This window comes from Somniosus microcephalus, chromosome 21 (assembly GCF_052327205.1).
Source record: "Somniosus microcephalus isolate GS21.2 chromosome 21, FLI_Smic_1.0, whole genome shotgun sequence".
Taxonomy (NCBI): Eukaryota; Metazoa; Chordata; class Chondrichthyes; order Squaliformes; family Somniosidae; genus Somniosus; species Somniosus microcephalus.
This window is the reverse complement of record NC_141007.1, coordinates 35,053,076-35,197,254: the sequence shown is the minus strand read 5'-3', so window position 1 is coordinate 35,197,254 and position 144,179 is coordinate 35,053,076. Positions and strand designations below refer to the sequence as shown.

Sequence of the window (144,179 nt, the reverse complement as noted above, 5' to 3'; positions counted from 1 at the left end):
TTTCCACCTTTTAATCTGATTAGGTTCAGTGGTCGACCTACCTAAAAACTGGTTTGATCTGGTTTCCACTCATCTCTAATGTTTGTTAGTTAGTATGTGGAAATTGAATTGCTTTAAGACAGTGCAACAAAAGTGTGTGACATGTCACTACATGAGCAAGTGGATGTTTTGAAAATGGTGAAAGAATTGAAGATTCAAAAGCTAATCACACTGAATCTCTGTTTCTAGAAACAGGATGTAAATGAAGATGTACCAGAACTGGAAATTCCCAAAGTTTGAGAGGTAGATTCTGCATTGACTCAACAAGCCAAAAGATAGGGACACATTTGAATGTAATGCATAGGAAGAGATGACTGCAAGGTGTCAGCCATGGTTCACTGGTACCACTCTTGCCTCTGGATCAGGAGGTTGTGGGTCCAAGGCCATCTCCAGAGCCCTGAGCACAAAATCTAGGCTGACACTCCAGTGCTGTACTAAGGGAGTGCTGCATGATGAGAGGTGCCATCTTTTGGATGCCCACTCAGCTAGACATAAGAGCCCATGGCACTATTTCAAAGAGCAGGGGAATGTTCCTGACCAATATTTACACCTCAACCAATCTTGTTAAAACAGATTGTTAAAAAATCACAGGATTGGGGGTAATATTCTGGCATGGATAGAGGATTGGCTATCTAACAGAAGGCAGAGAGTCGGGATAAATAGTTCATTCTCAAACTGGCAATCAGTAACTAGTGGTGTTCCACAGGGGTCAGTGCTGGGTCCCGAACTCTTTACAATCTATATTAACGATTTGGAGGAGGGGACCGAGTGTAACATATCAAAGTTTGCAGATGATACTAAGATGGGAGGGAAAGTAGTGAGTGAGGAGGACATAAAAAACCTGCAAGGGGACATAGACAGGCTAAGTAAGAGGGCAGAGATTTGGCAGATGGAATACAATACTGGAAAGTGTGAGGTTGTGCACTTTGGCAGGAAAAATCGTAGAGCAAGTTATTATCTTAATGGCAAGAAACTGGAAAGTACTGAAGTACAAAGGGATCTGGGGGTCCTGGTGCGCGAAACTCAAAAGGTTAGTATGCAGGTGCAGCAAGTGATTAAGAAGGCCAATGGAATGTTGGCTTTCATTGCTAGGGGGATAGAATATAAAAATAGGGAGGTATTGCTGCAGTTGTACAAGGTATTGGTGAGACCGCACCTGGAATACTGCATACAGTTTTGGTGTCCATACTTAAGAAAGGACATACTTGCTCTCGAGTCAGTACAAAGAAGGTTCACTCGGTTAATCCCGGGGATGAGGGGATGGACATTTGAGTAGATTGGGACTCTACTCATTGGAACATATAAGATTGTGAAGGGGTTGGATCGGGTGGATGCGGGGAGGATGTTCCCGATGATGGGTGAAACTAGAACTAGGGGGCATCATCTTAGAATAAGGGGCTGCTCTTTCAAAACTGAGATGAGGAGGAACTACTTCACTCAGAGGGTGGTAGGTCCATGGAATATGCTGCCCCAAAAAGCTGTAGAAGCTACATCATTACATAAATTTAAAACAGAAATAGACAGTTTCCTAGAAGTAAAGGGAATTAAGGGTTACGGGGAGCGGGCAGGAATTTGGACATGAGTCTAGGTTCGGATCGGTTATGGCCCTGTGGGTAGTGGAGCGGGCCCAGGGGCCGTGTAGCCTGATCCTGCTCCTATTTCGTGTGTCTAATTCTGTTAGATTCAGGAGATGGTTCTGTGATAGTAGATTGGCGGTTAGGATCAGATCAGCCATGATCTTATTGAATGGCGGAGCAGGCTCGAGGGGCCAATTGGCCTATTCCTGCTCCTATTTCTTATGTTATTATCTGGTCATTTTCTCACTGCTGTTTTTGGGACCTTTGGCAGTCACATTTCCTACATTACTTTTGAAGTGTTGGCACTGGCGTAAAGTGCTTTAGGAGGACCAGAGGTTACAAGGTACTATATAAATGCAAGTCTTCCTTTTCTTTCTGGCCTCCAGCAAAACAAAAAATAAAAATCACAATTCTTCACAGTATTTTTCTTTAAATTTAAGATACTATACTCCTAGCCTTGACTTTTTTGTTGCCTTCCACTGTATACAAATATCCAGTTTATTGCGAGGTTGTCCCGAGTGTAATGTGTTGAGGGAAATTTCACATTCACCAAATCACCATCAGTAAAACATAATAAACGTGAATTGTCCAACAGCTTCTAGGCACCAGTAGAGCCCACAGCAGAGACGGAGACAGACTAGTCCACTTTGAGAGCAGCTCAGCAACACTCCAGAAGATGTCTGATGAGGAGGCACTCCAAATGGATCACTGATGAGACACTCATCCTGGTTAAGCGTTGGGTGAAGGCAAAACACTCAACAACTTCCGCAGCTAAGATGACAGAAAAAGACAGCCATTAGGAGAGGCAAGGGACCTACTGACATGAATATCAGAAGAGACAGCGCAGCACAATGACCCCCAAGAAACATGTGCAATAATGAAGCGACTGCAGGAAAAAGACATCCAGCCCTCAAGTGGTCCTATAGCAGACACCAGTGGAAACCTATTGACCAAAATGATGGCAACTCAAACTTAACACTAACCTGTTAGAGGGTAGTGTCCGAGAGAAAAAAAACCTGCCCTATAACCTGACATTGTATAGGTCAGCCTTCTACTCAAAATCACTTCATTTTGAACAGGTTACCTAAATATACAATAACTTTACAAACCTCAGGTCAGTTAAATTCCCCATAGCCTATATTTTGTCTAAGTGAAAAAAAACTCTCCATGACAGTCCTGTAGGAGATGCACATTTAGGTTTCATCTTTTTTGTCTTTGCACCCTCTCCAGAACTTCAGGGTGCTTAATACGTATTGGGCACAATAGATTTGGAATAAGGTCCAAACATTTATAGTTTTGTATTTGATTGACCCAGTGATACTTCCAAGACTGATCCTCATTAGTTTTCTCTTCAGCTGCTTCACATTGCTTGTGACCCTTTAGTGACTGGTCAGTGGCTACTTCTCAAGTCTTTTTCCTGCTCGGTCATTCTAATTGACACCAATGCATGGAATAGATTACACCTAAGAATTTCTTTATCGTCATACCTTATGCACACTTTTTTCAAATCATTAGCAAATTTGACAGCACTTTTTCTGTCATCCTCAATACCTTTAATAAAATTAGTATAAGAACCCACCCAGGGACTCCACTTGTCACTAGTTCCCAATATGAACCCTTCCTGTTATATTCAATCTTTGTACAATTTGAACAAATTTCTAATCTTTTATACTATTTCTTAATATCTATTTATTGCTGACAGTTGTTTATGTGGAGATTCATCAAAAAACCTTTCTGGAAATTTACAGAAAGAATATTTACTGGGCTTCCTTCAACTGCTGTCTTGTCACTTCCTCAAAAAACTCATCATGTCAGCGAGCTATTAAACTATCTCCCAAAGGAACGTTGGGTATCCTGCAGAACTGCAGTATTCTCTGGTGTATCTTTACAATAACTGGTATCAAATGTTATGTTTTCCTTGCAGCTGAAATTGAACTTAGTGCCTGTAGTTCTCAGAATCCAATTTCCTACCTTTTATTTGAAAATAATGAGACCACCTTAGCTTCATTCCACTCCCCAGGAACCAACCCACAGCACATTAAATATTAACCAGTGCCTCACATATGATGTTACCATTTCATTTAAGCACTCTAAGATAAATAGAATTATAAGTCTTTGGGCTACTAGCGCAAAAGACAATTCTAGAGAGAAATGTTCATCATTTGAGGAAGATAAATGTGACGGAGACAATAATTGAAAAGGAAATATTACATACCCTGGCAGGATCTTTGCCTCTTTTCACATTTGTCTTGCAAACCCTGATGGGGTGTCCAAGATTCATTATGTTTAGGACCTGCTGGAATGCCACCTGTGAAATAACAGGAGTGGGAGCTGATCAAGACACAAAAAAAATATAAAAAGGTGTCAGAGTAAAAGAAAGGCTTCCTCAGACATAAATTTCCTGGTCAAGGACATTAGGCCAATAGGAAAACACGGCAGTAGTTTCCTCCCTCTCTTGAACCTACAGTATCTCTTATGCCAATATGAAGAAAATATTCTTGCTGTCTTCTAAGGAGAAATATTTTAAAAAGATACAATGAAGCCAAACATAGTGAGGCCTAGACCTATACAAAAAAGTCATCTGAGGTTAACTAAGGGAGGTAGTGATGTGAGAAGGCAATAGAAGGGCATTGCAGAAAATAGCACAAGGTAATTTATAGTTGGTTTTACTGGACAACTTGTTGAAGACAAGTTTCTTTAAGGGTTATGTTCAAAAGAAAGACTATAGCAGATCAGATAATGGTGGCTGGGTTAGAATTATTCACATTAATAGCCAAATTAAGACTGGTCAAATTCTATAAAAAACAGAAATCATGGAAGTATGTGTTATCAAAAAAAACCTCAAAGCATTAAATGTGTGTCTGCATCTTGATATTCAAAACCAAAAGTGAGCCATTGGCCTAGAAATCTAGACCAGCTAGTCTAACATCATACTGGGGAAAATACCCAAGTGGATTGTACGGGAATCATCATTGCTCAGCTACACAATACGTGAATACCAATAGATCCTTTTTCTCTAATCTGCTGGGATTCTTGAGCAGGTAACTAAAATAAGAACTTGCATTTATATAGTGCCTTTCCTGACCTCAGTATATCCCAAAGCACTTTGTAGCCAATTAATTACTTTTGAAGTGCAGTCTCTGTTGTTATGTAGGACATCTTAGTGGAAGGTGGTTATTTAATGGATATAATTCCCCTCCATTTTCAGAAGGCAGAGATTAAGGCTCGTGGACTATATTAGTTTGTTGTATTGTAAACCATTTTTGCAGTAGGAAGCAGAAGGTACTGGTCAAACTTTGTTGTGAGGCACAGCTAATTTTAAAGGGGTTTTCAACTGGAGCTCCTGTTATTCAGAAATGGCTTATAGGATGGGACTTTTGCTGATACCACCAAGCTATGTGTTTGATATCTTGAGACACACACACACACACAAACAGGGCTTCCGGTAAGAACTGTACTACATATGGCTTTATTATTATATACATCAGTAGTCCACCAGGTAGCTCTAGAGGGAGAAGTGTATCATAGCAAATAATCATTGTACACGACTTGCATGGTATACACAACTCTTGGTACACATTTCTCAAATGGAACCCATTTTGTGTTTCCAAATTCTACTCTAGAATTCTGTAACAAATAAAAGATATGAACTTATTTTCCATAATTACAGATTAAACTTAACAACTGGTTTTCTGTTTCAAAGAGGATACCTCCTTTCTTGAACATAACTTTTAGATCTTGTTGTAGGACTTTGGCTCAGTCTAGGCTGAGCCTGCGGAGAATTTTCCTCCAAGGGCTGACCTTGATCTACATTTGGACATGCTACACTTTCAGACTGTTTGTCTGCCTGACTCGGGCTCAGACTTAAATTCTGACTTTGTCTTGGACTAGTTTCTGGTACGTCTGATGTAGGATTTGCTACTGGTGCTCTACTTGTAACAAGACTGTCTGACTCATCAGAATAAATTGAATCATCCCGGCTTTCAACTCCTTCCACATCTGTGGGTAAGATATGATCAATGTGAACAAACCTAACCTTTCCATGATCAAACATCTTGACCAAATATGTGCGAGGGCCACATATCTTCACTACTCTTCCTGGTAACCACTTTAACCATTTATGGTGATGGTTCTTCACTCTAACCTTCTGGTTCAACTTCACACTTCTCTCTCTAACTCTACCTTTATCATGACTCCCTTTCTGCCATGATTGTTTCTCTTCTACGGACTGTGCCAAGTTTGGCTTTAACAATGAGAACCTGGTTCGTGGCTGTCGTTTGAGAAACAACTCTGCTAGTTTTCTACCAGTAGTGGTATGAGGAGTATTCCGATAGGTAATCAGAAAATTTGCCAGTTTGTGGTCCAACAACAACTGACGTTTCTTTGGATTTGGATCCAATATTTGCTTGATGAGGGCACGCTTTACAATTTGTACTGTGCGCTCTGCTGCACCATTTGAAGCAGGGTGGTACGGTGGAACTTTGCTATGTTTCACACCATTTCTGCTCATGAACTGGGTGAACTCTTCTGAACAAAATTGCAGCCAGTTATCAGACACAATTTCTTCTGGGAAGCTGTATGAAGAAAACAATCTCCATAAATTGTCTAGTGTTTTGCTTGTTATTATCCACATCGGAAACCCCTCTACCCACTTTGAGTGACTATCACTATGGACAATTGCTGTCCTTCTAGCTCAGCAAAATCTACATGTAACCTTTGCTACACACTGGGAGGCCATTACCATGGCTGTAATGGTACTGATGGTGGTTTCTTGCTCATTGATTGACATGTTGTACAGTGACTGACTATGTACTCTATGGGGTTGATTTTCCTGGAGCCGCCAGGTGGGGTTTCAGGCATTGGGGGGGGGGGGGGGGGGGGAAAAAGAGAAAAATCCCGAATTCAGGGGTCCCGACACCATCCCGCTCCACGCAAGTTTCAGAGGCGGCGGGTACCTGCCCCGCACTGGGACCCGCCGACCCCAGGCGGGAAGGGATTAGTACCAATTAACTGCCTGTTAACAGGTAGTTAACAGGCAGTTATTAACTTAATCCCTATTTTGAGGGGTGTCGTGTGGGATTCCCGACGGCGCCAAACCACGCCAGGTTAGAGCAGGCGGGCCGTCAGGTTGAAGGAGTTGGAGGGGTCGCAATGTCGGTGTTCAGGTGAGTGATGGGTGCATGAGTGCAAAGGTAAGTGTGTTTGGGGTGTCTAAAGTGTGTAAAGAACTTTTACTTACCTGTACTTACCTTAACAGCCTTTCTTCCTGTAGGCGTCGCGAGCGCATCACTCAGCCGGCACTTAAAGCTGAATGGCTGCCATCTGTGAAAAGTGACAGCCTTCAGCTTTGAGTGCTGCGGAGAGTTCTAACTGAGTCTGTGCAGAAGGACTCATGTTAGAACTCAGACAGTCAGTGTTTGGCAGCTTCAAACAGCTGTGAAACACTGATATTTCATCTGTCAAGAACTCTTGACAGATGAAATTGCAGTGTGTGACGTCACCTGTTGCCCCTTAATTGGCTTGCTGAGCCCACTGGGCGGGCTCAACAAGGTCAATCAAGGGAAAATCACGCGGATTGGCCGCATGTCGATGTAGGCGGGTCTAAAACCCAAAAGTTGTAGTCCTGCCTTCTTCGGGGAAAAACGACCCCTATCTCTATCTAAACCTGGCCACCATAAGTAACTGCATGCCATGTTCTTGGTCAAGCACCTTCCCAGGTGCTGGTCATGAAGATTTAGACCTGAACCTATTTGGGATAATCACTTGCTCCCCACATGATATAATCTTTATCCACTGACAATTCATTCCTACGAATGAAGTATGGATGTCTTCCTCCGATACCTGGTTTGCCCATCCATTTGCTATATAATCATACACCTTTGACATAATTGGGTTATGTTTGGTTGTCCTACCAATCTCTTCAACTGTGACTGGCAGCTTATCAATGTATGAGAAATAGAACACTTCTTCCTTATTGGGTCTAACTTGTGATGGGGATGGCAACCTGGACAGAACATCAGTATTACTGTGATCAGCTGATCATCTGTACTCAATGTCATACGTATATGCTGACAAAATCAAAGCCCATCTCTGCATTCGGGCTGCAGCTAAGCTGGGGACTTTTTGGATGGAGGGTTGCTGTCAGGGGCTTATGGTCAGTAACTATGGTCTAGGTTCTGATCAGCCATGATCTTATTGAATGGCGGAGCAGGCTCGAGGGGCCGTATGGCCTACTCCTGCTCCTACTTCTTATGTAACAAGTATTTGTGTAACTTCTTGACCCCAAAAATCAATGACAAAGCTTCCCTTTCGATCTGCGCATAATTCTGCTCACTGGCACCGAGTGCGTGAAGCAAAAGCAATTGGTCTCCCCTCCCCACTATCTAGTACATGAGAGATCACTGCCCCAACTCCGTACGGAGAGGCTTCACATGCTAGCTCGATCTCCTTAGATACATCATAGGTGAACTAACAAGGTACTCTCTACTAACTGGCTTTTACACTCATTGAATGCTGTGTCGCATTATTTTGACCACTTCCAAGGGACCTGTTTTCTCAACAGCTCATTCAGTGGATTTAACAATGTAGCCAAGTTTTGGAGGAACTTTCCGTAATCATTCAAAAGACCCAAAAATGATTGAAGTTCAGAGACATTCTTGGGAGTGGGTGCATTTCTGATTGCATCCAGCTTTCCCTTGGTTGGATGTAAACCATCTTTGTCTACTCTTTGCCCTAAGTACTCCACTGAGTTTTGAAACAGCTCACACTTGTGAGCGGTCACTCATACTCTGTGCTTCTCCAGCCGTTTGAACACGTCATTCAACACCTCATCATGGATTTGCCTGTTTGGTGCTGAAATGAGTATGTCATCCAAATAACACACAACCCCTTCAGTCCCTTGCAAAATTTGGTTCATCACCCCCTGGAATAGGACAGGGGCAGAAGACACTCCAAATGGTAGCTTATTGAACGGATATAGGCCTCGGTGAGTATTTATAGTCAAGCATGACTTGGACTCTTCAGCTAACTCAAGTTGTAGGTAGGCATTTGTTAGATCCAACTTCAAAAAGATCTGGCCACCTGTCAGCGTTGTGAACAAATCTTCCACATTTGGCAACTTATTGGGTAGATTACACTCCAGAACCTGGTTTACGGTTACTTTATAATCACCACACAACCATACCTTATCATCTGACTTAGGTACAACAACAATGGGTGTAGCCCAATTACTCAGATCTACCTTAGAGATAATGTTCTCAGTTTCTAGTCTTTTGAGTTCTTGCTCAACTTTCTCCTCGAGTGCGTAGGGTACGGGATGTAGCTTGCAGTAAACTGGTCTTGCGTCCTTCTGCATTGACACTCGTCTTGGATCGGACTGCCCGTTTCACTGAACACCTTCAGATACTGCTTGATGACATCATCTTTCGATGCAAATTTCACTTCCGCACGAAAAATCTCATTCCCATCCAGCTTCAATGTTCCCAATCAATTTCTACCCATCAAGGCAGGCTTGTCTCCTGCCACTACTATGAGAGGCAAGCTCTGACACTGATCCTTGTATTTCACTGGTATGGTGACACTTCCTACTACAGGGATTTGCTCTCCCGAGTAGCCTTGCAGCTCTACCTTTGATTTCTCTAGTCGATAATCACGCAACTTGTCGCAATATAGTAATTCAGATACTAGCTCATGGATGCAACAGTGTCGGTTTCCATGATGATCCTGGTTCCTGCGACATCTACTTGGATGACGATACCTCGCGAATTGCTGCTAGATACCTTTGTGCTCCCGATGATGTGAATCTCCAGAAACTCCTCGTCCTGCTGCTTCTCTGTAGTGTCTGGCGATTTCTACTTCTCGCATTGCCAATTGGTTTACTCTTCCATCAGCACGCCTTCGCAAGATGCCCAGTTTTCTTGCAGTAGAAACAGTCTGCCTTCACATATGGACAGCTTTGAGCGATGTGTTGTCCCAGGCACCGACAGCACGATTTCAATGCACTGTTACCTTGGCCAGTTTGGGCCCAATTGCCTTTTACTCTTAGCCTGCAGCTGATTCACCTCAGTTGCCTGATGACTGGAAATGGCGCAGAACTCTTGGGAGTATCGGTCGGCCATATTCATCGACATAGCTGTTTGACAAGCTAAGTAAAAAGTTAAGTTAGGGTTTGTCAACAATTTACTTGATACGTTCATTTTTCAACCCATAAACAAAGCGATCACGCAAAGCTCGGTCCTGAAAGTTTCTGAAATGACAGTGAAAGGATAGCTTTTTAAAACTACTCATTTATACCCTGGTCATTTAATTGATCGCCTGTTCCAAAACGATCTCCGCAATTTCCAGGGGCTCAGGACTGCAGTGCTGTTCTAACTTGGTTAGGATCTCCTTCAGTGGCGTGTCCTTCGGCTTGGTGGGAACAAGCACATTTTTCAGGGTTTCATACACCTCTGGGCCTGCTTCAGTCAAAAAAATAACCTGTTTCATTTCTAAAACCGCCTGGTTACGGTTTACATCATCGGGAACTTCGACAATAGTATTCACGGTGAAAAGCATTTCTAGCCGCGCCACATATGCTCCGAAAGTGTCTTGGTCACGATGGAACTCACCCAAGCACCCTATTATTCCCATATTGCCATCTGGACTCTGGCAATGTCGACAGTTCAGCCATGTGTGCTCGAAATTTGCCGTGGATTTTTAAGTTTTTCTGCAAAAAAAAAAAACCTCTGTTGGCTGGCAGGATTATCCTCCAACAAAAATTTCAGCTAGGGAATCTGCAATCGCATCTTCTTCGCCAATTCTGCGATATCTTGAGACACAGCATATATACACACAACAGCACAACATGGCTTCTGGTAAGAACAGTACTGCATATGGCTTTATTATTATATACATCAGTAGTCCACCAGGTGGCTCTATTACTATGTGGTCAGCTGGCAAATACAAGGAAGATAAACCAAAGAAGCAGGTGGACTAAGGAATAATCGGATTAATTTTAACACTCCAAGTACCATAAATGAGTTTATTTGTCCAGACACAGATGATCTGTGGAGTATGTTAATAAATAGCAACTACTTTCTGGTCTTGATAGGATTTCCACATCAAAGATTGACCTAGCCACATCTCCAATACAATGTCAATCTTCACAATCTATGCTTTTTGGTGACTGGAAAACTAATCTTTAGAATGTTGCTTCCATCTCCAAAATGGATGGTGAGAGCAGAGAGAGAGAAGAAAGGGAAGCCAATATTTAAACTTCAGTGGCAAAAATATTAAAATAGGACAGTGAAAGAATAATGATGGAGAAGGAAATGAGGAATAATTGGGTAAGCATAGGTAAAGTGTTTATATTTTTATATATCCTGTTAGTTTCTCACTGAGATACTCACTCAGCCTCTGCACTGAGCGACTCCTCATCCTTGGTGATTACAATCTCCATCCCCCTTGCCATCTCTCCTCTGCATTTACTGCACTCCTGTTCTCTAACCCTATCCCCTCCCTATAAACTCTCCTACCTATAAACACAACCACCTGCTTGATCTTCTTGTCTCTTGTGGACTCTCTGCTTATGCTTATGCCAAGGCTATCGCTGACCACTTCCTTGTATTCCTCACCACCTACATCCCCCCTACCCACCCAGTTTCATTCTCCATCAGTCCCAGAAAAAAAAACTTCTCCAAGTCACTTACAACAGTACGATCAAATTCCCAACACTTCTGCAGCTGTCGATTTGCTCAACCACTTCCTCACCTCCACTTTTGATACCCATGTCCCCAGCAAAACTTCTACTTTCACCTATCCCAGTCTTTCTCCCAGTATGATCCCATCTTTGCTCCCTCAAATCCAAGTGACGCAGGGGATTGAGTGTATCTGGTGTGCACAAATGGTTTAGCCATCCAGATCTGGCTGGACCACATCAAGTGCTATTGCACCTCAATCTCCTCTGCCAAGACCACCCACTACTGCAGGATAATTCTGCAGAACTTGTTTCCTTTACTACTAACCGTCTCCTTAAACCCTGTGCCCTGCTCCCTCCACCCTCACCTCCAACAAGTGCAGGGAGTTCAGTTTTCTTTGTCATCAACATTGAGACCATCCATTCTGCTACCTCTGCTGCTCTTCTTGCCCACCAAGCCAAACCTCTCCCCAGGCTTCCTGTGGCCCAGCCATTAACCCATACCTCTTAGTAGCTTCACCCCTCTCTCTTTGTGTCTTCTCCAAGCACACTTTGTTCATGTTTCCCATTCCTTGACCACATTTCCCAGATATTGTTGACCACCCAATGTCCCTTGCTAACACCCACGCTAGCTGACATTGTAAACGGTTCCCTCTTCTCTGGTGCTGTCCTCCTCCCTTTCAAAACTGCTCTCATCACCCTCTTACTCCAAAAATGCAAACTACTTTCCCCATCTCCAATCTCCTTTTCCTCTCAAGTTCTTGAACACATTTTCACCTCAAATCCATGTCCAGCTTTCCCACAACTTTTTTGTTGTTGAATATCTCTAATCGTGTTTCTACCTGTCCCAGAGCATCAAAATGGCCTTAACCAAACATCACAAATGACATGCTCTGTGATTATGACCCTTACGCATTACGCCTCCTCATCCCCCTCTGCAGCCTTTGACATGGTTGACCGCACCATCCTGCTCTAACACCTCTACTCCGTTGACCAACTCAGTGGGACTGCCCTCTTACTTATCCAACAGTAGTTAGAGCATCTCCAGAAATGGCTTCTCTTCCCCCCACCCCGTGGCATTGCCAAATGGCTATCCTTGGCCCCCCTCCTCCTCCTCATGCTGTCGTCGTCATCATCCGAAGACTAGAATCAGCTCCCACATATACGTTGACAATACTCAGCTCTGCATCTCTCAATACCTCCACTGCCTGTGTCCAGACTGCTTAAATCAACATCCAGTTTTGGATGATCTGCAATTTCCGTTATACATTGAAAAGATTGAAGCCATCATCTTCACCCTTGCCACAAACTCCATGTCCTTGCTGACATTCCATTCACTCCCCAGCCACTGCCTCAAGCTGAACTAGACTTGTAACTTTTGCATCCTATTAGACCCCCATATTTTCTCCTTCACAAAGACAGCCGACTTCCACCTCCATAACATTTCCCACCTCCAACCCTAACTCAGCCCATCAATTTATCAGTTATGGGGAAGTTACTGAAATCTATCAAGGACAAAGTGACTGATCACTTGGAGAAGTATGAACTGATCGAAGAGTCAGCATGAATTTGTGAAGGGTAGGTCATGTTTGCCTAATCTAGTTGAATATTTCTTTTAAAGTCACTGGCTTGATAGATAATGGAGTCTGTTGTTTATATGGTCTTTTTCCACAAGGCATTTGATAAGGTTTTGCAAAAGAGATTAGAAGAAAAATGAAAGAGCATGTAATTGAGATAACTTTCTGGCATGGATTGGTAATTAGTTGGGAGACAGAGTAGGAATAAAGAAAATGTGACAAGTGGTACTCACCAGGGGATTCAACATTTCTCCATGAATATTAATGACATGGATGAAGGAATAGAGAGTTGCATATCCATATTTGCAGATGACACCAAGTTAGGAGGCACAGTAAATAGACGGGAGCAGGAAGTTACAAAGGGACAGATTAAGTGAGTGGGCAAAACAGCAGCAGATGGAGTTCAATGTGGGTAAGTGTGAGGTCATCCACTCTGGATCCAAGAAAGACAAATTGGAATATTTTCTTAAATGGTGAGAGACTGGGAGCCGTGGAAGAGCAAAGGGATTTAAATGTCCATGTGCACAAATCACAAAGTTACTGCACAGGTACAGAAAGTAATCAAAAAGGCTAATAGAACATTGGCCTTAAAGAGTTGAAACACAAAAGTGAGGAAGTGATGCTTCAGTTGTACAGAGCCTTGGTCAAACCCCATCTGGAGTACTGCGTTCACTTTTGGACACCAAAGATATATTGGCCTTGGAGGGGATACAGCTCAGATTGACCAGAATGCTACTGGGACTCAAAGGGTAAACGGAGGACAGATTGCATAAACTAGGTTTGTATTCTTCAGTTTAGAAGTTTAAGGTGATCTAATCCAAGTGTTTGAAATGACAAAGGGATTTGATAGGGTAGGTACAGAAAAACTATTTTTTACGGTGGGAGAATCTAGAACAAGAGGGCATAAACTTAAAATTAGAGCTAGGCCAGTTGGGAATGAAATCAGGATGCATTTCCCCCCCCCCCCCCCAAAAAGGGTAGTGGAAATCTGGATCACTGTCTCACAAAAGACCAAGATTGATAGATTTTTGTTAGTTAAGGGTATCAAGGCATATGGAGACAAGCTGGGTAAGTGGAGTTGAGGTACAGATTAGTAATGATCTAATAGAATGATTGAACAGGCTCCACTGGATGAATGCCTAATCCTGTTCCTATCTGCTGCCAGAACCCTCACCTATGGGTTGGTTACCTCCAGACTTGATTATTCCAATGCTTTCCTGGTGATGTCACATCCTCCACTTAGCTGATCTAAAACTCTGTTGCCCGCTCACCGTTCTAGCCAAGCTCCATTGATTCTTGGGGCCCTCAACACTTCCAATTAAAAATTGTGTTTAAATCCCTTCATTCCCAATTCCCCTTCCATCTCCGTAAATTCCTCCAGTCTTACAACACCCCCCGAACCCTCCATTCCTCTGACCTGGCTTCTTGTATATTTACCCTTCTCCTCGTCCCGCTATTGGCAGTGTGTCTGCAGCTGCCTAGGCCCCAATGCTCTGCCTAACCCCTTCTGTCTCATCTTTTAAGATCCTCCTTAAAACCCAACTTTTTGACCAAACATTTGGCTACCCTTCCTAATACCTCTTCGTTTGGCTCAGCATCCATTTTGTTTGGTTATGCCTCTGCAAAGAACCTTAGGATATTTCTCTATGTTAAAAGTACTATATAAATGCAAATAGCTGTTATTGTAGGTGTTCAGTAGTTAGTGTTAATATTACAGTAATGATGTTGGAGTTGCATTTTCACTAATATTATTGATTATTTCAGCAGAACACTGCATGAGCTGAAAAAAACTGGGTAGCTTGGAGAGATAGCCTACCTGCACGTCCAGCAAACTTCCCAAGCATTAATATATAATTCAACACCTCAAATTTTAACTGTTTGGGACCAAACACCATAGAGATTAGTGATTTTTTTCAGAGTAGCATTGTACACTTGAAAATTATGGCGTGTGTGAAAGAAAGACTTGCATTTATACTGCACCTTTCACGACCACCGGACGTCTCAAAGCGCTTTACAGCCAATGAAGTACTTTTGGAGTGTAGTCACTGTTGGCTGCTGGGTTGCCCACATTACAATTTGCACACAGCAAGGTCTCACAAACAGCAATGTGATAATTACCAGATAATGTTTTTGTTATGTTGGTTGAGGGATAAACATTGGCCAGGACATCAGGTATAACACCCCTGCTCTTCTTTGAAATAGTGCCATGGGATCTTTTAAGTGTGCTTGTCAGATTCCAGCACTGGTGTCAATGCCAGAATTTGCCGGCTTGCAGAAAATCATCGTATTTATGATGCACCTTTTGTTGTCAGGGAGTGACATTACTAGTTTGTTTAGAGCACTGGCTTTTCTATTTGCCATACTGGACTGTAGATAATGAGTTTAATGCATATTGTAACAGGAAACATGCAAACAATAAAGTGCTTTCCTTCTGCTTAGTTAAAAGGGTTTGGACATAATTATTGATCAAAGTTTTTCCAGGCAATGCAAAATTATTAGACAAAACTAGTCAAATGCAGTGATCGATTCATCTCGAGGCCACTTGACAAGTCAAAAGAAATCTTGTAAACCAATCTTGTGGATAAGTGTGATATAATGGAAGTATCAGACACCATGGGGACATCTTGTTGGAATAATTCAGCTATTCCCCCATAATAGACTACAGCTTATGGGATAAATAGAAATGCATTGAATTGGGTGAAACAATAACTGTTCAAATAGTAAATAGGAGCATAGGAACAGCATTAGGCCATTCAACCAGACCATGGACGATCTGTAGCGACTCCATTTACCCTCCTTTGCTCCGTATCACTTAATACCCTTAACTAACAAAAATCTATGTTTGTAATTTTTCAATTGACCTAGCCTCAATATCTGTTTGAGGGAGAAGGATCCAGATTTCCACTACCCTATTTATGAAGTGCTTCCTGACATCACCCCTGAACGGCCTAGCTCTAATTTTAAGGTTATGCCCCCTTGCTCAGGACTCCCCACTGGAGGAACTATCTACCCCATCAAATGCTTGAATCATCTTAAACACCTCAATTAGACCACCATTTAATCTCTATACTCAAGGAAATACGATCGGGTCGCCAACTCTGGCTGGACATATTCCTGAAGGTTTCATCACATGACATCCTGCCTCCAACCACCCCACCCCCAATTCTTGCCATTGGTCGCCCAACATGTCCATCCTCATGGTGCACCGCCTTCCTATCCCAATCGGAAAGGGTTCATTACCCAATTGGATGATTCTTGACTATCAGTCAAGCAGCCCTACCCCTCCCCACCTCCAATATTTTTATAACTAGTAAACAAAAGCGTTCAAATAATTTTTAAATTTAAATTTTTTTTTTTTTTTTTTAAGATACATGGATTTTTTTTTATTGCCTTTATGATTTTTCTCTTGGGTTGCTCACAGCAGTGTCCTGGAGATCAGTCTTTTATTTCTGGAGACTCCAGGCCAATCCTGGAAGGTTGTCAACCCTAGAATACAAGCCTAGTCTATGCAACCTGTCCTAATAATTTAACCATTTTAGTCCTGGTATTATTCTGCATTTCCTCCAAGGCCAATATATCCTTCCTGGGATGTGGTGCCCAGGACTGAACACAGTACTCCAGATATGGGAAGACATCGAGCCTAAAGTCTGTTAGTGGTGTGTCACAAAGATCCAATTTCAGACCCCTGCTGTTTATCATTTTTATAAATGACTAAAATAAGCCAGCTTAAAATTGTCTAAATAGCAGGTGGATTCCAAATGGGAGCAGTGAAAAACAATGACAACCAGTGTGCACAACTTCTGGAATTGCAGTTTAACGCAAGTAAGTGCAAAGTGCTAACATTTGGCAAAAAGAGAACAGGTACTCAGTAGGAACATACTGGCGGTATTGAAGAGAGATCTCAGCATATTGATGGACAGGTCACGAACACCATCAACTCTATTCCCAGATTGTAAAGAAAGCATGGGCTGCAAAGAAAGATCCAACTGTAATCCAAGTGATTTTAAAATTGTATGAGGCCTTGGTGAGAAAACATCTGGAATATTTTGTCCAGTTTTGGTCCCCCTACTGCAAAAAGATGGTGTTATGGGACAGCATTCAGCCGAGGGCTACAAGATGAATAACTGAATTTAGAGGATTGAGCTATGAAAAAACATTGTTTGGCCTGCGACTTTCTCTCTAGAAGAGGTCAGAGGGAGAATTGATAGGAATAACGACGAGTAAGTGAATGGATAGGCTAGATGGAGCAATGGTCGGCTCTTTCCTGAAATTTACTGAGACACCTTTCTGTCTTCGGTTCATTATTGGTGACCAAAGCATCAATTCAGGTCAGACATGCTGTTGTGGTATTCAATGTAGCTGAAGCAATCCAACAAGCTGTTCACATGGTGGGAGATTGCTCTAGTGCTGCAGTGACTTGAGTTAACCAGCCACATGTGATGTCTAATATCTTTTCAGTGTGGGTGCAAAAATCGCAGAGGAATCCAATGTCTTATGCCGCAGAGCTCTGTCAATATGCATTTGGCTTTGGACTGTTATTTGGAATAGCCCTGGTCTATACTTTATAGCTTATCTGAGCAAGAGGTCTTTTCTTTGTACATTGCGTAAGGAATCCTATCCTAAGGGGTCCGATTGCACCAAATTAAATTTAACAGATACAAGCCCTACTACTCAACTTGGAATGGCAGCCTAGATTATGAGCCCTAGCAATATTCAAGGGTGCATTTACACAAGTTTAGTACAGAAATGAAGCAGTTTCTATTTTAAAGCACTAAACTTTTGCTACACAAATGAACACCCAACCTAAGCGGACAAGAGTCTCACGCCGTTTAGTTCCGGGCCCCAAATCTACTAGTATTATCACAGCAATATTGGTACAAAACAAAATTACTTTCTACAAATTATATAGTTGTAATGTTAGTACATTTTAGACACAAAATACTATGCAAAACTGTATAAAACTAGCAAAAATTCAACAGTTTCCTGGTGTGCCTACAATCAAAAAACTTATGAATAGGAGAAAGAGCTGAACTACAATGTGGTCAAACTAGCTTCGAACCGGGGAGCATTTCATCTTCTTGGCCCCCCTGCTCCAACAGGGAAGTGTTCCCCCTTCTACACCCCTGCTTAAGTTAATAACTAACTCACTTAAATGTCGAAGTTAAACAAATGAATGATGGTCGTCTATAAATGGGGAAGTTCTATGACAACAACTAGGAAACCTTGACATTTATTCGAAAACTTTATTGCTGCAAGGCACAAGAAGCTAATCCTGGATTTCCTGAAAGATGCTGCGTAGATGTGCCAGAGATTTGAGAGAGATTCTAGCTGTTTCGAGATGACATGGCTCATCACCAATAGCACTCATGAGTACTCAGTTGAAGTGAGGTGAAAATGAAAAGAGCTTTACCTGTACAATAGCAAAATACTGCGGATGCTGGAAATCTGAAATAACAACAGAAAATGCTGGAAGCACTCAGCAGGCCAGGCAGCATCCGTGGAGAGAGAAACAGAGTTAACGCTTCAGGTCTGTGACCATTCATCAGAACTGGAAAAGGCTAGAGATATAACAGATAATAAGCAGGTGCAGAGGCAGGGAAAGGGGGAGGGGAGGAAGGAATTGAAGGAACATTCTGTGCTAGGGTAGGGGGCAGGAGAGGTTAAATGTTGCAAATGGGGATGGCAGAATCATAAACAGCCTGAAAAATGGGAGCAGGGGTTATAGTCTGAAATTGTTGAACTCAATGTTGAGTCCAGAAGGCTGGAAAGTGCCTAATCGAAAGATGAGGTGCTGTTCCTTGAGCTTCATTGGAACAGTGCAAGAGGCCGAGGACAGAGAGATCAGAGTGGGAGTGGAGCGGAGAATTAAAGTGACAGGCAACCGGAAGCTCAGGGTCACCCTTACGGACTGAACGGAGGTATTCCGCAAAGCGGTCACCAAATCTGCGTTTGGTCTCCCCAATGTAGAGGAGACCGCATCATGAGCAGCGAATACAGTATACTACATTGCAAGAAGTACAAGTAAATTGCTGTTTCACCTGGAAGGGATGTTTGGAGCCCTGGACAGTGGGGAGGAGGTAAGAGGGCAGGTGTTACATCTCCTGCGCTTGCACGGGAAGGTGCCGTGGGAAGGGGGAAGAGCTGTTAGGGGTGATTGAGGAGTGGACCAGGGTGTCGCGGAGGGAGCGGTCCCTTCGGAATGCTGAAAGGGGAGGGGTGGGGGAAGATGTGTTTGGTAGTGGGATCAAGTTGGAAGTGGCAGAGGATGATCCATTGAATGTGGAGGCTGGTGGGGTGAAAGGTTGGTGGGGTGAAAGGTGAGGACAAGGGGATCCCTATCGTGGTTCTGCAAGGGAGGGGGAAGGGGTGAGAGCATAAGTGTGGGAAATGGAACAGACACGGTCAAAGGCCGTGTCAACCACAGTAGAGGGGAATCCTTGGTTGAGGGAAAAGGAAGACATGTCGGAAGCACTGGTATGGAAAGTGGCATCGTCAGAACAGATGCGGTGGAGACGGAGAAACTGGGAGAATGGAATGGAGTGCTTACAGGAAGCGGGGTGGGAGGAAGTGTAGTCCAGGTAGCTGTGGGAGTCAGTGGGCTTGTAGTGGATGTTTGTTGATAGCCTATCGCCAGAAATGTAGACAGAGAAGTCAAGGAAGGGAAGAATCGGAGATGGACCATGTGAAGGTGAGGGAAGGGTGGAAATTGGAAGTAAAGTGAATGAAATTTTCTAGTTCAGGGCATGAGCAGGAAACAGCACCGATACAGTCATCAATGTACCGTAAAAAGGTGAGGGAGGGGTCCTGAATAGGACTGGAACAAAGAGTGTTCCACATATCCCATGAAAAGGCAGGCATAGCTCGGGCCCATGCGGGTTCCCATAGCAACACCTTTAATTTGGAGGAAGTGAGTGGAGTCAAAGGAGAAGTTCTGACTGTTTCCACTTTGTAGATACTCAAGATGTTACTGAAATGTAGCCATATCAAATTTCACATCAGAGATCTGTATCAAATACTAAACCAGCAATATTGGCTCAACTTTAGCACAGAAGCTAGGCTGACACTGCAGTGCTAAAAGTGTATCACATTGTCAAAGTGCTGTCTTTCACATTAGACAGTAAACCAGAATCCTGTCTGCCTGTTCAATTGGACATTAAGATCCCATTGCTATTTGAGAGCAGGAAGTTCTTCCTCGGCCAATAAAACAAATTCAAAAACAGAAATACAAGGCAGTCAGTATGTATAAGAGCTACGAAGACAGGTTAATGTTTTGGACAGTCTCTTTACAAATGCTGACTTACCTGCAAAAATGGTTGACAAGACTATTCATCCTATGTTGATGGGGCGTTTACCTGCATGACAACAGCCAATTCCATGTTTTTTTTAAAAAGTACATCACATTGTAAAGCACTTGGCAAAGCAAAAGGGCCTGAAATGCAAGTATGATTAATGTATTTTGAATCTTCAGAAAATTTACATTACCTGGAAACTTGCCATTTGTTTGGGAAACTGATGGTAATGTGTAGCCCTTCTCTGGGTCACAGGGAACCTACCCTTCCCATTGACATGCCAGGCAGGGCTCTGCTCTTCAACTAATGCAAGCACACTATTACCACGGAGTTTAGAAGATATTTTGGATGATTTTCTCGACCTAAACACATGAATATGACCTCTGCAAGCTGTTAACAGTTTTGCCCTTCACCCCAAGTCTGGAAGTGGGGTTGGAGAAAAAGCTGGTGTCAGTATTAGGTTAATAGAGCTGAACCAGTAGGAGCCTAGTCTTGAGTGATGCAGGACAGAGGTCATTTCTGCTGATATTGTTCTGTCTCCTTGACTTGCCATCACTTAGGGTCGCTTATTGAGTTTTCATGGAAACTGTTGTAGTGTCTATGGTAGTGTGTGTCTATGGTAGTGTGTTTACTTGAGGTCATCCATTCTGTTCTAAAAGGTTCTCTCTTTAGTCTTTGCCTTTGGACTTATTTGGATAGGAGATACAAAAACAACCATCATGGCTGTCTGAAAACCTAGTGGTACTTGATATAAAACCTGTGCTAGAGATTGTTTCATTATTCGTTCACAAGATGTGGGCGTCGCTGGCAAGGCCAGCATTTATTGCCCATCCCGAATTGCCCTTGAAAAGGTGGTGAGCTGCCTTCTTGAAAGCTGTAGTCTATGATACTTTTTTGTAGCGGTTTGGTATAACCAAGTGGCTTGCTCAGCCATTTCAGAGGGCAATTAAGAGTCAATCACATTGCTGTGGGTCTGGAGTCACATATAGGCTAGGCCAGTTAAGGACGACAGATTTCCTTCCCTGAAGGACATTAGTGAATCTGTTTTTTTTTTATAACAACAATCTGGTAGTTTCATGGTCACCATTACTGATACTAGCTTTTTATTCCAGATTTATTAATTAACTGAATTTAAATTCCACAGGGCTCTGGATTACTAGCCCAGTAACATATCTACGATGCTACCGTACAGTATATATACACACACACACACACAAACAGTCATCATTTGGAAAACACACGCACAATAGCCTGTTCTTATAGGTTGGTCACCCCCATCACACTACCTCAAAAAGTGTTTAAACCTAAACTGAGACATTCCCTTTAAGACATTACAATACTGCAGGAAAATAAAATAAAGTACATGTAAGAGTGTAGAAACAACACCTACACTGACGAGAAGTGATAATTGGTGCAATCCAATGTCATTACACCCAAGCAAAAAGTTAATATATTACAAAGGGCTGTGCCCATTATTCCATTTCTCATCCTCACCTCATGAAGGCAGATGGAATACGCTAGTCTTTGCAAACTGATGTAAACCCAGTGAGTGCTTGCAAACATTCAAACTTGTGCATTGGCAATTCAAATTAAGAGGGATTGGAATCATGCTCATGCCAGGGTAGTTATCACAACAACGGGAGAACGCAGGAGCTCTTTATTTTGCACTCGTTGGTCTGCCATTTAACTGACAGCGCTAGGAAAATATGTGGATCAACATTTAACAAGTATGTTGCAAGTGCTATACTTTTAAGGGGTTGGGTCCAAATTCACACTCATCAGAAAGTTGACTAAATAGGCTTCATTTCCTCTGGTAGTTTGGGTGCTCAGATAAAGTTCCTTTTGTGGGCAATTATTACAGTCACGCGTTAATGAAAAATACGCAAATGGTGGGCTACCAGAGGAAATTGAACTCCAGATGCTTCTCACATATTTGCTTCTCACATATTTGACCATCAGCAATTAAGTATCCATAACCTCTTGTAAGATTAAGACAATCCTGTAACCTTCTGAAACAAGATCAAGTGCTATTGCTCACGTTGATGTTTCATTTAAAACAAATACTCCCATAATTACTTTTAAAGTGAATATATCAGTTATCTTGTGCATTCAAAAACATAGTAATTTGACTGGAGTCAAAATAAGTACACAAAGTAGACATTTAAGTCAAAACACCAGCTTTCCTCCAAAACAAATGAAAATACATTCATCTTTCAGTGGTAGTTTAAAATGCCTGTTTTGCCACAGCTAAGCTGTGGGAAATAGCACAAACTTGGCATCTCATACATACATTTTCACCATGCAAAAATATTTTCCCCTAAATTTACTGTTAAGATAAAATTATAGTTTGCCAAAAATGACAAAAAAAGTTATTGAAGTTAAACTACTTGCAGCTTTGCAATAGGAAATGGGCTGATCAAAGCTCACCCTTTTTTGGAGGAACCCAATGAGAGTTATAAAGTCTGGTTAAACCCTAGTGTAGTGTGGAGTTGAACGAGGAAGCGTATTCTATCGAATTGCCACATAATCCGAATGCCATAAAAGCAACATCTGTTTACTAATCTGTATTTGAGACTGCTTTGTTCCAGTGTTCGTAAAAGATAGCATGGATCAAATATTTCAGGCAGGAATCCTCTTCAATTGACAAACACAAATTGAAATATTGGACTGACTATTCCCATTGACATTAATGTTCTCTACAAAATATCTACTTCCAGGTGGGATCTAACCAGTATTAATAAACCCAGAATATTGAGCTGGAGGTAAATGAGCATTTAGTAAAATGCAAACATCACATTTTTAGTGATGCCATGCTCAAGGATATCTGTGTCGAGGAATGAATACTTTTGGATCCTAATATCCACAACAAGCACTGCAGGTCAGGAACAATCTGGGTTAGATGCAAAGTAAAACTTCCTCTACTCTACCTCCCTCCCAAAAAGCATCTTTAATGTCAACTCTCAAAAGCATTCCTCTATTTCAGCATTAAGAATGCTTTCTATTTTCCCATGCAACCTTTGTTTTAGTCTCACTAGTGGCAAATTCCGAGTTGTCCTATGGGCTTGCATCCTCTAGGAACACGATTAAAACTGCCCTGCACTGGTTACATGATGGGCCTTTACAACAGTCTGAGCTCGTTTCAAATCCAGAGCAGAGGTGAAAGATCTTAATCCCATTACATCATCTAGCCCAAGGTGTGATGCTTTACTGTGGGATTAATAACGTTTGCGAGTTTATACATCTCCTTCATTTCACCTTTATCATATTATGCCTATTCCATGACAGGAAATAGGTAACCGGTAGCACTACTCTGTAGTAGCTATAGCAAGAATACTTGATTACGCATCCCTTAATTTTCCCTCGAGAGAATAGCACGCCTTCACATCTTATGACTCAGACAAAATCTAAATGTGGGGAAAGTAAAGATACAAGAACAAAAAACATGAGCGGTATACCTAGCCCCACCCCCCGTACTAAATACCCCTTTCATATACCTCAAACAACTAACCAGCGCAATATTTTGACAGTTAACATTTCTGTGCGTGTTCAAAAGTCTTGGCCAGTTCATTAGATGTACTGTGGAACATCAGAAGCATTCCCTACAGTTTGGGTTCCAGATACAGCAACATTTTTTTTGACAAAAAAATTATTGGTGTGAGCCAAACAGATGTGCAAAAGAACTCAAAAGACATTAAACATGGGTTAAAATCTTGCCAGATGGGATGAAGGCTTAGTTTGCTGGCTCCAAGGGTCATACATGAAAGTGACATGAAATATACGCAATATACACTTATGAAAACTACAATTGTTCAGAGACTGGACCATGACGAGCTTCTTTCCTGTTCTGCCACAATCTAAGGTTTTTTTGTGAACTCGTATTCACAGTGCCAGTGTGAAAGCTGGAGAAGTAAGCATTTTTCCACTGTAAGAACTCAGTGTCAGGATCAACTACCAATGCAGATTTAACAAAAGGCCAAACAAAAGTAAACCTACCTTTGATTCTGGCTCAGTGATGCACCTTATCCATAACTTCAAGAGCATTCCAGGCTGCAGCATCATTATTTGCCCCTCCCTCTATTTCCCATACAAGTGATCACTTTAACCTCTAAGAATGCCACGAGTGGCACGGTATATTATACCATTAGCATGTAATGTAATGGGGTGTTGGGTTGAAAGTTTGACCGACCATGCAGTTAATTCTCATTTTCAGCAGTGTTAAGGGATACATTGAGCAAAGGGTTAGGCACCTTACCACAAGAAAAATCTGGGCCATTACTGGCCTATTACTCACCTGTTGACAGGCTGCAGAGTGGCACGGCACAAGTCTGGTAACAGTTTGCACATACTCCCTTCTTACCTACCGGTTTCTTTTATCACCAAATTTGTGGCCTGGTAAAGCATGGAATGTTATTTCTTTTCCTGAAAAAGTAGGGGGGGGTTGAAGAAGAGAAAGAGACCGAGGACAACATACCCTTCCCATGGAAAGTGAATTGTACTTTGGAAGTATTCAAAGGTGTTAACCAGAATATCCATCCTCCAGTGGTAGAAAGCCACACTGTTAAGCCATATTCACACTGCTACAAATTTAGCTTTAAAAGTAAGTTTGGCTAGTATGGCTGTTGATTTTTTTTTGGAACCTGTGCACTGCAGTAAAAAGGGAATCAATCATACTCTTTGAATGCAACAGCAACTGCTATTAAACTACTTTCTAATACATATTACACATTTCCCACTTGCCTCCCATATAGTGACAATGTAGAATTTGAAATGTCCCTAGTTTCAGCTGACATTTTGCTTTCCAATCAAATGGTTGTCCTTATGAGTAGCGAAACTTAAACAAATCTGTGGTAACGGACGTGTCCTGGAACACCAATATCTTGTTTTACAAAAAACAAACATTTGCAGCCCTCGTACAGTACAGAATACATCTGCGTGGCAGCTTGTCAGTAACAAAGTGGCTTTCCAATATACAAAAGATTGAACTGAAATTATTTCCCACCCCCTCCCTAGAACATTGTGAAACACACTAATCATTCCAGTATGTTGCGATTTCCTCACTTCTTGCTGTTGTACAATTTTTAAGGCTCAGCTGTAAAGCAAACAGGGCAAACTTTTCATTTTGTTCCAAAAGGTATAGAAAGTTACACAGTCATACTCAACAAGAGAAGAGACACCATTGATGACACAACCTTTACTGTGTGTTAAGACAAACAAATGAAGTTTAGCTCAAGCGGATTAATGGTATTCAGCCAAGTACTTGATGTTGTTCATAAGTGAGTTTGGATAATAAACAAAAACCTAAATCCAGTTGTCTGTTAATCTCTCAAATTTAGCAGAACAAAAAAAGACATTAGTGGTGTAACTCCCAAGATGCTGATTTCAGACCCTCTTATTGATCTCAGATTTGCTGAATTCCTTCAGGTCTCAATTCACATCTGGAGAGAGACCACTCCAGCAAAGCAATTGTAAATTGGAATGATGCCAGCTATGAATGTTAGCAATGTTATCTTTCAATAGAGTAAGCCTCCTGTTGGTTTACTTAGATATTCACAAAGGGTTAAAATAACCTCAACACCTGGTGATGGACAGCACAGTTGCTTTGGGCTGTAGTGTAGTAGCGGGAAGTAGAAGAGGGAAAGGAAGGGCTTTCTTCAGACAGAAGAGATGTGCATTTATATAGCACCTTTGCACATCTCAAACATCGCAAAATCATTTCAGGTACAATTAATTACTTTGAAGGGCAGTGACTTGTATAGGGAAAAATGGGACAATACAATGGTTGCTGTAGTCCTGTACTAATGTTTCCCAATTCAGTGATAAGCATCATATTTAATATGTTCTGTAGAAGGGTTTCGACCCGAAACGTTAACTCGGTTTCTCTCTCCACGGACGTTGCCTGGCCTGCTGAGTTTTTCTAGCATTTTCTGTTATATATTTAATATAGTGCACACAGATAGGATGATCTACAAAGCTTAGCTACAGCAATTTGGTGTCAGTAATTTTAAACAAAAGTTAAAGCATCTCCATTCAGACACAACTAACTTGAATTTAACATGGTTGTACTATTTCATATGTAGCTTAAATATGAATGAGTTATCAACTGTTAAATCTCATTGCCTCTTGAACAATCCTTTTACTTTGTTTCAGTACATCTACCCATCCTTTGGGTTTTGCTTCTCCCCAGGTTCAGGGGCCCTTCCACTCAGACAGTCAGCAGGCAAACCATTAACCCCGTTTCCTGTGCTACAATGGACACTGAGTGGCCTGGCTTGATTGGCTAATTTTTCTCACCCATTCTTTGCAGCAATGCTTCAGTCACCTTGCCTGAACTAGCAATTCAAGTGATTGAGAATAATGGGCGCAAAGCTGGGATTAACCTACCAGCATCAGGCTGCTCCATTTTAACTTTGGCTACGTTTCAATCTTTATTTGTTCCTATTAACTTCTTTAATACCATAAACATGACTTTGAAATAGAGTACGTGTGAACCGCTGAAGAAGAATGTAATATAAAATTATCATGCTACTTTATTGATGTAAAAAAGTCACCCAAGTGGCCATGAACCTAAACAGGTTATTCTGGGGCACTACAGGTGAGCCTCATCCTGTTCTCATCGGTTATGCAGAGTCCGCGGGACAGCGATTAGGAGCGAGGAAACTGGTTGATGAAATCCGCTGCAGTGCCCAGCTGAGGTCACCTAATTCAGCAGACCTAGGATTGAACGTGGGACTCAGCAGCTCAGCTACCCTGTGGATAAAACTCATTAAGCTGTTGGCTGTTTTTGGGAAGGGGGGGGGGGGGGGGGGAGAGAAAGAGGAAAAAAAGAGAATGGATTTCATAGATCTGTACATGCCATGAAATATATTTTGTGCACAATACCATTTTGAGTATGTGTAACCCTGACTACATGGACATCATATTTAAACAAGGTTTTTATTCTGCAGTTTGATTTTTAGCAACAGTTACCAGGTCCCAATAGCCCAGAACAGATATGCAAGTTTTTTTCTTCTCCTCTTAAATAAACAGTTTGCAGCAATGTGTTTTTCTTCTTTTCTTCTGAAGTATAGCCTGCAAAACCAAGCCAGGAATAGCCAACGTCAACACAAAGTAACAAATAAGCAAAGAAAGCAAATAAGCAGTAGTTAAGTGCAGCGCCGGTCAAATTAATAACTGTTCATTTAGGTCAGGTAACGGCTCAGTTACATTGTCTTCTTGCCCAACACATGCAAACCCGAAGCATTTGATCACTACACATTAATAAAAATTGATTAAATTCATCAGGAATCTGTTAAAATATGAAAATCTGCAGGTGTAAAGTAGCTTTATCTGGATTCAAATAGACTGAAGTAAACTTTTAACCACTCCATTGGTTATTTAAAAAAACATAACTACATTCATTTTCACTGAACATAAAATTAAATTTACGTACGAAAACAGTTGTGATTCCAAAGCTTCTGAAATATAAAATGGAGTGATCTGAAATGATAGTGACCCCATTCTCATCTACAGAAATGAAATACACCCAAAAATATCCTAATTCCACATATGAACAAAATACTGCATATTTACTAACAACTGCTTTAGGTAGGTCAAAGGCTAGCTGCCAGATGTAGGAAATGGGTCCACACCGTTGTTCCCTTTATGTAATATACAATCTTTTGTAATTGGTGTACAGTAAGCACTTGCCATGCTGCCGTCACACTGGTGTGCTCAAGTCTGTAAGTATCTGATGGAGAACGTCAGATGTGTGTGGCTAGCTGTGGCCCTCCCCATCTCTCCCTTTCCCAGTGAGCACTGAGGTAGTTGAGCAGGAGGAACAGCCTCTTATCAGGGGCATCATGTTTTTAAATTTGTTCAGTTTCTTTAATTTATTCCTGTGTTTTAAGGCTTCCTGTTTCTCAGTGCTGCAGTTTACAGTCGCTCATACAGGGCCCCTAAACCCTAACGAGTCAACACATTCTGAAGTTCTAGATGTTAAGTTAGACTTGTCCATTTGGCACCTTGCATTGGATAAAAAGTAAGCGGCGTATCCCATCCCCCAGTCTTCAGTTTTGGCTGTTGTGTACACTCGCAGCCACAGCTGGGGCTTCCACCTTGACAGCAACAAGTATGCTTTCTCCGTCTTCCGTTTTGATACGTTTAATCTCGGGCCGTTCTCCTTGGTCTCCATTTTGGCGCTTTGTGGGAAGGGATGCTGATGCGGAGGCGTGGGTCGCCAACATGTGTAATGGGCTTGCAGCAGCTGCAAGAGACAGAACAGAATTAATATTTATAGGCCTATTTAAGGAGTCAATCCCTATGAGGTTTTCCAGGATAGTTCCATTGTTATGCTGTTATCTAATTTATGCCTGTATGTCCCCACAATTATTAAAAAGGTCCTTATAAATACTTGTATTGATAAGTTATAATTCAATTTGATGCCATATACAATTAAATAAATTTGCTAATTTAAAAAAAAATACTTACTATCAACCTACAATCGCAAGAATGAAATTAAGCCAAATTTTAAGAAGTTTGGGAATGATCAAGTTCGGGCAAGATTGGGTTCCAATGAAAGATCACACTGGAATTGATGGTATGTTGTTTCTTTTTCAGATGCTGACTGACCTGCTGTCTACATTCATTTTTACTTTTCATTTCAAAAAAAGTTTTCACTGTGCCATATCCTTGTGTTGGTAGGTTAGAGGGAGCACAGCTCTCTGGATAGCCCAGAACTCACGGAGGGGACAAAGAAAAGCCGCAAAAACAGTTGTGATTCCAAAGCTTCCGAAATATAAAATGGAGTGATCTGAAATGATAGTGACCCCATTCTCATCTACAGAAATGAAATACACCCAAAAATATCCTAATTCCACATATGAACAAAATACTGCATATTTACTAACTGCCTGTAATCGGCCATAATCACTGTATGTTACCGTCTCATTACACTAGGCAAGTTGTTGCAGAGTAAAGCGAGCAGAAGTAACCAAAATCCTATTTTACCACCTGGTGGTTAAAAGTTTAGACACTTAGCTGAAATCTTAGGTATAAATTGCTAACCTAAGTGTCTAAACTTTTAACCACCAGGTGGTAAAATAGGATTTTGGTTACTTCTGCTCGCTTTACTCTGCAACAACTTGCCTAGTGTAATGAGACGGTAACATACAATGATTGTGGCCGATTACAGGCATTTTATAATGGAGATACATTGAGTGCGCATCACCTATCCAGCGAGTCCCCTAACCATCACCAACAGGAGAATTACTGAAGTAAATGCCTGAAAGTATTTGGAGCACTAAAGTCAGTCCCATGACTCATTCACTCTCTCATTCTGCATAAAAGGCACAAGCCTTCTGTGCACGGTCAATTCTTTTCCCAGGAGGAGTAAAGCCACATGTTCTAAAATACAGTGACAATTGATAACTAAAAGTATGTAACTTTCAGGTTTAAAGAGTCAGAGGTCAGCTGAGCAAGTTTATGGGAAATGCTTCCCATTAAATGAACGAAGGTGTGCGACTAGAAAGCGAATCTATTCTCCCGCTTCATTTGGAGAATTCACATCCAATTATGAACATAATTATAATCAGTGTCTCCCAGCTTTTGGGCCTGGTGTGTTATTTCAGCAGCAGTGATCAGCGAAAATAAAGGTCTTCACTGGAAGACAGATTTATACTCCATGGCATGAGAGTGCTCCATGTAAGTAACGTTCGCCAATATGATTCATACACTCTCCAAGGCACTCAAAAGATAGATTCACCCACTTAAGAAATACACTCTACTCAGAAAAAGAAATCAGAGGCTGGATTTTTGGGTTTAAGGGTACAACATTCAACGGGGTTACCAAGTTCATGGAGGTAAGTCAACTTTACTTTTTGAACTTGTGGAATCCCGTACAATGGCAGGAAAGAGCTGATAAAATTCTACAACCACACCGATAACTGCAGTTACAAATCATGATGGATTCAGAAATAAGACTTCATGAAATATTTTCAAATGAACAACTTTGAAACAGCTAATCTCACTGCAGCAGTTATCGGCTAGTATCAGTAATGGTGACCACGAAGCTAATGGAATGTCGTAAAAACCCGACTGGTTCACTAATGTCCTTTAGGGAAGGAAATCTGCCGTCCTTACCCAGTCTGGCCTATATGTGACTCCAGACCCATAGCAATGTGGTTGACTCTTAACTGCCCTCTGAAATGGCCTAGCAAGCCACTCCGTTGTATCAAACAAAAAAAGCATGAGAATAACACCGGACGGACCACCCAACATCGACCTTGGTATTAGATTCAGACACGATAAAGGCACACCCAGCCCAGCCAACCTTGCAAAGTCGTCGTTACCAACATCTGGTGGGGGCTTGTGTCAAAATTGGTAGAGCTGTCCCACAGAGTAGTCAAGCAACAGCCTGACAGTCATACTCACAGAACCATACCTTTCAATGTCCCAGACTTCTCCATCACTATCCCATGGTATGTCCTGTCCCACTGGCAGGATAGACCCACCAGGGGTGGCGGCACAGTGATGTAGTCAGGAGGGAGTGGCCCTGGGAGTCCTCAACATTGATGCCGGACCCCATGAAGTCTCATGGCATCAGGTCAAACATGGCATGGACATAGAAACCTCCTGCTGAATACCACCTACCGCCCTCCCTCAGCTGATGGATCAATACTCCTCCATGGTAAACACCACTTGGAAGAAACACGGAGGGCAGCAAGGGCACAGAATGTACTCTGGGTGGGGGTACTTCCTTGTCAGTCACCAAGAGTCGCTCAGTACCACCACGACTGACCGAGCCCTGAAGGACATAGTCTCCAGACTGGGCCTGCGACAGGCAGCGAGAGAAATAAGAGGGAAAACATACTTGACCTCGACCTCACCAATCTATCTGTCGCAGATGCATCTGTCCATGACAGTATTGGAAGGAGTGACCGCTGCAGTCTTTGTGGAGACGAGGTCCCGCATTCACACTGAGGACACCCTTCATGTGTGGCACTACCACCATGCTAAATGGGATCGATTCAGAACAGATATAGATCAGTTCAAAACTGGCATCCATGAGGCACTGTGGGCCATCAGCAGCAGCAGAATTGTATTCCATCACCAATGTTTCCGTTAAGCTGCGTGGCCACGCAGTGCTCTGGACGTCCCGCACTGGCTTTTATGAGGAAAAACTGCACATGCGTAAACATTTGAATGGGCTGCGCAGCCCGTTCAAGGGCCCATGCACCAAAAAAAAATAAGAGGCAACACTGTCCACCACAATCTGTAACCTTATGGCCCGGCATATCCCGCACTACCGTTACCATCAAGCCAGGCGACCAACCCTGGTTCAATGAGGAGTGTAAAAGAGCATGTCAGGAGTACCTGAAAATGAGGTGCCAACCTGGTGAAGCTACAATACAGAACTACAGCATGCTAAAAAAGAAAAGACTAAACAGAGAAAGCAGCATGCTATAGACAGAGCTAAGCGATCTCATAACCAACGGATCAGATCTAAGCTCTGCAGTCCTGCCACATCCAGTCATGAATGGTGAACAGTTAAACAACTAACGGGAGGAGGAGCCTCCATGAACATCCCCATCCTCAACAATGGCAGAGCCCAGCACGTGAGTGCAAAAGACAAGGCTGAAGCGTTCACAACCATCTTCAGCCTAAAGTGGCAAGTGGATGATCCATCTTGGCCTTCTCCTGAGGTCCCCACCATCACAGATGCCAGTCTTCAGCCAATTAATTTCACTCCACGTGATATCAAGAAACGGCTGAGCGCACTGGATACAGCAAAGGCCATGGGCCCCGACAACATCCCGGCTGCAGTGCAGTGCTGGACATGCTCCAAAACTGTCACGCCTCTAACCAAGCTGTTCCTGTACAGCTACAATACTGACATCTACCCGACAAAGTGGAAAATTGCTCAAGTATGTCCGGTCCACAAAAAGCAGGACAAATCCAATCTGCCCAATTACCACCCCACCAGACTACTCTCAATCATCAGCAAAGTGATGGAACATGTCATCAATAGTGCTATCATGCAGCACTTACTCACCAATGCTCAGCTTGGGTTCCGCCAGGATCACTCTGCGCCAGACCTCATTATAGCCGTGGTTCAAACATGGACAAAAGAGCTGAATTCCAGAGGTGAGGCAAGAGTGACAGCCCTGGACATCAAGGCAACAGTTGACGGAGTGTGGCACCAAGGAGCCCTAGTAAAAGTGAAGTCAATGGGGATCAGGGAGAAAACTCTCCACTGGCTGGAGTCATACCTAGCACAAAGAAAGATGGCGGTGATTGTTGGAGACCAATCATCTTAATCCCAGGACATTGCTGCACGGGTTCAAGGCAGTGTCCTAGGCCCAACCATCTTCAGCTGCTTCATCAATGACCTTCCCACCATCATACGGCCAGAAGTGGGGATGTTCGCTGATGATTGCAGAGGGTTTAGTTTCATCCACGATTACTCAGATAATGAAGCAGTCCGTGCCCACATGCAGCAAGACCTGGACAACATCCAGGCTTGGGCTGGTAAGTGGCAAGTAGCATTCGCAGCAAACAAGTGCCAGGAAATGACCATCTCCAACAAGCAAGAGTCTAAGCACCTCCTCTTGACATTCAATGACATTACCATCGTCAAATCCCCCACCATCAACATCCTGGGAGGGGGGAGGGGGAAGAGAGGATCACCATTGACCAGAAACTTTACTGGACCAGCTGCATAAATACCTTAATAACTACTGGAGCAAGTCAGAGGCTGGATATTCTGCAGTGAGTGACTCACCTCCTGACTCCAAAAAGCATTTCCACCATCTATAAAGCACAAGTCAGGAGTGTGATGGAATACTCTCCACTTGCTTGGATGAGTGCAGCTCCAACACTCAAGAAGCACAACACCATCCAGGACAAAGCAGCCCGCTTGATCGGCACCCCATTCACCAGCTTAAACATTCAGTCCCTCCATCACAGGCACAACATGGCTGCAGTGGAAACCATCTAAAAGGCACAGTGCAGCAACTCGCCAACTACCTTCCAAGCCTGCTACCTCTACTGCCTAGAAGGACAAGGGCAGCAGGCACATGGGAACACCACCTCCTCCAAGTCATACACCATCCTCACTTGGAAATATATTGCCGTTCCTTCATCGTCACAGAGTCAAAATCCTGGAACTCCCTACCGAACAGCACTAGGGGAGTACCTTCACCACACAGACTGCAGCAGTTCAAGAAGGTGCCTCATCGCCACCTTCACAGAATCTACAGTGCAGATAGAGGCCATTTCGGCCCATCGAGCCTGCACCAACACATATCCCACCCTATCCCCGTAACCCCACGTATTTAATCCCCTAACACTAAGGGTCAATTTATCATAGCCAAATCAACCTAACCTGCACATCTTTGGACTGTGGGAGGAAACCGGAGCACCCGGAGGAAACCCACGCAGACACAGGGAGAATGTGCAAACTCCACACAGTCGCCCGAGGCCGGATTTGAACCCGGGTCCCTGGCGCTGTGAGGCAATAGTGCTAACCACTATGCCACCGTGCCACCTTCTCAAGGGCAATTCAGGTTGGGCAATAAATGTTGGCCTCACCAGCGACGCTCAAGTCCCGTGAATGAATAAAATTAAAAAATTCCCCCTCTTAACATCCTTGAAGATTTTCACTTTGAAGCAGCATCAGGGTGGGAGCTGCTCCAACACCCTACATATTTGCACCAGAACCAAATTAATGTCTCTGCTTCTCTGACCCAGACCTTGATCCACCCTCACAAATGGACTCTTCACTCAAAACATGTGGATCATGCTCCAACATTATAGTCCTGAACACAAGGTTACCAGTTCCGTTTTGAGGAGGATGCTGAGAAACTCCAGTATGATTTGGGCAGGTTGGGTGATTGGGCAGATGCAGTATAATGTGGATAAATGCGAGGTTATCCACTTTGGCAAAAACAGGAAGGCAAGATTATTATCTGAACAGCAATAGATTGGGAGAAGGGGAAGTGCAATGAGACCTGGGTGTCCTTGTGCACCAATCACTGAAGGTAAGCATGCATGTGCAGCAGGCAGTTAAGAAGGCAAATGGTATGTTGGCCTTCGTAGCGAGGGGGCTTGAGTACAGGAACAAGGATGTCTTGCTGCAGTTGTACAGGGCCTTGGTGAGGCCACACCTTGAGTATTGTGCGCAGTTCTGGTCGCCTTATCTGAGGAAGGATGTTCTTGCCATGGAGGGAGTGCAGCGAAGATTCACCAGACTGATACCTGGGATGGCAGGAATGACGTATGAGGAGAGATTGGGTCGATTGGGCTTATACTCGTTGGAGTTAAGAAGAATGAGAGGGGATCTCATTGAAACTTATAAAATTCTAACAGGACTAGAGAGACTAGATGCTGGAAGGATGTTCCCGATGGCCAGGGAGTCCAGAACCAGGGGTCACAGTCTAAGGATAAGGGGTAAGCCATTTAGGACAGGGATGAGGAGGAATTTCTTCACCCAGAGAGTAGTGAACCTGTGGAATTCTCTACCACAGAAGGCAGTGGAGGCCAATTCATCAAATATATTCAAGAAGGAGTTAGATATATTTCTTAAGGCTAAAGGGATCAAGGGATATGGGGAGAAGGCAGGGACAGGGTACTGAATTTGGATGATCAGCCATGATCTCATTGAATGGCGGAGCAGGCTCGAGGGGCCGAATGGCCTACTCCTATCTTCTATGTTTCTATGAGGCAGAGCAAACAGGCTCTATTTTTCTGAGAAATATATGTGAACACACTTCACTGATGTATGAAACTACAAAGGTGTGGTCCAACATGCCATTGGAGAAAAAGATCGGACAGAACTAGACCTTTTTCAAAAAAATATACAGCACAAGTGCAACGTCAGAAATGATGCCACTTTTACAAGTTCACCCAATTGGTACCCTGGCTTACTCACATATTGCAAGAAAGTTGTGCCAAAAATTTGCTGGGAAATTGTGCACATTTAAAACAGTGATACTTCAGCTTGACTATTGAGTTACACAGAACTTTGTTTACATCTAAATATATTTGCAAATGGTGCATTTTAATACTTGAGTAAGATCAGTATTCCACAAGTACCAATATCATGGTCCTGTTTATTACCTATATTTAGAGCACCAAGTTCACACAATAATTGCTATCTATCCGAGGGAAATTAGAGTTGACTCAGTATGTACATGCCAAGATAAAAATGTTTACAGGCACTTTCAAATAGATTCCACGCTGCATGCTTGTCCGTCCCATTCATTTTGTTTTGAATTTAGATATGGAAGGTGTTAAGATTTATGGTGCCAAACAGACTCGCCCTACCTTTTTAAAATAGAATCAAAAGACTTGATGGGCACCAAATAGTCTGTTTCTGTACTGTGACATTCTAGGTTGGAGTTTTTCTGCACATAAGCCATCTAGTCTAATCCCACGCTTCATTCTTTTAATATTCCTCTTTTTTGAGCAACTATCCAAGTCTCAACAATTTATGGAATACATAAAATCATAGGGAGCGATATGATCAGAATGAAGGGTAGCAGTGCAACATGAGTTTTTCTCCACAGCCTGTAATCCCAGTGTCCTATCTCAGCTGTCCCATCAGAAGGCAACACAAAGCAAAAGCAAAAGCCAACCACTTCCACAAAGGAAGGTTAAAATTATGTATCTGTGCAGCTCCTGGAGTTTGGTTATGCAATAACATTTTACTTCATTGGCTGTGAAGCACTTAGGGAGGTCCTGGGTACTTCGACCAATTATACACAGCAAGGTCCCACAGACAGTAATGAGATAAGTTACCAGATAATCTGTTCTGGTGGTGCTGGATGAGAGATAAATTGAGAGGGTAGACAGGGTCTCAGTTTAACGTCTCATCGGAAAGCTGGCACCTCCCAATGGTGCAGTGCTCACTCAGTACAGCACTGAAGTATCATCCTAGGTATATGCTCAAGTCTCTGGAGTGGGACTTCTGACTCAAAGGTGAGACTGCTGTCCCCGAGTCAAAGTTGACACCTTTTTTGAAAATATTTCCCAGGGAAATTGAGAATTAAAAGAAATAAAAACAGAAAATGCTGGAGATACTCAGCAGGTCAGGCAGCATCTGTGAAGAGAGAAACAGAGTTAACGTTTCAGGTCGATGACCTTTCGTCAGGACTGGAAAAAAGCAGGAAATGGAACAGATTTAAAAGCAAGTGTAGAGGCTGGGAAGGGGGGGAGGGGATGAAAGGGAAGGTCTGTGATCGGATAGAAGGCAGGAGAGGTTAAGAGATATTCAAGGCAAGAGGAGATGGTAATGGAACAGGTTAAGAAACAAAGGATGGCTCTAGATGAATTGTAAATTGTGCTGGCAGAATGAGACACAGCTGCCATGTGGGAGAGAAGAAAAGACACAAACAAAAGGGGTGGATAAAAAATATATATAGGATAGGGGCCGAGGTTATGATCTGAAATGGTTGAACTCTATGTTGAATCCAGAAGGCTGTAAAGTGCCTAATTGAAAGATGAGGTGCTGTTCCTCGAGTTTACTCTACGCTTCCGTGGAACAATGCAAGAGCCGAGGATGGCGAGGTCTGAGTGGAAGTGGAGCGAAGAATTAAAGTGACAGGCGACCGGAAATTCAGGGTCCCCCTTATGGATTGAACAGAGGTGTTCCGCAAAGCGGTCACCCAATCTGCGTTTGGGCTCCCCAATGTAGAGGAGACCACATCGTGAGCAGCGAATACAGTATACTAAATTGCAAGAAGTACAAGTAAATCGCTGTTTCACCTGGAAGGGGTGTTTGGGGCACTGGACAGTGGGAAGGGGGAGGTATAAGGGCATGTGCTGCATCTCCTGCGCTTGCACGGGAAGGTGCCGGGCAAAGGGGAAGGGGTGTTGGGGGTGATAGAGGAGTGGATCAGGGTGTCGCAGAGGGAGCAGCCCCTTCGGAATGCTGAAAGGGGAGGTGAGGAGAAGATGTGTTTGGTGGTGGGACCACTCTGGAGGTGGCGGAAATGGCGGAGGATGATCCGTTGAATGTGGGGGCTGGTGGGGGGAAAGGTGAGGACAAGGGGAACTCTATCGTGGTTCCAGGAGGGGCAGGGGTGAGGACAGAAGTGCGGAAGATAGAACGGACACGGTTAAGGGCTGTGTCAACCACTGTAGAGGGGAATCCTCGGTTTAGGAAAAAGGAAGACATGTCAGAAGCACTGGTATGGAAGGTGGCATCGTCAGAGCAGATGCAGCAGAGACGGAGAAACTGGGAGAATGGAAGAGAGTCCTTACAGGAAGTGGGGTGGGAGGAAGTGTAGTCCAGGTAGCTGTGGGCTTGTAGTGAATGTTTGTCAATAACCTATCCCCAGAGATGGAGACGGAGAAGTCGAGGAAGGGAAGAGTCGGAGCTGGACCATGTGAAGGTGAGGGAAGGGTGGAAATTGGAAGCAAAGTGAATGAAATTATCTAGTTCAGGGCAAGAGCAGGAAACGGCACTGATACAGTCATCAATGTACCGGAAAAAGAGGTGAGGGAGGGGACCCGAGTAGGAGAGCAACAAAGTGTTCCACATATCCCACGGCAAGGCAGGCATAGCAACACCTTTGACTCCACTCACTTCCTCCAAATCAAAAGGAGAAGTTGTTCAATGCGAGAACAAGTTCAGCCAGGCGGAGGAGGGTGGTGGTGGATGGGGACTGGTTGGGCCTCTGTTCAAGGAAGAAGCGGCGCGTCCTCAGGCCATCCTGGTGGGGGATGGAGGTGTAGAGGGATTGTACATCCATAATGAAAAGGAGGCGGTTGGGGCCAGGAAACTGTTAAAGTGGTGGAGGGCGTCGGAAGAGTTGCGGATGTAGGTGGGAAGAGACTGGACAAGGGGAGAAAAAAAAGAGTCGAGATAGGAAGAGATAAGTTTCGTGGGGCAAGAACAGGCTGAAACGATGGGTCCATCAGGGCAGTCCTGTTTGTGGATCTTGGGAAAGAGGTAGAAGTGGGCTGTGCGGGGTTGGGGAACTATGAGGATGGTGGCCGTGGGGGGGGGGGGGGGGGGAAGATCTGCAGAGATGAGGTCAGTGACGGTCTTGAAAATGGTGGCTTGATGTTCAGTAGTGGGGTCATGGTCCAGGTGGAGGTAGGAGGAGGTGTCGGAGAGTTGGCGTTCATCTTCCGCTAGGTAGAGGTCGGTTCGCCAAACAACAATTGCACCACCCTTGTCAGCAGGTTTAATGACAATGTTGGGGTTGGATCTGAGAGAATGGAGTGCTGCAAGTTCAGAGGGAGGTAGATTGGAGTGAGTGAGGGGAGCAGAGAAATGGAGACGGCCAATGTCACGCCAACAGTTTGCAATGAAAAGATCTAGAGAGGGTAAGAGGCCAGAGGGAGGGGTCCAGGTAGAACGAGAATTCTGAAAGCGGGGGAAAAGGGTCGGCCTTGCGGGGGAGAAGACTCCTGGCCAAAGAAGTGGGCACGGAGACGAAGGCGGCGGAAAAAGAGCTCAGCATCGTGCCGAGCTCGAAATTCATTGAGGTGGGGGCGTAAGGGGATGAAACTTTAGCCTTTGCTAAGGACGGATCGTTCGGGGTCAGAGGGGATAGTGAAAATGCGGCAGGGGGCAAGATGGGGAGAAGGGATGGGGTCAGAGGAAAGTGATGGGGAAGAAGGTTGCGGAGGGGCGTTGGTGTCCAAGAGTTGTTGAAGCTTGCGATCCTCGACACCTGAAAGGAAGAAAAAAAGTTTTTTGTTAAAGAGCAAGTGTAGGGGCTGGGAAAGGGGGGAGGAGATGAAAGAACAAAAGGGAAGGTCTGTGATAGGATAGAAGGCAGGAGAGGTTAAGAGACATTAAGAGATATTCAAGGCAAAATGTCTCTTAACCTCTCCTGCCTTCTATCCGATCACAGACCTTCCCTTTCATCCCCTCCCCCCTTCCCAGCCCCTACACTTGCTTAAAAGTCTGTTCCATTTCCTGCTTTTTTCCAGTTCTGACGAAAGGTCATCGACCTGAAACGTTAACTCTGTTTCTCTCTTCACAGATGCTGCCTGACCTGCTGAGTATCTCCAGCATTTTCTGTTTTTATTTCTTTTAATTCTCAATTTCCCTGGGAAATATTTTCAAAAAAGGTGTCAACTTTGACTCAGGGACAGCAGTCTCACCTTTGAGTCAGAAGTCCCACTCCAGAGACTTGAGCATATACCTAGGATGATACTTCAGTGCTGTACTGAGTGAGTACTGCACCATTGGGAGGTGCCAGCTTTCAGATGAGACGTTAAACCAAGACCCTGTCTACCCTCAAAATGTATCTCTCATCCAGCACCACCAGAAACAGATTATCTGGTAACTTATCTCATTACTGTCTGTGGGACCTTGCTGTGTAGAATTGGTTGAAGTGTGTTTCTACATTACAACGGTGACTATACTTCAAAAGGTACTTCATTGGCTGTGAAGTACTTTGGGACATCCGGAAGTGTGAAATGCACTTAAATTCAAGTTCCTTTTTCCTTCCTCCCTCAAAATGGATTGGTTGCATGGTAGAAAGTACACCTAAAAGGAGGACTATGGATTTTATGGCTAAATATTACAAGCCAGAATAGAAACAGACAGTATTAGATACACAGTAGCCTGAAAACAATCAAAACATGACCATAACTTTTAAAAGATTAGATTATAGGGGCAAGACAATGTTTATTGGTACATAATTATGTAGGAGATTTTTAACTCCGTTGTCAAAAAAAGTAACTAAGAATCTGATGAAAGAAAATTTATCAAGTTAATATAACAAAGATTTTTTTTTTTTTTTTTTATAAACTGTTCAAGCAGAATGTTTACATCACATGCTATGATATACTCAGTGTGCCCAACATGACTACTTCTGAAAGCAGCTCAAAGCACAACAGCATATTATTTGTCCAGTTTGTTTAAAATGTAAAAGTGAAAGGGTCAATTTCTTTGCCCTCTCCTCCCAAGAGGGCTCAGTATCTAATGTGATACGGACTCGTGGTCCTGATTTTGATCCCTGGTCTGTATTCACAGAATCACAGAAACCCCACAGTGCAGATAGAGGCCATTTTGGCCCATCGAGCCTGCACCGACACATATCCCACCCGATCCCCGTAACCCCTACACCAACACATATCCCACCCTATCCCCGTAACCCCACGTATTTAATCCCCCTAACACTAAGGGTCAATTTATCATAGCCAATCAACCTAACCCGCACATCTTTGGACTGTGGGAGGAAACCGGAGCACCCGGAGGAAACCCACGCAAACACGGGGAGAATGTGCAAACTCCACACAGACAGTCGCCCGAGGCCGGATTCGAACCCGGGTCCCTGGCGCTGTGAGGCAACAGTGCTAACCACTATGCCACCGTGCTGCCCATTGAGTTAATCAATCTCAGCTGATGAGTTGCTTCAGTACCCGAGCTAGGGTTTCCCATCTACTAACCCCTGCTGCGTGTAGGTGTTAGGGGAGGATAGAATAGGACTCAGCTTGATGCTTCCGTACAGTCAACTAATCTGCTGACACACACAGTTGAGTCTCCCACATGAAGAAAGCTCACTTGGACAACATATTGGGACACTGCACGTGCCCATGGAACCATAATCTAACATACACCTTCAAGGGAGGAGGAAGGAAATCCTGGGGATGGGTTCAATTGCATCCAGTATTGAAATAAAGGATCTGACGTTTCTGGTTTGTTTAAATAAATCTAGTGAAAATCTTAGGTTAAAGGTGACTATTTGCTCAGGGCAGGGACATAAATTTCTCTCCCCTGTCCTGAACTGAGGAGGGTTGGCTTGGGGGGGGGGGGGGGGGGGGGGGGGGGGGAAAGAAGATAGAAACCGTAAGAATAAAACTCAATTGTAGATAGGTATTTACATTCCATATTTAAAGAAATGAGGCGTATAGTTAAACCTACAAAGAAAGCACAAAAATATAGAATTACCAGTGTTAGCTTGTCCATGTGTTACTGAGGAGATGGGCACCACGTGTGTTCCATTCTGTGCAATTGGTTTAAGGGGTAACTGGTGCTGGCCCAGAGGAGCCTGTTGTAGTATAGTAACTGTCTGTATGGGTGTACCCTGCGAAGTCTGAATGAAGCGACTAGCAGTACCTATTGAAGCTGGTGCAATTGCAGGAATAGGCTCCACTTTGACTGTAAAACAGAATAGAAGAAAACTATCATTTAATTGAAAGTTTCTCAATTTCAACCCATTCCCTACATATATGTGGAAACAACAGTTTTTGCACTAAATTTACCAAAAGCAAGATGTTTTACATTGTCTACACACAATCTCATTGGATGTCAACAACTATTCAGAGGCTGCTACCCCTAAAGGGAAATCAATAGAGCAATATTAATCCCTTAGATTTTCTTGGCACTTAGTAAATGCATTGTTATAGATATTCTGGGCAGTCAATAACCCATGTTTGGACTGAATATTGGTAATTCCTTTATTGCAACTTGTTTCCAAAAATGGCTGAGTTTTCAATTTTGTTGGGTGGCAAATTTCACTTCTACGAGAGTTAAAAACAAAGCACCAGTCATACCATTAATCTGAATTTGTGCCAGTTACCGGTGTCCTCAATGCTGAGGCGGTAACTCATCTGTGCTAGAAGGTAATTTTGTCTTCCATTTCAAGCTTCTTTCCCAATTCTTTTTACAGTAAGATTTGGCAACTGGGGAACACTTAAGACCCCCACCAAACAACTTTTAAAAAGAAAGTTCTCCCCTGGTTCAATGATCTTATTTCTAGAATTGTACACCAGTGAGCTCAGTGAATTCCCACTCCTAGATCAATTTGGGTGAAGAGAAGCTTACAAGGAAATCTGTCTTTCTAATTCTCCAGGTCAGGGTCAGATACTTAGACTATGTATTCAATTAAGGTACACAATGAAAACTGTACCTAAGGTATCACTGATTGCAAAACAGTGTTCTCATTTCTTTTCACATAGTATTAGAAACTACTGCTGTATTCCGCGATGTTTTGCGTTTTGTCCTCCTCTCCCCTGAAAAAGCTTTAGATATAAACATGCAAGAAAATTGTGCTTTGGTAATATTGCAGTCACACAAACCACAGTGGCAACATGAGCACTAACCTGCACAAGTTTCACTGTCATTACAGTTATGATTATTTGAGAAGGGGGAGGGAGCATTCAGAATGCAAATATAAAATAGTTTTACAACAGCTCAGAATTTTCACCAGGGAGATAGTCATATGAGGTGGAACGTTAAACATTAAGTTTTGGATTTTTGTGTAGCTTTCAAAATTTAATGTAAATAATCTTCCAGCTTGCATTGTATACTAGTTTATCCTTTCTCCACATCCTGACCCAATTACTGCCAAATGACAGTGCTTTCGTACACAGGTCTCATTAGACACTGGAAACCTGGACCAGCAGAATGAGATGATGCATATTTGCTAATTACCTTGCCCTAATACAGGAAGCTTTCTGGTATCCGGCACTGACGGGACCGAGCTGGTGCCGTTACCATCAAAACTGCCGTAGAAACCAGCGTTAATGTTAAAACATACGGAGCTTTTGAGCTCCGTGTGAATCAACAAACCCTGTTGCTTAGCAACAGCTTCAAAACAGTCGGCCGCAGCTTAAAAGCGTCTCTGTAGCTAAGCAACAGCTTCAGCTAGACCTTGCAGAGCCTGACTGGAAAAAAAAAAGCAACGAGAAGTAAAAAAAAACTTGTAAGAAACGGCTCCTGAATTTTGCCGGTAGATAGAGCTTTCCGGACATTTAACCTCCAGTTAAACGAAAGTTTCCTGTACACAGCAATGATTTGGTGTATTACATCAAGGTGCAGTGTTGAAAATCCTAACTGCTGTTACCTTTCACTTCTTTATGTTCTCCATTTTCTGGCCGTTCCATTTTAGCCTGGCTGACCATAGCCTGTGTCACAATTGCCTGGTTTGCTACAGTGTAGCTGTTCGCTGCCAGACCAGCCATAGTAACAGACACCGCTGGTATCTGATGAACTACATGAACAGTTTGCAACATAGACTGCTGGGACGTTGATGTAACAGGAGTGGCCACGGTATACGTGACAGGTTTCATAGACTGCTGGGACGTTGATGTAACAGGAGTGGCCATGGTATACGTGACAGGTTTCATAGACTGCTGGGACGTCGATGTAACAGGAGTGGCCACGGTATACGTGACAGGTTTCATAGACTGCGAAATTTGCCGTTGGACAGTGATTAAAACTGGCTGAGCGGACAGAGGTGATCCTGAGAATAAAAAAGGAAAACAATTAACTTTTTTTGAATGTGTGTGTTTACTTCAAACGATGTAACCATGGTATAAAAATATATCCAAGGATGACACCCCCCCCCCCTTTAATACAATAATAAAGAATTCAAAGTCTTCAACAAAGTAAATCACATCTTTTTTAAATGATCTTTCCAGGCACCATAATCTTACTCAAAAAACACAGTAGTGGATTTGGCTTAAAAATACTGTAAAACGGCATTAAATAGACTTGTGCTAATTTTCTTACAGAAGACGACATTTTTGAAATGGCCCTCAATCAGGTTAGTTTAAGCTCACTTGTTATTGACTACTCAACATTTTATTATGAGTGAAGCTGGATTATTTTATCTAGTACAATGTTCATTGATATGTTAACTTCAAACCATTTCATAACTGACAACCTCATTCAGTCCCATTATACTACCCACGTATATCCTGCATACTGAATGTTTTGGTTATTGCTTACATTGAGACTTGTGGGCTATTTAAAAAAGAAATGAAGAATTACCAGAATATCAGTCAAGAATACATTGAGAAAGCTAGATGAAAGGCCGTGGTTTATGGTATGGAGAGAAGACAAAGTAAATCACTACCAGATTTCATTGGTCCCAACTCTACCTACCGATGAAGGCGTTTGATTGTACCCAGTTCCACCAAATCGTACTTACTGTCATTGACAGTAATATAAAATTAGATACAGCGAGTATAATATCTCTTCTCCCTTACAGCTTGATCAGGCTTTGATGGCTTTTAAGCTGACAATCTCTTCAAGCTTAGGAAGATGACCATGCCAATATTAAAGTTGAATTTGGGAACTGCATTTATTTTAAAGACATCAAATCTGGAGTCAACAACATCTTTCCAGGTAAATCTAAATTTTGCAAACTGCCTCAAAATTTATTTGGGAATAATCAGGTGTGTTACACATTTCAAGATATTTTAAACTGGACGCCATCTAAGCAAATAGCAATGGAAATGTAGCGGCTTAAGTGCAGTACTGACTAACCCATTTATTAACAAGATACTTCCATATAAAAATATGTACTTCTACATCAATATTATTATCCCAAAGGTATGTTTATTTATGGAGTACCATAGCAACTTCAGAAATGTTAAGAATGGGATAAAGAGTACCCTTGCCTAACTCTTTTACGCCATCCCATTTATGGCAGCAGAGGCCAAACTTGTCGGCTTCTGGAGACAAGTTTCCTCAAAAGCCGCAGAACATGGGAGGTATGTACAACCACCTACCAAGAGGAAGGGAATAGTAAATTAGAGGGGGTGAAGGCCCATCTTGACTCCACCTTTCCTCAATACATAGATTTGCTTTAGTGCCATTTTGAACTCTATTTTACTCTCTCTACATTCATGACATCTAGACCATAGGTTTTCAAACTGGGATCCATGGTAGGGTCCCATTGGAACTCTGAATACCATTCACCACGATCACAGCGTCTTGAGAATTCTGCACTTTATATTTTGCGTTTGTTTGTAAATGTTGACTTACTAGTGCATTGTTTATATTGCTGTATACTAATAAAAAACACTTTCTGGAATGATAGAACTTTTTCCTTTGGGCAGCTTAGCCCAATGAACAACTTGTTCAGAAGTTAGGACAGGGGCTCACCATAGCTGTGTCAATATTTGTAGGGTATTCCCCCCTCACCTACAGCAAAGTTTGAAAACCATTGAGCTGGATCATGTGTGGTAGAGGACAAACTCCACTTTTGCAGTAGTTAAGTGTTCAGTTAGTACTATTTCCATAACCTGCATACCGTGATTGTTGGCATACTGCATCTTAAGCTTTGTTTAAGTATTTTCTAACTGAACTAACTTAGCCTTGCTCACCTTTTTCTGCGAGGGTGATTAATATATTATCCTTCCTCTAACAAAGGCCTTGTATGCTTTCCACTCTGTACCAAGAGAGGAGGTGTATTTTTCATTAAATGTGAAATACTTTTGCATCCTTTTTGATAAACTCTATACATTTGGCGTTTTGATTAATGACACATCAGTGTGTCGTTACATAATTCTAGGGTGTGCTACTACTGAAAACTTGGCCACTTTCAAAGATCACTTACCAAGTAATTTACAGCCATCATTCTTCAAATGAAGTTCCAAACTAACTATGGGCATTCGCAAACATTCGAAACATCTAAAGTTTTATAATCCAAACACCTGTCCCTTTGAGAGAGTATGCTATCCTGACTCAATTCTCCCATCTTACACTTTATGTACAAAATTATCTATACAGGCCAAAATGTGTTTATTCCAGACCAGAAAAAGCAGTATCTACGTACTCAGCACATTAGTAAGGATGGACTCAGACCCAAACCCAGTTCCCTCCCCCACCAACAAAAAATGTAGGCATATGGAACGCAGTATTCCTCATAATGTGTACTAATAAGGAGCCACTCACTAGAAGCTATGGTGATCAAACGCTGCAAGTTGGAGAAATACCCAGAGATCCTCTAAGGATATGGATAAAGAAGCACCAGTGCCTAAAATTGACTAGTGGCGGCAGTGCTATATAAATCCAGCACCTTATTGTGTCACATTTACTTACAGGTCAAGAAAAGCCCAAGTGATGTTCAAGATGAGTTCGCTGCCCACACAAATACAAGGTTTTCCCAAATACAAATAACCGTAGAGCGCTCAAATGAAGTCGTAAACCGCTTAACATTTGCCTCAAAAGCAGGTCCAGCGAATTACATCTTCAGGAACTGAGCCCAGTGGGTAAGTATGCAGGAATGCTGATTAGACAACAGCATAATGACTGCTCCAACAAAATAAAGCTTCACATCACAAAACTCAAATTTTGGAAGGAGGGAAAGTGGCCATGAAGAAAACGTTACGTTAAGGAAGCCCTCCTACTTTGTAAGCTAAGATCTGATTGCCTGAATTACACACTCAGAATTGAGACAAGTCATTCCACATCAGATCAGCCTTGAGGGGCTGAATGGCCTACTCTGGCTCCCATGAATCTGTATGACAAGCAGCTTTTACATCTGACCTCCTGTCTTGCATCTCCAGCAATTGCGGTGATGCGGTACTTCCAACTTTACTCGTCTGCAGTGGTAAGATTTTGCATTTTAGGAGCCTGAAGTTAGTACTCAGAAGTGGCTGAATGATCTGTTAACTAGAGTAATTTTCCACATGACAGCTGTGAATGCCAACCTCCTCTACCAAGGACTTTGTGCTTTCTTCATTTCAACATTCTTCAGTGACTGCAGAAAAGCACATGATTCCAACACTAATTGTGGCCTATTTTTCTTAGGAAGTATTCTAGAAGATCCAGCATGCGATCATGTAACTGAGCTTTAAGTACTTGGTTAATATATATATATATATATATATAATATATATATATATATATATATATATATATATATTTATTTATATATATATTTTTTAAATCAAATTTTTGAAAATTAACATAATTTCCTCTCTAAACAGATGTCCCAGTTGATGAAATTTTGATTCCCTGTTAACTGATTTAGTAACCATTAAAAAAAAGACTTATTTCAAGAGGAAGGGCTGGGAACAGACAAGTTCAAATCTTTTGACTTTTTGGATTTGTCTTAAGCATTTGCAGGAAGCAGATATACAGAGTTTCCCATCTTTATTCCTGGGGATTAGAAAACAAACTGTCCAGAGAGTCTCCCTCATTTATAGTAGGACATGCCCATTGTAAGATAGATCTGCTTCCCCCCCCCCCCCTCCCCCTGCAACCTTTAAATTAGGCAGTCTGGACTCAAAAGGATAACAGAACTTCAGCATACATACAAACCAAATGTTTGTTTGGGGGGGGGGGGGGGGGGGTGGGGGGGTGCGCGCGGGGTTGGTACACAAGCCTTGGATACTGGAATCAGGTTTCAATGCAACCGTTTTGTTCAAATGTAGTTTGAAGACTTTGACATAAATGAAAGAATTGCCAACCAGTGTTGAGGGGGCATTTAATTCCCTTTCACTGTCAAGCACTGGATTTTGGAGCAAGTAGCAAACATTTACAGTTTTGATTTGAGGGATATTTGGTTAGGATAATGGATGTGACACCATGATTTAACAACACGCTTAAAAAACCTCCATTACAAAACCATTGCTAACCTAACAAATAAGATGCTTAGTTTTATCCTGCATGATTTCTATAATCACAGAATATGAAATGCAGATTTTACCACGACTTTAATTTATTTTGTGGAGAAAGAAAGGAAATGTAGTTTATTTTCAACTTTTGCATAGATTGCAGCTCATGTCAGTCATTTCACAGTTTGGGTGACTTGGGGTTTCAGCTCAACAAAAATGCAACAACTCATATTACAATCAAAACAAGAATTAAAATCTGGTTCAAGTCCTGATTAAAAATAGGAAAAAGTGATTTCATAAATGGATTAAGAAGTGAAAGAGTTCCACAGCATAAAATAACATCTCCTCCTCAATAATGGCTTAATTAATAATGCATTAGCTTATAAATTTGGATTTGTCGAGCACTCACCTGGTGCACTCTGAGCATATCTTGCCTCTTGTATTACTGCTAACTTAGGTTGCACAGTGCTAGATTCGTGATCTGTGGGGACCGGAGAGCCTTCCCTAGACAGGCTCTCTGGGGTTTGCACACCACTGGAGTGGGATGAAAACACACCAGGGTGGCTTGGAGAAGCTGGGGCACTTCTGTGGCAGAAGGGGAAAAAAAAACAATATGAGCATCACTTAAGTATATACCAAGAAAACATTATAACTGACTGGCAATTTAATAGTGACCAATAAGCTTAACTACATTTGACAAACTAAGGTTGGAATATTGATGTTGGAAGATCCTGAAAATACCAATATACATGTTAATTAATTGGAACTCAAGACAAATATTTGCTCAAACATTTTCTGTGCTCAAAACAGCAATCAAAAGTTACTCCCCTAAATAACTCAATCTATTTCAAACTTGGTTTAATCTTTGGCACAGTGATAGCAAGTTGCATGTCAACATTCGAACCTGCAAGTCACTTAGGAGTGAATAAATTGGATGTGTTGCCTACAGTGCATGCACCCAGTCACATTCTGATCAATGGCTAGCCTAGTAGTACTTTGTTTACTACAGCAAGTTTTACATTGCTATAGCTCAAAGATGATGGAACGATTAGAATTTTTTCTTCACTCCACATATGATTCTTGGGAGTATTTTTCAACTAAATTTTGTTGTTAGGGGCTGGGAAAGAAGTGAATGCATTTTTTAAAGATTGTTCTTGAAAGGTTTTTTTTAAGCAGCTATTGACTATGTACTCATACACAGTGAATGTGAGACCAGAAATTGAGCTTCACTGGGAACCATTTGATAAGTAGAATATTTTATTCATTAAAATGAGTCAGCTTAATTCAGTTGGTAGTACTCTCGTGTGAGTCAGGTTATGGGTCCCACATCCACTCCAGCATAATCTAATCGAACAACTTCAATGTAGCAGTGAGTTAGTACTGCACTATGGAAGCCAGCATCCTTCAGAGGAGAGGCTGAACCGAGCCCTCAATTGCCTGTTTAGGTGGAAGTTAAATATTTCATAATATTATTCATGTGCCACATAAACACCTGCATAGACCTGTTGGGCCGAATGGCATGTTTCTGTGCTATAAATTATTAAAACAATTATATGTAATTACTCAAAGAACAGGAAGTTCTCCTGGTTTCCTCACCAACACGCCTCTCTCAAACAGCCTCCATACCTGTTGTCGAGAAGAAAATGATCACCTGCTGCACCTCTATGGCTAAGGCATGGCTGTTGACCAACCCAGAACAAGTGGGTAGCAGAAGTGCCATCAAAGGATAGCAACCCAATTAAACAAATCAAGATCAGACACAAGGAGGTTAAACTGCGTCTTCAAACATTCGACCTTTGCTCCCTCAAGTCCAAGGGGTACAGTTACGAGTGTACCTGGTGCACCAGCACCAGATCTCGCTGACCCACATTGCATTCTACAAAGCCCACTCACCTCTCCCCAAACTACCCACTATTTTAAGTTCATCCTGAAGAGCAAAGACAACTCCCAGCTTCTTTTTTCCACTACCAACCCTAACCTATGACAAGACTGAGGAGCTCATTGACTTCGTTACCAAGATAAAAACCATCCATTCAACTGCCTCTGCTGCTTCTCTCTCTTCTCCGTGCCCACCAAGGCAAACCTCCTCCTGGACCCCATCTAGTTTCTCTCCCATTCCTCCCACCCCCATGCCCTTACTGAGCTCATTTCATCTCATCAGGAGAACTAGTGCTTGCTCTCTTCAGGCCATTTCTATGAAATTGTTGACCACTCAACTACCCTTCCAGGCTTCCATGCTATCTGACATTGTAAATGGCTCCCCGTGCTAGGGCACTGACTCCTTTTTAAAACCACTATAATGTCATGCCCTCCTTAAAAAAAAAAAAAATCCACCCTCAACCCCCCTGTCCTTGTAAACTACTGCCCTATCTGCAACCTCTACTTCTCTGAAACCTCCCAAATCCACACTTTTGCAACTCCCTATTTGAATTCTTCCAATTGGTTTTCTCCCACAGCACCAAAATGGTCCAACCAAAGTCACGACTGATTGTGACGATGGTACATTGTCTCTCTTTGCCCTCCGCCATCGCTATGCAGCCTCTGATGTAGTCGACCCATTGAGATATTCACTTGGGTGTGTACTTTCTTCAGAGGGTGTAAACCATGTTAAGCAGATGCCTGTTTTATCCCAAGCCTATTGAGAGGTCCTAAGACATATTCTATATGGCTTGACTGGTTTTTCATCTTCAACAATGACTTGGTGAATATTAAGGTGGAGTTTTTCTCTATATTGACCACAATGCAGAGTGGTTAACTTCCCCATCTGAAACAAGTGGTGCTCAAATTACTGCGGTCAGATATATACAAAATTGGAGCGTGGCAAACAAATGGCATCACCTCTGGCATTGGGAAGGCCATGCCAACAACTGAAAGTAGTCAGGGCTTGATATTGCCCATGCACCAAACGTCAAGGCCTGAAAACTCAATTAAGTTACAAATATTCAGCTTCTTGGCTTGGTGATCTCATCTCATCCTTGTCGGAGCAAACAAGTATCAAAAATTGCCTGAAAAGCAAATCCTCAAGAAAGCTCAACTTTACTTGTCACCGCCAGCAACAGTGTTCAGCAATAGCAACAAAGCAAACCCATTATTGTCCTTAGGCTTAGCACAATGCAAAGCCATGAAGACCAGGGAACTTAATGAGGATTGCCTTAGCAGGGTCATATTCCAGACTTTGCAACATCAAAGAGGTGTGTTGTCAAGTCGCTACAAGATTATGACCAGAGTTTTTCAGTTCTTTAACAAAACCTTCTCATTTCTGCCAGGAACTGCTTGGCGGTCAACAATTTTTACCAATCCAAAAAGTTCACTGAATAGCAACGACGCATTTTCACACACCATTACTTTTCCCTGTGGAGCTCTTCTAGTCAATAGTCTTCACCAATGTGTACATAAGTCAAATACAGAATTGCTGAATCAGGCTGCTAGAACATGTACAAGATGGTAAAAATCTGCAGTTTCGCCACCAATTCCTCAATAGAACTTTTCATACTTTCTGTATTCCAAGTGATCACCATGATACATCTGCTTGTTACATTTGTCTCCAGCTGCATCCTGTTATTCCAGCTTGTATTAAAAAAAAGTAACGAACTGTAAAATGTTTAAGTAGGGCATTTCATTTCTTGGTCCACAAAAGCACTAATGTAATGATTCTCAAAATGTGGAATGAGGCTTGTCCAGATGAGTCATGGGAAATCTTCAGCAGAAAGGGAAAAAAAATTCCAAAACTGGGTTGGTCAAATTCTTGTAAAAGCAAGCTGCAATCAGACAATGGCAAATGTGCAATGAGTCTTCAAAACAACTCCAGAGCAACACAGATACTGTAAATAATTTTTAAAAAATTAGAGTTTAAAATAACACGGCCTGAACAAGTAGGAAAGTCTCAGCAGGGATCAACAAATGGTTTCCAGGTCTGTTCAAGTGATAAGGTCCTGCATTGGATTGACACGGTCACTTCAGTCCTGATATGGCTACAGGATTTTTCCCCAAAGAGACCAGTCAAACCAAGATAACATAGTAAGTTCTGTTTCTGCTTCACTGCCTGAAAGTTAGGTTTGCAAAAAGTCCCATTGGATTTTCACCTGCTGTTACATCAGGACTGGAATGCTGCAGAATACTGCTTGACTGTCTACTTTGTACTCATCACTTTGATGTAACAGAGTGGAGCTGTCATCTATCTATTCATTTCAGCTCAGATACACATTTGTTTCTTTCACTACCAAAAATTTTTTTCTTAAGGTACATCACATGTGGGATCCTGTGTAATGAAAACCACATTACAGTAGAGTTAGAGGCATTTGATAAAGTCCCACATAAGAGACTGTAAGCTAAGGTAGAAGCCCATGGAAATGAGGGCAAATTATTGACCTGGTTAGGAAATTGGCTGAGCAGCAGGAGACAGGCAGTAGGGATAATGGGTAGGTACTCAAATTGGCAGGAGGTGACTAGTGGTGTCCCACAGGGATCGGTGTTGGGGCCTCAACTATTCACAGTATTTATTAACGACTTAGATGATGGCATAGAAAGTCATATATCCAAATTTGCCGATGACACAAAGATAGGTGGAATTATAGGCAGTGTAGATGGAAGCGTAAAATTACAAAGGGATATTGACAGATTAAGCGAATGGGCAAAATTGTGGCAAATGGATTTCAATGTAGGCAAATGTGAGGTCATCCACTTTGGACCTAACAAGGACAGAACAGGGTACTTTCTAAATGGTGAAAAGCTAAAAACAGTGGAGATCCAAAGAGACTTGGGGGTCCAGGTACATAGATCATTAAAATGTCATGAACAGGTACAGAAAATAATCAAAAAGGCTAATGGGATGCTGGCTTTTATATCTAGAGGGCTAGAATACAAGGGGGTAGAAGTTATACTGCAGCTATACAAAACCCTGGTTAGACCACACCTGGAGTACTGTGAGCAGTTCTGGGCACCACACCGTAGGAAGGATATATTGGCCTTGGAGGGAGTGCAGTGTAGGTTTACCAGAATGATACCTGGACTCCAAGGGTTAAGTTACAAGGCGAGATTACACAAATCAGGGTTGTATTCCCTAGAAATTAGAAGGTTAAGGGGTGATCTGATCGAAGTTTCCAAGATATTAAGGGGAACAGATAGTGTAGATAGAGAGAAACTATTTCCACTGGTTGGGGATTCTAGGACTAGGGGGCATAGTCTAAAAATTAGAGCCAGGCCTTTCAGGAGTGAAATTAGGAAAAACTCCTACACACAAAGGGTAGAAGAAGTTTGGCACTCTCTTCGGCAAATGGCAATTGATGCTAGATCAATTGTTAATTGATAGCTTTCTGTTAACCAAATATGGGCCAACTGCAGGTATATGGAGTTAGGTCGCAGATCAGCCATGCTCTCATTGAATGGCGGTGGAGGCTCGAGGGGCTGAATGGCCTACTCCTGTTCCTATGTTTCTATTCCCATTAGGATGATCCAGGAGTGTTCAAAACAATGCTCGACTGGAAGCAATTACATAAGTTGGATTAAAGAAATAGCAGACCAGGGTAGACAAGTGGGAAAGAAATGTGGTGGGTTATTACAGAAACATACAGGTAGACTATCCTTTATCCGAAAACCTTGGGACCAGCTGTGTTTCGGTTTTCGGAACTTTTCGGATTTCAGAAGGTTTTCATCTCCGTGTCGGACAACAAACACTGTTGCTTAACAACAGCTTGTAAACACTCGGGCCCTGCCTTGGAAGCGTCTCTGAAGCTGTTGCTAAGCTAGAGAGACTCTTTCCACAGCCTGACTGTTTAAAAATAAATGCTAGGGGAAGAAAAAAAACCTAACAAAACGGCTGCTGATTTCTGCTGTTAGATCGAAGTTTCCGGCTCCCCCTGCTCCGTATCTGAATTCCTTGACTTAGCGGGGGTCTGGGGCTCGACTGCCGCCGCCAGTTGTGGGAAAGCCGGATATCGGCTGACTCCTACACTAAGCTGGCCCGCAAATCAGGTCGGGGGGGGGGGGGGTGGAGAAAGAGGAAGAAAAGACTATCGGACGGGCCGCTGTATTGTTGGGTTCACTCTCCCGGTACGTCCTTCACACTGCCCGGCTCGGCCTGCAATCTCCTACCCAGGAGGGAACTCTGAACCTCTGCCCTGTTCACAGGGAAAGGCAGAGCTCCCGGACCACTCCCGTCATGTTTGGCGCCACTCGGGTCATGTCGTGCGCACGACTTACGCTCCACGAAAAAACTTTCGGTTTTTAGAGGTTTTCCGTTTTCGGAAGTGCGGATAAAGGATAGTCTACCTGTACTTTCATATCTATTGCACCATTAATACATGACTAGCACAGATGGTCTGTCCAAACTAAGATAAGTACAAAATAAAAATAAAGTTAAATAATAATTTTTTATCCCCTTAATGCAATTAACATCCTGCAGCGTCTACCAGTCATAAAAGGCTGCAAGTGTACTGGTGAACATAGCGTGATCTCTCTACAGGGCTGCTCGCGCAGACAAGGATGAGGCGCAAGCTGTTGGAGTGACCCTCCACATGTGGATCCTACACACCCTGGACTTATGAATAGCTATTTTAGCCAGACCCAATAGCAAACTCATGAGGAGGTTCTTCAATCTGCTTACCCCTCCCCCACCTATCAAGTGATCAAAGATCAGTAGTGTTGGAACTAAAATTTATCCAAAAATTAAGAAACTCCTTTAAATAGTGGAAGAAGAGCCAACAGAATGAACGCACAGCCCGAGTATCTGAAGTGGCTCAGTAGGGCATTGGGAACCACTGTTCTGTGCTGTACGCTCCACCCTCAGATCCCCAATGCTACAGGTGCTGAGCCCCAAATACAAGGATTTCAATTGGGGACACTCGCCTCTACTGGCCAGCAAGATGTTTCCCCAAAGCATGTCCGGACGGAAGAGGGAAAGGAAGTGTAGAGTGTACAGCAATAACCTATGCAGGAAATCCCTCAGTGCAGAATGGAACGGCACAGAGAATGTTCGAGGAAGCTCCAGCTGTGACGCAGATGTTCCCGAGGGAGGTTTTGGGGCCAGGCGCCGATGAGCAACTTTGTCCTAATGGTGGTGAAATCTGACAATCGCTCCACATGCATGAGACTTTTTAAAAGATTTGTTTATGGGATGCTGGCGTTGCTGGCAAGGCCAGCATTTATTGCCCATCCCTAATTGCCCTCGAGAAGGTGATGGTGAGCCACCTTCTTGAACCGCTGCAGTCCGTGTGGTGAAGGTACTCCCAACAGTGCTGTTAGGTACGGAGTTCCAGGATTTTGATCCAGTGACGATGAAGGATCGGCAATATAATTCTAAGCCAGGATGGTGTGTGACTTGGAGGGGAACTTCGAGGTGATGGTGTTCCCATGCGCCTGCTGCCCATGTCCTTCTAGGTGGTAGAGGTCTCGGGTTTGGGAAAGCCTTGGTGAGTTGCTGCAGTGCATCTTGTAGATGGTACACACTGCAGCCATGGTGCGCCAGTGGTGGAGCGAGTGAATGTTTAAGGTGGTGGATGGGGTGCCAATCAAGCGGGCTGCTTTGTCTTGGATGGCGTCGAGCTTCTTGAGTGTTGTTGGAGCTGCACGCATCCAGGCAAGTGGAGAGTATTCCATCACACTCCTTACTTGTGCCTTGTAGATGGTGGAAAGGCTTTGGGGAGTCAGGAGGTGATGCACTCGCCACAGAATACCTAGCTGCTTGACACATCCAACGGAGTCAGGGCCACAACTAGTTTTTAGTGCCTAGATGGCTTTGGCCATAGGCGGGACATAACGCCGGGACATCCAGCCCACTTCGCCTGCATCCAGTATGTCCCTGATCCTGGTTACCCCGACAGCAAGGGCTCTTCTCCCTGTCAGCCACGTGTTGCCAAAGCAGATCATGTTCAAATGGAGATTGCAGAGAAGTAGCTCAGACGGGAAGAGATTTTTTATTTTTTATTTTTTTTAAATGCACAAAGCATCATGAGTTACATTTTCCGGGGCGCAATGCCTCTGAATCCCCAGAAAATAATCTGGTGCCTTTAGTGGGTGGGTGAAAGGTTTTGAGAATTTTTTTGGTGAGACTTGGCCTCCAGAAGTGAGAACATTGGGGCTAGTTAAGTAGCATTTAGTTGAGATTTATTTGTCCACAATGAAAATCCACCCAATGTTTAATTCAGAAGCAGCAGCACACAAAACTCCTTCAGTCATAATATGCGAACTCTCCAAGGGCTAAAAAGGGTCAAGAACAGCGAGGATCAAGATTGAGACGCAGGTTGAGAAGGGGACGAGTACTTGCACATGTCCTGCAATTGGTTTAAGTGAACGCTATCCAAACCTAATTTTTTTCGTACACTTTATGGATTCTACAGCTACCATCTCAATGTTCCCTAACTGTTCACAGTTCCCTTTTCCTTACTGTCTGTGTCTATAGTTTTACTGCCAACGATGTCAGCAGACAAATGCTTAACACATTAGTATGACATTCCCCTCTGCTATTTCAATGGAGATGTTACCCATTTAAAATAAATGGGTATAATCTGTGTTAAGATAGCAGACTGTGGAATGTTGTGTGCACATGTAACCTCTAGACCAGTATCTCCATTTTATGCATCATCTCTGTGCTTTTGCTGGACTGCCAGTAAGCTATCTTTGCATTTCCTGATCTGCCACTCCACATTTTCTCAGTTTATTCAGGTTGAGGGATAGAGGTCAGTTCCATTGAGCATATGTCACATACGTTTCTCATCATTGCATCAGCAACAAACCGCAAACACTTGCACAATGAATCACGTTGTAACTATGACTTTCACAGGTGAGGCCACTTCTGACTATCACATCAGCACAAATAACAATTTTAAATTAGCACTCCCCCACCCCCGTTTTCTCCCTGGTTACTTACTGAACTTACATTCTTTCTTCAGTTTCTTCAGCATTCCAGCAGGTGGCACCCTAAAGAACTTTCTGGACCACAGTAAATGGATGCTGCTTCTCTTCTCTCCATAATGCAATTTAATACAGTGCTTTATATTTAGAAGACATCAGCTGCACTACACTGACTGAATGTTCTCATTGCAAAATATCCAACATGGGAATTAATGCAACTAAAGTATGATGGCTAATCATCACTTCAATTTTAGATTCTTCATTTCACTCACTGCTGAGATTTGAGAAACGTCCACAAGAAATCGGTTTTCCATTTTCACTGCAAGTGTTAATGTGGCATAAAATACTTATGACTGAACACAAAGCTGCAGCAAACAGATACCCATAGTGTAGAGAAATTCGTTAAAAATAAAACTATCACTATTCCTATATTTAGGGTTTATATAGATATGTAACAATTTACAACGCCGTGTTATTGGATAGAAATTTTATATACAACCTTTTTAAATATCAGTCTTCCAATTACACATTTTGCCTGAATATAAACCAAAAAGCATTTTTTCTTGCCAAATTGGAGTTCAATTTTTTGGGTTGGTTGTAAAGAATCTCACTAGCGCATGAACTAAACCAAATTAAAAAACATTATTTCTCAGTCTGTACTTATACAGTTATAATCAAGGGTCACTTGCAATACTTAACTACCAATGACATTAAAAAACCCATTTAGGGCATTCGGAGCATCAGCATTTAACCCACTAGGCTACGTTAATCAGAAAATAACACTCCATTACAATAGACTCTTATTGGGCAAAAATGCTGAATTTACAATGAATAGATTTTTTAAAAGCTGAATGCCGTTGTAAGTTACTACCTCTTTGATGGACGCATCAAATTCAAGAAATACTCGGTTGTACATAATTCCAAGCCGTTTGCCCACCTGGAAGAAAGAGGTCCCATGGGAGTTCTGAAGTTCACTCCCCTTGGCCTTCTTTTCCTAAAGGCTTGCTCTGTTAGTTTGCTTTCAGAAGCAGGGTCTATCCTCCAGAATGAGCCTTTCCCAGGCTCCTCCTGGGAACGTGGTACCTTAATGAAGTAGCGATTCAGGGAAAGATTATGCCGGATGGAATTCTGCAGGAAAACGAGAGAAAGGTTAAAACATTCTGCAAACAGAACACATTAGATTCTACTGAATTGCATAAGTGACTTTGAAACCACACAGGAAATCGTGCATCACAATTTTTGTTAGTGCTTGCAAAACTGTGAGGTTACGTTTACCTGCCAGCCTTTGTCTGCTGTCCTGTAATATGGATAATTCTTTGTGATGTGTGTGTAGATTCCACTTAATGTAAGCTGCTTATCTGGTGCTGTTGTGATGGCTTGAACTATTAACTGTGCATAGGAGTAAGGTGGCTTTGCATCATCCTGTCATCAAAGAACATTCGGTTAATTCTAGAAAATAGGAACATGTTTTAAGAGTTTACTGATTCATTATTGAAAAGTCTTTTCATTTTTCTTAAAAACATTAGTGGTGCATATCGCTCAAAACGGAATAGTTCATACTTTTCAATAGTCAAAACACTTCCACCAAAAAGTTCCTTCTGACTGATCACACTGTGATATTGTGCGCTGCTTCCAAGCTCCATATTCATAATCAATGTTATGAAAAGAACTCAATGGTTTTAACTGATTTGGTATGGCTTTTTAAAACAGACGCTAACACATTTACTGATACAGCTCTTACATTTTTCAGTCCGGTTTTATAAACAGAAGTTTGGGATTTGCTTTGGTCGACGTTTTTTGAAATTAGGAATTTATTATTTTAGTAGATTCAAGTACAGCCTAGACTGATGTTTCCCCTCTGTCCCCTAGCTGAAAGTGTTATACATGAACTGAGTTTGGGCACTCCGCGAAGAGCTGCGTGGATGCAGATGTACATTATACAACAGAAAACAAACTGGAACTCGTGTCAATCTCACTTAGACGGGCATTAGAACATATTACACTAGTGTAACAGGGGCTGCTCTTCTAAGGTTGGTCATGACATATTGTTCGGGCAGAGCAGACAGAACTTTATACTGCACCTAATCCATGCTTTATCTGACCAGCAATGCTCAACGTAAACATAAATTCATCAAAAGGAGATTGAAAATAAATCTGGCTCTTAGGTTGCCCTTTCAGAAAATGGATTGAGTTTTTACATTGCTTAAGATGTCTCCAGTCATTTTGAATCTCCTTTAAAATGGAAATTAAAGAAACATCTAATATAGATTCCCTCTTGCATACTTACAATTTCATGTAGTTTAATTCTGAAGACAACTTGAAGTACATTCGCATGAAACAGCACAATAATTAACTTTGGTTAGTACAGGTAAAACAGATTTGATTACTGTTAATGCACTAATGCTGTACAACCATATTTTTTGAAACACCAAAATGTAGTCAAAATATATGGGATTTTCAAGCTATAAAATGCTGTGTTATATCCCCTTGTTACTGCAGTTCTGTAGTGGAATAGCAAGAAACTAATTTCCCCATACAAACTATGGGGTTTTATCTGTCTGTTTTAACAGAATGTAATACAAGTAATGTCAGCCATGGTTCAGTCAGCAGCACTCTTGCCTCTGAGCACAAACCCATTCCAGAGACTTGGGCACATAATCTAGGCTGACACATCATTGCAGCACTGAGGGCATTGTCTGTTGGATGAGTTATTAAGCAGAGGCTGTGCCTGCCCACTCAGGTGAGCAGAAAAGATCACATGGTAGCACTCCAAGAAGGGCTGGGGAGTTCACCATTATTTATCTCAACCAAATTTCACAAACAGATCGTCTGTTTCATTGCTGTTTGTGGAATCTTGCTGTGCACAAATAGGTTGTCGCATTTCCCTACATTAAGACAGTGATTACACTTCAGAAATACTTCACTGGCTGTGAAGCGCTTTGGGGTGTCCCCAGGGCGTGAAAGGCACTATATAAATGGAAGCTCTTTCTTTCTTTATAGGGAATAGCAGCAATTTAGAGGGCAAGTAGATCCATGTCAGATATAACTTCCAGTGTCTGGTGTAGCGTACCACTGCAAACATGCGCGCATAGCTCATCTATCTGTCCTTGACATCAAGCAATCACGTACAGGACGTAAAAAATACAAGGGGGGGGGGGGGGAAAGAGCGAGAAGAAAATGAATATAGAGTTATAAACTTCAATTATGCTTTAGCAAAAAAAAAAGCTTCCTGAATTACTTGCATTGCACTCTGATACAACAGACAGATGGGCGCTCAATTAAAAATTAACATTTGTATCCATATATAAAAGAGAGTGTGAAGTGCTTTCACATATTTGCCGATGAAAAAATATGTATTTTATTTTACATCATACAAATCCGGTTGTTTACTGTCTTCCTCATTCTGAATAGTTGGTCAAACAGATTTTAAAGCAATAACTCTATTTTGGGTACTGACCTTTGGGCTGTCTCCATCTGATGTTTCCTTGTCATTCTCGGAATTGTTCTGTGTATGGTCAGACATTATTTGCAGGTCAGAATGAAGTCCACGACTTATTCTGTAGCCAGAGGAACCGGCACTCCTTGGGCTGGAGGGGCAGGAGTTTGCAGCACTGTAAATGAAAACAAACAGCCTTAGTGAGCCAAATGTTGCAGCAGAAATGCAACATAAAACCAGTTACTAACTGAATTAAAAGAAAAATAAGGGTTAAATGATTATTTATAGTGGCACTCACTTTGAAAATAGTATAGTGTGATCAAGCTGCAGTATGAGAGACGAGAACAGTATAATAAAAGACAATGAGGACGAGGCATATATACAATGCCTTTAACATAGTTAAGACATTCGAAGACACTTCACTGAGGGGAAAAAAGGAGCAGGTATCAAGCCTTTGTGAGGTTAGGAGAGGAGAGGTGACCAAAAGCTTGGTAGAAAGGATGGGCTAGAAATTCAGTAGGCTTTGCGCCCAGTTTTCGCCCAAAGAGGGCTTTTGCACCACTTGCTGAGCTTTCGCCGATATTCAGCGCTGCGGTAATGGCGACGTTAGCCAGTAGCGCTGCGCCGCCACCGATGACGTCATCGGTGTGCGCAGTGCCCCGCTACCGGCCTGACCGCCACATTGAGTTGCGGCCGCCTCTTCCGCAGCGGCCGCAAACAGCGATCAGAAAACGGGGCCGTACTGTAGCGTTAGTGGGGCGAGTTAAGGCGGAGGTGCAGCCGGCCGCTTTTTCGGCAGCCGCCTGCCCACACCTCCTTCCCCGGCCTCCTCCACCCCCCCCACCACGGCATTGCCGGCTGTTTTCCGGGAGCCCGACACTTCTCCGTGGTGCCGGGCTCATTTGCCGGCACTAGCGAGCGGCGATCTCACTGTTGCAGGCACCTCCCCCAAGAGAGGGAGAAAGGCCTGCAGTACCGCAGCCTGCCGCTCCGCAGCGGGTGGCGCTGCGGCACCTAGCGCGCCGATATTCAGTTTCAGCGCCCCAAGCGGGGGCGCCGAAACCCTTGAATAGCGGTCGGCTTCGACTTGGGGGGCTGAAACTGAATTTCCTGCGGGCGCAAATGGCTCCACGCGCAGCGGTAACTTCTGGGCGCAAGTGAGCTGGCGGGCCCAAACTGAATTTCTAGGCCGATGTGTTTTGACAAGACTTTTAAAAAGCAGGGAGGGTATACATGGATATGAAACCAAAGATTTTAAATTTGATCCGCTGGTCATGGCTATAGGTAGGGAAGTTGATGTGAAGGTTAATTAAATGGAGAGCAGGTGGACTGAGAAGAGGGAATTAGGAGAACTAAGCTGGTGGTTAAAGTCACTGAGGATAAGTAAATTGTTCCGTGCACTGGCTGAAGGAGATCTCTGCAAGGAAAGCATCAGGAGACTTGGGAGGGCAGTAGACAACAAAGAATTCAGATGAAAGGTAGGTGTGGAAGAGAATGAGGTGATTGAATGAAGAAAATATGCCTGAGGAAAAAGGGGAACCCCTGACAGGTAGAACTTGGCAATGAGAGCCATGTTGCTGTTGTGGTCTGGGCAGGGCTGTGTGAAAGCTGTAGCTTGGCAAAGAGGTTTCAATGAAAGGGGAAGGAGTCATGGTCTGTAAGCCAGGTTCCAGTCAGCTCCAAACCATTAGTTGATTTTTCCTCAATTAGGGTATAGATGGTGAGTCCTTTGTTTGTGAGAAAGCAAAAATTCTGGAGGGAGATACTATGTGGACCAGTTGTTGATGACCCACCAATGGGACCTTGCAGGGGAAGGGGTTGGGGGGGGGGGGGGGGGGGGGGTGGTGTGGAGAAAAGAGATGAAAGAGGAATGGGGAGGAGGTTAAACCCCGAGGAACAAGCTGGGCAGGGTGGTTGCCATTAATGGGACAAGGAAGTTGGGGTTGCTACTCTGCAAGAGCCAGTGGCTAGTGCCATAGTGGCTAGTGGGAATACCAAGAGTGGAGCAGAGGAAGGCTGTGGGCTCATTGCAAGAGATTTAAGCCTGGGGCAGCATAAGGAGAAATAGGATAAAATCTGCACATCCCAAGTGGGACATGCTAAAAGAAAAAAGGGGTAAAGGGAAGTAGAGACAGGCGACAGTGGGACAGATAGAGTGGGTGGTGCAGGGTCAATGGGAGAGATCAATAGATGGGTTTTTGAGTCCTGGTGGCAGCCAAAATAGGTGAACGTGGGGTTCTCATTACATAAAAAAGGAGCTGAGAGTTAGGCATGGCAAGGAAGTCTGCAGAAGATGGGTTGATCAGTAGAAATACAAGTGGTCAGTATGGGGCTGGTTGAGAGTCTGCAAGGAGAGTCGGAGACATTTAGGGACTACGAGGAAGGTCAGAAGAATCCAATGCCCACGAGGAAGGTCATAAAAAGGCAGAGGATGGCAATGCTACATATTGCCATTCCCAAACCTTTGCTTATATGGTAAATATGCTGGGCATAATGTTGCAGATCACCTACATCTCACTACTCCCTAGAACTCCCTCTCTCAAATCTGCCTCTGCGACATTTCTCCCTTTATCTTTAAAATCTGAAAACCCATCTTTTTAATGAAGATTTCGGTCACCTCTCCTAACTTGACTTGCACTGTAATAAATTAACACAAACAACAGAATTTGGAGTGCAGAAACCTGGAGTTATCCAGCAGCTTACCTGATTGTTCCAGTAGGAGAAGGGAGGGGACTGATCAGATCAGCTATGTTGTCTGGAATGTTTATCTTCAGAGGGGAGATTTGTGGTTGCACTGGCCTCACTGGGGATTCTGGGGCCTCCTGTTTTTCTTTTTTTTCGCTGCACAGTGCAGTAAATGAGATCTTGATGTTTGTGCTGGGGAACCTGAAGGTACATCTGGAAAATACAAACACACTTTTCAGTTGGCCTGTTATTTCTTGGCATTAAGGTTCCCTTATCCTTATATAGATTTTATTTTTACATTTTACACAGATACAATAAAGTGTCATTTTGGAAAGCGCCGAAGCGCTGAATAATGGCCTGTATTTTCCGATCGGAGGCTTCCTGCGTGCCCATACCGGAGGGCTCTAGAGGTCCGCCATTTCGCTCCTGGGCTTCTGCTCTACGAAATGCACAGGGCCCAGGTATCCCAGGGGCGCAGGCAGTTCACAAGCGTCCCTGGGATCACGAGCGGAAGGAGGGCATCCCCCTTCATACTTTCGACAGCTTAGACCTGTCAAAAGTATGGATGGGGGATTGCTGAAAAAACATATCAAAACATTAAATAAATTTTTTAAAACGTTTTTAAAATTAGTTAAAATTATTTTAAACAGAAATTTAATTTTTTGAAACGGGGATAAAAATAAATGTACCTTTTAAAAAAGTTTTTAATTAAAAATATGGAGGGGGGGAAAATATTTAACACTTAAGCTCTTATGCTGGTAAAAGCAGGCCTTGCACTTGCTTTTACCAGGCATAAGATTTTTAAGGGATTTCAGCGGGCGGAGGTTCTGCAGAAAGCGGAATTCTCCCCCCGCAGAGGCCCTTCTCCCGGGCAGGCGGAGGATGTTAAGAGGACTCTTGACAGATCGGAAGTGCCGGTTTTCAGCGCATGCGCTTCGCATGCCTGAAACTGGCACTTGCGAGGTCCCTACGGGTGTGGACACAGCTCGTACACATCGGAAAATGCGGGCCGCTACTTCACAAGACTCTTACATTAGTGCTATATTTTACATTAGATATACACACAACACACTTTCAGCTGGCAGTTTCACAATGTAGATTTTAAAACTTGAGAATGTTTAAAGAAACTGCACGTTGCTTTTTTGGACCTTAACCTGTGCGGCTCAAAACTATGAGCAGTCCAATGCTTTATTTTGTGCAAGTCCTTGAGCTCAATCTCTCGGACAGTTGTTACAGCAGTTGGTACTGCAAAAGTTAGCCATTTTATGTAGGCAACATTACATATACAAGGCTCAACAAACCAGCTGGCGATTCATTTTTAAAACCGGCCTGCAAGATTTTTTTGAAAACTAGGAAAATAAAAAGTAAACACTCATTAAAAATCAATTTGACGTTATTTCCCTGCCACAGAAGAGAAATTCAACAACTGTATGAAATTGCACTGTTAGTATTTCATAGTAACTGAAATGTTAAAATGAAGCACATTTAAAGGGTCAGACTATATGTCAGTAAGCAAATGGACTTCACACATCCCATATTGTGGTCACTATAAACACTTAACTGCAACTCTCATTTTCAAACGAGCAAATGGTTATTTATAGATGATACTGTGAATAAACAGTCTCACTGAGCATTCCCCATCAGGGCTGTGCACAATATAGGGACGGTTACATAAACAACCTCAAGTAATCACACCCATTTGTTATTGGCTGGCCCTATCCCCTAGGTTGATCAGCTGGTGCTGTTTTCCCTGGCTGCCTGGCATTCTGCCCAAAGCGAGGCATTAACTCTGAAGTTAGGTTTATGTATTTCAATTGAGACCGATACCAAGAGCCAACAAGTGATACAGCCCCCATCTGTAGATCAAAATCACAGAATGCAGCCACACTAGTACAGCAATGTTTGTAATTTAAAAAAAAACATTGCTGCCTTTATTCCAAACACATTCTGAAAACAAGTACACTTCATACATAAACATTTTAAAGGAGCAATTAGGAAAAAAGTTCAGTTTTAAGAGCCTAATGAAGTTTTTGAATTGACATTTTGAAATATTAGAAGCATTAAAAAAAATTGTTTACGGGATGCAGAACTTGAATGAAACCGCTCGACCACAAACTCAGATTGTTGAATTCATAACATATGTAGGAGAAAGCCAACTAAATCAGAGTTCACTTGCATTTGGGCATAGTATTGAAAAATTAAAATTTAGTTGCATTTTTGTTTTTTATTTTAACAAGATCAGATTGTTCCAATTTAGATGGACGGTTTTGTATTTTTGTTAAAAACTTTACTACCTCCTCTTTCATGTTTTGACCCCTCACCATCTTTCAACTGGAAGGAAGGAATAACAACTCGCATTTATATAGCGCCTTTAACATGTAAAACATCGCAAGGTGCCTCACAGGAGCGTAATCAAACAAGATTTAACACCGAGCCACATAAGGAGATATTAGGATAGATGACCAAAAGCTTGGTCAAAGAGGTGGTTTAAGAACATAAGAAATAAGAGTAGGTCATATGGCCCCTCGAGCCTGCTCCACCATTCAATAAGATCATGGCTGATTATCAAACTCAACTCCAACTTAAGGAGCGTCTTAAACAAGGGGAGTGGTGGAGACGCGGAGGGGTTTAGGGAGGGAATTCCAGAGCTTAGTGCCTAGACAGAAGACATGGCCGTCAATGGTGGAGTGATTAAAATCGGGGATGAGGCCACAATTGGAGGAGCGCAGAGATCCGAGGGTTCTGGGGCTGGAGGACGATACAGAGATAGGGAGCGGTGTGGCCATGGAAGAATTTGAAAACAAGGATGAGAATATATATATAAATAAGGCAGAGGGGTGATGGGTGAATGGGACTTGAGAGTTAGGGTATGGACAGAGTTTCAGATGTAGGGTGGAAGACATTGTTCCCTCTAATTTTTTGGGGGCATGCAGTCCCTTTAACGGAGTTTCAGACGGGAAATCTGGAAGTTTGGGTTTTCCCCGCATGCTGTTGAGTTTTAACTCTGCAGCGTGCGTATTTTTTTGTTTTTTATTTACCAGGATCCCCACCCAGAAGTCAGCCTGGTTGACAGGCTTGGCTTCCAGTTGGGCAGGGAGCACTCTGGAGTGGGCCACAACCCTAGGAAGGGAGCCTGCAGCTGCTACTGGGAGCCTGGGTGGGTGGGGCAATCCCCCCAAAACATTAGGGGGAACATTGCCTGCAAGCCCTTTTCAACTCTCTGGTAGGTCTGCCAATGCACCAAGCATTTCTATGTGCATGCCCATCACCCCTCTTTAGGCCGCCCCATCGAAGTCCCCATACTACCCTCTAAAGTACGCGCAATGCCAGTTTCTGAGCTGGTGCCTGTGAGTGTCAGATCAAGTGATGGTGTCTCTTCTCCATCACGTTCATCTTGCTCTTCCTGCACTGGTTGGAGTTCTTGGGTATCTGAAAGGAGATGGGCACAAGGGTAGGGTTGTGATGAGAGGGGGGGGGGGGGGGTGGGGAGGGAGGAAGTAAGATATGCATGCTTATACCATCAGCAGCTTGTAAGTGAGAAGAGATTGTGGACTGAGGGGGAAGTAAAATGAGAGAAGGAGGTCTAGGTATGAGCATACCATTATCTTCAATGGTTTCAGCCTTGCCTCTCGCCACAGCTTGTGACGGCCCCTCCAATAATGCCGAGCACCGTCTCTTCCAGCTGGGTAAGGATATATGCAGGCTTACCTGCCCCCCACTGGTTAGCTGCTGTTGCCTGCAGTTATGAGCCACCTTGCCCTGCAAGCGAGAGGGAAGTGTGTCAGTGTGTGTGGTGCAATGTGTTTGGGTGATGTGCCTCTCATGGTGGAATAGCTGGTAGTGTGTGCAAGGTGAGAGATGAGAGTTTGAAACTTGCAGCAATGGTAAGTATGTGAGGGTGAGGTGAAGCTATGAATGTGAGGTTTGAGTAGTGATTGATAGAGACGGTTGGTAGATGAGTGATGCGGGTGTGGTGCATTGAGCAGTGTGCGAGGCTTGTGGTGCAGTTGGTGGGAGCTGGCATTTGAAGATTCATTCACTGACCTTGACCACTCGTGTGAGGTCGTTGAACTTCTTTTGGCACTGCATCCATGTTCTCTGGACAAGACTGCTGGCATTGACCTTGTCGGCTATCTGCTCCCACTGGCTTCACAGTGTGTGAATAGAGGACCTGTCTCCTCCTTTCCACCCCCTGCACTAAAGCCTCTAGTCCTGTGTCAGAGAACCTTGGAGCCCTTTCTCTGGCCTATTGAGCCATTATTCACTCTTCTTTTTGAGACTTGCCTCCACAAGCATGAGCTGCTGCAGCCCCCCCCCCCCCATTAAGAGGTGCAGACTGCCTTTAAGAAGTGGATGCTAGCTTTAATTGGAGCTAGCTGTGCACAAATTTGGGCCTTTTGCTGAGTGTTCAGCCACTCAGCAATGCATTCAGCGCCGGGCTGAACGCTACAATCATTGTAATTAGCAGGCAGCACAAAGTTTGCATGTTGCCTGCATTCCTTTCAACATGGGCCTACTGTGCATCGCGATCCCCGTGCCCGTTTTCGGGGGCTATCGAATTTTTAGCCCATTGTGTTTAACCTACACAGCAGAGCTGGGCACATTATAATTGTGATTCAATCCATTTTAACAGAGTGGAACTGATAAAATAATGGATTGGTATTAGAGTCATCTGAGCAGTCATGAGGCTTTTCACACACTACCATCACTACTAACCACCCCCCTCAGGAAAAAGGTAATGGTGGGGGGAGGCAATCAGAATAATTATACTATAGTCTTCTGTGAAGAAGCAAAAACAAAACTACTGTAGTTTAAATAAAGATATATTAATTACACTGAGAAGTTACCAGAACTAGAATTAAACTGTAAGAGTGAAAACCACAGAACAAGACCACTTATCTTAGAGTACATAATTTTTAAGCCTTTAAGTTGCAATGCAGGTGGTCAAAAGTGTCACCTTTATTCAAAAAATATTTTAGAAAGATAGTGCTTTTCAGTTGGATAGCTATAATGAAAACGCTGAATGGAGCCATTAACATGCAATGTTTTAAGGATATAAATGTGCAGATTTGAATATTGCTATTTATCAATTTAACAATTAAGGATTTCTAAATTTGTGTATCTAAGTTTAGACTGTGTGGCAAAAAGTATATTGCTTACAAACTAAAGCTTTCCACTGCCATACAACCATTAGAATTATTTAATATTTCTGCAATGTGTGAATGCACAATCTTCATTAACCATATTCATGACCAGAAACATTTCAGCACTGAACAAGTTTAGAGCAACCTGATCTGAATGGGCTCGTATTCCACCGCTTATTAATTCTCACAAACTTCCATGTTGAGTGGTGCAATGTGTCAGAGCACCGACGAGCTGCATCAGACAGTGCAAATGCAAGTTCAATCTTCATTCCACTGCATGCCGGATCTTGGTTGCATGACTGTAATGAGCCACAAAGCAGAGACCGGGTACAGAAAGGAAAATAAAACGAAAGGTACTCGGCCCTCAGCAGCACCAGAAGGGCACAGTGAGGAATTTGTTCATTGGCCCACAGCTGCAGGTCGTGCCTGGCCAAGGAAGAGTATCTAAAGAAGCCTATTAGAATAAAATAATTAAGCGATGGCTGTTCTTATACTGAAAGTTGCACGGTCTTTTCCAATGTAGACTTCATAAGTAAAATAAAAGGTCCTCAAAGCCCTAGGGAGGGAAGAACAACTCGAGTTGTGTCTCTAAGTTCTTCCAACCACAGGATGGCTGCTGTCTCTCAAATTCTATTGTGGTTTCTGGTAATGGTGTGTTGCTTCCCAAGAACCATGACCTGACCACACAAACATTTCTCACATAGCTTTCATCTCACTCTCTGAGCATTCATGCACATTCAGCAACTTGGGCTGCTAACAGAAGCTTACTCCATTGGACTTTTTGATAGATTATTTGACCAGTGGTCGTAGAAGCTTCTCTGTATCCACAAATTTGAGTAAGTCTGGATGGTAGATTCTTGAACTGCTGGATAGTACAAGTCACAATATGGCAACCAAACAGCACATTGCCACACATTTGGTGCAGAATGAAAGCAATTTATTTTAACCTACTACTGTATAATATCATACCGACACCTTGCAAACATCAGAGAAAGAAAGAAGCAGAGAAAGAAAGAAATAAAAGACAAAGAAAGGACTTGCATTTATTTAACACATTTCACAACTAATGAAGTACCTGAAGTGTGGTCACTGTTGTAATGTAGGAAAAGTTGCAGCCAAAATGGTGCACAGTATGGTCCCACAAACAGCAATGAAATAACCAGGGCGTCTGTTTTAGGTGTTAGTTGAGGGATAATTGGAGTACAGGACACCAGTGTAACTCCCCAGCTCCTCTTCAAATATTGCAGTGGGATCTTTTATGTCCATCTGAAGGGGTAGATGGAGCTGCAGTTTAACGTCTCATCCAAAAGACAGCACCTCTGAAAATGCAGCACTCCCTCAGTACTGCAACGAAGTGCCAGCCTAGATTATGTGCTCAAGTCTCTGGAGTGCGACTTCAACCCACAACGTTCTGACTCAGACGAGTGTTACCACCAAGCCAAGGTTAACGCTTAATAAGATGGCATGAAACCACACTACTAAAATGAAAAGGCCAGAAAACTTTTTCCTATAATAGTGACTACCTGTACTGTACATCACTCCAGGAAAAGCCCACTGCATAAGCGTGAACAGGTTTCAACCTAACCGGACTTGGATCACTGTCAGGGAAAGTAGCTTCTCCCACTGTCTTAACATGTCTGTGAACATAACTACCATTGAAATTCACCGTGATTGCCAAAAGCAAAAACAACTGTGCTGCATTCCAAAATTTTAACCTTCAGCTGCAACTATTTCCTTGCTAAACTCCTTGTTAGAAAATAACCAGTTATAACTCACCAAATTCTGGCTGAGAAATGAAGATTTCACTTAGTCACTCAACGTCAACAGCTTGCATTTATATAGCAATAAAAACATAAGAATTAGGAGCAGGAGTACTGCGTACGGCCCCTCGAGCCGGCTCCGCCATTCAATAAGATCATGGCTGATCTTCGGCCTCAACTCCACTTTCCCGCCCGATCCCCACATCCCTTGATTCCTCTAGAGTCCAAAAATCTATCTATCTCGGCCTTGAATATACTCAACGACTGAGCACCCACAGCCCTCTGGGCAGAGAATTCCAAAGATTCACAACCCTGAGTGAAGAAATTCCTCATCTGTCTTAAAAGGGCAACCCCTTATCCTGAGACCATGCCCCCTAGTTCTAGACTCTCCAGCCAAGAGAAACAACCTCTCAGCATCTACCCTGTCAATCCCCCTCAGAATCTTGTATGTTTCAATGAGATCATGTCATTCTTCTAAACTCCAGGGTATAGGCCCAATCTATTCAATCTCTCCTCGTAGCACAACCCCCTCATCCCAGGAATTAATCCAGTGACCTTCGTTCACCGCCTCCAAGGCAAGTTTATCCTTCCTTAGATAAGGAGACCAAAACTGTGCACAGTACTCCAGGTGAGGTCTCACCAAAGCCCTGTACAATTGTAGCAAGACATCCTTACTCTGGTACTCCAACATGCCATTTGCTTTCCTAATTGCTTGCTGTACCTGCATGTTAACTCTGTGGTTCTTGTACTAGGACACTTAAATCTCTCTGAACACCAACATTTAATAGTTACGCATCATTTAAAAAATATTTTGCTTTCCTATTCTTCCTACCAAAGTGAATAACCTCACATTTCCCCACAGTATACACTATCTGCCACCTTATTGTCCACTCACAACCTGTCTATATCCCTTTGCAGGCTCTTTGTGCCCTCCTCACAACTTACCTTCCCACCTAGCTTTGTATCGTCAGCAAACTTGGATGAAGGGACCGAATGCAAAGTATCCATGTCATTGATATAGATTGTGAATAGCTGAGGCCTCAGCACTGATCCTTGCGGCACCCCACAAGTTACAGCCTGCCAACCCGAAAATGACCCGTTCATCCCTACTCTCTTTTCTGTCTTCTATCCATGCTATTACATTACCCCAACCCCATGAGCCCTTATCTTGCCTAACAACCTTTTATGTGGTACCTTATCGCATGCCTTTACGTAGCAAAATGTCCCAAGGCGGTTAACGAGCAATATCAATAAAAACCATGTTTGACACCAAGTCACAGAAGGAGAGATCAGGACAGATGACTAAAAGCTTGGTCAAAGAGATAGGTATTAAGGAGCATCTTAAAAGGAGGAAAGAAAGGTGGAGAGGTGGAATTCCAGAGCTTAGGGCTAAGGCAGCTGATAGCACTGCCGCCAATGGTGGAGCAATTGAAACCGTGGATATGCAAGAGGCCAGAATTGGAAGAGCGCAGAGATCTCGAAGGCTTGTATGGCTGGAGGTTACAAAGATAGGGAGGAGCAAGGCCCTGGAGGGATTTGAAAACAAGGCTGAAGATTGGTCGGACCGGGAGCCAGTGTAGGTCAGAAAGCACCGGAGTGATGGGTGAACGAGGCTTGGAGTGAGTGAAGATGTGGGCAGCAGAGTTTTGGATGAGCACAAGGTTATGTAGGGTGGAAGATGGGAGGCCAGCCTGGAGAGCATTGGAATAGTCGAGTCGTAAAGGCATGAATGATGGTTTCAGCTGTAGGTGAGCAGAGGCAGGGTCGGAGTCGGGTGATGTTACGGAGGTGGAATTAGGCAGTCTTGGTGATGGAGAGTATATGTGGTTGAAAGCTCATCTCGGGGTCAAACACAACACCAAGGTTGTGAATGGTCTGGCTCAACTTCAGACAGTTGCCAGAGATGGAAACGGTGGCTAGGGAATGGAATTTGTAGCGAGGACCAAAGACAATAGCTTCAGCTCTCCCAATATTTAGTTGTGGAGGAAATTTCTGCTCATCCAATATTGGATGTCTGACAAGCAGTGACACAAATCAGAGACAGTGGAGGGGTCCAGAGAGGTGGTGCGAGGCAGAGCGAAGCGTCGTCAGCGAACATGTGGAACCTGATGTGTTTTTGGATGATATCGCTGAGGGTTAGCATGTAGATGAGAAATAGAAGGGGGCCAAGGATAGATCCTTGGGGGACTTCAGAGCCAACGGTGCAGGAGTGGGAAGAGAAGCCCTTGCAGACGATTCTCTGACTATGATTTGATAGATATGAATGGAACCAAGCAAGGGCAGTTCCATCCAACTGGACGGCGGCGGAGAGGCATTGGTGGAGGATGGTGTGGTCAACTGTATCAAAGGCTGCAGATAGATCGTGAAGGATGAGGAGGAATAGTTTCACGATCAATCACAAAGAATGTACTTTGTGACTTTGATGAGGGCCGTTTCAGTATTTTGGTGGAGACATAAAACTGTTTGGAGGGATTCAAACATGGAGTTGCAGGAAAGATGGGCACAGATTTAGGAGGCGACAACATGTTCAAGGACTTTGGAAAGGAAAGGGAGGTTGGAGATGGGGCATTAGTTTGCAAGGACAGAGAGGTCAAGGTGATTTTTTTTTTTTTTTTTTTGAGGGGCGATGATGACAGATTTGAAGGGGGGGGGGGGGGGGAGGGGGGAAGGCAGGGAAGAGAAAAACAGTACCTGAGGAGAGGGAACTGTTAACTTCAGCTAACATGGGTCCTAGGAAGGGATTCCCAAAGCAATCATAAATTTGAAGCCTAAAAATCAAGACTGCTGCAGTAACTTTTTAATCTACCAGAAACAAATGAACATAAACCCTTGTGACTAAGAATGGATGAACTGCTGAATTAAACAGAGAATCAAAATAATTTTTAAAGGATATAAAGCATTACGAGAGCCTAATGTTAACTGCATTTCTGACAATTACACAAGAGGAGTATGTTGGGATTAAATCTTTGTGTACCAAGGTCCAGTGGAAAATGAGATTGTGCCTATTAATTGATCAATGTATTGCTACGCAATGGAATTTTTATTTTTAAATTTGGCAAAAAAAATTCAATATAAAACAAACAATATTCAACATGGACAATATACATAGTAAAATTAACAAAACTGTATTAAACAAATTCAAAACTGCCCTCACTTTCTATAGATACTAGGGAGGTGCTCCCAAAACAGTAATCCCACTGATGCCTAAATGGTTTATCATCTGAATCCAAAAGTTGAGCTGTTCAACACATTTCCTGGTGTTTGTTATTTCAATACATAATCCATGTTATTAATTAATATATTCTAGGAAGTGGAGTTGGTACTCATGGCATTCCCTTTAGATGGATTGGCAACATTGTATAATGTGAGGTGGTCTGCTTTGCCAGTAAAAGCTGAACTTTGCTTAGATGTCACAACAGAAAAAATGTTCCCGCTATCTGCTGATATTCTGCGCTCGCAAGGTGTTGGGATACATCTTCATTGTTTTTCTGCACAGCAAGGGCGAGAGTACTTCCCCTCATTTGACACGCCACAATGATGCTATGGGACCCAAGTCTCACTGACTAACTGCAGATCCATTCTGAGGAACAAGACTAACCAGACTGCTTGATTTAACGCTGTTGATGCCCAAGTGGCCTATGATGTTAGCCATGCAAAATGGGTGGACCGGGCCCACTGCAAGTCAGTTTGACAAAGAGAAGCACCCATTACCATTAACAATGCAATGGTTACACAAACAGGAAAGACAAAGAGGTAAAATGAAACTCTGATCAACCTGCCGTATATTGCCAGTATATTCTACTTTTAGAAGAGGATACAGTGGAATGACAGACAATACAATGACTGATATCAGGCTTCCAATAATCAAATGATTTTTGCAGGACCATTTTGGACAATACTCTTTATGGTTCTAAACTGGTACTAAAAAGTTGCTTCTTTAAAAAGTCTGTGAGTCAGGACTGATCAACGTAGTGCATTTTTCACTTTTTGGGGGAGAAATTGGGTGAGTAGCGCCACCGGTTAGCGCCTAAAGAGGCAGGCAGTGGCCGTAGCGCCACTGGCTGCGCCTCCCGCGATATTCAGGAGGGGCGCTAATGGTGGCGTTAGCCTGTTGCACTGCGCCGCCACAGATGGCGTCATCGGTGTGCGCAGCGCCCCATTCGTGATATTTGGTAGCGAACGCCACAGTTGCGCCGTTCGCTACCCGCGTCCGGTTCACGGGGCCTTACTGTGCCAGCAGCGGCACAAGTTAAGGTGGAGGTGCGGGGCGGCCGCCTGCCAGCACCTCCGTCCCCGGCCTCCTAACCACCCCCCCCCCGCGGCATTGCCGGCTGTTTCCCCGAGAGCCTGGCACTTCTCCTTGGTGCCGGGCTCATTTGCCGGCACTCGCGAGCGGGGATCGCGCTGTTGCAGGCACCTCCCCCTTAACAGTGGGAGGAAGGCCTGCAGTACCGCAGCGTGCCGTGCCGCAGCATGTGGCGCTGCGGCACGTTGCGCTGCGATAATCAGTTTCAGCGCCCTAACAGGGACGCGGAGCGCCTCGAGCCTCGCCCCGTGTCCCTCGAGGGGCACGGAAACAGAATTTCTGGCGATCGGTATTACTCCGATCGCTGCGCTAAATCCTGCGCTCAGGCGACTTTTGCGCCCCAACCCAATTTCTAGGCCTTTATGTTTTAATCTACAATTTAAGCAACTCTTGAAGACCAAGTATATTCAAAGAAAAAAAAATTATACAACACATGCCACATCCATAGGACATTCCAAAAAGCTTCACAACCAATGGATTAATTTTCAAGTGTAGTCACTTATTAGGAGTGTAAATATGGCAGCCAATCTGGGCACAGCAAGATGAGATAAATTATTAGTTATAATGGCTAGGACACTGGAAGATCTCCCTGCTCTTCAAGTAGTGCCCCTGGTCAGGCAGAAGAGGCCTAGGTTTTATGTCTTATCCAAAGGCATTACTTCAAATGAACAGTGCAGCTCTCGCTCGGTTTTGCACTAACGTGTCAACCTAAGTTACATACAAGCTCTGGAGTGGGGCTAGAAATCATAACCCGCCGAGTCAGAGCCAAGAGTGCTCGGAGAAAGGAGCAGGAAATGCCACATAGTTGAGTATGCAGCTCATTGTCAGTTTAGAGCAGTTGGTCGCACTCTTGTCGGAGTCAGAATTTTGAAGGTCTCACTCCAGGACTTAAGCACATAATCCAGGCTGACACTTCAGTGCAGTACTGAGGAAGCGCTACATTGCCAGAAGTGCTATTGTCTGGATGAGATACTTGCCTGTTCCAGTGGTTCAGTTGGACAATATAGATCTTGCATCACTATTCAAAGAGCAGGGAGTTCTCATCATGGACAGCCAATATTCTTCACTCAACCGTCTCGAATCAAAACTAAATTGCCATTCATTAATCTCTTCGCTGTTTCAAGACTTTTGTCATGTAGCAGGCTGAGAGTTCTAGCCGAACTCCAGAACTTGTATGTAACTTAGGTTGACATCAGTGCAGAACAGAGCGAGTGCTGCATTGTTCATTGTCAAAATGGCTGCCACATATGCTTGCTGATTCACGGTCACGGCACTTCAAAACAGTTAATTTTGTGAAGCACTGAGGCATTTCTGATAAGTGATAAGACAATAAATCAAAATCATTCTTTCCATACAGGCGAGAGCATCACATAGAAAATTTTAAAATGAACAAAACCCATCATAAAGGTGATTTTATTTATTCCAAATTCTCTCCATTTGCAATGCAGAATGGCAAACAAGAGCCAATGTGATTTTTGCTCCCATCTGTAACTATGGATGATATTAGGTGCTTCAGATGCAATTCCGTATGATTATATCTGGTATGACGATGCTTTATCAATGATATCCCCACTCAACGGGAATCACTAACTACCATCAGTGGAACGTTGGAATTTTTATTTTTGGCAATGTAATACTTAATACTGACTGGTTCAATTATAAATTGAATCAACTGGGTAAACAAGCCACATGTTTTAATTTATTAAAAATGTATAAACCCTTAATAGAGATGAGGGTGCATTACAGTTAGGATTCTTGAAAAAAAGTTAATGATGGCAAGACATTTGTTTTGTAATAGCAAGTGTTGATAAATTGTCTTGATAGAATTACTGAGTGAGACTGCTGCCAGATTAAAACCCACATTGGTAGCTGACATTTTAAAGGCAAACAAGTACGGCCATCTCTGAGCAATTAGAGTATTGGCCTAATGTTCCCCCCGTGAATGTAATCTATATTTAAGAACTGAAAATTCATGTAGCTTTTCAAAGACAAGAAAACACTTCCTACTAAATATTACCAGAAATGAAAGAAACTCACTTTCTTGGACTTTATCTTATAGATTTCTATTAGTTATCGTACTGTACTTAAAATTAAGCACTTAGAGTTGTTGGTGGTAAGACTTTTTTATTTTATATAGGAGCATACTTTGTATATGTCTACAGTTTTTGCCCCACCCTGCCAATTCTAATAATGAGACAATGGAAATTTAAGGCTGAAAGCACTGCAACTAGTCTCCTGAATACAGATATGGTTAGCATTAGTTTTCTAAAAGTATTTTTCAGTTTTAAATTTAAGTTCAAAATAGTTTCTCAGAATTTCCTACTTCCCCCGTTCATCCAAGTCTTAATAAAATTATCCAGTACAGTAGGTTACAATTTCCAAGTCATGCGGAGATGTTCAGGCTGATACACAGCCTCTCTTTTTAGCAGCTTCCTTCACTTATGAAGCTTGACCCATATTCTTAGGCAATGCATGGTACTGGACCGAGATGATAGATTTACAATTGCAGTCAGCACTATATTTCCATTAATATTGTGTACTATTTTGATATTTTCCACTCAGAACAATATGAATTTCTTAAAGTAATTCTTGTGTCCTTATCCTCTGTCGTGAGCATCTTTTTTTAAAATTTAAAAACAGTACAAATAGGCACTCACTCAAAGGCCCAAACATAACTGATGTAGGAAATGGAAAATTCACACTACAGTAGGAGTTTCCAAGCCTCTGTCTTTGTGGGTCATATAGGCGCATACTATGGTGCATCAGGAAATTCATTTTACTATCAATCTTGCTTTAATTTTGTGTTTTTAACTATTAATCTGCATGTATCTTAAACTGTTGGTACCAACAGATCTTGGTGTTCTCATCTAAGATTTGTTCACCGATGAGATAACAGTGCTAAAAACCATCCTTTCCAAACTGCCACGAAATTCAAAACAGGATAAACTGGAAAATAATTTCAGCTCAAATAGGGTTGAGTTGCCTGTGCTTTAGGGTCCACAGGTTTTACACCCGTGTACTACAGTAATGAGTGTTCTGAGGTTGAAGTAGAGCAGAGGGAGCTTTATTCAGATATAACGTATGGTCTGCAACTAGACATACAGAACCAAAAGTCTGAAAAGCTAGATGTCTGTCCCAAGCACTAGAACTGCTTTTATTTTGAGGTTACTGGATCCTCAGAATTGCCAGCTCCTAATTTTTGGATCATGCACAGCTGCAGCAGCCTCAATAAAATGGCAGATTCTCCAAGTACAGCCACTGGGAAGACCCAGTTAAAGTAGATTTTATGCTGAAAGTAGTTTTGGGTTCAATCTCTGACATGTGCCGAGTTAGCTGAACTCAACTGGGATTGCAGCAGAAGCGCAATCGCTTGTGTCAGTGTCCTAAAGTTGGGGGGGGGGGGGGGGGAAATAATCAGGGTTACAAGGTGGGGGTGGTGCTGAGGGAATTACATAGAATATAAAGCACAGAAACAGGCCATTAGTCTGTGCTGGTGTTTATACTCCACAGTCTCCTCCCATTCCATCTGCCTCATATCATTCTATTCCTTTTTCTCTCATGTACTCATCTAGTTTCCTTTTGAAAGCATCTAAGCTATTTGACTCAACCACTTCCTGTGGTAGCGAGCTCCACATTCTAACCATTGAGTTAAAAAAAAAATTCTCTATTTCAATATTGGATTTATCAGTAACTATCTTGTATTTTATTTATGGCCCCTAGTTTTGGATTCTCTCACGAGTGGAAACATTTTCTCCACATTTACCCAGTCCAAACCAATCATAATTCTGAAGACCTCGATCAGGTCACGTCTAAGTCTTCTCTTTCCTAAAGAAAAAAGGCCCAACCTGTTCAATCTTTCCAGATACCTGTAATCTCTCTGTTCTGGTCCCATCCTTGTAAATCTTTTTTGCACTGGTTCCATTGCTTCTATGTCCTTTTTCAAAAAAAAGAGGTAATTGTGATGGTCCACTCATGATGCACCGCCTCGTTATTGGAGTGTGCATTACTGCAGATAGGACTGCACCAATCTAGCTCTGATTTTCCAACTCAAGTTTGTCATTAGCAATGTATGATCTCATCAAACTGCATGTTTCCTTCTGGGTGTGTGGTGTTGGGGGGGGCGTGGGGTGGGAAGGAAAGGGAGCACAAGAGAAATAAACTCCAAGACATTCACCACAAAAGGAAACAAAAAAGAGAGTAATATTGCTAAAACCCTACTAGATTAGTAAACTAAAATTTAAAGTCCTCTTATGTAAGTCAAACTCCAATTCCAAATGCAGTGGCCACTATCACAAGGATAGAATCTCTTTCCCCTTGCAAAAGGAAAATGTGGGTGTGGCGCTTTTGTTCAAACAAATCTCCCTTTTATAGAAGAAAATAGTCTTACTTTAAATTTCTTTTGACATTTAATTTAAAATGGAACTTTGTCAATAGAGAGGCTCGAGCAGTGTCACCTTCACTACTAGGCAATTCGGTAATATCAATAACAGAACACCCAATGGATCCTGGAGCAACTTTGTTACTAACAGCAAAGGAATAATGCACAAGCTAGGAAATTTGCATTCCCAGCCTGCAATCAGATTTCCCGGCTTTATGCAGCTCCAGAGTTACACTTAGGCTGGTTTGATGTCGCAGCTCCCACTGTTTGCAACGCAACCACTCTGGGACATTTCGAGTAAGGGACTTCAACAAAACAGCCTGGCAGGGAAGGGGCCCCTACTCGAGGGTCTCCATGTCAGCAATAAAGTGGTCTTCTGTGGGGGCAGGGGATGCACATTGGAAAAAAAAAGTTCCCCTTACTATCGTTCTCCTTTAAGGCCCAACAAAAACAGGAGTTTTTGTCCAAAGCAGCTCTCTCTTGCTCCTCCTGGAATGAACACAAAAGAGGTTGAAAGCACCAATCGATAGGAAGCTGCTTATAAAGCTTCACGTCACATCTGTTGTTCAAAAACCAGACGCTAATTCATTAAAGCTGCTCATGTAATGCCTTTGGAATTCGAGTCTTCTCAGTCTCCGAATAGACAAAACTCCTCTGGAAATACAGCTTTTTTTCTTACCTTTTGTTTCACTGACAAAAGACAACTACATGACATGCTTAGGGGGGTCCTAATTTTTTTCCTAACCAGTCACATACAATGAAAATAAAAAACTATTAAAAAGAAATGTAATCACCACTACCGATTCTCACACATTGATTACATGGCCTGCATGCAGATTACAGTATCAAAGTTATCTAAGCTTTAGTTGTATAACTCTCGCTTAGGCAACCTCAATGGACTGAAACTACATGTGCAATTTTAGCTTGTACTATTTTTCCCAATGCCCCCCCACTGCATGACAAAATCTCAACAAATGATACTTTGATTCAAACTCTTCCGTTTCCCAGGGCGTTAGTTTAAATTTATAATTACACCTCACTATGCTGCTTAAATATATGCTAATTAAAGTGGTGTAGTTTTTATCAAAAAAGTTATTGTAAAAGGCCATTCAAAATTCTGCATTTGCCTCAATGATTAAGTATAAATGTACTCATTTATCAAGTGGACCTTTCTCCCCAAACTCCTCGAAGTTAACTGTGCTAGTGACAAAAGGATCAAATGTAGCAGAAAAGTACAGAAACAATGAAAGATTAGTGATACAGGATGCACTTTGCTTTTCGGTTTGCCAAAACTGGAAAATAATGTCCCTTTGGCTCGTGATGATTCCCACCCTCATTTCGTGTGAGGAAATTAATTCTTTGGAGGAGCAATAAAAAAAGCACAACTTCTGCAAGAAAAACAGCACATTATGGAGGTTAGGCTGTGTTGACAAAAGCTTGGCCGCAGAATGTACATTACTTGTGTCCTCAAATGTACAGTGTAATCAACAATAAGGTTTTGCATTATCACAAATAATGATTGATTTTTACTGTACGAGTATAACCTTGGTCACTTGTAAGAACATTCATAGAATCCTACAGCACAGGAGGAGGCCATTAGGTCCATCGTGCCTGTGCTGGCTCTTTGAAAGAGCGATCCAATTAGTCCCACTTTTTCCCCATAGGCCTACAATTTTCTCTGTTTCAAGTATATATCCAATTCCCTTTGGAAAGTTACTATCGAATCTGCTTCCACCACCCTTTCAGGCAGTGCATTCCAGATCATAACTCGCTATATAAAAGTGTCTCATCTCTCCTCTGGTTCTTTTGCTAATTCTATGGCCTCTGGTTACCGACCCACCCACTAGTGGAAACAGTTTCTCCTTGTTTATTAGATCAAAACCCCTTAGATCTCCTCTGCACCCTCTTCAAAGCCTTGAAATTCCTCCTAAAGTGTGGTGCCCAGAATTGGACAATACTCTAGCTGAAGCCTAACCAGTGATTTATAAAGGCTTAGCATAACTTTCCTGCTTTTGCACTCTATACAAAACTTACAACCAATTGATTCCACTCAAATGCTGAAAATTTTCATTGAATTTAATCTTTTAAAATGACCAAATGGTTGATTATATAAAAAAAAAAAATAGGCCGTTGTATAAAGGTTGTAGGATTAAGATAGGCCAGTAAATCCAGTCCATGCTTTGGAGCACTCATGCAGTTACTTAAGTGGAAGAACTTCAGTTTTCAACCTGCTGCAACAGAAACAACTTGTATTTATATAGGAACTTAAATTTTGTTTGATTACGATTTTGTGATCATTAAACACCAAGCCACATAAGGAGGTACAAGAAACTTTGTGCTATCCAGCACCGACAGGACCGAGCTGCTGCCGTTGCCTCAAAACTGCCGGACACTCCAGAGTTAATGTTGAAAGATACGGAGATTCTTATCTCCGTATGGACAACAAACAGCTTCTAAACACTCGGGTGTGGCTGCAAGCATCTGTAGCTGAAGCTGTTGCTATAGCTACAGACCTTGCAGTGCTTTACCGGGGGAAAAAAAAGCAAAGAAAACAAACGAAAAGAATAAAAAACGGCTCCTGATTTTTGCCGGTGGCTCCAGCTTGCCGGATGGTTCGCCTCCGGATAGCACAAAGTTTCCTGTATTAGGACAGGTGAATAAAAGCTTGGTTAAAGGGGTAGGTTTTAAGGAGTGTCTTAAAAGAAAGAGGTAGAGGGTTTTAGGGAGGGAATTCCAGAGCTTAGGGCCGCGGCAGCTGAAGACACGGCTGCCAATAAGGGAGAGATGAAAATCGGGGATACGCAAGAGGCCAGAATTGGAGGAGAGCAGAGGTCTCCGAGGGAAGGGTGAGGCCATGGAGGCATTTGAAAACAAGGATGAGAATTTTTGGAAGTAGATGGTCTTGGTGATGGAGAGGATATGGGGTCAGCTCAGCTCAGGGTCAAATGGGACAGCCTCAGACAGTGGCCAGGGAGAGGATGAGTCGGTGGCTAGGGAATGGAGTTTGCGGCGGGGACTGAAGACAATGACTTCAGTGTTCCCAATATTTAGTTGCAAGAAATTTCTGCTCATCCAGTACTGGATGTCGAACAAGCAGCATGAAAAACCTGAGACAGTGGAGGGGTCAAGAGAAGTGATGGTGAGGTAGAGCTGGGTGTCGCCAGCGTACTTGTGGAAACTGATGGTGTTTTCGGATGATGTCACCGAGGGGCAGCATGTAGATGAGAAATAGGAGGGGGCCAAGGGGGACTCCAGAGCTAACTGTGTGGGAACAGGGACAGAAGCCATTGCAGATGATTTTCTTGTGGTGGCTGGATAGATAGAAATGGAACCAGGCAAGGTTCAATGTACTGTATCAAGAAATAAACCACATTTTTATTTTTTCCTCGATGGGAAAGAAACAAAGAGAGCCCAAACTGAATCTTTATGTACAGATTGTTGGTGCATACATTAAATTGAAACAAATTTCTTATTGCAACAAGTGCAGGAAAGGAGCAGTGTAAAACTATGGATCTACACAACATATGCAAACTTAGAAAGCACAACGTTTTTAGATAGAGAGGACAGATTATAATTAAAACAGCAACAAATGTGTGTCACTCCCCATGCAAGTTATTAATATCACATTACATTTTATCCCATGTTTTGTTACTTCTGCCATTACTGCCCCATAATAGGGAAAATTACCACAAGCAGTCATCCAAACGGAAGTATGGAGATTACAGGTTGGAGCATAAAAGATGATGTACTGGCTGCATTACATTCTCCCTCCTTTGCCAAGACCCCGACACTGCTGAATACCAAAATGTAACATAGGTCTTTAAATCCTCAGTATAGTTGTCATTACCAAACATAAGCAAAACAACTCAGCTCCCCATTATTCCAGTTATTTTCTTCTGTCTATTTGCATTCATGAAGGGTGAGGGAAGGGCTTACCGCTTGCAATTACCCCTCCCACCATTAAGTACGCCTCCCTTGGACATCTCCCCAAACAATTCAGCAGAGATCAGGAAATCAGGGGAGAAAAACTACAACTTGTTTTAAATATTTAAAAAAAGCAGCTGATGCATGCAAGATGCAGAATACATTGTCTTATGTACATAAATATTGTATCAGATAATCAGTTTTAGTGATGGTGGTTGAAATATAAATATTGGCCATCCACCGAGGCAGACGGGACCTCGGTTTAACAATTTCATCTGAAAGGCATCACCTCCGATAGTGCAGCACTCCCTCAGTACTGTACTGATGCGCTACCTGGATTATATGCTCAAGTCTCTGGAGTGGGGCTTGAACCCACACCTTCTGACTCAGAGGAGAGTGCGCTACCACCGAGCCAAGGCCGACACATTGACCGCAATGGAAATACAACTTGTTTTTAGGGGACTTTTTCTGCTTTGTTCTTCTAACAGTACAGAATAGTGTAGCTTACAGTAGCTATCTTGCTTAAGAATATCACGGTGGTGGCCTCTATCCTTGCCCATGTTTCCACAGCTATCTAGACAATTGTGGTGGATAGCTTTTGTATGTAATAGTTACAAGGAATGAAACAGCTAAATGTAGTCAGTCATTCTTCTTTAGTGTTATGCCAAAAACAATAAAACATTTGAGGTAAAATATTATTTTGAACCCATGTACCCTGTATATTAATCATGAATGGTATAAGCAGGTTACTTGATATTATGTGAAGTATTAATGAAATTTCTTCAATTGTGATCAAAAAGTACCTAACTCCATGGTTTAGGGAAGTGAAAATCGGTCAGAATTCTCACTCTTGTTGAAAGTGTGAAGGGGAGGACAGGATCGCTCTCGGTTGCAATGTCCCCCGTGTTTGACTAGCCTATTGATACTCACTGTAAAAGCTTACATAACTAATAGCCCCATAGGAAAAGTGCGCCCAGCACCTGTGGAATCATACCCCTGCAAGAAATCAACAGCTTTGGGAGAGGATGGATCTGGAGACAGAGTATTGGTCCACAATATTTTTGTAAAATGGTTTGATTTCTGAACAGCTGTAAATAATAAAGATCCTGCTACTTGACATTCTCAGTAACACATCAGGGACAGCAGAATAATTTTTACTTAAGTTTAGTTGGGAAATCAAACTTGAAAAATAATTGAGTAGTTAAATCTTTTATTCATTAATACGCATTTTCTGTCCTACACTGCTAATTTCCAACTCCTCGCCATAAATCTTTCTTTGCAAGTCTTATGACCACTAATTTTGTGCGCTTTGAAATGCACTTAAAATTGTTATAGAAGACATTTCAAAAATAATTGGTAGTTTGTATAACCTTAAGGCTTAAGAGTGATTTGTTGGTGCAGTGCTCATGTTTGTGGTTAAAATGCTTGGCTTGTAAATATTTATAGAAATCTGCATTTGGTCATTTTTTACAATCTTCTTCTACGACTGGAAGTTAGTTCACTTTATAAACCAAGTTTTGGATACTACACAAATTTATCTGCCCATCCTTGAAATCTAGAGTCAATTCGACATCTGGATGTGCATCAATACAGATGCTCCCTTTGGAATTATTCAATTTCCCCACTCTTTCCCAGAAATACAAGATACATTTATTTGTGGTGTTTCTACATCCTGCTGAATATCTGCAATGTTAAAGACAGCACTTACACAAGAGTACACAGCTGTTCATTAACTTATCTATTACATTCAAGAAATTGAAGAAACCAAGCTGCCAAATTTTGGTTGCACAGCTCAGTAATAGTTGGTAAATGGGACATTCCTATTCCTGCTTGACCTGTGTTTGCAGCTGTATACGAGGTCCTGGACCTCCCTAAATAAAACCAGATCTGATTATCTAGATATCTAATTATAAATAGACAACAGAAATGGGTACAGTGTATTGTTATTTGAAAATATAATTCTACTTTATAAGCACTGACTTTCAACTTTGTGGTTTTACTTGTGTTGCTTAATACAAGTTATTGGATAATTTGTTTTAATTTAGCAGTAGGTTGTAGCTGAGGGCGACATTCAAGTACTGCTAGCATATAATATCAATCCTAAGAGAATATTTCACCTGGTTAGAGGTTTCGATGGATTGAATAAAAGGAAAGTGGCTGCTTTGCAGGCTAGTAGCAATAAACACCGTAAATGTACAAAATCCTCATTAGTCTATTGAAAGGGGAAATTAGATGCTAGATTGGGCCACATTTACACTTTTGTTAAAAGTTGATTTTAGAACTGCAGCTCTACTGGTAAGGACACTGTTGAATCAAGGTTGTAAGGCCTAGAAATTGACTATAGCCCCGTTTGGGGCGCCAGCCTTGCCAGGGCGCTAAAAGTAGCGCCCCGGAAGCAGTCGCGGCCTCCCGCCCGCTGGAAATTCAGTTGGGAGCGCCCCAGAGGGAAGCGCAGCACTACGGGAGGCGCCGCGCAGCACCACACGCTGCGGTACTGCAGGCCTTCCTCCCCTTAAAGGGGAGGGGCCTTGTGCAGCACAATCTGGGGCCCTGTTGGGCCCCCGAGGATCGCGAGTGCTGGCAAAAGAGCCCGGCACCGAGGAGAAGTGCCGGGCTCTTGGAACGCAGTCGGCACTCCGCGGGGGGGGGGGGGGGTGGTGCGGCTCAGGAGGCCGGGGACGGCAGCGCGGAGAGGTGCTGGCAGGCGGCCAGCAACAAAAATGACCACCCCGCACCTCTCCTTTAATTAGCGCCTCTACCGCTACATAGCATCTGGCGTTAATTCAGGGGGCGCATCTAAATATCGCGATCGGGGCGTCAGCGGGGTGCTGCGCACACCAATGACATCGGTAGCGGCGCAGCGCTAACGGCTAGCGCCACCATTAGCGTCCCGCTAAATTTAGTGGGAGGCGTGGCCAGTGGCTTCCGACCCACTTAGCGCCCTCTTAAGGCGCTAACAGGTGGCGCAGCCCACTGAATTTCTAGACCTAAGAGTCTTCCACATACAAATACAAAAAAGGTTTCCGCAGTGAAACTGATATGAAGTGCTTCAATTCTTTTCATAAACAGACTGCTGTGGCTTACGGTTCCATCATAAGAGCACTGCAGGGGCTGGGGGGAGGGAGAAATAGAAGACAGCCACTTCCAGTACCACTGTGAAGTGAGCACACTTTGAAGTTTTGATTTGTATTCCTCAGGTGCCCTTGGGCTGGGAAATAAAGCAGCTTTAAAAAGATACATAAAGGAGTCAAGGAATTTAAACTTTTCAAGATCCAATAGAAGTCATTTTACTCATTCTCAGCACACAGCAAACCAAGATGTATCCATCATAGGTTTTCAAAATGGGACCCGTGAAGGGATCCCAGCGAGTCTGCAAGGCCAACAGATTTCTGTCGGTCTTTGATCAGATTTCCCATCTTACTGATTTTCTAGCACATTATTTTCAAAACTTTACACAAATTGAAAGTTTTTTTTGCAATGCTAGAATGGTTTTCTATTGGGTAGCTGACAGTGCTTTGGAAGTTAGGACAAGAGGTCTCTATGAGTATATCAGTATTTGCAAAGCGGCCCCTGGAGTACAGCAATGTTAGTGGGCTCCCAAAATAGAAAAGTTTGAAAACCACTGATCAATATTGATGCACAACAATCCTCTCATTATCTAGTTTCTTCATGAAATGAAAACTGGGTTAGTCTGGGTGTACCAGTCAAATGAACGGCATCTCTGTTTAAATTTTGGTTAACTTTTAGCAGTTAAGAACAGAAAAGTTGTGTGTGATCCACTATTCTGGGAATCTTCAACTTTGTTGTGAAAGATATCAGATTTTCACATAACATTGTACATTCAGGCAAGACAGGCGTTAGCAAAAAGATTACCCAACACATCGAGTTTCCAGACTTGCATGATAGTTGATCATAACTCTTGCGTGGGTATACATTCCTGATCCAAAACCTCTGGCATAAATACAGCTGGGTTACCTAGAAAAGTCACCATCAATTCAGGTACGTGAAAGAACTTAAGCAATAGATACAAGTCTCAACAAAGAGTAAGTAGCTTGCCAGCCACCTTCATGTTCAGTGCATTTGCGTGAAACTATTTTTGTGCATTGTTTAGAAGCAGACATCGATTACCCCTCTGATCCAAAGAAGCTCTTTCACCTTTTCCCCTGTGCCATTTGTATCATGCTCTTTCGGCCTCACTTACAAGTGGCAGTCTGCTTCGGTGAACACATTTCCATTTAATACGTCGCCAAGAGTGGTACCTGATCTCTGGAGTGACAATGGTTATGAAAAATCAAAGTTTTTTTTAAATCTACCCCATTGCGCTTTTAATAACATTTTTCCATTAGGGCAACAGCCTGTGATGCTTGAATCGCCCTGTAATTGTGCAATGAAACAACAGGGTGGCTTTGTGAACCAATCCCGAAAGTTGCTTGGATGCCATCTTGGCTTCCGTAAAGCCAAGTTTTTAAACTGGCAAAACTGTCCATGTATATTTTTTATTTAGAATTAATTATTTCAATAATTTTAAAACTGAAGGTGTCAGCCTTGGCTCAGTGATAGCACTCTTTGCTCACTCAGAAGGTCGTGGGTACAAGTGCCACTCCAGAGACTTGAACACACAGGCCCAGAATTTGCGGTTGTAATGACAGCGAAACTGGCAGCGTTCGCTGTCATTACTGTGAAACAGACATCGCCTTCTCGAGTCTGCACATGTGCATTTAAATGCAGAAATCCTGAACTTGCGGTCAGTGACACCCTGCTCCTCCACAGAGTGCGCTGTTGCAGTTTGTGCAAATGGTAATCAATTAGAAATCGCTGAATTGATGTGAACTTCCACTTTTTATACTCTATTCTCGCTGTAAAGACCCTTGAAAAAAAGTGAAGTCTTGTTGAATGAGGAGTAACTGAGTTTTTAACGGCATACTAAGTCATAATTACTGAACAACCTCTCTGGCCCCGAAAAACTAATTTTATTATTTGTGGAGTGTCATTTTTCTCCACTCCGTAATAAAAATTCCATAGATTTTTAAAAATAATTCCCCCCCCCCCCCAAAGTTTGTGTTATGATATTTCAGCTTCTACCTTAAGCCCATGTGTATGTCCCAATCTTTATTTTGCTTTCTGTAAAATTATAAAAAGTGAACGATAAAGCCTGCTTGTTACTTCCTGGTTTGCTGTCTGAGAATTCTTCAATCTGATTAGCTGCTTAGCCTGCTTGATGACATCACTGTTGCTGGACGCCAGAGATCCCTATAGATGGTGCCAGAATGAAATTAACCTTGGAAAAGGTGAAATCGACGCCACAAAGCCCACTAAAAGTTTGTGGGCAGCTTTCTTGTGGTCAGCGGCGAGCGTCATCACTTCACTGCAGATCGCAAAATCCGGGCCAATATCTAGGCTGACACTTCAGTGCAGTACTGAGGGATTGCTTCATTGTCGGAGGTGCCATCTTTCAGCTTAGATGTTAAACAAGGCCCTGCCTGCTCTTAGGTGGACTTAAAAGATCCCATGACACTATTTGAAGAGCAGGGAAATTCTCCCAGTGTTCTGGCCAACATTTATCTCTCAACCAACATCACCAAAGTAGATTATCTGGGCATTTATCTCATTGTAATTTGTTGTACACTGCTGTGCACAAGCTTCCCCTACATTATAAATAACATGACTACCTTTCAAAAGTACTTCATTGGCCGTGAAGTGCTTTGAGACATCCTGCGGTCATGAAAGCGGCTACATATATGCAAGTTCTTTCCTTCTAGTCCGCCCACTGTTTTTTTTGCATCAACCAGCCACCTGCATCTGGCCACACAAATACAATTTAAAAAGTGATTTCACTCCTGCTATGGCCACATTTAGTAGTGTGATTTTAGTGCTTTTCCAAATTTTCTTTGACAATTGACACAGCACCAGTGATTTTGACTTTATTTTTTACTAATCACTACAAGACTATGGCTTTCAGCATGGAGGCAGTGCGAGTGAAGCAGGCCTGGCAGTGCGAACCGCAAACGGGAACTCAGGAAGAGCCCAGCATTGTGAGCCACTGTTACCAACAGTCCCCAGCAGGAAGGAGATATGGAATTTGAACTGACTGACTGATTCCATTGTGGGGCACTGTATGATATTGCTAATGATTACAGAAATAATTAGATACTCAGTGATTAGACTGGATAATGATCCTCCAGTTCAGTGCTTCACTTTTTTTTTTTTTAAATAAAAGTTTTGCTTTTTTCTTTATTTTATCCCCTTCCAGATTCACACTTAGGTGTTCTATTCACTGCCTTCATCAATCTGCGTAGTTATGCGACGGCCTGCTCTTGGAGGCCCCACGTGCTCCTGGGACTCGAGGCATGTTCTCGGCACCCTCTTTTAATAATTTTATTAAGTACTTTTCTAACAGTAGTTAAAGTTGCTAAAATGAACATCTCTGCCTTCCATTGCCCCATCCCCCTCCAAACTCACTTCACCCGAGGACTACGGCTCATTTTTACTTGGTATGGAACTCCACAAGAGATTGACGAGTTGTTCACTAATTCTTCTCTCTCTCTCTCTCTCTCTCTTCTCTCTTACCCACCCCCGATTTTTATCCTCCTGCAGGCAGAACGCCCGCTCGTTTCCCCCCCCCCCCCCCCCAAAAATACTCATGGCTCTTGGTAGACTGAGCTATGAAAATGCCCAATTCCTTTCCTTGTGCAAATTCCATGATGTGTTATCCTGGCCCCAAACACCTCTGCCAATATCAGGCCATGGTGCTCTTTACTCACTCAGGACTCGTATCGTCGTAGTTTGTTACTTTGCATCAGTCTATTCTTGCTCAAGGTGTTTGATTGTTGTGAACGGCTACCTGTTGCAATGTTGCTGCTCTGCTTATTAAATTCATTCCTGTATGTGTGTTTTTGAGTGGCTTTTTCTTGACATGTTGTAGCTACTGATAATGTACTTTTTGAAAATTAAATTGCATTAAGTAAAAGGTATGCGTGTGTTCAACGATACAATACCAATTGAGTGCTGAAGTACAATTTTACATGGCTTACACCCCCAACATTTACTGGGTTCCTCCAAAATTCTGACTACTAAATATGCATGCCTCACTTGCAATGGGAAGCCTAAACAAAGATCATGGCAGCATTGTGTTTCTCAAATGGGCAGGGCAGTGGCATACCAATTAAAAATTGGTTCGCGCATCAAGTAGTTTCATTTTGGTGAGCGACAGACCAGTCCTTTGGCAATAGGCTTGCTAATGAATCACCAATGGCAAAACATTTACTTCAAAAAAGAATTCTGGCTACTAAATATGCATTCCTCACTTGCAAATGGAAATCGAAACAAAGATTAGCATGGCGGAATTTTGTTACTCCTTGAGGTCCCCACCACCACAGAAGCCAGTGTTCAGCCAATTCGATTCACTCCACGTGGTATCAAGAAACGGCTGAGCGCACTGGATACAGCAAAGGCTGTGGGCCCCGACAACATCCTAGCTGTCGTGAAGACTTGTGCTCCAGGACTAGCTGCGCGTCTAGTCAAGCTGTTCCAATACAGTTATAACACTGGCATCTATCCGACAAAGTGGAAAACTGCCCAGGTATGTCCTGTCCACAAAAAGCAGGACAAATTCAATCCGGCCAATTACCGCCCCATCACTCTACTCTCAATCATCAGCAAAGTGATGGAAGGTGTCGTCGACAGTGCTCTCAAGTAGCACTTACTCACCAAAAACCTGCTCACGGATGCCCAGTTTGGGTTCCGCCAGGACCACTCGGCTCCAGACCTCATTACAGCCTTGGTCCAAACATGGACAAAAGAGCTGAATACCAGAGGTGAGGCGAGAGTGACTGCCCTTAACATCAAGGCAGCATTTGTCCGAGTGTGACATCAAGGAGCAATGGGAATCGAGGGGAAACTCTCCACTGGCTGGAGTCATTCCTTGCACAATGGAAGATGGTTGTGGCGGTCGGAGGTAAATCATCACAGCCCCAGGACATCACTGCAAGAGTTCCTCAGGGCAGTGTCCTAGGCCCAACAATCTTCAGCTGCTTCATCAATGACCTTCCCTCCATCATAAGGTCAGAAATGGGGATGTTCGCTGATGACTGCACAGTGTTCAGTGCCATTCGCAACTCCTCAGATAATGAAGCAGTCCATGCCCACATGCAGCAAGGCCTGGACGACATTCAGGCTTGGGCTGATAAGTAGCAGGTAACATTTGCGCCACAGAAGTGCCAGGCAATGATTATCTCCAACAAGCGAGAGTCTAACCACCGCCCCCTTGACATTCAATGGCATTACCATCGCCAAATCCCCCACCATCAAAATCCTGGGGGTCACCATTGACCAGAAATTTAACTGGACCAGCCACATAAATACTGTGGCAACAAGTGCAGGTCAGAGGCTGGGTATTCTGCGGCGAGTGTCTCACCTCCTGACTCCCCAAGGCCTTTCCACCATCTACAAGGCACAAGTCAGGAGTGTGATGGAATACTCTCCACTTGCCCGGATGAGTGCAGCTCCAACAACACAAGAAGCTCAACACCATCCAGGACAAAGCAGCCCGCTTGATTGGCACCCCATCCACTACCTTAAACATTCACTCCCTCCACCACTGGCGTACCGTGGCTGCAGTGTGTACCATCTACAAGGTGCACTGCAGCAACTCGCCAAGGCTTCTTCGGCAGCACCCCCCAAACCCGCGACCTCTACCACCTAGAAGGACAAGGGTAGCAGGTGCATGGGAACACCACCACCTCCAATTCCCCTCCAAGTCACACATCATCACCGATCCTTCATCGCTGGGTCAAAATCCTGGAACTCCCTCCCTAACAGCACTGTGGGAGTACCTTCACCACATGGACTGCAGCAGTTCAAGAAGGCAGCTCACCACCACCTTCTCAAGGGCAACTAGGGATGGGCAATAAATGCTGGCCTTGCCAGCGACGCCCACATCCCATGAACGAATTTTTAAAAAGTAGGTGGGGCAGTGTCTGACCAATTAAAATTGGGTTTTGCACCAAGTAGTTTACTCTGGAAGCCTGCTGAATCACCAAGGGTAAAATGTAGTGATACTATAAACAGCAGTTATTAGCAAAAGCAAAATACTGTGGATGCTGGAAATCGGAAATAAAAACAGAAAATGCTGGAAATACTCAGGTCAGGCAGCATCTGTGGAGAGAGAAACAGAGTTAACGTTTCAGGTTGATAACCTTTCATCAGAGATTACCGACCTGAAACGTTAATTCTTTCTCTCCACAGATGCTGCCTGAGTAATTCTAGCATTTTCTGCAGCTAATAGTGAAAGTTTGGCCAAAACCTTCACAATCAGTAAAACTCAAGACTGTCTGATGTTGGAATTACAGTAACATGAACCTTTTTCAAAATTACACTGCTGTAACTGATGAGTGTCTGGCTTATCAAGGAAATATGTGGTATTCTAAATACAAGCTGATTCTGTACATGCTGTATGAACCTTGACAACCACAGTATTAAAACTGCAAATTGTCTTCCGTTGCGACTAAACCCAATTCCTGAACTGCAAGAAAATAATCAGAAAAATCTAGAAAACTAAATTAATGTAGGTTTTCAGAAACCATAATTCTGGTCCTCGGCATATTTTAGCAGCAATGGCCTATAAGCAAATGCATTTCTATTTTTGTGAATTTAATAGATCTAATTAGTAAGTTTTATCAGTTTACCCTAGGGATTGGTTTTCCCCTCCTTAGCAGTAGCAACAATTCTAAATTTATATTTTCAACAGTAGCTGCAGACTGTCACAACAAAAGTTCACACTGAATCTTTACAAGCATATAGTTCAGACCTCTCTGCCTCCCTTTCCTCCTTTAAGGTGCTCCTTGAAACCTACCTCTTTCACCAAGCTTTTGGTCATCTGCCCTAATACAGGAAACTTTCTATCTACCGGCAAAATTCAGGAGCCGTTTCCTGTAAGTTTTTTTTACTTCTCGTTGCTTTTTTTTTTCCAGTCGTGGCTCCCAAGCGTCTAGCTGAAGCTGTTGCATAGCTACAGAGACACTTTTAAGCTGCGGCCGACTGTTTTGAAGCTGTTGAAGCAACAGGGTTTGTTGTTTCATACGGAGCCGAGAAGCTCCGTATGTTTTAACATTAGCGCTGGTTTATACAGCAGTTTTGATGGGACGGCGCCAACTCGGTCCCGTCAGTGCCGGATACCAGAAAGTTTCCTGTATCTCATGTGGCTTGGTGTCAAATGTTGTTTTATAACGCACCTGTCAAGCGCCTTGGGACGTTTTACTACAGAAAAGGCGCTATTTAAATACAAGTTGATGTTGTAAAGGTACATAGCTCCTGCTTATTCTTGATAATCTGAACTATCAGAATATAAATGAAGTTTTGAGATTTAGTTACTGCCCAAATGATATGAAGTTTTTAAACGTTAAGTGTTTGCACTTTATAAAGCTTATTAAGCTGGCTTGAGGTAGGCGGCAAGAATGTTATCGTAATTAAGGGGTTTATATGAAACTGCAAGAATGAAGTTTGAGCAGTTAATAAAAGTCAAATAAACTCAGATCTGGATTATCAGTGGCGTCTTGTAGCTTATTTTCAATGTGAACAATAAGATGGTTTGAAGCCAGAGTGCAAGCTCACTGAAGGGTTTGGATTAGTGAGATCACAAGGCAGCAATAACAACAGGGCAGTCTTGAACATTAGGTGCTCATGACAAATAGCGTTGATTGACGGAAAGGGGTGGAGAGATATGGTAATAGAGGATACAACTTACACGTATGAGTACAATAACTTCACAATCGTCAGATATTAAAAATGGAGCTCAAGAGGTTTATAAAAAACTCAGCAAAATTCACCCATGAACATTTCATGGTATCTTATTTCATAGTTTCAAGTTTAAGATTACAGCTTTTGTTTCTCATTTCAGGAGACTTCAAATGGATTTGTTTCTTGTGAGTATCACAGCATTATTAATCTCCTTTGTAACATTATTACTGAGCGTGATCAGGAAAACATTTGGAACAAACTACAGGGCAATTCAGTCGATTGCACACACACTGCATTAGATTTTAATACCATTACATTTCTTCCACCCACAGGTGCAGTTTAAAGCAATATACAGAAAACTTTCGTTTATCCGGAGGTTAAATGTCGGGAAAGCACTATCTACTGGCAAAATTCAGGAGTTGGTTCAGATAATTTTTTTTCTTTTCGTTGCTTCTTTTCTCCAGTCCTGGCTCTGCAAGCGTCTCTGTAGCTAAGCAACAGCTTCAGCTAGACGCTTGCAAGCTGCGCCGACTGTTTTGAAGCTGTTGCTAAGCAACAGGGTTTGTTGCTTCACACGGAGCTCTGAGCTCCGTATGTTTTAACATTAGCGCTGGTTTCTACGGCAGTTTTGATCTAACGGCACCAGCTCAGTCCCGGATACCAGAAAGTTTCCTGTACTACCATTTTTTAAAATATCACTAAAATGACACTGACTGCACCAGTATATCATTCATCAGTTCAAGAAAACGGAGTTTAGGACATGTTTAGAGCAGTTTGAATGCTAGTAACAGGCCCCGATAACACCCTGGCTGTAGTGCTGATGACCTATGCTCCAGAACTAGCTGTGCCCCTAGCCAAGTTGTTCAGTTTAGCTATGACACTGGCATTTACCTGATACTGTGGAAAATTGCCCAGGTATGCCCCATCTACAACAGCAGGACAAATCTAATCCAGCAAATTACTGCCCTGTCTGTTACAAATCAAAGAGTTCGAAGGAGTCGTCAACAGTGCTATCAAATAGCACTTACTCACCAATAACCTGCTTACCGATGCTCAGTTGGGGTTTTGTTAGGACCACTCAGCTCCAGACCTCATTACAGCCTTAGTCCAAACATGGACACCTTTCAATTCCATGTTTGCACTCTCTCCTGCAGGGCCATATTGGAGAAAAAAAATCTAAATCAGCAGCAGGGCATCTCAAATGGTTTCAAGAATGATTTCAGTTGCGCTTTACACTTCCTTCGTACTTTCTTGTTGAATGGAACCCACGTGAAAGCAGCAAATTTAATCCCAGACTCTCCATATAAAATCAAGTTCTACATATTTACTTGTTGCACAAAATTAGTTTACAGATATGGAAGAGAAAAGCCTTTCAGTACTACTATATTGGCACAAAAAATATTTATATAGTCTTGCAAACCAGGTTTCAAAATTGAAGTGGTCTCCAGGAAACACTCTCCCAAACAGTTGATCCTATTTAATAGAACAGAGAATTTTGTGAGGAAAATGATTACTGGAAGTACTGTTAACATCTAACTCAATTCAGAAAAGGTCATCACCTTGACAACATACTTCTGAGAACTCTCAATGTTAGTTGTCAGTCATCTGAAGTACCCTGTCTCTGCGGTAACATAACTCACAACTGCTATTAAAGCACCAACTCCAAAATAAGTGTTATATTAACCAAAAAGCTTCCCAAATCATGTATACATTGATGGAATACAGAGATTGTGTTTTTTCCACCATCAAAATAATGTTATCAATCATTTCAGTATTTTATTGCTGCAAGAAAGCAACTGGGCAACTTTGCTATGCAGGGAAGATACAGTAATCATAATGATTTTACTTTAAGGTGTCTGCCTCAGCTCAATGGTAGCACACTCACTCCTGAAGATTGTGGGCTCCAGTCCCTGGAGTGGGACTTCAGCACATAATCTAGTTTGACACTTGAGTGCAGTACGGAGGGAGTGCTGCACGCTTGGATATGCCATTAAACCGTGGCTTCGTCAATTGATCATAAAAGATCCCATGGCATTAATTCGAAGAGGAGCAGGGCAATATTTATCCCTCACCCATCACCACAAACAGGTTATCTCATTGCTATTTGAGGGACCTTGCTATATGCAAATTGACTGCTACATTTCAACAATGACTACACTTCAAAAATAAAAAAATCTTCATTGGCTGCAAAGCGCTTCAGGTCAGGATGTCCCAAGATCATGAAAGGCGCTGTATAAATGCAAGTTCTTTCTTTAATATATGGGTAAATTATAACTTGACATTGATCAACATTTGCACCTCAATATTTTTCAACCCAAAATATTTTTCACCCCAAAATATTTTTCACAAGTACCAAAGTAGTGAATAATTTATTCTGACAAATACCAGGCGCGTCAACTCATACATACGACTTGCGTAAAACCTGTTTGATGTCCATCTCACAGTTTCACTTAAATGTGCCTAAATTTACGGAAAAGCTCAGCTATACTTCCGGACTGCAGCCTTTTTTGTTGTTGCAGAGAACTATATCTTTAAAATTAATAATTACAGCGGAGGAAAAAACAAATAGACTGAAAAGGGGACAAAACATTGCTTAGTACATGGGTGCTATTTATACCTCCCAGCAATGTTTGCGTACGACCCTGCGGCTTTGTGAAGCCTCCTGTCACAGACTCTAGGGTGACACAGATAGCGCCGATTTAGAAGTTGGCACGGTCATGAATTTGTTTTACTAAAAGAAGTCGCAGCGGCCCAAGGGGAAGACGTTCCAGATGACCCTGGGGACCCGGTGTGGGGGAAAAAGAGAGTAAGTAAGTGATCAGTATTGCTCATAGTCATACACGGAGAGGGAAGGAGAAAGGAAAGGGGAAGACCTCATTGGCGCTGTACTTAATTCATATAGACTGAACTTCTTCCCACATTATTCCCTTTGTATAGAATTTCAGTGGACCAAGCCACTCCATGGAGTTCCAAGACTAAGTCACTTTTCATTCATTCCCCATTACATTAAAATATATTCAGGGAAGCCTGTACAAATAAAGAACATTACCATGGAAAGAAAGCCATTCTTCTGTCTCCATAAATGCTTAAACTTCAAGAGCAGCCAGGAGCTGCGACTCCTTGACCACAACCAGGACTCTGCCCCCAGATACCACTGGGGCCACCCAGTGCGCCCCGGACTCCCAGCAAATTCTGGAGAGGGTACCTCACTGATTTCAATACTTAAAGATTGACATCCCTGAATGCAGAAAAGTGCGGCTATTCTTGTACCTACATGTTAGGGCATGGGTGGGTGCGGCTCACTCAAGATCAGAACGTTCTGAAGAAGGATCCCACCTAAAACTTTAACCTATCTTTTTCAGGTGCAGTGACTTGCTGTGCATTTTCTGTTTTCAGCACACAATGTGTTTTGGAATGCCTCATACTCTTAAAACAATGCTCACTTTTTGCCGATTAGCTCATTTTTGGAGCACGTCGTGATCAGACAAGTTACTTGCAACAACATGCAATGTTCTGCATCCTTAGCCAAGGTGCTCAGCTTTCTATGCATCAATAAAAGATGATTGTGGTGATGGTACATGTAATGTTTTGAGAAGGTGGCTGCTCTAAAGCAATGCCGTAGCAATGTCAAACTTCCTTAAAATGCTATACTTTTTATTTAAAACAACAGCCACGTGCATTTCCTATTTCATGAGCCTTTGCAGCCGGCTCAATTCCTGTGCAAACTAGCTGCAACTGCAGAAAGTAAATAATTCAACCACAGGAAAGGAAGTTGTAGTCTTTGTTCCTCTTAAAACCACAAACAGGTCAGTTTTATGAATGACTGCAGCTCTGACCAGCAGGATTTCCTTCTTTACCCAGGCCAAACAGGGCGAACTTCATGGATTTTTAAAAAAATAACCGAAGATCCTTTAATTAAATGAGTCTCTTCATTATTCAAGTGTGAATCATAGGAAATTTGTGATGTAGCCTTAAATGTGCCTTAAAAAAAAAAGTCAAGAGCATTATGTCTGAAAAATCCAAGCGGAAAATATTCATTGGCCAGAAGACAACCGTTGCAATTTTTCTCCTGGAAGCACTGACTCTTGCTGAGATATACTACCTCAGTACCTTGCCTAACTGGCCATAGTGTCATCAGGCTATTTTTAATCGTGGACATGGTCACAACTGAACCCGAGCAGGAATCCTTCATTGGCAATTAAGAGTGGGAAATTTGACCGATTTTTCCCCTCTCTGGCCCAACGGCACACAAAGCTAATTGTAGCATCCCAACTGCTCGCCCAGCTAGGATGAGCAAACTCAGCACAGCTGGGAAATCAAATCGCGAATCTTCTGTTCTGCATGGCTTAATACTAAACCAGGCAATACCTTCACCCACCATGCCACTGGGGCTACATTTTAAAACTGCACTCGATTACCTACTCAACATGAAATATGATTCATTGTGAATGAAACGCACTAACATGAAACCAACTGATGGTAATTTTCCAAAGAAAAGGGTAACCACCAATGTATGACTATAATAAAGCACACAAGCTTGCAAACAACTGACAGTCATAACTGCCTATGGCAAAGATGCCAACAATTTCTTATACATTACATTAGGCAAAAAAGAACTTGGGTTTTTATTTGAAAACACAACCAGGCACATCCTGAGATGAGTACCGATATACAACCTGTGGTTAGATTGTGAAGGTCAAGATTGAGTTTTGACATCTAATTACCACTTATGTCAAATGAGGGTGGTGGTAGATATTTTTTAAATTTCCATGAACTCACTGGACAAATTAACTGCATTATATGCTTGTAGTTTGCGTATTTTTAAGCAACCTGATTTTTTGTGTGTATTAATGAGAATACAAACTTCTCTCTTTCCTAGGGTGTTGCCCAATCTGAAACCTAAAACACAGTATCTGTTTACTGGTGCTCTGAAATAACCTATTCTGGGAAACGCTGCACACTTCAAACTGAAAACAACTGATCTTTTTACTCCATTTCTTCCAAGTAGTGTCCAAATTGAATACTTTTTTCCTCTAATATATTGATGTTTTATTTTTAACAGGAGAACAGGTCTTCCTATAGAAAGAATCATTTCCAAAGGATGACTTGCAATTTTAGGTCACCTGCATTACTACTTTACTATCGAGAAAACAAGTCCATAATTGATTCTGAGCTCATGGGAACGAAGCGAGTTTCAGTCATTTAAAAACACCTGAAGCCACTGCCTTTGTAGGCCTGAAAGCTTATGTTACTACCACTTATTAACCAAGTTGACTAAATAAATGTACAACATTGAATGTCCTTACAACCTAGTGGACCAACTAGAGAAAATTAATTTGAATCCAGTTTTTAAAGTATCAAATGGTACCAACAAAATAAAAAAGAGAACAGCACAGCAAACGTTTACAAGAAATGGATTATAGGTTATGCCCCTTCAATGGCTTTATCCTCAAGTATTTGCAACAAAAAAAAAATCACTATATTTGAAAATCGGTGTTGATTTTTTTTGGAACAACTTTACACAAATTGACCTCAACAGGGCAGCCATCTTTAACTAGTTGCAGGTGGAAGGTGCTTAAATGTGATGTTTCGAAACTCAATTTCTCAGCTTGCCTTCCACTATCCACTAAAGCAATGACTAGCCTAGAGTGCTATTTCACAGGAGAGACACAGCTAGGGAGCACACCAAGATACATTCTTCACCTGGCTCCTGTGGGACTGCAATATCCAATGTACATCATAACAACCAGATAGAAAACGATCAGGGAGTTACAGCTCCTGCAGATAAATACAGCGCAAGAGACTGATCCTTCACAAGAGTTGTAGTTTTCATATCACTTCTACAGAACTACAAAGCCTAGAGTATACTATGACAACCAGGCAGAAAATGAGATACAATTGTGAATAGTGAGGAATTGCACGGGAAAAAATAATGCCTTTTATTGATCAAGGAAATAACAGATAAAAGGAGTATGATTTGGGGAGGAAGGGGAAAAGCACAAAGCAAAGGACTTGCATCTTAGGCTTTTGCTGCAAGACCTCTGTGGGATATAGATATCATGTAAATAACTGGGAATAAGTTTGTAGGGAAAGAACAAAGTAACTTGCACCTTTTTGGTTTTGGTAAAATGGTAGGTAAATAGTATTACAAATGTTTGTGTGAGGCTTGTAACTTTGTCAGTCAGGTGTGCAATAGTCTTGGCAATCATCATGTGATATATTGTTTCAGTAAGACCACAAAAATAAATCACAGGGAGGCATTTGGACCATCAAGTCCATCCTTTCCCCCATCACTAAATCTAAGTCTGCCGCATTACAATTATAGGCAAACCACTGACCTGTTTAGTCTGCACTGAAACCACAGTAAACATTAGAAACTGCACCTCTGATCGCAGACTACCCGTTACTTCATAGACAATCTCTTAATATAATTTAAAAAAAACTCCCGCTCATTTGGAATGTTGCCATTTTTCAAAGTTTATATAGACCCAGGAATTGACTATGATAGCTCTGCTCAACAGGCTGAAGAACGCTGACTGATCTTTTGCTCCTGAACTCAGTATAGTTTAAAGACATGCAGATCAAAGTACTTGACAACAATCGCCTGCTCCACACCAAAATCCATCTTCTTTACAGCACTGTAGGAAGGTCATCAGTCCTCCAAAACTGATCACCAGAGCTTCTAGCAATCCTCAGTGGTTACACCAGATACAATGAAACCTTTAAATTAGGGACACCTAAGGGACTTGCATCAGGTGTCCTTATTTTCAAAATGGACATTGTATGTACAGTAAACCAGATGAGCCAAATATTCGAGGATTGGCTGTGTCTCCTGCAGTGTTCATTCTTTGCCTAATTCTGAAGCCCTGCCAGTGGGAGGGGATCTCAGTTCATTTTCTGTTCGTTGGGTTTCCAAGTTCATTGCCATTTCATGGTCCTTCTCCATTGAGCGAGGGATGTCCTGATCCTTGGATCTGCTACGTTGGCAGCCTGCACGGGGCAAGGTGGCTGCTGTAGGGCCGGAGTGCCTGGCAGATTGCAGCCAAATTGGGGGGGTGGGGGGGGGGGGGGCGCGGGGAGGGAGAAGAGGAGAATTAATGGCCTGCTAACCCACTCCCTCCATGTGCTGGAGCTGCTAATGTTTGAAGTGCTGGGAGGGTGGGTAGGGGGCTGTTAGTAGCTCATGAGTATCTAATATACTGGTGGAGTAGAGTTGCCAACTCTGGTTGGAAGCATTCCTGGAGGTTTGAGCACAAGTTGTTCTGACCACGCGACTTCTGCTCACGTGGCTTCAGTAGTACGCAGTACACTATGGGAAATCTGTGATTTGAAACATTCCATTAAATGCCTATTGTGGCACTATACACTGAATTGTATTGATGCTTTTGATAAAGCATTGGTCACCTAGATAAACTTTATAGGGATCCATAAAGTATTATTGCCCATTGGTGCCCAATACAGTTCAAGTCTTTTTGTGGGTCAACTTTGTGAGCTATCTTACTTTCTTGCCACTTGCTGTTATACCAACTGATATGTAAAATCAGACACAAAGATGTGTTTTACTGTGCTGTCTGGGGGAGGGGGCGGAGGAGAAAGAAGCAGTCTTATAACTGGTGCTGCAGTCAACTTAGAAATCAGCTTATAGCAGTATGGGAGAAAATTAAAAAACTTATGGTGAACAAGGAAATCTTATTTCTCTTCCCAACATGTTCCCAACCATCCAAAACAAAAAAAGTTAATGCAGTTAGAATGCATGTGAAAAGAAATGCACAAAAATTCCTACTTTGATATCCACTTGTCTGAACAACAACTTGCATTTACCTAGTGCCTTAAACATAGAAAAACATCCTAGACGCGCAAACAATGACGGGCCAAAAGAGATATTAGATGGGGTGACCAAAAAAAATGGCTTTTAAAGAGAGTCTTAAAAGAAGAGAGGTTTAAGGGAATTCCAAGCATGAAGCAGCTGAAGGGAATACAGCCAATGGTGGAGGGATAGGGATACACAAGAGGCTAGAGTGCGAGGAATGGAGAGTTTGGCAGGGGCTGTATGGCTGGAGGAGGTTACAGATATGGAGGGGTGGGGCCATGAAGGGATTTAAACACGAGGACAAGAATTTTAAATTAGTAGGCATTGGGGACCAGGAAACAACGTAGGTCAACAACGACAGTAATGATGGGTAAGCAGGATTTGGTGCAGAGACAGGTACAGGAAGCAGCTTTTTGAATGAACTGAGGTTTACAGAATGCGAAAGTTAGGAGGCAGGAATGGAGACAGACGATGTGACGGAGGTGAAAGTAGACAGTCTTAGTGATGCAGAGTGTATGGGGGCAGATGCTCAGCCCAGAGTCAAAAAGGAGCTGGGACTGGGAACAGTCTGGTTCAACTTGAGACAGTGGTGGAGAGGGAGAAGGAATCAGTGGCAAATGCCGAAGGCAATAGCTTCAATCTTCCCAATATTTAATGGGAGGAAACTGCGAATCATCAAAGTCTGGATGTTGGATAAGCAGTCTGACAGCACAGAGGCACATAGAAGAAAGGAGCAGGAGTAGGCCATTCGGCCCTTCGAGCCTGCTCCGCCATTCAATGAGATCATGGCTGATCATCCAAACTCAGTACCCTGTCCCTGCCTTCTCCCCATATCCCTTTAGCCTTAAGAAATATATCCAACTCTTTCTTGAATATATTTAATGAACTGGCCTCCACCGCCATCTGTGGCAGAGAATTCCACAGGTTCACCACTCTCTGGGCGAAGAAATTCCTCCTCATTTCAGTCCTAAATGTCCTACCCCTTATCCTTAGACTATGACCCCTGGTTCTGGACTCCCCGACCATCGGGAACATCCTTCCAGCATCTAGTCTGTCCAGGCCTGACAGAATTTTATAGGTTTCGATGAGATCCCCCCTCAATCTTCTAAACTCCAGTGAGTATAAGCCCAATCGACACAATCTCTCCTCATACGTCATTCCTGCCATCCCAGGTGTCAGCCTGGTGAATCTTCGCTTATCTCCTTCCATGGCAAGAACATCCTTCCTCAGATAAGGCGACCAAAACTGCACACAATACTCAAGGTGCGGTCTCACCAAGGCCCTGTACAACTGTAGCAAGACATCCTTGTTCCTGTACTTGAACAGTTTTGCTACGAAGGCCAACATACCATTTGCCTTCTTAACCGCCTGCTGCACCTGCATGCTTACCTTCAGCGACTGGTGCACAAGAACACCCAGGTCTCTTTGCACTTCCCCTTTTCCCAATCTATTGCCATTCAAATAATAATCTGCCTTCCTGTTATTGCCACCAAAGTGGATAACCTCACATTTATCCACATTATAGTGCATTTGCCATGTTTCTGCCCAATCACCTAACCTGTCCAAATCGTACTGGAGTTTCATGACATCCTCCTCACAGCATACCCTCCCACCCAGCTTTGTGTCGTCTGCAAATTTGGAGATATTACATCCAATTCCCTCGTCCAGATCAATATATAGTGAACAGCTGGGGTCCTAGGTCCGATCCTTGCGGTACCCCACTAGTCACTGCCTGCCACTCAGAAAATGGCCCGTTTATTCCAACTCTCTACTTTCTGTCTGCCAACCAGTTCTCTATCCAAGTCAATACCTTGCCCCCAATCCCATGTGCCTTAATTTTGCACGCTAATCTCTTATGTGGGACCTTATCGAAAGCCTTCTGAAAGTCCAAATACACCACATCCACTGGCTTTCCCTTATCTATTTTACCAGTTACATCCTCAAAAAATTCCAGTAGATTAGTCAAGCATGATTTACCTTTTGCAAATCCATGTTGACTTTGTCCGATCCTGTCACTGCTTTCCAAGTGCTCTGCTATTACATCTTTTATAATGGACTCTAGCATTTTCCCCACTACCGATGTCAGGCTTACCGGTCTATAATTCCCCGCTTTTTCTCTGCCTTTTTTGAATGGGAGTGGTGGTGGAGTTGTAGAGCTGGGATGCAGTCAGCGTACATGTGGAACCTGACAGTGTCTTTGGATGATGTTGCAAGGGGCAGCATGTAGATGAGGAAGAGAAAAGGACACAAATAGATTCTTGAGGGACTCCAAAATTAATGGTGCAGGGGTGAAAGGAGAAGCTATTGCTGGAGGTGCTCTGGCTACAACTGGATAGGCAAGTGGAACCAAGCAAAGGCAATCCCACTTAGCTGGACAATGGAGGAGAGGCATTGGAGGAAGATGGAAGATGACCGAGTCAAAGGCTGCAGAGGTCATGGGGGGGGGGGGGGGGGGGGGGGGGGGGGAAATGCACCAGTCACAGTTACAGAGGATGTCAATTCTGACTTTTATTAGGGTCGTTTCAGTGATCAGAGAGATTCAAACATGGTTGTGGGAGTCGACAACACATTCAAGGATTTTGGCGCGGAAAGGATAGTTGGAGATGGGGTACACGTTAACAAGGACAGAGGGGTGAAGTGAGGGTCTTTTGAAAAGAGGGTGATGATGGCTGTTTTGTAAGGGAGGCGGATAATACCTGATGTGAGGGAACCATTTACAATTTCAACTTGTATGGGGGCTGGGAAGGGAAGTTGGGTCATCTGCAGTTTAATGGGAATGAGATGAGTTTGGAGAGGCATGGGGGGGGGGGGGGGGCACGCGGGGAGAAGATAGGAGACAGGATCAGGGATGAGCGGAGCCTGCGTGAACATCACACCTCAGTTCCACAGCAAGTTTTAATAAGCAGGAACTGTATGTCATTTGTATAACAAAATAAGTGGCAATATCTGACAATGTGTAGAACAGTGCCAGTTAGCCCATACCAGCCAATGAGTTAGTGAGATATTGTACAGATAGCTGCATGTTTTAGTGTGCCGAGAGGTCAGTCTGCAGTGTGGGCCCAGCCACTGCCAGTAGTTTGGGGTGGGGTGGAGCAGTGGAAGCATGATGGCCACATATACAGAAGTGTAGTGAGTAGACCTGGAACCTGAGAAATAACAAAGTTGTGGATGTAGAGAAAAGAGAAAGCCTGTATGGGAACAACTATTGGAGGAACTTAAAAAAAAAGTACATACATCCATGTAAGCGTAGAAATTTGCTTGAGAACCAGACATTTTTAAAAGATGTTTATGATGTAATAAAATGTTACTGAACTACTTTAGAATATTTGCAAGTCTATCTTTCTTTCCAATTCACTGTAGTCAGCACCCACAGAAAGCTTAATGACCTTAAGTCTTGGTACTTTGACTCCCCTTTCCTTTTACTGTGCCTGATTTTATTGCTCTACCTTTTGACCGGGTCAGTCAGTGATTTGCCATTGTATAGTTTGCACTTTTCTCTATGCCTTTTTCTTTTTGTAGCCATTCAACCAGCTTTTTAAAAAAAAACAGTTCTATCAAGATCTCCAGTCTCCTTCTCTAGCATCTTTCTTTGTTCTGCTCTTCTTAAATATGGAACTGTACAATGTAAATTTTGGGTCACATCCTTTGTGAACTTCTATCAACTTTTGTGAAATCTCATGACAAATTTGTCAATCTCCCATATTTTGGTTATTTTCTATTAACAGCAACATATTTGTCCTACTGTACAAAATAGAAACTACTCAGAGTCTAGCAAAATATTCTAATTTGCAGAGTCTGTCTGGGAGCTCAACATTCACATTGGTTTCAGACTCATCATGAAGACTATTGAGGGGCCGAGATGTGTTCTGCATGGAACACACAATACTTCACCCCTACTAATGCAGACCTACCAACTAAGTAGGTGGTCCAAAAGTGGTATTCGTATTAAAAGTAGAAAAAAAAGCACATCTTTAAATAAGTCCAGAAAAAATCCAAGTCAGAATTGTCTAAGCTTTTGTCTTTGTGGGTGATTTAAGTCCATACCATAGGTCCTCAGAGGCAACATTTTAAAGTTAAATTCATGTTCTCATTAATTTTCATGCATCTCAAGTTGCTGATGCTGACAGAACTTGGTGTTCTGATGATGATGTATCCACCAGTGACTCAACAGCACCAAGAGCAAACCCCCCTCCCCAGGCCCACAAAATTCAAACAGAACAAACCAGCAAAGAAAAGCCGCAGAATATATCAAATCCAAGAAAGTGTTCCTGTTAGTTAAAGCTTTAAGAAGATCACAGGAATATTTTGTCCAAGTGTGATCAGCATACTTCAAATACAGAGATAGTGGAAAGAATTTAGACAAAAGCAACAATAGTGATTTTACGATAGCAAAATACTGTGGATGCTGGAAATCCAAAATAACAACAGAAAATGCTGGAAAAACTCAGCAGGCCAGGCAACATCCGTGGAGAGAGAAATAGAGTCAACGTTTCAGGTCGAAACCCTTCTTCAGAACGGAGAAAAAAGCAGGAAATGAAACAGATTAAAAGGCCAGTTTGGGGGCTGGGAAATGGGGGAGGGGATGAAAGAACAAAAGGGAAGGTCTGAGGGGTGAAGAGACATTAAGAGATATTCAAGACGAGACGAGATGGTAATAGGACAGGTAAAGAGACAAAGGACGGCTCTAGATTAGGTGTGAAATGCGCTGGCAGAGTGAGAGACAGCTGCCATGTGGGAGAGAGAAAAAGGAAAAGGCACAAACCAATGGTGATTTTAGATCAGTTATGAAATTAAGCTAAAGAAATTAAACCTATTTTCATTAGGAAATAAGATAATGGTGGCGAGGGAGGGAGAAAACAATACGCAAGTTCATCAATAAACAGGAAGAAAAAAGTAGCAAAATATGATGTATAGCCATTTGGAAAATGCAGTTAGAAACTCAAAGCCACAAACTATGCATAGTATAACAGAGCACTTCACACTTAGATCTGGATAAATGTATGATTCAATAAAGAGTACAAGGGTACAGGTCTGTGGTAGGAGAGTACTGTACCAAGCAATGACTCGCAGGACAGAATGGGCTGGATGGGCTAAATGGCATTTTCCTGTTGCTACATCCTTGCGTGATTGAATGATGACAAATCCCATCTGCAGAAATCAAGGCGCAGGTCACAGAACACAAGAAGTGCTAAACCACAAACAAAAACGGGTCAGGTGGCATCTGTGGAGAGAACAGACAAGGTAATGTTTTGGATGCAGACTCAAAACGTTATGAATGGTCCGCACCTGAAACAACTTGCATTTATATCGCGCCTTTAACGCAGTAAAAACATCCCACGGTGCTTCACAGGAGCGTTGTCAAACAAAAATTGATAGAGCCACATAAAGAGATATTAGGACAGGGGACCAAAAACTTGGTCAAAGAGGTAGGCTTTAAGGTGTGACTTAAAGGAGGTGGAGAAGTTTAGGGAGGGAATTCCATTGCTTAGGGCCTAGCCAGCTGAAGGCACGGCCACCAATGATGGAGCGATGAAAATTAGGGATGCGCAAGAGGCCAGAATTGGAAGAGCGCATAGATCTTGCAGTTGAAGGGCTGGAGGAGGTTATTACAGGGATAGGGAGGGGCGATGTCATGGAGGGATTTGAACACAAGAATGAGAATTTGAAAATTGAGGCAGTCGATGTAGGTCAGCGAGCACAGGTTGATGAGTGAACGGGACTTGGTGCAGGTTAGGATACAGACAGCAGAATTTTGGATTAGCTGAAATTTAGAGAGGATGAAAGGTGATAGGCCGGCCAGGAGAACATTGAAATAAACGAATCTGGAGGTAACAAAGGCATGGATGAGGGTTTCAGCAGCAGCCGAGATGAGGCAGGGGCAGAGACAGGCGATTTTAGAGATGGAAGCATTTCTGTTCCCTCCACACATGCTGCTTAACCTGCTGAGTGTTTTCAACATTTTCTGTTTCAGATTTTCAACATTTGCAGTTTTTGCTTTAAGTTCTAAACCACTCAACGTTTTAATAATTCCCATGTAAGGATTAAACAGACAAATTTTGAGCAAAGATTACCAGCTCACCCATTGCACAGAATATAAAATGGGGGTCAGTGTAATGCTCGGTTATTCCATGCACTGGAAAGATCATTACCTACCTATAACTTGATCAATTGAGAGTTATGAGGTCTTTCACTGCTCTCAATTACATATCACTTGATTGTCTTATTTACATTTCATTGGAAAGGTAAATAAACCAAGTTGATACATAATTACATCATTGCTCTTAAACTGAAGTCAGCCGTTTTATCAGGACATAAATTGTATAGAATTAATGTAATGGTGGAAGCTGAGATTTCTTCATTTGGAGATAGTCAACAGCACATATTTTACTTTGGTGCATCAAATGGGATGCCTCAAACTGAAGGTGTGATTCATCTTAAACTACATCCAATACTCTCCAGTGTTATGCATCATGGGTGACCCAGCTTTTTCTATGCAGACTACAGGATGTGGTTGGCTTCAACAGGTCTCCTTGTTACGAAGAAAACTATTTTTGAGTAACTTGAAAGGCATGTAGAACAGTAGCTGTGCTGCTTCGCTAATCAAAATACATTCAGCAAATGTATATTGGAACAAAAATGACTTAGGATTAATTCTTTAAACTTAAATAAGTTCCATATCTCTGCCCAGTGCTTAGGCCGTCAAGTTAGAAGTTAGCATTCCCCACATGTAGTACACTACTTGCTTCCCTGGTCAGAAAATTGCAAAAGAACCATAATGATGGGAAAACATTTGAAAAGGGACAGGAAGAAAAAGACTCGGGGAAAGTCAAATGGCCCCTTCGCATTACATTGTTGTTGCCAATAAAAGCCCCATTTTCAGCTGCATTGCTGCCTCTGGAAGGACAAAGAAACATCTCCAAAGTGGTTTTCCTGTGCCCCTTCGGAGGCAGCAGTAAGTGTAAATATCGCTGCCAACAGCTGTAGTTATCATTTTGCAGTTTACAGACTTTTAGGGATGTTCCCAGACAAAGTTATGATTCTCAAGCACTGCACATGGGCAATTGTCTAATGCTGTAGAATCTGCCCCACAATGTAAATGGAAATTCGACACCCCTAAAACTGTTCTGGATATAAAAAATAATTTTAAGATTAAGTCTTATGATCATATGCCTTATTTGTACAGCTATTAATCTACTGTGATAACTACTATTATCCCCCCTTAAATTATAATATACTTGGCAGAAGCAAATGCGTATGCATACAGAAACCACCTTTAATTATTAGGTTGTGGTCCTAAATTAACGATTTATTTACTAAAAAAAGTTACTTGATATACTGTGCAGGTTTATACATTGGGTTAATACTGTTCTCCTAGTGTTGCATAATTATATGCTTGGAAGGTTGGGGTAAGAGAATGCAGAGGCTGCAAAACTGCACTTAGCAGAAAAGAAATGTTAAAACACTGCAGTAACATTCCTGTTACCAATGCCTGAACCACCACTTTGAATGTGGGTGGGCTGAGCATATTGCTGCTGCATTTTTCCAGTCACCTGCTGCCTGACCCCATTTCCCAGACAGTGCGAGAGAGTGACTGATGCAATAAATTTGCCGGTGCACTCATCACTCTACCTGACTGGGAGCCAGAACCAGCTTGGAATAGTGCCCACCCCCACAAATCATAAAATAAAAAGAACAGTATGCCAAGGTGGTCAAATAAAATAGATTTATTTTAAATCTCCTTTAAGTGGAGCAGATTGTACAGACATCTTCACTAGCTGGTGCAATATAATATTATGTATGTATGGATAATACGCCATCCTTACATTCTGTAAAGTAAAGCTACTGCGCTGTGCCCTGGTCGCTATATGTTTACTCTTTTAGTTGACAGTGCTGAACATATGTGTAATTGCTATACAGATACCAACCGTGACATCAGCCACCTTGAGAACATCCATTGCCAAGCAATACAAATGCCTGCTGGGTCACATATTTGGCTTCAATCTGGGAGACTGTTTACACTATTGGCGCTCCAAAAGAGACCATCATAAAATCCACTTATGAACATATCGCTTTCTTTCTGGAGTTCTTATAACACTCCTGTGAAGCGCCTTGGGACGTTTTACTACATTAAAGGTGCTATATAAATACAAGTTGTTGTTGTTGAGTTCATAATTCAGCTCCAGTTACACTATCTGATTCATGTGAGCTAAATTCTCACTAGCTCACTAGTATTATTAGTGTAAATTTGATCAAAGACTTACCCAAGTGGAGCAATGTAACCATCTGCTTTACAGAAATAGATCTCAAATGGTTAACTAAATTACAGCATAAAAGGACCAATCAAAACAAAACCTATTAATCACCAGGTTAGCAGAGAATTCAGCAGATTGATATATACAAACATATACTAAATGGACAGGCAGGAAAAGACCAACTGCTCCATCAAGCCTGTCCCACACCATGTTCTCTCTCCTCCCCCACCCCACAAGGCCACATAATCTCTTGGAGAGGGGGGAAAAAACACAGAAAAACCCCAGGGCCAATAAGGGCAAAAATACTCTGGAAAATTCCTCTCCGACCCCGAGATGATCGAAATCAGTCCAGATCATCACATGGACCAAGTGTTATCTATAAAAACACTTACCTTCTACATGATGCGATCTCTGCCCCAGCCAAGAACCGGTCAGTCGACAATATCAGTCGAAAATTGTCTTAAATATGATGTCACTTTAATAGGTCAATTTTGCAATCTTTCATCACACATGTTTTAAATCAAAGGGTTAACAGAAGATACTAGTTTTTATTAAGTGCACATTAAAACTAGTATTTTCCACTAACCTTTTAATAGGGCAGTTACATTGCAAATGCTTTGGTCAGCACAAGGCAGCTTCAGCCTCAAACACTACATGTTCAGTACAACCACAGGCAAACTGGCCTCAAGTCAGAACTCCGTTCTGTGTGCAAGACTGCCTCCAGGAGGTGGCCACAAACTAAAACTGGTGCAAAGTCAACTTTTTAAAACTTGAAGTTAAAAACACACCAGGGTTTAAAGTGTCTAATGTTATAGCTATCTTGACTGTACTTTTCAGACATTAAAATTTTTCACAAGTGGATGGACCAAATTCTCCACATACATAGACACAGAAATCTACTAACCCTTTATTAAACAATGCGACAAGTATAACTCAGCAATAACAACAGAAAATGCTTTTGCCCCCTCATATGGCTTTAACAGCAGGCACCAACAGTTTTACATGAAAGCACCAAGTATAAATTAAACAAATTGAAACATTTACAGATCCATATTCCTGGACTATTGCTAGTACAGTACTTAGCATACCTGATCGGTAAACTTGACCTGTTTCCCCTCTGTTTTTGTCACAAGTATACAAGGCCTCACCCCTTTCCCCAAGGAACATTTCAGATACTGCCAGGCGTGCTAAGCATTTCCAACATATGTTTTATCTCGTTTACAGAATCTAGGCCATCATGGACAAAAATGTTAAAAATCTAAACGTTTTCAAATGATAATGTTACCCTGTGTAACGATTTTATATACAAACACCGCCTTGCAATAATAAACCCACCTGCAGGGGTGATAATAATGACGCTAGACTGGCCACGGAAATGGCATATGCATTAATGCAGGTGTAAGAGGAAAAAAATTGCTATTTTATAAACGATCGGAATCATTTGCAGGACTTCGCAAAAAGGTACTAAGTAATAAATTACGAAAGCTACTCAAAACATGGGCACTGCATAACACCCATCCCTTTTCCAAGCCTGTCACACACACCTACATCGCCGACCTGCAAGTGTGGTGATCTAGGTTAATAACCTCGCAAGGTTAAAACACCCAACTGGGAAAAGCGCTAAAATGACATTCCTATAAAATTATAAACCGAATAAAAGAAACCCGGGGCCAAAATGCATTTCGGGCAGTGCCACAAATCACAACACGTGTTTGTATTTGCAGAGTGACGGATAGCTCACACGTGCAGTTGGACACATTAGGAGGAGGGGGGGAAACGAAAAAAAAAGACAGCGCCATAATTAAACATCGGGGAATTTTAGCAACAATTGTAATGTTTTGTGTTAAATCTGCAGATGGTTTCAGGGGTAGTGTCTGCACCCACACACGTGGATTAAAAAAAATACATGATTACTGCACGAAGATGGCTGATTTGAGGGGTGGTAAATCAAGGTGAATGCTGGCGGACTATCGATCGCTCGCTCTCTGGAGCCGGGCCCGGCAGGCGATGTTCCTCAGTGTCGGGGGGGGGGGGTGGAAGCCGTTCCAGCCCCCCCCTAATCCCACCAACCCTCCCCGATACTCACACTCTGGGGAGCTGCAGCGGCGGCGCTCCTCTCCGCTGGAAGACGCCGTCCACAAACACCCCGTTCTTGCCCAGACACTTCAGGTAGAAGCCGGCGGCGGGGGCAGCAGGGGCGGCCGCCACCTCCCCGCCGCGGAAGATCTCCAGGTGGCGGCGGGAGATGAAGCTCGAGTGGCCCATGTTGACGTCCACCGGGCCCTGGCTGGAGTTGCGGCCGATCGTCACGCTCCGGCGCTTCATCAGGAACTCGAAGTCGCGGCCCTCCAGCCGGGCCAGCGCCTCGGCCCCCGGCGGATGCTGGAGGTGACCGTGGCCCGAGGAGGAGGAGGAGGACGACGAGGAGCCGCCGCCGCCACCGTTCAGCTCCTCCTCGGGGTCCCAGTGAACCTGAACCCGGGACGGGCTGCACGGAGCCGACTTGAGGGCCAGCAGGGCCCGGGCCCCGCAGTCGGTGCTGCTGCTGCCGCCGCTGTTATTATTGATGGCATTGGGTGTCGAATCGCTTAGACCCGCGGCGGTTGCTGCGGCCATTTTAAAGATGTTTAATTTCAAATTTCAAAAAAAAATTAACGGGAATCCCAACAAAAAATGTTTTTTTTCCCCCCCCCACAACAGCAGCGGCGGCGGCGGCGGCCGAGCGAAACCAAACTTCACGCCGGAAAGGACGTCAAGCCGCCAGTTTGAGTGACAGGCACCTCCCCGCAGCCAATCAGCTCCGGGATGGCCCTCTCCACCAATCGCTGGCGGGACCGGAGGCGGGGCTTCGCGCTCCATCAAGTTGGGTTGCTGCGCAGGGGCCGGGGCTGCGGAGGAGCTGGGCAAAGGAGAAGGTGGCCGTAAATCCCGGCATGGAGTTCCATAACGGAGGACTCCACATTGATAGAAACATAGAAGATAGGAGCAGGAGTAAGCCATTCGGCCCCTCATCCAAATTCAGTACCCTGTCCCTGCTTTCTCCCCATATCCCTTGATCCCTTTAGCCTTAAGAAATATATCTAACTCCTTCTTGAATATATTTAATGAATTGGCCTCCACCACCTTCTGTGGTAGAGAATTCCACAGGTTCACCACTCTGGGTGAAGAAATTCCTCCTCATCTCTGTCCTAAATGGCTTACCCCTTATCCTTAGACTGTGACCCCTGGTTCTGGACTCCCTGGCCATCGGGAACATCCTGCATCTAGTCTGTCCAGTCCTGTTAGAATTTTATAAGTTTCAATGAGATCCCCTCTCATTCTTCTAAACTCCAGCGAATAGAAGCCCAATCAACCCAATCTCCCTTCATATGTCATTCCTGCCATCCCAGGTATCAGTCTGGTGAATCTTCGCTGCACTCCCTCCATGGCAAGAACATCCTTCCTCAGATAAGGCGACCAAAACTGCACACAATACTCAAGATGTGATGGAAATAATGCCACGCAAAGGATACTTTTATTAAATCACTTCCGCGTCCGACACACAACAGACCACATTATTAAGGAAACCAACGAAACTATGCAGTTGTTAAATCATCTGCAACGATCCTCGATCTGCTTTGGCCGCATTAGACCGAAAATAAACCTCCTCGTAGGACTGCTCCTGGGCCTGGCGAAGATAGCCATTAACAGGTCCAGACAGCGGGCAGTCGGGGTCGTTCGGCCCGATTGCCTGCCTCTCTCCTGCGGCTATGTTTGCACCCGGGTGGCCCTGGAGATGGAGCACACGGTGTCCCCGCTGGCACACTTGTGGCCTTCCGAGACAGGTGGGCACCGCGGGGACTGGAGTGCATCATCACCCCAGCCAATCAAATTCTAATTTAATTTGTTAAGTTTTATTTAATGTTTTATTAATTTACAGTTGATTTGTTCAATCACCTCCACTGGAAAGAGTAGACTGAAAATAAGCAGATTTTCCACCACCCTCCTCTATTCCTAGCCCTGACGGCATTAGAGTCACGGGAAAGATGGAGCTCCACTTCGCTTGTGGCGGTGGAGGGGACTCTCTCCCCATTGCAGTAAAGCTCACTGTGATACCCGATTACACAAACTAGGGTTGTATGCCTTAGAATTTAGAAGGTTAAGGGGTGATCTGATCCAAGTTTTCAAGATATTAAGGAGAACAGATAGGGTAGAGAGAAACTATTTCCGCTGGTTGGGGATTCTAGGACTGGGGGGCATAGTCTAAAAATTAGAGCCAGACCTTTCAGGAGTGAAATTAGTAAAAACTTCTACACACAAAGGGTGGTAGAAGTTTGGAACTCTCTTCCATAAACGGCAATTGATGCTAGATCAATTGTTAATTTTAAATCTGAGATTGAGAAGCTTTTTGTTAACCAAAGGTAACCAAAGGGATGTGGGCCAAAGGCGGGAGTTAGGTCGCAGACCAGCCATGATCTGTGAATAGCGGAACAGTTTCGAGGGGCTGAATGGCCTGCTCCTCTTCCCCATGTTTTTAATGTAAGAAGTCACACAACACCAGATTATAGTCCAACAGCTTTATTTGAAATCACAAGCTTTCGGAGCGCTGCTCCTTCGTCACCGTGACTTCTTACATTTGTCCACCCCAGTCCAACACCGGCATCTCCACACCATGTTATTAATGCCGCCTTTGGCTTGTTGCAGTGCACGGCTCCGCTCCGGGTTTTGGTTTTATTACCCGTGGTGCTGCTCCGCTAATGGAGGGCGCCCGGAGCCGTGATAAAAATACAAACAGCAACCCTCCTGTCCCCCAGGCTGGCAGCGGGCCGGCCGCTGGGGGGGGAACAGTCAGGCTGGGGTGTGAGGTGGAGGAGGAGAGCCGGCTGAGGGACACCAGGGGCCGCGCTCTGTGTGTGTGTCTCCACCCCGGGTTGCACACACAGACATGTGCTCGGCTGTGGCGGTGATGTCAGCCGCGCTGTCTGGCCCGGGATCCAGGCGGGGAGTGTTTGTAAACACTCAGCAGCAGCAGCAGAAAGGGAGGGGCAGGCAGGCACCCGGAGGCGGCACACTCCGCGCTGCACAACCAATGGCCTCGCTGCACCACCTCACCGTTCAGATGTAGAATGCTCACCCTCGCACTCGCACTGCAAAGCTTCGCAAAGAAAAGGACGGCATATTACGGCACAGTAACTGGTCCATGCCAGCGTTTACTGAGGAAAGCATGTCCCCATGCACAAGTGAATCTAAAACTCAATACCAACCTTGCATGTAAAAAGAAAGAAAGATTTTTATTTATATAAGTGCCTTTCACAACCAAAGCGCTTTACAGCCAATGAAGTACTTTTTGAAGTGTAGTCACTGTTGTAATGTAGGAAACTCAGCAGCCAATTGGTGCACAGCAAGCTCCCACAAACAGCAATGTGATAATGACCGGATAATCTGTTTTTTAGTGATGTTGATTGAGGGATAAATATTGGCCAGGACACCAGGGAGAACTCCCCTGCTCTTTGAAATAGTGCTACGGGATCTTTTACATCCACCTAAGCGAGCAGTATAGGGGCAATAAATCGAATAGGGAATTCAGAAGAAACTTTACCCAGAGAAGGGGCCTCGGTTTAACCTCTCATCTGAAAGATGGCACCTCCGACAGTGCAGCATTCCCGCAGAACTGCACGAGTGTCAGCCTAGATTTTTGTGCTTAAGTCTCAGGAGTGGGAACTTGAATTCACAACCTTCTGACTCAGAGGCGAGAGTGACACGGCTCCACATGAGCCTCCTCCCACCCCTCTTCATCTAACCCTATCAGCATAACCTTGCATTATTTTCTCCCTCATGCTTATCTCGCTTCCCCTTAAATGCATCTGTGCTATTTGCCTCAAGTACTTCTTGTGGTATCAAGTTCCATACTCTAACCGTTCTCTGGGTAAAGAAGTTTCTTCTGAATTCCCTATTTCATTTTATTGCTGATTATCTTATATTCATAGCCCCTAGTTTTGGAGCCATAAAGCTTGCTGCAACAAAAGCAAAATACTGAGGATGCTGGAAATCTGAAATAAAAACAGAAAATGCTGGAATGCATAGGCCAGGCAGCACCTGTGGAAAGACAAACAGAGAGAACGTTTCAAGTTGACGACCTTTCATCAGAACAGATGTAAACACTTACTGTAAACATTTTTGCCCCTTGGATGAGGATACAAAAATATTTTTCCCATTAGTTGTTTTCTCTCTGTCCGGGCAAAATGCACCATAGGGTGTGGAACTGAGGCATATAGATCATGAATCATAGAAATTTACAGCACAGAAAGGCCATTCGGCCCATCATGTCTGTGCCGGCCGACAGATGTATCCACCCTAATCCCACTTCCCAGCTCTTGGTCCATAGCCTTGTAGGTTATGGCACTTCAAGTGCATATCCAAGTACTTTTTAAAGGTGATGAGGGTCTCTGCCTCTACCACCCTTTCAGACAGTGAGTTCCAGACCCCCACCACCCTCTGGGTGAAAACATTTCTCCTCAATTCCCCTCTAAACCTCCGACCAATTACTTTAAATCTATGCTCTCTGGTTACTGACCCTTCTGCTAAGGGAAATAGGTCCTTCCTAGCCATTCTATCTAGGCCCCTCATAATTTTATACACCTCAGTTAGGTTTCCCCTCAGCCTCCTCTGTTCCAGAGAAAACAACCCTAGCCTATCCAATCTTTCCTCATAGCTAAAATTCCCCAGCCCAGGCAACATCCTTGTAAATCTCCTCTGCACCCTCTCTAGTGCAATCACATCCTTCCTGTAATGTGGTGACCAAAACTGCACGCATGAAAGTCTCAGGTTCAATCTGTCTTGAGCTAGCCGCTGGCAATCGGCGGGTGGGGGTGGGTGGGCGGTGTGATGGGAGCTTCAGTCTGCCCAGGCTAGAAAGAGGTTACAAAATCACCCAGCATTTCTATTCCTGTTTACTATCTAGCGAAGCTTATTGGAAAGTCCATGGCTGCAGATATCAGTTGAGAACAGGATCAGGCTCAGCTATGACCCCCCTCCAAAGTCTAAAAACCTCTTGCTATTCATTTCATTACCTCCACCCCTACCTCTCTGCTTCTGCCACCAAAACCCTAGTCCATGCATTTATCACCTTGAGGCTGGGCTTCTCTAACACTGACCCAGCCAGCCTCTGTCCCTCAGACCTCAACAAGCTTCAATTCATTCACAATGCTGTAACTCATGTCCTCACCTACATAAAATCCCATAACAACAACAACAACTTGCATTTATATAGAGCCTTTAACGTAGTAAAACATCCCAAGGCGTTTCACAGGAGCGTTATCAAACACAACTTGACACCGAGCCACATAAGGAGATATCAGGGCGGGTGGCCTGAAGCTTGCTCAAAGAGGTAGGTTTTAAGGAGGAGAGAGAGGTAGCGAAGCAGTGAGGTTTAGGGAAGGAACTCCACAGCTTAGGGCCTAGGCAGCTGAAGGCACAGCCACCGACGATACAGCGGTGAAAATCAGGGATGCGCAAGAGGCCAAAATTGGAGGAGGGCAGAGATATTGGAGGGCTGGAGGAGGTTGCAGAGAGAGGGAGGGGCGAGACCATGGAGGGATTTGAGAACAAGGATGAGAATTTGCCAACCCTCCAGGATTGTCCTGAAGTTTCCAGAAATTAAAGATTAATCTCCTGGATACTGCAGCCCGGGGAGAAAAAAATCAGAGCAGCATTAAAAAAATACTTTAACATACTTTTTGTACACTTTCATTTATTCATTATAAAAATGCGTTCATTTAATCATTGGGGGCAAAAGGCTGTTTAACTGACAGTCAAGAATTATTCAATCGGGTAATGAGGAGTTTGTTCACTTTCCTGGCATGGGAAGGTTGGGGGGGCGCAAGGATGGACGTGTCGGGTGACCAATAGCAGGAGTGTGGGGGCAGGGTGGAGGTCATGTGATGAAATCTCCAGGAATATGTCCAACCAGTGTTGGCAACCCTACCCATATCCCTGTTACCCTCTTCCTTTACATGCTCCTCTGTGTCTCAAAACCTTGGTTTCAAAGTTCTCTGTCCTCACGATCAGATCCTTCCATAGCTTCATCTCAGCTATTGATCACCTGCCTTAAGCCCTGAATATATCTTTCATTACTCTTACACCAAACTTGTCCCCACTCCCTCCTCTCTACCTCTGGTAGCTGTTCAGCCATCATGCTTCTGCTCAGTTCCCTTGAGATTGCTACTTCTATTCCTGCTTTCAAAAACCTGATCAAAGTTCTTCAACTGTCCCTTGGTCTCTCTCTTCACCCCTCTCCTACTGTTTTGTCCTCAATGTAAAGTGTGTTGAGATGTCTTCCTGCTTGTGAGGAGTTCTATAGTTTACCTAAGCCATGCACTTACTGTGGCTGAACAGCCTCCTCCTAGTGTTGGCTTCCAGATGGTGCGCAGCAGCGGCCTGGTGATGACTCCTCTGACTTTCTCTCACCTGCCATAAAGACATGCACAGTCTCTGTTTAGCACTTAGTATAGTAGCATGGCTAAAATCGGTGATGGTGCAAGTGGGTGCCTCTTCTCTGTACTGCCTCCAGTGCTTGAATATCTCTCTTGTTTCTTGGTAACCAGAATTGGATGCAGTATTCAAGGTGTGATCTGACCAGAGAACGATATCATTACCTCCTTTGACTGTTTTGGCTATGTGCAACATCCTATTAGCTTTGGTGATTGATGCTGTGCATTGGCTGGACATGTTTAGTGTCGATTCTACCAAGACGCCTGGGTCTCTTTCAGGTTCATCCTTAGCCATTTCAATACCATTCATAGAGTATGAGCGTCATCCATTTTTCCTCCCCATATGTAGCACTTTACTTGCACTTTGCCTGCATTAAATCTCATCTGCCATTATTCTGCCCAATTGCATATTTTGTCCAACTCATTCTGTAACTTCTGAGCTGCGTCCTCTGATTCTACTACCCTTCCTGGTTTGGTATCTGTAGTGTATGTACCTTTAAGAGAGAACTACTTTTACAGCTCCTGTATACTGTAGTACCGGCAGTGACCACACCTGTATATAAGCCTTGAGCATGCCTCTGTATTGTCAGTCTTTAGACTACCCTCCTCCAGTAAACACCTGTTGATTGTTAAGTTACAGCCTCCCTGTAGTTATTGGAAAAACATCATAATTTAAGAATCACGGATTCAACAGTGGTGACGAGGTCGATTCGAATCTACCTGCAACTCTGCATTTCCCTTCAAGGATTCGCTCCGGGAGGGCGGTGGAAGAAAGTCGAGGCCAGAAGCACGGGCGTCGACCACGAGCAACCGCCCAGTCATCCGGCAGAGAGTGAACATCGCAGGGGAGGCTGTTGAGAGCCGGGCTTGGTTCCCCAGCCACGACGATCCAGCAACAGACTGGCAACAGGTACAGCGCAGACCCTTCCCGGACAGCGGCGGCTGGAGCCGACCGACGGCAGAGAAAAAGCCGAGCAGCGTCGACGGGGTAAGAGAGAGGGTAAAGCAGCAGCCGGGTTCAGGACCGAGCGATGGCAACAGGAAAGGCGCACAGGAGAACGCGCAGAGCACAGCCAGGGCTCAAGGGCTGAACCGTGTCCGCGGGGAGAAGAAGGGAGAGCGCGGGAGACGCCATTGAGCCGCAGAGAAGAAGGGAGAGCACGGGAGACGCCATTTTAAAAGCCGCAGCGGAGAAGAAGGGCGAGCGCGGGAAGAAAGGAAAGCGCGGGAGACGCCATTTTGTGCCAGCGGAGAAGAAGGGAGAGCGCGGGAGACGCCATTTTAGACAGTTAAATCACACCCAGGGATGCCGAAGAGTGGCAGTATCACTGCGTTCGACAATGAAGTCGAAGATTGGGCAACATATGTGGTACGCATTGAGGTGTACTGCAGGGCGAATGAAGTGCCAGATGCTAGGAAAGCACTGGTTTTGTTAAATTCCATGGGTGCAAAAACTTATGGCTTACTGCGAAACCTAATAACCCCAGAGAAGCCCGTGGATAAGAATTTCGAAAGCATAGTAGAAATACTACAGGATCACTTAAACCCCACACCGCTGCTGATAGCAGAAAGATTTAAGTTCCACAAAAGGAACCAGCATAAAGACGAAAGAAATGCTGAGTACTTAACGGAACTGCGCAAGCTATCGAAACACTGCCAGTTTGGATTGGGACTAGCAGATACATTAAGGGACAAGTTTGTGTGTGGGCTTCAAAGTGAAGGAACCCAGAAACGGCTTCTATCAGAAAAGGATCTTACGCTGGACAAGGCTTTCAGCATGGCAGTATCATACGAAGCAGCTGCACGGGGCGCTGCAGAGATACAACGGAGACCGCAAGAATATGGCACCAATGAAATGTCATATGGAGCAGGGAAGTGTTATCGCTGCGGCAGAACAACACACGACCAGAAGGATTGTTGGTTCAAGGACCAAGTGTGCAGACAGTGTGGAAAAGCAGGACACATAGCAAGAGTCTGCAGGTCAGGGAAGAAAACCAACAGCAAGAAATCTCCACAGGAGAAGTTCAAAAAGATACATAAGGTGATGGACAGTAGTCCAGACGAACAGAAAAGTGTTACAGACTCCGGAAGCAAGGAGCTGGGTTGTCTGAAACTACATAAGGTAACCAAAATGGAGGATCACCAGACTATCTGGGTCACACTCAAGATAGACGGAGTCCAAGTGAAAATGGAATTGGACACAGGATCAGCCCTAACAGTCATAAACCAAAGGGACTACAAGCGGCTATTTTCACATATACCCTTGAAAGCTACAGAGATTGTCTTGAAGACATACACGGGGCAAAAAGTCTACCCCAAAGGAAAAATAAAGGTGAAAGTGATATACAAAGGCCAGGAAATACCTAAAATGGACCTATATGTATTGCCAGATGGAGGACCACCACTACTAAGACGTGAATGGATCCAGAAGATACAATTAGATTGGCATTCCATACAGGCACTGAAGGTTGAGGCCAAAAAGGATGATGACGTCACACCTGGACGACTGTCAAAAATGCTAACTGAGGCACAAGAAGTGTTCCAGGAGGGACTCGGAACACTAAAAGGCATAACAGCAACGATTAAAATAGAGGAAAATGCAAGCCCAAAGTTTTTTAAGGCCAGACCGGTGCCTTATGCGAACCGACCAGCCGTCGAAGCAGAGCTGGAAGGGTTGGAACGTTCAGGAGTACTGTCCAAAGTAGACTGGAGCGAGTGGGCTACACCCATCGTTCCTGTAATGAAGAGGTCGTTGAGCAATACGCCTGGAGAACCAAAGAAGGTCTGCATCTGTGGGGATTTTAAGGTGACAGTGAACCCAGCCCTTCACACGGTACAATATCCGCTTCCACGGATTGAGGATATTTTCGCCTCGCTATCTGGAGGTAAATGCTTCACCAAAATTGATCTGGGCCAGGCGTACTTGCAAATGGAGGTAGAAGAAGCCTCGAAACAATACCTCACGATCAACACTCATAAAGGTCTCTACCAATACAACCGGCTGGTGTTTGGGGTAGCATCGGCTCCGGCTATTTGGCAAAGGGCAATGGATCAAGTCCTGCAAGGGATTCCAGGGACCCAGTGTTAATTGGACGACATCCTGGTCACGGGCGAAAATGACAGTGATCACCTCGCCAACCTGGAGAAGGTGCTCACTAGATTAAAGGAATATGGGCTACGAGCTAATCGCCATAAGTGCGAGTTTTTCCAGAAGCAGATCTCGTATTGTGGCCACGTTATTGATGAAGAGGGGTTACATAAGTCCCCAGAAAAGATTGAGGCAGTAGTCAAGGCTCCAGCACCGGAAAATGTGTCACAACTGAGGTCGTTCCTCGGGCTGGTAAACTACTACCATAAGTTCTTACCAAATTTGTCTACAGTATTACACCCACTGAACACCCTACTGCAAACGGGGGTACCATGGAAGTGGAATGACGAATGTAAACGAGCTTTCCAGAAGTGCAAAGAATTGATCACATCAAAAGAGGTGTTGGCCCATTTCAACCCAGCACTACCAATTCGGTTGGCATGTGATGCATCACCCTATGGTATTGGAGCGGTGCTGTCGCACAAATTCCCAGACGCGTTGGAGAGGCCAGTAGCCTTTGCGTCTCGGTCACTAACCTCAGCCGAGCGCAACTATGCCCAGATTGACAGGTAGGCCCTCAGCCTAGTATGGGGAGTAAAAAAATTCAACCATTATCTGCATGGGCAGAAGTTCACCTTGCTGACTGACCACCAACCACTTGTCTCCATCTTCAATCCAAAGAAGGGCGTTCCAGTGATGACTGCACAATGGTTACAAAGATGGTCCCTTTTTCTAGGGGCGAACCAATATGAAATAGAATATAAAGGCACGAAACAGCATGGAAACGCTGATGGGCTATCACGCCTGCCACTGCCTACTGTGGAGGAAGCACCAGCAGTGGACCCTATCGAGATATTTTATTTGTCAATAATTGAACGATTGCCAGTAACTAACGCGGATATCCAGGGGACAGTGATGTGTGGATCCCGAGTGGTAATTCCACCCAAGTTAAGGGAGAGAGTGCTCAATGAGCTTCACGAAGGTCATCTGGGAGGGGTGAAAATGAAAAGCCTTGGTAGGGCTTATGTGTGGTGGCCGGGGATCGATCAACAAATTGAGGACCTAACCAAGAGCTGCTCAGGGTGCCAGAAGGTCCAAAATGCACCACCACATGCCCCTCTACACCCATGGGAGTGGCCCTCCTCTCCATGGCAACGGGTGCATATTGATTTTGCTGGTCCATTCATGGACTCAATGTTCTTAATAGCAGTGGATGCTCACTCGAAATGGCCTGAGGTGATAAAAATGTCCTCAACCACTACAGAGAAAACGATTGCAGTCCTACGGACCATATTTGCCAGGAACGGCTTGCCAGAGCAGATTTGCTCTGATAATGGACCACAGTTTGTGTCCGAAGAGTTTCGGAAATTTATGAGAAGGAATGGGGTAAGGCATTACACATCTGCCCCGTATCATCCAGCCACAAATGGATTGGCTGAGAGGTTCGTACAAACCTTTAAAAAGGCAATAAAGGCCATGTGCGATGATGAAATTGCACTACAGCATAAGGTGGACAATTTCCTGTTAGCCTACAGAAATGCGACACATGCAGTTACCAACCAGACCCCGGCCATGATGTTCTTTAACCGAAGGTTGAGATCTCGTCTGGATTTGCTCAGACCAAATGTGCAAAGGAATGTTGAGGATAAACAATTCCAGCACATCAATGAGAAGCCGACAAGGAGCTTCAATGTAGGACAACCAGTCTTGGCCCGTGACTACCGAACAGAGAAATGGCAACCCGGAATGATATGCACACGGCAGGGGCCATTAATGTACACAGTGGATGTCGGGGAGAACATTGTGAGACGCCACGTCGACCAGATCTTAGCGTCACAGGAACGAGTCAACCCCATGTCTCGCGTCCCTGGGGATGAACCCGACATACCGGTAGCATCTACCTCAGAAACAGTAGCAGTGGAAACTGATGAAATAACCGACGAAAGGGAGCCAGAATCGCCTCCGCACCAAGAACAAGAACCTCAGGAAAGGCGCTATCCAGAAAGGATCAGGAAGCCGCCACAAAGACTGAATCTATAAATGGACTATTTCAGTTTAATGTGCATGTTAAAGTGTTAATTGTTATTTGAACATTATGGGTACTGCTAATCTAAAAGGGGACGAATTGTAGTGTATGTACCTTTAAGAGAGAACTACTTTTACAGCTCCTGTATACTGTAGTACCGGCAGTGACCACACCTGTATATAAGCCTTGAGCATGCCTCTGTACTGTCAGTCTTTAGACTACCCTCCTCCAGTAAACACCTGTTGATTGTTAAGTTACAGCCTCCGTGTAGTTATTGGAAAAACATCATACTTTAAAAATCACAGATTCAACAGTATCATTTGCAAATTCGATCATTTTGTACCCTCTGTTTCTGAATCCAGATAATTTATGTAAATTAGAAACAGTAATGTTTCCAGCATCAAGCCCTGAGATATCCCACTCAGTACTCCCCCCCACTCCAACATAACATTTCTAAACAGTATTTGCTGTTTTCTACCCTTCAGCTAGTTCCTTATTAATTCCAGGATTTGCCCTGAATCCCCACAGCTTTATCAAAAGCCCTTTTGAAGTCGAGGTACATCATGTCGTAGGGTTGTCACTTCCTCAAAATGATCAGAGGTGTCAATCAGGCAGCAACTTAAAATATAGGTAAGTATCTTTTTCAACTGGGCAATGCCATTCCTCGCAACAGGTATGATTGTTTACATTATTGGACTGTAAAGGAAACAAAAGTTACTTAGATTAGGTAAACCCAATTCAATGTTCAAAACACCACCAATGAATGATTATTATTTTAAAAAATAGGTTCAAAGGGTGGGCTGGTGAACAACAAAGGTAGTGATGTATTAACAATGTACTGTAGCATTAGAGGACTGGAAATCGGAGGGCAAGTCAACCTATGGTGCTCACTTGATTCCAGGTCACTAATTATAGAATGACTTTGAAAGGGATAGAAAGTTATTCAAATGGGTCTCTGGTCAATGTGCGCCATTGTTTCAATAAACTGCATGAATAATACTTCACAATAATGTCACTTCTCAACCCAGTAATCACACTACACTAGTAATTAAAGTGATGTTTTTTTCTTTAAGAAACAAAAAACATCAACAACTCGCATTTATATAGCACCTTAATGTAAGATAACAGCCTAAGGCACTTCACAGGAGCATAATCAGACAAAATTTGACACCAAGCCAAAGAAGAAGATAATAGAAGGGGTGATAAGAAGGTTCTTAAAGAAGGAAAGAGAGGTGGAGAGACAGAGCGATTTAGGAAGGGAATTCCAGGGCTGAGTGTATGGCCGCATATGGTGAGGTGATGGAAGTGGGGGATGCACAAGAGGCCAGAGATAGAGAAATGCAGAGTTCTCGGAGGGTTGTAGGGCTGGAGGAGGTTACAGAGATAGGAAGGGGTGAGGCCATGGAGGGATTTAAACACAAGAATGAGAACTTTAAATTTGAGGTGTTGGTGCACTGGGAGCTAAGGTAGGTCAGCGAGCAAAGGGGTGATGGGTGAGCAAGATTTGGTGCAGATTAGGATATGGGCAGCAGAGTTTATGGAGGGTGGAAGATGGGAAACCAGCCAGGGGAACATTCGAATTGTCGAGTCTGGAAGTAACAAAAGCATGGATGATGGCTTCGGCAGCAGATAGTTCATATTGCAGAGGTGGAATTAGGCAGTCTCTGTGATAGAGTGGATATGGGGTTGGAATCTCAGCTCAGGATCAACTAGGATGCCGAGGCTGTAAACAGTCTGGTTCAGCCTGAGACACTAGCTGGGGTGGGTGATGGAATTGGTGTCAAGGAATAGAGTTTGTAGCGGGGGTCGAAGATAACGGCTTTGTTCTTCTTGATGTTTAATTGGAGGAAATTGAAGCTCATCTAAGATTGGATGCAATAGGCATACAAGCAGACTGACAGCACAGAGGCAGTGGATGGGTGGTAAGTAGAGCTGGGTGTCATCAGCGTACATGTGGAACTTGACGCCATGCCTTTGGATTTAGTTGCCAAGGGGAAGCAAATATGACTGGTCCAAGGATAGGTCCTTAGGGGACTCCAGAGGTAATGGTGCAGGGACAGGAAGAGAAGCCATTGCAGGAGATTTTGTGGCTTCAACTTGCCAGGTAAGAGTGGAACCAGGTGAGGGCAGTCCCACTCAGTTGGATAATGGAGGAGAGGCATTGGAGGAGGATTGCGTGGTTGACTGGGTCAAAGGCTGCATGGAGGTTGAGATGGATGAGGAGCAACAGTGACTCATGGTCACAGTCACAGAGGATGTAATTTATGACTTTGATTCAGGCCATTTCAGTGTTGGGGCAGGAGCGGAAACCTGATAGGAGAGGTTCAAACATTTAGTTGTGGAAAAGATGGGCATGGATTTGAGAGGCGACAACGCATTCAAGGACTTTGGAGATGGGCTGATAGTTTGCAAGGATAGAGAGGTCAAGGGTGGATTATTTAAGGAGGGGGCAATGGCGGCAGATTTGAAAAAGAGGAGAGCAAACCATATACAAAGTCAGCTAGCAGGGGGTCAGGAAGGGAAGTTGGGTGGTCAGCAGTTTACTGGGAATAGGGTTGAGGGAGCAGGAGGTGGGGCTCATGGACAAGAAAAGCTTGGAGAGGGCATGAGGGAAGATAGGAACTAGAGAAAGATGCAGATTCAGGCCAGGGCATAGGGGAAGCTTGGCTTGGTGGGTTAGGGGAAGGGAGTGATGTGGCAGAGGCAGCAGATCAAATTGTCTCAGTCTTAGTGACCAAGAAATCCATGAGCTCCTTGCACTTGTTGTTGGAGGTGAGGGTGGAGGGGACAGGAGAGAGAGGTTTAAGGAGAGGGTTGGTAGTGGAGAACAGAAGCTGGGGGTTATCTTTGCATTCCAGGATGATCCTGGAGTAGTGAGCAGTTTTGACAGAGGAGAGCAGGGCCAGATAGTGCTTGATGTGGTCCAGCTAGAGCTGGTGATGAATGGCTAAACCAGTTGTGTGTGATATATGTTGAGGTCTGAGCCCTATGGACTGAAGAGAGCAAAGATGGCGCCTTAACGAGGGAATGACCAGGGTGGGTGAGAGTAAAAGGAGGAGGTGAGACAGTGATTGAGCAGATCTGTAGCTGCAGAGGTATCGTGGCGAACAAAGGGTCAATGGTTAGAGAGTTTGGAGTATGAAAGTGCCGTTGTAAACAACAGTAACATTCAAAAAATCCAAACACGGGAAATGTACAGTAAGTTGAATAGAAGCTAAAAAAGAAAAAAAGCTAATGAACTCTGATGAAAAGTCAAATCCGAAAGATTAACATTTCTTTCTCGGATGCTGGGCAATTCCACATTATGGCCCGGAATTTGTGGTTCTAATGACAGTGAAACTGTCAGCACTCGCTGTCATTACTGTGTAAATCTCACAGCAACTTCTGGCGTCCACACATGTGCAGTTAAACGTGGAAATCCAGAAGTTGCTGTCCGTGATACCCTGCTCCTCCACAAGGTGCGCTGTTTCAGCCTTCACAGATGCAATCAACAGCAGTGATTTGATGTGAACTTCAATTTTTTACACACTATTCTCACTGTAAAAACCATTCAAAATGTTAAGCCTTGCTGAATGAGTTGTAACTGAGTTTTTAACGGCATACAAAGACATAATTACTGCTGACCAACCTCTCTGGCCCTGTAAGTGTGGAGTGTCATTCCCGCACAATAACATTTAAAAATTCCAAAATTTTTAAAATAATAATAAAAGTTTTTTTAAAAAGTGTGTTTATTATATTTCAGCTTCTATCTTAATCGCATGTGTATGTCCCAATCTTTATTTTGCTTTCTGTAAAACGATTAAAAAGTGAATTATAATCTGTGCTTTTTACTTCCTGGTTTGTTGTCTGTGAGAATTCTTCAATCTGATTGGCTGATCAGCCTGCTTGATGACTTCACTGTTGCTGAATGCCACAGATGCCTTATAGATGGCGCCAGATTCAAAGTCATGTCGGAATAGGGGAAACCGATGCTCTCGAGCCCGCTAAATCTTTATGGGCATTTTTTTTCTGAGGTCAGCGTCGAACGCCGTCAATTCGCTGCTGACTGCAAAATCTGGGCCTATCTGATTTATTTTAGTGGTGAAGCCACTACTGATAAGTCCTACACTAAAGTATTTTATTTCTAATATTTGAATATTTTAAGTGCACTGACATATATGAAGACTGTAGCTCTTGGTGAAATGAGTGCCATCTAAAGCACTGGCCCAAGCAAAGGTTAGTACGAGCATCAGAAGAATGATTTAATTCACAAGAACTACTATGAGAAATAAGACCCTTGTTACAATGTGTACTTTTTCTTAAAAAAAAATTCGTTTGCATTAATGACATTCACATTAATGGCATGAGATATGGAGGCAGGTAAAGGGTGTGGTAGTTTAAAAAGTCCCTCTTAACCTCCCACATATGGAGCAATAGGCACTTCCTCCCATACCACAGTCCATTTTTCTTAGTTGTCTCACACACCTTGGGCAGGATTTTCATTGGGCCGTGGAGGCGGGATTGGAGGCGTGTGGGGGGTTAAAATCCCGAAATCGGGGGGCATGAACCCATCCCGCCCCCAACCCGCCTCCATGCCAGTTTCAAAGGAGGCAGATACCCAACCTGTGCTGGGACCCGCCTCCCTGAGGCAGGAAGGGGATTAGTGTTGCGTCCGTGTATAATAAGACACAGACTGCGGAGAACGGTACAACAGGTGTTTACTCAACGTGGCTCACACTGCAACTGATCTGTACAGATTACTACTCAGTGCTATATACAGGTGTGGTCACTGCCGGTACTGCAGTATACATGAGCTGTAAAACATAGTTCCCCCCTTAAAAGTTCCTCCCCTTTTAGATTAACAGTACCATAACACTCATTTAACAATTAAATATCAAACTAATTACAATTAACACTTTTAACATGCAACATTAGCTGAAAATAGTCTATTTATATATTCAGTCTTTGGGGAGGCTTCCTGATCCTTTCTGGATAGCGCCTTTCCCGAGTGTCTTGCTCTTGGTGCGGAGGCGATTCTGGCCCCCTGTCGTCGGTTGGTTCATCAGCTTCCGATGCTACTGTTTCTGGGGTAGATGCGACCTGTACGTCGGGTTCATCACCAGGTACGTATGGGCGAGGCATGGGGTTGACTTGTTCCTGTGACTCTAGGATCTGGTCAGCATGGCGTCTCACGATGCTCTCCCCAACGTCCACTGTGTACATTAGTGGGCCCTGCCGTGTGCATATCGTTCCTGGCTGCCATTTTTCTGTTCGGTAGTCGCGGGCCAAGATTGGTTGCCCTACATTGAAGCTCCTTGTTGGCTTCTCATGGATGTGCTGGAATTGCTTACTCTCAACATCTCTTCGTACGTTTGGTCTGAGCAAATCCAGGTGAGATTATTTAAATGGCAATAGATTGGGAGAGGGGGAAGTACAGAGAGACCTGGGTGTTCTTGTACACCAGTCACTGAAGGCGAGCATGCAGGTGCAACAGGCGGTCAAGAAGGCAAACGGTATGCTGGCCTTCATAGCAAAAGGGTTAGAATACAGGAACAGGGATACCTTGCTGCAGCTGTACAGGGCACTGGTGAGACCACACCTCGAGTACTGTGTACAGTTTTGGTCGCCTCATCTGAGGAAGGATGTTCTTGCCATGGAGGGGGTGCAGCGGCGATTCACCAGGCTGATACCAGGAATGGCGGGAATGACCTATGAGGAGAGACTATGTAGTTTAGGGATGTACACACTGGAGTTTAGAAGATTGAGAGGGGACCTCATAGAAGTGTATAAAATTCTGACAGGTCTAGACAGACTGGATGCAGAAGGAATGTTTCCCTTGGCGGGTGAGAACAGAACTAGAGGACATAATTTAAGGATAAGGGCTAAACCATTTAGGACAGAGATGAGGGGGAATTTCTTCACTCAGAGAGTGGTGAACCTGTGGAACTCATTGCCACAGAGGGCAGTGTACGCCAGCTCATTAAATATATTTAAGAGGGAATTAGATATATTTCTACGGGCAAAAGGGGTTAAGGGTTACGGAGAGAAGGCGGGGACGGGATACTGAATTAAAGGATCAGCCATGATCTCATCGAATGGCGGAGCAGGCACGAAGGGCCGAATGGCCTACTCCTGCTCCTATCTTCTATGTATCTATGTATCTATGTAACCTTCGGTTAAAGAACATCATGGCTGGGGCCTGGTTGGTGACCGCATGTGTCGCATTCCGGTAGGCGAACAGGAAATTGTCCACCTTGTGCTGCAGCAGAATGTTGTCATTGTACATAGCCTTTATTGCCTTCTTAAAGGTTTGTACGAAACTCTCAGCCAATCCATTTGTGGCTGGATGATACGGGCGGATGTGTAATGCCTTACCCCATGTTTTTTCAAGAACCTCTGGAACTCTTCGGACATAAACTGTGGTCCGTTGTCGGAGCAAATCTGTTCTGGCAAGCCATTCCTGGCAAAAATGGTCCGTAGGACTGCAATAATTTTCTCCGTGGTGGTGGAGGACATTTTGATGACCTCAGGCCATTTTGAGTGCGCATCCACGGCTATTAAAAACATTGAGTCCATGAATGGACCAGCAAAATCAATATGCACCCGTTGCCTTGGAGATGAGGGCCACTCCCATGGGTGTAGAGGGGCCTGTGGTGGTGCATTTTGGACTTTCTGGCATCCTGAGCAGCTCTTGGTCAGGTCCTCGATTTGTTTATCGATTCCCGGCCACCACACATAAGCCCTGGCTAGGCTTTTCATTTTTACCCCTCCCAGATGACCCTCATGAAGCTCATTGAGCACTCTATCCCTTAACTTGGGTGGAATTACCACTCGGGATCCACACATCAAGGTCCCCCGGCACACTGACAGCTGTTCTCTCCTTGTCGAGAATGCTGGCAACAGTGAGTCGCCATGTGCTGGCCATCCCTTCACCGTCAAATCATATACCCGAGACAGTGTCGGGTCATTTCGGGTTTCCTTTTCGATACAAGCGTTAGTTACCGGTAGGTATTCAACTATAGTCGAATGGAATATTTCGACAGGATCCACTGCTGGTGCTTCCTCCGCAGTAGGCAGTGGCAGGCGTGATAGCCCATCAGCATTTCCATGCTGTTTCATGCCCTTATATTCAATCTCATAGTGGTGCGCCCCTAGAAAAAGTGACCATCCTTGTAGTCGTTGCGCAGTCATCACCGGAACGCCCTTCTTCGGATTGAAAATGGAGACAAGAGGCTGGTGATCAGTCAGCAAGGTGAATTTCTGCCCGTGCAGATAGTGATTGAACTTTTTCACTCCCCACACTAGGCTGAGGGCCTCCCTGTCAATCTGGGCGTAGTTACGCTCGGCTGAGGTTAGTGATCGTGACGCAAAGGCTATTGGCCTCTCTGAGCCGTCCGAGAATTTGTGCGACAGCACCGCTCCAATGCCGTAGGGTGACGCATCACATGCCAACCGAATTGGTAATGCCGGGTTGTAATGGGCCAATACCTCTTTCGATGTGATTAGTGTTTTGCTCTTCTGGAAAGCTCGTCTACATTCGTCACTCCATTTCCATGGCACCCCAGTTTGCAGTAGGGTGTTCAGTGGGTGTAGTATTGTAGACAAATTTGGCAAGAACTTATGGTCGTAGTTTACCAGCCCGAGGAACGACCTCAGTTGTGACACATTTTCCAGTGCTGGAGCCTTGACTACTGCCTCAATCTTCTCTGGGGACTTATGTAACCCCTCTTTACTGATAACGTGGCCACAATACGAGATCTGTTTTCTAAAAAACTCGCATTTGGGGCGGTTAGCTCGGAGCCCATATTCCTGCAATCTAGTGAGCACCTGCTCCAGGTTGGCAAGGTGATCACTGTCATTTTCGCCCGTGACCAGGATGTCGTCCAAATAACACTGGGTCCCTGGGATCCCTTGCAGGACTTGTTCCATTGCCCTCTGCCAAATAGCCGGAGCTGATGCTACCCCGAATACCAGCCGGTTGTATTGGTAGAGACCTTTTTGGGTGTTGATTGTGAGGTATTTTTTTGATGCTTCTTCTACCTCCATTTGCAGATACGCCTGGGCCAGATCAATCTTAGTGAAGCGTTTCCCTCCAGATAGCGAGGCGAAAAATCTTCAATCCGCGGAAGTGGATATTGTATGGTGTGAAGGACCGGATTCACTGTTACCTGAAAGTCCGCACAGATGCGAACCTTCCTTGGTTCCCCAGGCGTGGGTTCGAATCCCATCCTCGTCGCCAATGTTGCGTCCGTGTATAATAAGACACAGACTGCGGAGAATGGTACAACAGGTGTTTACTCAACATGGCTCACACTGCAACTGATCTGTACAGATTACTACTCAGTGCTATATACAGGTGTGGTCACTGCTGGTACTGCAGTATACATGAGCTGTAAAACATAGTTCCCCCCTTAAAGGTATATACATTACAATTAATGCCAATTAACTGCCCATTAACAGGTAGTTAACAGGCAGTTTTTAGCCTAATCCCTATTTTTATTGCTGAAGTGTGGGATTCCCGACGGCTCCAAACCACGCCAAGTTAGCAAGGCGGGCCGTCGGGCTGAAGGGTTTGAGATGTCCGGTGTTCAGGTGAGTGATGGGTGCATGAGTTCAGAGGTAAGTGTGTTTGGTGTGTGTAAAGTGTTTAAAGAAGTTTTACTTACATTTACTTACCTTTACAGCCTTCCTTCCTTCAGGCCTCGGGAGGCCCTCATCTCACCAGCACAGAAAGCAGAATGGCCGCCAGCTGTCAAAATCTGCAGCATTCAGCTTTCTATTCTGGAGAGATCTCTAAATGAGCCTGAGAGGAAACAATTAACTTGGAGTACAGATTGTCAGTGTTTGACAGCTTCAAACAGCTGTCAAACGCTGATATTTCATCTGTCAAAAGCTTTTGACAGATGAAATGTCAACCTGTGACGTCACCTGTTGCTGGGTGGCCCTTAATTGGCCTGCTGAGCCCGCTGGGCAGGCTCAACAAGGTCAATCAAGTGAAAATCGCGTGGGTTGGCCACAACTCGATGGAGGCAGGACTACAACCCCGAAAGTTGTAGTCCCGCCTCCTACACGCCTCCTCAATGAAAATGCAGCCCCTTGTGTTCGGACAGCAGACTCACTGATCATCGACACTATGATCATATAAAACAGCGCAATTTGTTTAGTGCATTTACAAGTGATAAAATGAGGTTCTGAAATTGCGCGAGATGCCTGATGATTGTTCTCCTGATGTGGCATCTGAAGATAACTGCAGAAATCTCTGCGGTGTCTATTTTCGATCATGCTTCCAGCTATTGGGAGATTCTTCCCTCACTTCCATTTTGGAACTGTGCTATTTTCTCGAGCCACTTGCTTTTCAAATGTCTGAAATCTCCCTAACTCAACATTATGACACTCAGCATAGGTATCGAATTACTGTATTAATTAATAGAACTTTGACCTCTCCTGTTCCCAATTATAGACTTTAAAGCTGTTCTGCCATAGTGTGGTCATTTTTCAATGATAATATATTCCACGAATGTTTGTCCTTGTAACAAAAATCAATGGAAAAATCATTACTCTAGAGGCTTTCCCTCCAGCATTTTGCCTAGTTATAAATATTCAGCTGATGAGATTCTGTACTCTGTCAATCAAAGTGCATGGCATTATATGAATTTAACTTTTTTATTAAACATTGTTATTTTTTCAGCAAAATCTGGGCCAGAGTGTGAACAATGCCCACCTCATTAATGCACAAATTGGCTAACAACTTGTAGCGAGGAAGAGATACCCCTTGAATTGCGAATTGCCACAACTTGCTGGCCGATTTGTGCTGCTCTGCCGTTAGCTTCACGAAAACAGCATCTCGCCTTTGACCTCCCCGTGATTTTCATGAAGATGCTGAATTTGCACATTATTTGCTCATTAAACTGGCCACAGAAATTTAAGTCTAGTAATTATCAGTGTAAGTACCCTTCTAATGACTTGATAATTGTTAATGACTGCCAATTAACTTCTCTTGTTCAGAAAGTGAACAATTATAAGTGTGGAGGCTCATTCCTTCAGGTAGTGAATTGTTTTAGGAGATTTAAAAAATGTCAAATTAAAAAAAATTCTTACTTTTCCTTTCTGTCTCTTTTTTCTCTCTCTTAATCCAATCATTCTTTTCCTCTCTTTATTTCTCTTTCCGTACCTGACTTGACATTGAATTCACCCACTCTAATTTACCCTCCTTCTCAGTCCTTCCTCTGCTTATTTCTCAATCCTTTAATCTCATTGGTTATGGAGATACACTGTTTGTCCATGTGTTCACCAAGGTCCCAGAGGTGCCCTCGCTGCGCCATCATCAGCTCGCACTCCCAGCAAACAATTTAAAAACCTGAACGTGCAATTTTAAGTCTAACTAACAGAGCACACGGTGAGATGTCCCTCACCAGCAAAATCCAGTCTAATAAATTTGTCTCAAAAAACTGAAATCCCCTGTTTTAATATGCTATTTGTGATGCAAGCGAAACTTCCTATATCTTAAAAAAACCTTAACTTATGTCCAACTTACTATCTTCCACTATTTGCACGTGCAAGCTATTATGGTCAGAAATAGGTAGTCAATAATTTCCTAACATGGTTATTCAGGGATCACTGCCCTCTCAAAGGTAGAGTGTAATCTTGTTTATGTACCAATAATGTTGTTTGGTAGAATGTGCGAAAGAACAACCTGAGTTGGCAGATTCTTTAATTTTTCAATGTGGTGCGCTGCGCGTTAAAACTTATATATGAGATTAGCGCTTAAATCAGCAAAAATGCATTGATCAAATTGATTCATCAACTGAATATTTTTTTTCTGAGAGATTGTAGAAACGTCTGTTGTGACAATGTCCTGTGCAAAAGTTTCCTATACATATTTTAATATTGCTGCTGATGATTGGTTACTGTTACCGTGGAGCGGTAAATGATGATTCACTGTCTGTTATGTTCATAGATAGGAATTGTTTCAGGAAGAGGACTTGGAATGCATAAAGGATATACACTGTGTCACAGAACTGCTGGATACATTATTTATTCAGTAGAGGATCGAACAAAATAACACACACGCACACTACATTCTGTAGTAGTCCCAGAGCAATTTCTTTGATGTTGAGAAGATGGGCGGACTCAATCTTTAAGAGTGCCAAAGTAACTCTTCCTTGCCAGAGAGAAAATAATGGCCAGAATTTTCCGGCCGTGTCAGCGGGCAGGATCGGTGGCAGGTCGGGTGGGAAGGTGTTTTTTTATGACAGCGGGTCAGGTCCCCGCTGTCAATCTGCCAACACGCGCCTTTCCCAATATTGGGTCTGTCAGCACTGAGCAGACCTGACAGGCAGTGGCGGGGAACCCAATTAATCTCATTAACATCTAGTTGACATATCATTAACAGGCTTTTTAAATTTACCTTTTCACTTTAACTTCATGGCCATGAGAACCATGCTGTTTGGGGACCATGGCTGTCAACCTGAGGCGGGAGTTCAGTGGCCATTGCTCCAGCTGATTACTTGACAGCATCAAATGTGCAGTAAAATCTCCCACCTGACAGATCATCACTTTCCCTAGCCACAAGCTGTTTCTCAGTCCATTTCCAGCACAGATTCTGCAGGCTTTCCACTTTCTACTCTCTATCCAGTATCACCTCATTGGAAGAACTCTCTCACCATTAACAGGATGCTTCTGTCATCTCTACCTCACCTGCCAACTATACCATCAACATGGGTGCCCTTTATACTGTCTCACCTTGGTACTCAGAATCTGACCACGATCAGCCCCAACACCAGCAGCACTGGGCACACCAGTAGCACCAACAACAACAACAACCTTCTCCGCAATCACCTGATGCTGCACAGGACAGAGGACATCAGCACCCAAGCACATTGCTGCCCGGGAGGCCAGGGATGGCCTCACCATGGCCAGATTTACTTCACTTGACACTACACTACACCCTGGCTGCCACATGATGTGCCAGGTTGGCACCACCCCACAATTTCCAAGCCATTCCTTTCACACTCGCCGCCACTGCACCCAGGTCCTCCTTGTGACCTCTTCTCCAATGTGCAACCAAGCATATGGAGGGAGTCATGGGAGATCCTGGGTGCAGCCGTGCACCTCTGTGCAATCATCGTCAGTGTTTGCAGCACTTCAATGCTGTAGAACACTGACAGCAAAAATGTCAAAATAAAGTTGGCCATGGTCCCTTTAAGGAAACCAGCTGATGACGCATCATGAATGATGTTACCAGACCCGCTTCCTCTAATTGGACCGGGAAACGCGATGGGCGGGATTAACAAACCCTATCAAGGGAAAGTTATTTTAGACAGTGGGATGGAGCCAGCAGTGGGGTCGGGATCCGCCACCCACGTCATTCGCCCCGGACCCACCGAGGTGAGCAAAATCCCGGCCAATGAAACAGGCAACAGGAGCACGAGAAAGCAATAAGCTGATGCCAAAGAAGCAGAGAAGGAATGAGTCAACTCTCTTGGCTTCACACCCTAGAACTCTCCCTAAACCCCTCTGCCTTGCTGCCTCTCTCCCCACCTTAAAAACCCCCTCAAAGCCTACCTCTAGCACCTAGGCTTTAGTCACCTCCCCATGCCTTTCTCTTGCTACTGTGTGGCATCCCATTTCACTTGTGTGAAGCACCTTCGGACGCTCTATTCCATTAAGCAATACATAAACATAAGTTGCTGTTGCTGAATCAATGGCAGAGGACAAAAGGAGGGAGAAAATCAGAAACTTAGGATGGAAAATCTGGAAATTAATTTACGACTTTGAAATCACTTGCAGGCCACAAAAACAGGACTGAATGATCTGGATTTGGATCATGGTCCACTTTTTGGATTTCCTTGCCTTGTATTCTATATTGAATACTTTATCAGCTGGTAATTACTTCTGGGGAAAAAAATTGGAACACTACAGTACTTGTTGTATAACAGCATATATATCGGGTATAAATTCACAGGCAGTTTTGTTACTCGTTCACTTGTCAAATCCTGCCTTTACTTCATAATTGCACAATGTTAAGTAAACAAACCTTTAAAAAAATGTGTATTGCAGAGTAAACAGAACAATAAAGCTGCCAGTGAGTTTAAGGGCATAGTTCAACTTCAGGATGTCATCAGAAGTCTATCTTATGCAAGATTAATTAACCCATTGAGACAATTTCTTTTGCCAGGAAGGCACTCACAGATACAAGTACGATAGCTAAATACTACAGATGCTGGAAATCCGAAATAACAACAGAAAATGCTGGAAAAACTCAGGCAAAGGGTTTGACCCGAAACGTTGACTCTATTTTCTCTCCACGGATGTTGCCCGGCCTGCTGAGTTTTTCCAGCATTTTCTGTTGTTACTCACAGATACAAGTATGTTTGAGTTCGAAAGTGAACTGATTACAACCTTATCTCTGGGATGTAAAAGGCACATGTGGGTACCCCCTAGTGTGGTACTGCAATTTGTTTAGAGTTGTACAGCAGTGTCAACGTTGTCTCAACAGCGGCTGTGTGGAAAGAAAAAAAAGTTACATACATTTATAAATAGGACGATATTTAGACTTTTGTATTTTTTAACTTGAGTCATTGCAGCTGTTTTATTCTTATTTCCTAATCTGCTATGCATTTTAAGTTTTGATTTTTTGTATTTTACTTATTTTTGGTATTTTCTGTTTTATGCTGGTTTCTTCCTGCTCAGTGTTCTAGTGTGGCGGAGCCACTAAGGGACCCCGATCGACTGTATATAATTCCCTTTAACAATATGTTAGCTACAGCCTGAGTCTGTATCTTTGTATATACTGTTTGTATGTACAGAGCGCGGTCCCTTTAAGAGCGCGGGCAAACGCGAGGACGTCACGCCGTTCATCACGTGATCCCCCACCGGCGGGAAAAATGTGATGACGTCATGACGCCAGCCACGGGACCACCCAAGCAGTCCTCGTGGAGGCTCCGAACTGACTAGACCTGTATTTGTAGTTCTCGTGCATTTGTTTGTTAAACTCAGTTAGTTTTACATTAAACCTCGTTTGTTTGATCGCCTGAGTCAACCTCAGTCTCTTGATAGGAACTAGACATTCCTACACTAGCATGTTTCTGTATTAACCCCTAGAAAGCTGGCACAGCCAGAGAAAGAGAAACTCCACTCTCAGCCTTCAGCTCTTGCACAGTGATGCTGAAACCAGCCTGCATATTATAGTAATAAAGCTACTCAGATGTTAGAAATGGGTTTACTACTGTAATATTAACCCTGAATTTCAAAACGGACACTTAACACACAATCTTAAACAAAAATAAATACTTTAATCCTGTCATCCCTTGTTTCCTTCATACTCTCTCCCCTTGCCTATTCTCTCACCTATTTTTATTATTTTAATTTTAACATTATTTATTTCACATTTAATCTAACCTAATCGGGCAGAATCGAACGCATTTCTAATTTTGATCATTTTAAAATCTCTAGATTACCTTCTTTAATCTTTCACTTGCCCTCCCAGTGTCTAATTCGGAAGTGTGACCAGGTCCCAGTTGTAACCATTATCTTCAAACAACCTAAGCTGCCTTCCCCAATGACCAAGTGGTAAAAGTACTGACAAACGTTGTACTAAGTCACAGAGACCATTAGGTCTCTGCTGTTATGTGAACTCAACCAGGGCAGTGGTTTTGATGCTACAATTGACCTTGCATAGAAATACATAGACATTACAACATGGAAACAGGCAATTTGGCCCAATCAGTCTGTCCATGTGAGAAAATGGTTCTAATCACATTCACCCACCCTGTTCCCATATCCCTTCTACCCCTTTCCCTTCATCCATCTATCCAATCGAATCTTGAATGTTGACACAGCTTATGCCTCCATCACTAACCCAGGAAGTGAATTCCACAGCCTCTCAACTCTGTGTAAAGAAGTTGTCATAAATCGCAACTTCCACAAGAAGTAACTCAGGAAGTACCACTGAACGGCCAGCTGAGGGCGCCGTCCGAGGAGTATAAATACTCGGGCGTGGGCCCAACTTGGCCAGAGACAATCTGGAAACAGGAAGCTAGTGACTACTAACTAGACCTCCATGTTTTGTTACAAGTCGATTAAAGCCTTGCTTTATGTACAACCAAGTGCGTAGTGAGTCTTTATTACATCAGAAGTTTCTCCTGCTCTCTGTTCTAATTCTCTTACATTTAATCTGGTATCGATGGCCCCTTATTCTTGACCCCTCAACTACTGGAAACAGTCTCCTTCTATCTATCCTGTTGCATCATTTCATAATTAAAAAAAATTCTATCATATTGCTCTATAATCTGCATTGTTCTGAGGAAAATAGATCCAATTTTTCAAGGTTTTCTTTGTATTTGCATTTCCTCATACCAGGCAGCATCCCAGTGAATTGGCATTGTACCCTTCCTGAAGCCTCAATATCCTTCCTATAGTGTGGAGCCCAATACTGCATGCGGCACTCTAACTGAGGTTTTATTAAGGTTTGATACAGGCTCATCATTACCTCCTGGGATTTATATTCTATACCACATGAGATAATACCTAGAATTCCATTAGCTTTTTTTTTACAACCTTATCAATCCGAGGTGCTGCCTTTAATGTCCGATGAACCTGTTCCCCCAAATCCTTCTGCTCTTCCACAGCACTGATCCTAATCTCATTTGGAGCAAAATTACTGCTGGCTTTTTTTAAAACCAAAATGCAACACCTCACACTTACTGACATTGGCCCAGAAATTCGGGTCGGGGGCTTCCCGCAGGTGTAAGCCCCTGACCTGCACTTACCTTGCGCGTCGGCCGTTGTGCTGTGGGCCCCCGTGGAATTCCAATCCTGGGCCTCCTCCAACTGCCGGCACGCAGTGCTTGCGTATCCCAGGGGCGCAGTTAGTTCGATGCGTCCCCTGGGATCACGTGGGCCATGGAGAGCCAATGGTAGCAGGGAATGCTTCATTCATAAGTTTGACAGGAAGGGCTGTCAAACTTATAAATACTATAAGCCCCAAAACATCACTAAATCTTCAAATAAATAAAAAAAAAAACATTTTTTAAATAAACTATAAATTACATGAAATAACTATTTTAAACAATAATTTAAATTTTTGAAAAAAATAATTTTATTTTCTAACGGGGCTAAAAATAAACTTACCTTTCTTTAAAGTATTTAAAAATAATAAACCTGTGGAAAAAATGTTTTAATTTTAATTAATTCACCACTTACCTTGTAAAACGCAGGCCTTACGCCTGCTTTTTATATGTGTGTAACTTCTGGAGACTTACCCTCCCGGGAAAACCTGCAAAAAAACATAAGTTCAATGCGCACGTGCTGCCTCTACTGTGCATGCATTCGACCTCTGAACCCCTTCTTTCAGGGGAACGGAAGTGCCGGTTTCCCGCGCATACCCCGTGCATACTCACCCGTGGAAACCCGAATTTCTGGGCCATTGTATTCTATCTGCTACTTTTTAGCCCATTTTCCCATTTTATCAGTATCCCTGTGTAGCTTCCTTAGGTCTTCTAAATAATTAATTGTACTTTCTATTTTTGTATTATCTGCAAATATCAGCATCACTCCCTTTAGGCCAATATCCAAATCACTGATATACATAATGAACAGAAGTGATCCCTGTGGGACACCACCACCCACTGCCAACCACTCTGAAAAACTGCCCTTAACTCCTCAGTTCTATTTTCTTCCTTCTAACAATTTTTGAACCCAGCTTTCTAGCCTTCCACTAATTCCATACCCCTTAATCTTCTCTAGCAATTTCCCATGTGGTACCTTGTCAAAAGCTTTCCTAAAGTCTATGGCCTAGAAATTGAGTTGACGCCGCGCCAGGGCTTTAGCGCCGGAAATTTAGCGCCGGCGCTAATTCCCTTGCGCGCGCCAAAAATTCAGTAGCGCCGCGCCCAGACGGCTGCCGGCGCTACTGGCGGGCGTGAGTGCCTCCCAATGGGCGCTGAGTGCCGCATTGCGGCGCTAATCCGGCGCTGCGGCACCCGATGCGGTGCGGCAGGCTGGGGAAGTGCAGGCCTCCTCCTCCCGTTAAGGAGGCGCTGCCTTCACCCAATCGCTGGCCGTTTGATTTTTTCAAAAATGAGCCCGGCACCTCGGACAAGTGCCGGGCTTGCAGGCCAGACGCATCTGTTCCGCGGGGGGGGGGGGTGGAGGAGTCCGGGGAGGGAGGTGCGGGCAGGCAGCCGGCGGGAAAGCGGCCGGCCGCCGCGCGACCTTAATGCGCCGGCGCTAACTTGTGTAAGACTCGGTTGCCAGAGTCTTAGGCCTAGAAATTCAGTGCCCTTAGCGCCGATTTTGCGGCGCTAGAGGGCCTAGCGCTGCAATTGGCGCCGGTTCCTAAATTGCCTGGGGCCCTTCCGCGGCGGTAGACCGGTAGCGCTGCGCCGGCACCGATGACGTCATCGGTGTGCGCAGCGTCCCGGTTGCCGTGGTAACCCGGCCCCAAGCTGAAATTCAGTTGCGCCCGCCTCGCCCGTGGCAGGCGCAACTAAGACTCTGGCAACAGAGTCTTCCCCCAGTGTGCGCCGGCGCATAAAGGTGGAGCGGCGGCCGGCCACGTTCCCGGCGGCCGCCTGCCCGCACCTCCCTTCCCGGACTCCTGCATTCCCCCCCCGCGGCCCTGATCAGTGTCTCATGCGAGCCCGGCACTTCCCCGAGGTGCCGGGCTCAGATGTCGGGTCAATCCGCCGGACAGTTGTCGGCTGCAGGCAGCTCCTCCTTAACAGGAGGAGGAGGCCTGCAGTTCCCCCGCCTGCCGCACCGCATCGGGTGCCGCAGTGGGGGATTAGCGCCGGGAAACCCAAGTTCACGCCCGTTTTGAGGCGCTAAAGGAGGGTTTTAGCGCCCGCCGCCGTCTGGGCCCGGCGCACCCGAATTTTCGTCGGGCGCTGCCGCATTACCGCTGGCGCAAACTTTCTGGCGCTACAGCCCTGGCAAGACCAGAACCCAATTTCTAGGCCTTAGTTGCGGCTGCCACGGGCGAGGCGGTCGCAACTGAATTTCGGCGTTCGGGCACGTTGCCACGGCAACCGGGACGCTGCGCACACCGATGACGTCATCGGTGCCGGCGCAGCGCAACCGGCTAATGCCGATGGCAGCGCCGAAGTGAATTTCAGAAACGCTAACCCTTCTGAATTTTCAGCCCTATGTACACTACATCCACTGAATTTCCCCCATCTACCTTGTCTGTTACCTCCCCAAAGATTTTTTTTTATCAAGCATGATTGTCTCTTTTGAAATCCATGCTGCCTACTTCTAACTATTTTCTCTTTTTTTCTAGAAACGTGGTAATTTCAACTCAAAAAATTTTCCCTACCACATATGTTAAGTTAACTGGCCTGTAATTACTTGGATTAGCTCTGTCTCCCCTTTTAAAATGGGTACTATATTAGGCATTCTCCAGTCCTCCGACACATATCCACACGCAATAGAATCCTGAAGTGTAATTTCTAGATTCCAAGATTTTCCCTACCACAGATGTTAAACTAATTGGCCTGTAATTACCTAGATTAGCTCAGTCTCATTGTTTTGAAAATGGGTATTACATTGGCCACTGTCATTTGACACACACAAATTTTTAATAGAAACCTGAAATATAATTTCTAGCGCTTCTTCTATTTTTTTCCCTCATTTCCCTTAGGATCCTTGGATGTATCCCATCAGATCCTGGTACTTTGTCCTTCTTTAACTTAACTAACTTCTCTAATTCTTTCCTCTTATTTATTATAATATATCTCATCGCCCTTTTAACCGATTCAGAATTTATCTGCCCCTCCCCATATCCTTCTCTTTTGTAAACATTGAAGTAAAATCGTTACTGATTTGTACATTTGTAGATATGTTACTGCTATTTTTAATATTTTTGAGATTCTCTCCTCTTACATCTTCCTTGCATTCCTTATTCCTCTCTTAACCTCTTTCCTTATTTTTTGCATATTCTCTCTGACTTTTATCACAGCCATAGGCTCCATGTGGCCTCTTCTTCAATTTTAGTTTGTTTCTAACCTCTCTATCTATCTACGGCATCTTCAAACTTGCAGTTAACTTTTTCCTTTTAAAGGTATTTATTTGTTCTGTGACTTGGCAATCTCCTTTTAAAAGATTCCCTATTGTTAATCAACAGTCCTTTGTGCCAATTTCTCTTTCCACATCACCTCAGCAAGCTTACTCATCCTTCTAAAATCTACCTATTCCAATTTGGTGCCCTTGATTTTTATTAACTTTTTCTTTTTCAATTGGACCGTAAAACTAATCATATGATGGTTACTACTCTCGAAGTGCTCACCAACATTTAACTTAACCACCTGGTCTATTTCATTACTGGTAACTAGATGTAGCAATGCCTCTCCCCTTGTAGACATAAAACAGACTTCTTGAGGAAGGAATCCTGCACACATTTTTGGAATTCCATTCCCTTTTCTCCATTTACTCCCTCCCTGTCCCAATTAATGAGTTGGTAACCGGATTCTCCCAGAACAATTAGTTTGTTATTTCTACTCATCTCACTGATCTATCTATAGATTTTCTCTTTCTCTTGCACAATTGGGAGGGTCTATAGTACAGCTCTACTAATATAACAATCCCTTTTGTGTCTTTGATCTTTAAGCATATTGACACTGTCTGCACCTCTTTTTGTGGACATCAGTCCTCTTTACAGCACGTGGAGCTGTACTACAGACCCTCCCAATTGTGCAAGAGAAAGAGGAAATCTGTAGATAGATTGGAGACACCAGGCGTGGAGCATAAAGCAGTGGGAGAAACAGCAGCGACCTGATTGAAGACATCAGGAGCGGAGCATTAAGCAGTGGCAGAAACAGCGCTGACCTGATTGGAGACACCAGGAGCGGCGGAACCATCGACGATTTCCCAAATAATATCAAAGAGTGACATCACAGGACAGCAGGTAGGTGATTGGTTGGTGAGTATTAAGGTTTTTTTCTCTCTAGGATAATGGTTAAACAAGGAGCGGGAAATGATAACTGTATTAAATTTATAGCTTAAATAGTTAAACTATTTAATATAACTATAAATAATCATTGAATAAAGACTTTAACTAATTAAATAAATAAAATAAGGCTAGTCTAAGATATGGCAGGGCAGGTTGTGTGTCTGGACTGCAGTATGTGGGAGTTTGTGGACGGCGAGACTGTCCCGAGCAAACATGTCTGCTGGAGATGTCTCCGTCTCGAATCTCTCCGGTTCAGAGTCATTGAGCTGGAGTGCGAGTTGGAGACACTCCAACACAGGGAGGGGGAGGAATTTCTGGACAGCTTTATCCAGAATACAGTCACACCCCAGAGGAAAGCACAGGTTCAGGAAGGGGAGGGTGTGACTGTTAGGGAGCCGGGTAGCGGGGATTTACAAGAGGTTGAGAAGAAGGTCCCACAGACTCTGGTCCTGTCCAACAGGTACGATGTACTCGCTACCTGTGAGGACAAGGAGAAAGGCTGCAGGGAGGACAGCCACAATGCAGACCAAGGCACCATGGCTCAGAAGGCTGTCCAAGGGGGAAAAGAGCAGAATAGCAATGTGGTAGTGATGGGGGACTCTATAATTAGGCGGATAGATAGCGTCCTCTGCCGCCATGAACGAGAATCCCGAAGGGTGTGTTGCCTACCCAGTACCAGTATCTCACGATGGCTGGAGAGGAGCTTGGAAAGGGAGGGGGTAAATCCAGTTGTCGTGGTTCATGTTGAAACAAATGACATAGGTAGGAACAGGGAGGAGGTCCTGCTGAAAGAGTTTCAGGAGATAGGCTCTAAATTAAAAAGCAGGACCTCAAGGGTAATAATCTCTAGGTTATTGCCCGAGCCACGTGCAAACTGGCATAGAAGCAGACAGATCAGGACACGTTGCTAAAGGGCTCGTGTGGGAAATAGGGGTTCCTTTTCATGGGACACTGGCACCAATTCTGGGACAGGAAGGAGCTGTACCGATGGGACGGGCTCCACCTGAACCGGGATGGGATCCGTGACCTAGTGGAAAGGGTAAATAGGGAGGTGGCAAAGTCTTTAAACTAGTAAGATGGGGGGAGGAATCTACAAGAAACGTAAGCAGTCTAAATATAAACAAAATGAGAAAAGTGAGCATAGGAAAGAATAAAATAAGGGAGGACATTGATGACAAGGGAGCAAATAGAGTTATAGAAGAGGAGTCTAAAAAGATGGTTAAACATAAAGTGAAAGGAATTCCTATTAAAAATGAGTTAAACTGTGTGTACAGCAATGCACACAGTGTCTGAAATAAAACAGGGGAGCTGGAGACAATCATGCGTTGGGAGGAACCAGACATAGTAGGGATTACTGAGACATGGCTACAAAAAAATCAGGACTGGGAATTAAACATTGCAGGGTATAACATATTTAGAAAAGATAGAGAGGGAAACAGGGGAGGTAGAGTAGCTGTACTTATTAGGGATACCATAATGGCAGTAGAAAAAAGGGACGTAGATATCAGCAAGACAAAAATAGAGTCCATATAGATAGAGATAAAAGATAACAAAAGGATCAATCACACTCATAGGCATAGTCTATAGACCACCTAATAGTGGAAGGGAGATGGTGGAAGAACTATACAGAAAAATTAGAGAAAAGAGTAAAAAACATGGAATAATAATCATGGGGGATTTCAACTACCCCGATATTAATTGTACAGAAGAGGTAGGTAAAGGGGATAAGGGAATGGAGTTCCTACAATGTCTACAGGGCTCCTTTCTAACCCAATATGTAAAAAGCCCAATAAGGGAGGATTCACTATTGGACCTAGTTATGGGGAATGAGCCAGAGCAGATAAGAGAAGTAAAAGTAGGGGAACATATAGGCAATAGTGACCACAATATAATACATTTTAAGATGACAATACAGAAGGACTTAAGAATAACCAAAAACAAGTTA

The 144,179-nt window shown here is 43.5% G+C and overlaps 1 protein-coding gene and 1 long non-coding RNA gene across 4 annotated transcripts in view; both read right to left on the bottom strand.

Moving 5' to 3' along the window:
- LOC147102699 (uncharacterized) overlaps window positions 1-10,316 on the bottom strand; it is a 12,575-nt gene extending 2,259 nt beyond the window's left edge. Inside the window, exons 1-3 of the long non-coding RNA XR_015073068.1 lie at window positions 8,857-10,316; window positions 3,832-3,924; window positions 1-2,387 (exon numbers count right to left, since the gene is read on the bottom strand). The exon at window positions 1-2,387 is cut by the window's left edge and continues 2,259 nt beyond it. This is a non-coding gene — a long non-coding RNA (uncharacterized LOC147102699). The remainder of the gene's footprint in view (window positions 2,388-3,831; window positions 3,925-8,856) is intronic.
- A 16,753-nt stretch (window positions 10,317-27,069) lies between these two features.
- Window positions 27,070-111,478, bottom strand: LOC147102698 (forkhead box protein K2-like). 3 transcript variants are annotated; one of them, XM_085963415.1, is made up of 10 exons: window positions 110,812-111,478; window positions 62,436-62,630; window positions 59,754-59,907; window positions 57,572-57,718; window positions 57,168-57,424; window positions 47,859-48,034; window positions 42,943-43,341; window positions 41,046-41,255; window positions 28,156-28,397; window positions 27,070-27,223 (listed from the first exon to the last, which is right to left on the bottom strand). In XM_085963415.1, the coding sequence occupies exons 1-9, from the start codon at window positions 111,339-111,341 to the stop codon at window positions 28,201-28,203; spliced, it is 2,265 nt and encodes a 754-aa protein (XP_085819541.1). In that variant the 5' UTR covers window positions 111,342-111,478; the 3' UTR covers window positions 27,070-27,223; window positions 28,156-28,200. The 3 variants fall into 3 exon arrangements, with proteins under 3 accessions (XP_085819541.1, XP_085819540.1, XP_085819543.1); XM_085963414.1 differs by having other exon boundaries at window positions 27,070-28,397; XM_085963417.1 differs by having other exon boundaries at window positions 27,070-28,397; window positions 57,234-57,424; window positions 110,812-111,477.
- Window positions 111,479-144,179: the final 32,701 nt, after the last annotated feature.

Coding starts and splice junctions, on each gene's coding strand:
- LOC147102698 (XM_085963414.1), bottom strand. CDS start 111,341: ATGGCCGCAGCAACCGCCGCGGGTCTAAGCGATTCGACACCCAATGCC. Junction 59,908..62,435: donor TCTCCTACTGGAACAATCAG/GTAAGCTGCTGG, acceptor TTTCATTTACAG/TGCTGCAAACTCCTGCCCCT. Junction 41,256..42,942: donor AGAACATAAAGAAGTGAAAG/GTAACAGCAGTT, acceptor TCTGTTTTACAG/TCAAAGTGGAGCCTATTCCT.